General features: G+C 40.4%; 1 protein-coding gene across 1 annotated transcript; it reads right to left on the minus strand.

Annotated features, from left to right (window-relative positions):
• Positions 1-46,069: 46,069 nt before the first annotated feature.
• Positions 46,070-98,612, minus strand: LOC142143600 (kyphoscoliosis peptidase-like). Its single transcript, XM_075201570.1, has 9 exons — positions 98,490-98,612; positions 95,573-95,638; positions 69,565-69,600; positions 68,257-68,339; positions 65,792-65,900; positions 63,107-63,224; positions 56,733-56,921; positions 48,752-48,942; positions 46,070-47,830 (listed from the first exon to the last, which is right to left on the minus strand). The coding sequence occupies exons 1-8, from the start codon at positions 98,539-98,541 to the stop codon at positions 48,777-48,779; spliced, it is 819 nt and encodes a 272-aa protein (XP_075057671.1). The 5' UTR covers positions 98,542-98,612; the 3' UTR covers positions 46,070-47,830; positions 48,752-48,776.
• Between the last annotated feature and the right edge of the window lie 15,607 nt (positions 98,613-114,219).

The raw sequence follows: 114,219 nt of genomic DNA on the forward strand, positions 1-114,219 counted from the left end.
ATGTCATCTGGCTTCCTTCCAGAAATAATGGAACAGTTCACTTTAAGACACTAATATGTGTGAGGATGATTACGCCCACTTATCCCTTAAATAGGAACCAAAGGTGCAGAAGTAACAGCTTTGAAAAAGTCCTAGGATATAGGACGAAACGCGTCAGCAGGGTTCCTCTCCATATTCTTGTCAAACACAGCGCTGTGTGAAGAAGTGAGAGGTAAAGGAGAGTGTTTTAATACCTACTACAGCTTCCGCTGCAACTAATTGGTTTATTTCCAACGAAACTTTGGTTCCTGGGCAACCAAGGGGTGTATCCCCAGATACGAGGTGACGGAAAAACGTGCTTGCGTCATACGCACTCTTCGGATCACAGATCCAACCTGGGCAAACTCCGTCTCGCTCCATTTATGGAAATCATCCAGGAGGGGACGGTATATTGTATTTGATTTTCGGTTATACTTTAAGTAACGGATCAAGTCGGGTAAGCCCTATTATTTTATATTTTCCGGAGTGCATAAGTCACTACAAGACAGCCACACGTGGTTATGTTTTACTGCTATACACATGGACTCTAAGTTCAACAAGCGGATACATGATACAAAGGAGTTATAGATGACAACAGTTACCTATGCATAGGTGGAACTATACTCTACATATATGTGTTTGGATGTATCGTTAACCATACGGTGGACAACAATACCAGCAAGTTTTTCTATGCACTTTTTCCATTCTATTTGTTCAGGTGTATTACTATTATCCAACATCTATTTTTAATCCCTCCCCTTCCCTTAATTTTTGAATCATGCATGTATTCGGTTTCTGGATATTGGAAATGTATACTTTTTAATTTTTAATTATTATTTGGGTATCTGTATCATATTGGATCCATATGCAAGAATATCTTCATCTATATAAAGATTGGCCTCACCTGTTATAAATATATAGAAGGTGTAGGTAATTGTTCCTCTCTGCAACGATCTCATGAGATAAGGAATATATTCTGTTTCATATATTGAGTGGAACTTACCAACTTATGTGATGCTTTGTATTCCAAATTGAGGATATTTCAGATTTTTCATATATTTGTTATATTAGATGGTGTATGAATAAAATTTCAAATTTAATATTTTAATTTGGCTTCATCGAAAATTGTATCCTATGATAGGAATAGAGCAATATCTGTATTGTGGGTGCCCCAGCGCTTGACTTACAATGTGCATTGATCCCACCCAGAGCCTGATCAACCAATAGGCTGATCAGGCTGCAGCCTGGGGCGCTAGGACCTGGGGGGCGCCCCACAACAATGATCAATTCATATATTGTCATTCCACAATTAGGGGCCAGGTTGTAAATTCATTTCAGTTCATATCTGTTCATATGATCCAGATTGTTAAAAGATATGAACAGTTATGAACTGAAATGAATTTACAACCTGATCCCTAACTGTGGAATGACAATATTTGAATTGATCATTGTTGTGAGGTAACATAGTAACATAGTAACATAGTTGATGAGGTTGAAAAAAGACACCAGTCCATCAAGTTCAACCTATTTTGGATCTCCTGCGATCCTGCACTTATATTTGAAATTAATCCAGAGTAGGCAACCGCCCATCTGTTTCAATTTTGAAAATCCCCCCAGACTCAATATTGCAATCCAATTTTTACCCTATATCCACTACTATCCTTTATTTTAAATTAACGGTCGTATCCCTGGATACACCTTTCCGCTAAAAATTTGTCTAACCCTTTCTTAAACATATCTATTGAATCTGCCATCACAACCTTACCTGGCAATGAATTCCATATCTTGACTGCCCTTACTGTAAAGAACCCCTTCCTTTGCTGGTTGTGAAATTTCCTCTCCTCTAACCTTAGGGGATGACCACGAGTCCTGTGTATGGTCCTTGGGGTAAAAAGTTCCCATGAAAGCTCTCTGTATTGACCCCTAATGTATTTGTACATAGTAATCATATCTCCCCTTAGGCGCCTCTTTTCTAAAGTAAACATGCCTAAACTGGCTAACCTTTCCTCATAACTTAATGACTCCATACCCTTTATCAATTTTGTCGCCCTTCTCTGAACCCTTTCTAGTTCCAAATTATCTTTTTTATAGAGTGGTGCCCAGAACTGTACTGCATATTCAAGATGAGGTCTTACCAATGATTTATACAGTGGCAAAATTACACTGTCTTCCCTTGCATCTATGCCCCTTTTTATGCATGCCAATACTTTGTTTGCCCTTGCAGCTGCTGCTTGACATTGAGCACTATTGCTAAGTCTACTGTCTACGAGCACTCCCAAATCCTTTTCCATTATAGATTCTCCCAAATTAATTCCATTTAATTTATAGATTGCGTTCTTGTTTTTGATCCCTGAATGCATAACCTTACATTTATCTGTGTTAAACCTCATATTCCAATTAGCCGCCCAATCCTCCAGTTTATTTAAGTCCCTCTGTAGAGAAGCTACATCTTGCTCTGATTTTATTACCTTACAGAGTTTAGTGTCATCTGCAAAAATAGAAACTTTACTCTCTAAACCATCACCAAGGTCATTAATAAATATATTAAAAAGGAGTGGTCCCAGCACGGAACCTTGAGGAACTCCACTTAAGACCTTTGACCAATTAGAAAATGTTCCATTTATCACAACTCTTTGTTCCCTATTCTCTAACCAGTTTTCAATCCAAGTACAAATTTTGATTTCTAGACCCAGTTCCCTTATTTTGTAAACCAACCTCTTGTGTGGCACTGTATCAAAGGCCTTTGCAAAATCTAAGTAGACCACATCTACTGTCCTGCCCATGTCTAAGTTCCCACTAACTTCCTCGTAGAAACTAATTAGATTAGTTTGACATGACCTATCCCTCACAAATCCATGTTGATTCCCACTAATAATTTTATTGCGTACCAAGTAATGCTGAATACTGTCCCTTAAAATACCTTCCAGTAGTTTCCCCACTATTGATGTCAGGCTTACAGGTCTATAAATCTCTGGTTGTGATCTCGTCCCCTTTTTAAACAACGGCACCACATCTGCTATTCGCCAATCCCTTGGTACTGAGCCTGATGAGATTGAATCTCTGAAAATTAAGAATAGCGGTCTAGCTATTTCCGAGTTTAATTCCATAAGGACCCTTGGGTGTATGCCATCTGGACCTGGAGCTTTATTTATCTTAATATTCTTCAGTCGCCTTTGGACTTCTTCCTCTGACAACCAAGTATTAATTAATGGCATGGTTTCATTTCCATTTTTATGTATTACTCCTGCCATTTGTTCCTCTCTGGTAAATACTGAAGAAAAGAACGTGTTTAATATCTCTGCTTTTTCCTTAGTATCATTTATCAATTCACCCATCTCACTTCTTAGTGGTCCTATATTATCTTTTTTAATCCTTTTGCCATTTATATACTTAAAAAACTTTTTGGGGTTTGTCTTACTTTCTTTTGCAACGTGCCTTTCATTTTCTAATTTAGCCAATCTAATTTCCTTTTTGCATGTTTTATTACATTCCTTGTACCTATGGAAGGACTCCTCTGACCCTTCAGACTTAAACAATTTAAATGCACGCTTCTTCCTTTGCATTTCTTCCCTTACCTTTTTATTTAGCCACATTGGTTTAGACTTAATTCTTTTACATTTATTTCCCATAGGAATGAACTTATACGTGTATGTTTCCAACAACATTTTAAAGACAGCCCACATTTCTTCCGTATTTTTTCCTTCAAAGGCTTTGTCCCAGTCTATGCTCTTTATAGACTCCTTTAGCATATTAAAATTTGCCTTTTTAAAGTTTAAAGTCCTAGTTGATCCCTTATACTGTTGTTTCTGGAAACTAATTTCAAATGAGACCATATTATGATCACTGTTTCCCAAGTGCTCCTTTACTTGAATATTTGATATTACGTCTACATTGTTTGTTATTACTAGGTCCAGTATAGTCCGGTTCCTAGTTGGTTCCTCAACTAATTGGGACATGTAATGGTCTTTCAGCGTGCTCAGAAACCTATTTCCCCTAGCTGTACCGCAGGTCTCAGTACTCCAATCAATGTCCGGATAATTAAAATCCCCCATAATTAAAATTTGACCTAGTTGTGTAGCCTTTTCAATTTGCTGTAGAAGTTGGGCTTCCTCAATCGTACTAATATCTGGCGGTTTATAGCATATCCCTATCAGAAACTTCTCTGAACTTTTTCCTCCGCTGGATATTTCCACCCACAATGCCTCTATATTATCACCAATATTCTCGTATATAACTTCCTGAATACTTGGTTTTAATTCTGGCTTAATATAAAGACATACTCCTCCTCCCCTTTTATTTACCCTATCCCTCCTGAAGAGAGAATAGCCTTCCAAGTTGACTGCCCAGTCATGTGTATCATCCCACCAGGTCTCAGTAATACCTATAATATCATACTGCTCATTCATTGCTACTAGTTCTAACTCCCCCATTTTACCTGTCAGGCTTCTTGCATTTGCAAGCATACACTTAAGTCTATTGCCTCCCTTAGGTATTTCTTTTTGCTTTAAAAAGGGCCGCTCCTTATTGGCTATGCTTCCCTTTCCCCCCTCTCCACCCCCTTTACTCTTGTTAAATTCCTCCTTACTACTCTCAATGTCTATCCCATAAATACTTGCTTGCCCCTCCCCCCCGGAGCCTAGTTTAAAATCTCCTCCAACCTTCTAACCATCCTCTCCCCTAGCACTGCAGCCCCCTCCTCATTCAGGTGCAATCCATCACGACAATAAAGATGGCAACTGACCGAGAAATCAGCCCAGTGCTCTAAGAATCCAAAACCCTCCTTCCTACAGGTACATGTGCATCATTTATTTTAACCATATAAATGTTAATATGTTAAACTATATTGCTATCCTTATCAAGATTTTTCCACTACATGACCACTAGTGTGATATATCTAACTACACAATCCTTTACATTTGATCACATAATTATTACACATTCAGACACCAAGTAACGTTATAAACACCAAAGTACTGGTTACACTAGAAAATCGCTACCCTAGCGCTGGATTAATTTTATATATTTTGGACTTGTATCAGCAAGATTTGGGATCATCTTGTGATTTTCAAAGCTACGTTTAGCAAGACATTTCTGTCTATCTCAATTAACTTGTGCGCACTTCATCGTTTGTTAATATCCGTATAAGTAAAAATTTGCGTTTATGCAGGGGCATATTGTAATAAGGGAGACAGAGTGTGCTGCAAGGGGGACAGTGTGATAAAGGGAAGAGTGTATTGAGGGGGCAGTGTGATAAGGGGCACAGTGATCTAATGGCTGGGGGGAAGAGGGTCATGAATTGGCCACTGGGGTGTGATGAAATGGCTGGTGTGGGGGTGCATCATCTCTGCATTGTGTGGCGTTCATAAGGATGGGCTCTAAAAATCCTATTCATTGAGGGTTTGTAATGTTTGCACATTTTCAAAACAGAATAGCTAAACGACAAGAAAGCTACAAGAACAAGCAAGACAGAACAGCAAGAACAGGTAAGAGAATCTGTCTAAAAAAAATTTGCTGGCTAATACTCCTGAATTTTCCTTTAGTGTTTTTTTTTTTTGGTGCGTGTGTGTGTGTGGGGGGGGGGGGGGGGGTGCGCCGTGGGTGTATTAGCCTAGGGCGGCCAGAAGCCTTAATCAGGCCCTGATCCCACCAAAGAGACTTTGCAGAGGGTAAGTGTCTTGGATGTTTAAACCTTGTGTCCAGAGGGTCTTAATGAAACTATGGAATTCAATGACTGGTATCTTTAAGAGCTTTATGTGTTAATGTTTAGCTAAATGTTAATATATATAGATTTATTCTATAAATACATTTAATGGGAAAGTTAGTTTCATAAGTATATATTTTTATTAAGCTTACCTTTTTGGGTCATTGATTAGTAATTTTGTCTCCACATTTGTGGATTTGTATAAGTATCTATATGCAAATACATCCGTTTTTATATGTGTGTTGCTATTTTTACATGAAATGTATAATTTCAGCTTAAGTTAAGAAAACTTGGGTTCTATTAAACATGTGAGGAGTGTTTTTAGAACAATTGAATGAGAGAGTGGTACAGAACTTTGCATAATATGTGAACAAATATAACCTTAGATTAATTCTGGGTCTATTTAGTTACAGAATGGTTTTCCAACAAGGGATGTCATTCTAATTAAATCTCAAGCTTTATTTGGTCACTTTTTGATGTATTTTATTGTATTTTGTGTATTTTGTTTAAATAAATTATGAGATTTGTGAATATGCATTTATCAATTGTTGTCTTTTTATTAAATATTTTTATTTTATTTACTGTTTTTTACAACAAGACACCATACATTTACAGCTTATAATCCTGGTTGAGGTCTAGAGGATGTGTGGATATACTCTATTCACTCAAACTCTGTCCTCCCACTGCTGTCCGGATCTGGATTGCATAATATGAACATTTTCACTCTCCATTGATTTTGACTTTTCTCTATTCTCTATTTCTCTATAAGTAAAGCCAAAACTAACTCCAAAGCTCCTAAAGTAACCTACTACTGCTAATTATTCACTCCATAGATTTTCAAGAACATGACCAACAGGGCTATATACCCAGTGATAGTACATCTGCTCATATGGCCATTGTGAGGCTAAAATTGCATTAATGTTTATCTCATTAGTGTGTAAAATGGGAATTTAACTGATACATAAAACGAACCTCTGCATTGGTGATTGTGTACTACTGCTAGTAAATGACCTTGTAAGTAGCTAAGTGACAGGAAACTGAAAGTTATTATTTCAAAGACATATTGATTATAATACATTAAGGAGAGGCCGAAAAGAAACACTATCTCCTGATTATTTGTCAACAACTCGTTTAGGCTTCCTCTTGTTTTTCTCGTCAGTCTGAAAGACTTCAAAAACCAGATATATAGGAAAATGTGAAACGAAAGATACTCAAATACGGATTAACAATGGGCCTGATGGGGTTGCAGCCCGAAGCTTCTCCACAGAAATAGGCCCAGGCCAGCCAGGACGAAAAGAGGACGAAGAGAGGGCACCTGGTGCAGGGAGGAGGAGCAGGGTTTGGGGCAATGCGCGGTGTGGGATGGTGATGTGGAATGCCTGATCCTGGGTTTCATAGTTGTCAGGGTGCGGTCCCATCGTTGCAGAGCAACAGGCAGCCAATCGCGAGGCTTCCTGTTGCTTAATAGGGTGGTCGGTGAGCTTACAGAGGCTGCGTCTGACTCATGCTGTGTGACTTGTGCTGTACCAACTTCCACCCAGTCCCAGACTGAGGTCACTGGAGGTCAGGACAACAGGTAGGAACAATATATTTTTAACAGAGGATATGTGACAACAGGCCAAACAGGGAATATGCAACTACAGGGGGTATGTAACATATTTAGTTGCTTCTATTATAGCCATGGTGCACGACCATTCCTGCATGTGTCTCCATTGCATATAATTAATATTATATTTTTCAGTTGGCTCCTTGTGTCATACTGTTATATCCATCAAAAATTACATATGTTAATAAATGAAGTTGTAGTTCACATCTATAACGTAGTGCAATGCTATGAACAGTTTTAACCGAATATTTTCTACTTATAAGTTTTATCTATATTTATTTCTTTCCAAGCAACATTCCAGTTAATATTCATATTATTAAATAATCTTGCTTTAGTAGCAATCAGTGTTTATATTATTAGGTATGTTAATATAGTAACAATCATGTTTTATTCAATCTGACATAAAATAGAATTATAATTCATGATTCGCCTTATTTAAACCTTAAGGTGACTATTATAAATGTATTTCTATATGCTTTGTTAACTTAAACTGTATTTTACTGGTATGAAACTGAAGTAATTAAATCATGATGGCCCTTGTAAAAGTGATTGATTGTGTCAAATTTTAAAGTGTTACTTATATACGTAAAGTGAAAGATTATAAAAGTGAGATAATGTTTGTAAATTACTTATATTTTTTAGATATTTTATAATTTTATTTTATTTTTGTATTTATTATGTGCCAAGAGTGATGTTGAGTGCAAAAATAATATAACAAGTGAAAATTATGTTCTTAAAGACTGGTGGTTGTGAGAATAGTGGTTACAATCAAATCAAGTAAAAAGGGAAATTCGAATGTGATAGTTGTTTTGTAAGTTCTAAATGTGTGAATATATTTTCAGTTTCTTTTTTTAAAAGTTCCTTTTTGATATCACCACCTCTTATATTGAGGGATATTTTCTCTAAAGCAAATGCTGTCAGGTCCTTGGGGTTACACTGATGTTTTTTGAGGAAATGCTTAAGATCAGAAAAAAAAATCGCAGTTTAATACATCTGGCGACTTGGGGACGAAGTCGCGGGTTATCATCTGTGAATTGCAGCCATTTTGAATCGCTGAAAAAAATCGGACCTTGATACATTTACCCAGGGCCGGATTTACCGCTAGGCAACCTAGGCACCTGCCTAGGGCCTAGCGGCTCTCGGGGGGCACAGCTGGGGGGGACAGGAGTAATTTTTAAAAAAATGAAAAAAAAATAAAAAAATTCGGCCCCTCCCCCGACTCGCGGCACCCCCCCGCGACTCGTGCGGGGGGGGTGGTGCCGCGAGTCGGGGGAGGGGGAGGGGGGGTCGGGTGCCGCGAATCGGGTCCCGGCAGCCTCTTCTCCTCTCAGTGTCTCAGTGATAGAGAGAGGAGGAGAGGCTGCCGGGACCCGACGAGCGATCACGTGACTCTCTTTTTTTTTTTTTTTTTTTACATCTGGACTGACGGAGGAGAGGAGCAGCGCGCAATAGAAAGGTAAGTAAGTAAGTAAAACAAGGGACATAAGTGGTGATGGTGAAGGGGCACAGAAGTGGTGATGGTGAAGGGGCACAGAAGTGGTGATGGTGAAGGGGCACAGAGGTGGTGAAGGGCACAGAGATGGTGATTGGCACAGAAGTGGTGATGGTGATTGGCACAGAAGTGGTGATGGTGAAGGGCAGAGAAGTGGTGATGGTGAAGGGCACAGAGATGGTGATTGGCACAGAAGTGGTGATGGTGATTGGCACAGAAGTGGTGATGGTGAAGGGCACAGAGGTGGTGATGGTGAAGGGGCACAGAATTGGTGATGGTGATTGGCACAGAGGTGGTGATGGTGATTGGCACAGAGGTGGTGATGGTGAAGGGCACAGAGGTGGTGATGGTGATTTGCACAGAGGTGGTGATGGTGAAGGGCACAGAGGTGGTGATGGTGAAGGGCACAGAGGTGGTGATGGTGAAGGGCACAGAGGTGGTGATGGTGAAGGGGCACAGAGGTGGTGATGGTGAAGGGCACAGAGGTGATGATGGTGAAGAGGCACAGAGGTGGTGATGGTGAAGGGCACAGAGGTGATGATGGTGAAGAGGCACAGAGGTGGTGATGGGCACAGAGGTGGTGATGGTGAAGGGCACAGAGGTGGTGATGGTGAAGAGGCACAGAGGTGGTGATGGTGATTGGCACAGAAGTGGTGATGGTGAAGGGCACAGAGGTGGTGATGGTGAAGAGGCACAGAGGTGGTGATGGGCACAGAGGTGGTGATGGTGAAGGGCACAGAGGTGGTGATGGTGAAGAGGCACAGAGGTGGTGATGGTGATTGGCACAGAAGTGGTGATGGTGAAGGGCACAGAGGTGGTGATGGTGAAGAGGCACAGAGGTGGTGATGGTGATTGGCACAGAAGTGGTGATGGTGAAGGGCACAGAGGTGGTAATGGGCACAGAGGTGGTGATGGTGATTGGCACATTGGTGGTGATGGTGATTGGCACAGAGGTGGGGATGGTGATGGGCACAGAGGTGATGGGGAAAGGGCACATGTGATATTGTGAAGGGGCAAAAGTGACAATGAAGGAGCACAGTGTGATGATAGAGGGACAAAAGTGACAAGAGCACATACTTGGATTTATGCGTATTATTTTTGCAAACAACTTAAGTAAGTATTTCTGCCCTGACTTCAATATTTATTATGTTGTTTTGACCCAACTACTTAAAAAAACGGGACTGCTTGGTAATTATTTAGGGGTGCCTTTTTCTGCAGCAGGGTGGCCTTGCTCTTTTCACATGTTAGGTACGCCCCCAAAGATGCAAGCCACGCCCTCACCTCCTTTGGCTGCGCGGCGGCACATGCTTTCAAATCTACTTAACTATAGGGGTATATGGTAGGCATGCGGCGGCACATGCTTTCACTTCTACGTAACTATAGGGGTATATGGTAGGCTGCAAAAATATAGTGCTATGGATTGTTTCAGGGAGGGGGCCCAAAAACAGTATCCTGCCTAGGGCCCTATGAGGTCTAAATCCGGCTCTGCATTTACCCCAGGAGCGCGTTAGACTCTGCGCCTCCAGGTACAATAGCGACAATCCCAGCAAGTAGTCACCATCTATTCCTCAGTTTCAGGGCAGTCTTTATTTAAATTTGTATTAATTTTCTGTTACTGTTTTCCCTTTGGCTAATGATTTTTTATTTAAATGGCTGCTAGTCCCCAATGAAAAATTACTTTACAGTATTGGGGAAATTGAAATGGTAGTCTCTGAAGAAGTCTATCAAGAACTTTCCATCAATTACACTAAAAACAGTTCCAACTCTTCTTAAATATAGAAAATGATCAGTATTTTCAGATGCAGTAAACAACAAATAGAACTGAAAATGGACGATCAATAATTTCGATCATTTATAAGTTTGCTCATGCCATAAAACCTGTCTACAGTTTAAGCAGCTATAGCAATCTTTCCCGCTAAACCATTTATCTGGTTTGAATATTTTAAAATAAGTATTTCAAAATAACAAATGGGAAAAAACTCGGACTGTTTTGAAAAAATAAGTTTACACAGTTGACCTAAGATCATTGTTAAATAGTACCATACCTTTTTTGTGTTATTATTTCTTCCCAAAAATGATCACATTAGTCTCTAAAAAACTTTCAAGATATCAACTAATAATGAAAAACGGTTAAATTAACTCCAGGGTTGTGTGGAAATAGAATAATAAACAATAAAGCGCATTAGATAAAGTCAATGAAAAAAAGGTAATTCACTAAACAGTATCACATAAAAGTGCTGGACAATAAGTCCAGCAAACAAACACAAACTGGAGGCAAAAAGGAGAACACCTAAAACAATTAATCAATAAATGAGAAATGATCATTTAAGTGTCACTAGCAGCGGTAACACATGATAACTGCGATGCTATGGCTAAATTGAGATCAGATTTTCCTTACTTGACCATATGTAAATACTGATCATGTTTCTAATATTAACACTTATTTTACTGTGGTTTCAAACCATGTTAACAACTGGACTGTGGTTTTCTATCACCATGAGTATTTTTTAACTTTCCACTTTACCCCTCATGTGAAAGAGGAGGCTCTCCTCATTGAAATAAAGAGTTCACAGCCCTGAGAAGAATAATGGGATAAGAGAAGCCTCTTTTGAAGCATTCACCTTTGATTGTTTATTTAACTTATAAAAGTAGCATTAGATCACAATTGTTGAGGTACCAATGGGCAACTCAAAGGGATACTGTACATGGATATAAAACTAAAATAGTACATACACTTCCCTTCCGTTTCTGTCTATAGGTAATCACAATCAGAACACCTTATTCATAAAGGAATTGCATCTGCTGCATGAAACCCGATGTCACCATCATATGAAATGTATACACATGTGGAAAAACACAAAAATAAACCACATAGCGTAATATGTATGAACATAAAAAAAATGCTTCAAATCTGCCACAACTATAATAGTGTGAAGATAACTCTTAATATATAGTATCCTTCAGAACATCACACCCGTGATTCTTCTTTCTCAGATCCCCTTTCGGGTGTATTCATTGCTTACATATCAGAACTCCCACATGCGTCTTTCAAAATGAATCCTGCTCTCCCTCCTCATTTATGATCACCAGGAAATACCTCCAAATTCAGATGAGGCACAAATATGTAAAGAGAAGTAAACGGAACCTACTTCGTGCATTACCTCAATACATACATTTAATAACAATAAAAAAATGGATACAAACAAAAAATAAAAAACATATGCTTTACTGTACATAGTCACTGTGAAAGAAGAATGCTCAGGTATCACCACATGTATGATTTTCTCATTGCAGAACTACTGCACCTCACACTTCTTATCTCTTATCTAAACACTGTCTTCCTCAGTAACAATAACACACTGTGTCGGGAGAAGGGAGGAAGGCAGTCTCCATTAAGATGTCACATTCACATTGTTTCTGGTTATCATGCTGGGCTTGATAACTGAAGAAAAATATCATGTGACCAGACATTTATACACATGAAGTAACAAGACAGTTGTTCTTTCCCCAGTAATAGGTAACATTGTCATCTTTCCATAGCCAATGACAACAGAATATAGTTCCTATTTGTATATACTTTCTTCACACTTACCCTCCAGAGCAGGTTTGTATTCACTCCTGGGATGTATTAGGGGTAGCTATTTATTACAATAAAGTTGTAAGAAATCAAATTGTGCAAATAGATTTTAAGGCAGACTTCAGCACTTCCACTTAACAGTCCAGAGTTCCTATAGAGCAACTGCCAATTTATAATACATGAATTAAGTGTAATAAACAATATGGAATAGAGGAATTTAATACTCACACAGGTAGATGGCAGGCACGAATGGTAAAAATAAAATCTTTTGCCATAGCTTCAGAAATTTATAGTGTTCCATGACTATATATAAGCAGAATGAAATAACTTCCTGGTTTTATATTGTTTTAGCTGCAAGAACTTTAAACTGTGATGCAAACATTTATTGGCTTAGAAAAAAAATCTAGATATGATGATCTAATATACCATATAGATAGAATACTAAAAAAAAGCCCCTTGGGTGGGAATGTATGACCTTTGGCTAAGCTAATTACTTTCGACTAGACTTTATTATATTTTACAACGGAATGACTAGTAATCTCTACTAGAGATGTTTACTAACCCCCGTATTCTAGTTTTGGTCTTGGTTTTGGATCTGGATTAACTTCCTGTTATGGTTTTGGCAAAACCGCCCTGGCATGTTTTGGTTTGGTTGCCTATTTGTTTCTAAAAATCCCTATTTTTTTCTGCTACATCATTATTAACCTCAATAACACTAATTTAAAGTCATTTGCAGTCAATTTGACCACCTCACAGGTCACAATATTATTTTCATACACTTTCAAACAAAGACTGCAGCAGTTCTTGCCAGTGATAAGAAGGCCATTGTCATGCCTGGGCACAAGACCAAAAAAATCCACCTCTTATGTGTGGAATTATGTTTACACAAATCCTGACAACAGTTGTGTAGCCATTTGTAGCATTGTAAAGCCACAGTCAGTAGAGGTAGGGACCTTAAGCATCTAGGAACCTCATCCATGTTGCACCATTTGAAGCGAGTTTAGGGAAAGCTATTGTGAAAATCAGAAACTTATGCTAAAAAATAACAACAAGCAGTCCAGCATCAGCTACCTCCCTTCTCTCAGATAGATCCCAGCACCTGCAATCTAAACCCACAACACCTTCATCATCAATATCCTCACAAGTGATGGGAGTTAGTCCTGCATCCAAGTTTCTAAGGCAAGATGACTCCTCCTTTCTCCAGGACTGCTTAAAAGAATCCTTGAGCGTTAGGCCCACTGCTGCTGCTCCTGCTGCTGGGGGTGGATCTTCAACCCAGAAGCAGACCGAGAAGAAGACTTCTAGTAGTTTATAACAAATGACTGTTAAATAATCCTTTACAAGAGGAAGCCGTCGCAAAGCGGATCACAGACACCATGGAGACTATGCTAGTATTAGACCTGCGTCCAATATCCACTATTAATGCAGCTGGTTTTAGACAGTTACTTGAGGTCCTCTGTCCCTGTTACCAAATTCCATTACAACATTATTTCACTAGAAAAGCTATTCCTCACCTCTAGCAGAAGGTTCGTAAAAATGTAATCATTGGGCTACAAAATGCCATTCTACCCACTGTACACTTAACTACAGATATGGGGACAAGTGGTACTGGGCAAACTAAAGATTATATGATTGTGACAGCCCGCTGGGTTGGTGATTCGCCTTCACCAGCAGGGCCAGCACCAGCATGTACCCTAGAACGTCGCATTTTTCAGAGGCAGGCTACTCTATGTATCATCTGCTTCACTAAGAGGCATATTATTCTCCTTCTTCTTATTATTATTATTATCGTAGATTTGTAAGGCACCACAGTGCTCCACAGCACAGTACAGTAGGGAAGACAAGGACATACATAAAACAAGACATATGTAAAACAAGAACAGACAAGTCAGACAAAAGGAATGGAGACATGAAAACAAAGGGTATGGACACCCAGTGGTGATGCAGATGAGTCTGCACAACATTTTGATATTTGGTCTGGTCTAAAAGAATTGTCCAAAAATTGTGACAGCTCTTCCATAAAATTAATTACAAATTACATGAGGAAGGCAATTAGATCAAAGTACACAGACTTCTTTGATGGTGGATTCCAGCGGGGATGAATTAGTATTGTTTGAGGATGATGTGCACACTGATGAGAGTAAATATGATGACAGTGTAGATTGCAGGTGCTGAAATCTAGCTGAGAGAATGGGGCTAGCTAATGCTGGTATGCTTGGTAATATTTTGGGTCGAATGGCATGTTGGCAATTTTATGTTTTTCTACAGTAAACTTTCACCTCTATTAGAGAGGTGTTTTTTTCTTAACAAAGGTACAAGCTTTTTATTTACATTTTTGTTTCCCTGATTTAAAGCCACTATGCACTTGAACACTTAGCACACGAGGTAGAGGGATTAGTATCATGATGACTGAGACTGGAGAGTGACAAGAACAATGCCACCACTCCTGTTTCTATATGAGCTATGGCTCAGTGGCATGTCACTGGAGACTTTTAAGAACATTGCAGGCCTATTATTATAATTGCTGTTTCAGCACTGAACCCTGCCACCTCTCCTGTTTCTGAATGAGCTATGGTGCAGTTAAATGTAACTGCAGATTTAGACCAATACTGCCAGCCCTATTATTTCTATTTCAGCAATGATAAATAGCAATGCAGCTCTCCTCTTTGTGTGTTACCTATATAACATAGTACAATGTGACTGCAGATTTAGAAGACCAAGCCTGCCAGAATAATTATTTCTATTTCAGCCATGACAATTAGCAAGGGAGCAATGGAACTCTCTTTTTTGTGTTTTACCTATATAACACAGTACAATGTGACTGCAAATTTAGAAGACCAAACCTGCCAGACCTATTATTTGTATTTCAGCAATGACAATTAGCAATGGAGCTCTCCTCTTTGTTTGTTACCTATATAACACAGTACAATGTGACTGCAGATTTAGAAGACCAAGCCTGCCAGACTTATTATTTCTATTTCAGCAATGACAATTAGCAATGGAGCAATGTAGCTCTCCTCTTTGTATGTTACCTATATAACTCAATACAAAGTGACTGCAGATTTAGAAGATCAAGCCTGCCTGACCTATTATTTGTATTTCAGCAATGACAATTAGCAATGGAGCAATGGAGCTCTCCTGAATGTCAATGGAGACTTTGAAGAACACTACTACCCCTCCACTTTCTTTTCTACCTATGGTGCTCTAAATGGCGCTCTATCGTCGTGGAGGGCGGAACTTATGGAATCCAAAACACGCAAGATCCAAAATCCGACGACGCAACAATGACATTTTGCCTCAATTTTAATTCCGAGGGCGTGTGAAAGTATTGAGCAGGCTCGGCACAGTACTCGAATCTACTAAGTTTGGGGTGTGTTCGGTTCTCGGAGAACTAAGTGTGAGCATCTCAAATCTTAACACATGATATAGCTTTCATTCACTGTCACCCTGCTTACTTTTTAGCAATTGAATCAAAAGAATGTAACCATTTTTATTTGATTCGATATGTGTATGAATAACAAATATTGTTTCATTCACTGTAATTTATGACATTATGTTTTGTAACCTTCATATTTCTTTACTATGCATTTGGGATCATCTTTGTTTGCATTTACATTTAAAAACGTATAGCTCACTCAGCAACAGCTTACATTTATATTTAAAGAGCATAGTAAACCCCTCCATAAATTTATATACTCAAATATTTAGCAATTTGCAAAAGCTGGAACATCTCCCCAAATTCGTTGAATTATAGCATAAGCTTTTCTCACAAAGTTCACTCTACCACTTGTCAAGATTACTTGCAACAATTATTTCACAATATAAACCCCTACAATTTACTCATGTAGCCCTGCTCCTCCGGGCACTACCCTAAATCTAGAGGGGAGGGGGGTGTTAAACATCACAGTTAGACTCACCTCAATTTTTCCTGGTTTTCTACTCGACACAATGAATGCATCCAAATCAAATTCACTCTTCAGGTTCTAGGTCCTTGCAGTATCCACCAGGGGTTGACTCTGGAAACTCCTTCCCGACTGCCTAATAAACATTTACAGGAACACACACACTTACAGGTAAAGGACATAAGCCAATTGGCATGTTTATTAATATATAATACAACAATAGTAGACCATGGTGTGTACCAATCAAAAGAGTTACAGAAAGTTTTCTCACCACAAAACTTGCAGAAAAATGCTTGTGTTGTAATGTCAATGAAAAGTTTTTTTCACAGGAGTTGATGTATGTCTAATGCTGGAGACAAAAAGTATTTTCATTATTTTTCTTTATACAAACCATTAGTTTTCAAACGATCACATTAAAAAACAAATATAACAAAGAACCATATTATAGTGTAGCCATTTGGCTAATATCAATCCATCATCCACCTCGTGACAGTCTCAGGTGTCAATGGCCATGCAACAGTGGCTTGCTCTTGTGAACAACAATTTACAATCTTATTTCCACTTACAGACAATGGTATTGAAAATGCCTTCTGGGATATAGTGGCCAGTTCTATTGCTAATAAGATTCACTGGAGTCGCTTAACGATAACTTCTATATCTTGTTTCTATATCTGTCCCACGAAATTCACAGTAGAAATAAGAATAGAAAAGTTCCACATAGTGTATTACCCTTAAAACCCAATTTATTAAAACATAAAATCAAACTTACAATGTATAAAGCTCATGATGTGCCTTTTATTAAACAAATAGCTGGATATAAGTACAAACCTTTGACAGGCCCATTAAATGGCCACTGAGCTCCATTTTGTTTTATTCATACTTTTTTGTGTGTATTGTAAAATGCTTATCTTAAAAAAGGCTGGGCCGGGACATCTCCACATATTATGCCAAGGTGGTGTCTCAGATGCTTCTGTACATGTGCAGTAATGTACCAATAGAGAGTCTGAAAATATGTTCATACCCTTATATGTAAGTTGTTTACAAGACCCTTTGTTTTTTGAGTATAAAACTGGAATGCAGCCAGAGAGACCCTTGTCTCATGACTGGACCTTGATGCAGAAAGGTGCCTATTGTTTTTCCAGCTTTCGTGTGAAAGAGGGGTCCTGGAAATTGACTGTTACTTGAACATATCGGAAGCCAAGTATTTGATTTAATTTCACTTTTATATTATGTTTGTTGCAAAAGTAAAGGTAAACTTTGCACTAAATCTTGCATTCATGAGTCATTAACTCTTTGAAACTGAAAGAACCTCATTCAACCTGGAACAAAATCCCAGAAACAGAGTGAAACAAACATAAATGTTTTGCCTGGGTTTCCCCTGATGATCTGATTGTTCATCCAGTATGACCTTCTATTTGCAAATAACAACTGACACGTTTCAACAAATAGGGCCTGATTCATTAAGGATCTTAAATGAAGAGGATTCTTATTTCAGTCTCCTGGACAAAACCATGTTACGTTGCAAGGGATGCAAATGAGTGTTCTGTTTTGTACATAAGTTAAATACTGACTGTTTTTTCATGTAGTACACAAATACTTGATAGCTTATTTGTACACTGAAATTTAAAGTTGATATTTGTGTGCTACATGAAAAAATAGGCAGTATTTAACTTATGTGCAAAACAGAACACTCACTTGCACCCCTTTCAATGTAACATGTTTTTGTCCAGGAGACTGAAATAAGAATCCTCTTCATTTAAGATCCTTAATGAATCAGGCCCATAGTCTTTTTCAAGGCTGTGTGGTGTATACATTGTATACTTGCTGGACAAGGTTTTACACTATATATTTTCCACTTATAGAACTACAATCTATGCTTCACAGCTAAGGGATATTTATGTATAAAAACAGGCAATAGGTTTGATTTGGGTCATGTGCAGAGTAAAATGTGAGTGCTTGTAAAATTGTATCTCTTTTTTGATGTTTAAAAATGCACAGCAAAATTTCTTCCATTGATTCTTTATGTTTAACTACAGACACCAAATGTATTACACATTTTTCTTATAAGAGAAACAAAGAAATAATTGCTGTATCTGAAAATAGAGAATGTGGGTATATATACCTATACACACAAAAATAACAACAAGCATTTAGAATAACAAACTTTATTACACAGAAGTCAAACAAACTCAAATGGGCTGTACATGAGCCAGGACTAAGACTTCACCAATCACAAACTAGATTATTTGATGTGTCATCATTCTGTCCACCAATCAGCTCTGCAACCAGCTTTGGCTTCAACTTTAAAAGACAGAATAGTGCAGTACCTGAGAAAGTTTTTTTTCTCTGAGGAAGCCTCAACAGATATTAGGGTGTAGCGCGTTGAGGGTACTATTTAACACTTCATCAAATACAACAGCAATACCAAGCAAAACCTATGACAATTGGACCATCTAATATTGCAGCTACTAACATTCTTTATTCAGCCCTCACGCTAAAGGAAACTCAAGCGGCCTCCCCACTCTCAGAAGGAAGAGCAGGGAGGAGGGCAGATGAACTGCGCATGCACGGACATCGGCAATTGAAATACACATTCTGCTGGACTTCGTTCAAGTGCACACTTCACCATCGAACACTATAGGGGAGGTAATAAGAGGATCAGCAGAAGGACTATATGTCACGAACACTGCAGCCTATCCCAGATACATCAATCTGAACAGATGGCCATAACTGGGGTCACCTTAGTCATTAAGCAATGAATACACCTTTACTGCCACCACAAAGGATTTATTATGTTGTCTCTACGTTCACCAGAACCACTTATTAATGTTTCACACTTAAATCCCATACATATGTAGCATGAATCTCCCTGGGCTTCCTAAATTCACAAAGAATCATGGAGAACACACTAGATTAAACTTATTTAATCTGAAAAATGTTTCCAAGGCTTATTTACAAAAATTAATAACAAGACATACAATATGTTGCACAAAAGAGTTTCAGAAAATAAAATAGGAAATAAAACCAGAATCCCTACTAACAAGTTAAAGAATTGGCGTGTGAGGAGTACACATTGAGAAGAATATCACATTTCAGTTGTGGTAGAACTCCTCAAAGAAAATGAACACTATCCTACTGATACAAGGGATTTTTAAACCATTTCTTGTTGGCTCTTCACCCCCCAACTTAGGAATGTCACTTTCAATTAAGTTAGATTGATTCCCAACATGACACAGAGTTTTCCCAAAGTAAATTATCTATCACTAAGATATATGTTTGGGCACCTCAGAGAATCTCTCACCTCTGACTTTTCAGTCTGGCTAAGTCTAACTCCTCTGCATACACAAACTACTCAGAGCATTTATCTATCTCTGGGCCTGGCTACTTTCAAAAGACCATTGACACTTGCCTAGGTCAGACTCAGGTCAGTTAACCAAATACACTTTAAAAGATTACATTGTGATACATAAATTCAACAGAAAATAACAATGAGTCATAAAATATACTACATTTCGTCGCACTATACATAGGAGAATATTGTGCTACAAATTGGTGGCTTACCTTATTCTTTCCGGAATATGAGTGCATATTGACAATTTACATTTACCTCTGAGGAACTTTTCGTTTGGGACAATTATCGCTATATTTACAGGACATAAGTAACTATCTATGGGTCCCTAAGAATAAGAGGACCTCTTCCAGTGATAAACACAGTTTCGAGTATTAGTGAAGCATACCAGTGACTCATAGCACTGTGTGATATACCTACCAGTGACTCACAACTCTGTTTGATATATGCTAAGTGACATATGAATGCATGTTTGTCCTTTATGTATATACAGATATTTCTGGCCAGAATTGTGTAATATATATGATGATTTCAAACCTGAACATCTAAGAGATGATACACCAATAAATGTTTATATTTTAAGACTACATAATTGAAACATATTGCATATTCTCACAACACATCTCTCTAATATTTGCGCCTAGGGAAAATCTTTTATACTTGCTACTACTAAGGAAGGAATAATCCCCAACTTTCCCTGACCAGAAGCAACCTTAACTCTCACATAGGGAGCGCAGTTGACCTATCACTATTTGTCAGTACTTATTTTTTTATCTCTACTAGTAAAACAGGTCATGCGGTAACAAATTGTAAGAAAGTGTGCTCAAAATCCAAGAAGTGTTTGTCAACATCAGCTCATCTTGATGTAAGTTTCTGATGAATGTGGTGATTTATCCAAAACAATGAAAATACCTAACAGTGATGCTCAGTGAGGCTGAAGAACAACTTGGGCACTCACAGAATCCTGAGGAGAGTCTAAGGGTATCCATGAGTGCTATATGTGAGTCTGGTGTTTCAGATTCTGACATAGAGCAGCCTCCTTCCCAAATTTCTCAATCATTTGTAAATGTGAGGACTAGTAGTAATCATGATTTAGTCATAGAATTTGGGGATGCTACTTTGGATCTTGCAAATGTGCATGAGGATGAGAGGGATAATTGTGGATTTGAAAATGAATGTGTTGTACTTGAACAAGGATATGAGGAGGATGATGTTAATTCTGTTGAAGTAAGGTAGCCACCAGGGTATAAGACAAAAAAAGACACCTCTCATGTTTGGAAATATTTTTATCCCAACCCAGACAACATTTGTCAAGGTATTTGTAGCATTTGTGATGCTAAAATAAGTAGAGATAGGGACGTTGATAATGTAGGCATCTCCTCCCTTTTATGTCATTTGCCGTGAGTTCAATGAACTCTTTTTTCAAAAGGTGGAAAAGCACCAAGCAGTCCAGCTTCAGCTACCAGCTGAATGGATAGACACCTCATTCATTCCTCACCATCAACACCTTCATCATCAACCTCCTCATTATTAGTACATAGTTCAGCATTCAATTTTCCAATTCAAACTGACTCCCCAAATGCAATCCATGATTCAGAAGAGACATCCTTGTACACTACAGCTGCTGCTGCTGGGGGTGATACATCTATATAGAAGGGAACCAAGAAGATTAAGCATAGATTTACACAACTGTCTGTGAAGCAAGCGTTTGAAAGTGGAGTAAAGTATGACAGCCAGCAACCGTTTGTACAGCGGATTACTAAAGCCTTAACACCTATGTTAGCATTGGTGTGCGCCCAATTTCCACCATTAATGCAGCAGGCTTTAGATGATTAGCTGAGGTCATGTGTCCATGCTACCATACTCCATCTCAATTTCATTTCTCCTGAACAGCAATTCTTCAGCTGTATCGGAGCTTAAAGAAAAAGAAATTCAGTCCCTAAAAAATACTGACTATCCACTTAACTATGGATATGTAGTCAAGCAGTACACGTCAAACAAAAGAATACATGACCATGACAGCCCACTGGGTGGGTGCCATAAGCAGCACCGGTAGCTTCACCATCATCCTCCTTATCCTTTCAGCAAAGTATTGCTAGCACACAAAACCAGGTCATTCATAGGCAAGCTACTCTCTGTATCGCTCAGTTTCGAACTTGTTGAAAAAACTCAGGAATGTCAAAGCAAAATGGCTCACACCGGAAAGACTCTCCTCAGGATTCCTCATTGCCAATATTGGAGTGAACACAATTAAATTGGTTGTGCAGAATGTCTTAAAAAATTGAGAGATCAGTGCAGGTGGTGCTGTCCGTGGTCTGTAAAAATGATGCCCATTTTCGACATTCAGAGACCGCATGTAGAACATTGCAGCAGCTGCAAAACAATCATCTGTCATGCCACCTACTGAAGCAAGAGATAGAAACAAAGTGGAATTCCACATTTTATGCACACTGCTGCACCACTATGTTACATAGGGATTGTATCTTTTATTAAACTGCATGTATTTTTACGCTGCTCTGTTACTAATTTTAGCCAGCCAGCTCGCTGCAGCCTTTAACCCAAACGGGGGAAAGTTTTGACAGTTGTGAAGAGATCATTAGGAAATAGACTGTAAATGACTCTAAATAAAAATTATTGCTATAAATTGCATCGCAGGGAAATTAAACAGCTCAAAATCACATGATTTTTTCTATTTTTCATTTTTTTTTATTAAATTAAAAGCTAAAACCAAATCCAAAACACATAAGGATTTTTGGCCAAAACTAAAACACGAAGATGGTTTTAAAAAACAAAACAAAACATGGGCCTGGTAGTAAACAAACTCATGACCCCAGCTCTGTGAGGCAGCAAGGTTAAGGACTGTGCCACAATGTTGTGAACTCTGAAAGCATAAATAATATATTAAACTGTACAGTTTCTACCCAGACAAACTGTATTGAATTGTAACAATATTTTAGCAACAGTGGGCTTCATTTAGAAAAGAGAAAAACAACAAATATGAAAAGCGCAAAACTCTGATACCAAGTGTTTATACCACCAGAGATCCAAATAATATTGAATAAATGAATTTATTAAAAACTTAGTTAATCTAGAAAATGATGCCTCTAAATTAAAAAAACAAACAAATATATATATATATATATATATATATATATATATATATATGTGTGTGTGTTAGTGTGTGTTTGTGAGTGTATATACATGCATATACATAGAAATATATGTGTGTGTATATATATATATATATATATATATATATGTGTATATACAAGTTAACCCGTGCATGGTACTCATGCATTCTAGTCAAATCAAGCTACTTAAGGTGTTAAAAAGGTTCTTGTCATCTTCATCGCCACACACACACGCCGCTAGGCTTTTATATGTTAGATAATGCTAAGAATTTAGTAGGTCAGTGTAGTATATAACTCCGCCCAGCAGGTGGCGCTGCAGCTTGAGCACTCTGTCACCCAGTAGTTTTTTCCACACACACACACACACACACACACACACACTAACACAGCATGTGTGTTCATGAGGTTGTGCCCTCAACTCGTAAATTTAGCCTTTACTACCCCTCCCACGGGGGGAAGGGGGGATGATGGAAGTTAACTGACTTCCCTATTATAATTTTTTTGTCAAATAATGTCAATATACCAAATTTCAGGTCAATTGGATGAGCCCTTTCTGAGAAAATAGTTTTTTCCACACACACACACACACACACACACACACTAACACACGCCGCTAGGCTTTTATATATTAGATACCAATGAGGTGGCTGCCCAGTGTTGTTTTGGCTTTTATATTAAATGTCATTCAAATCCATCCAGTGGAAATCCCAGAGAAGGCTTCCTGTGTCAAAGTTCTGGCCAGCGAACAGGAGGTTCGACCGGCACTCAAATCCTTTTAAAACCTTGCCAGGATGCAATTTTGCTTCCTAATCAGTGCAGGGATGTCCGAATGCATACTCGGACAGACAAACCAAATCCATCCAGCGGAAGGCCCAGAACAGGCTCTCCGCGTCAAAGTTCTGACGCAGAGAGCCTGTGTAAAAACTTGTCCAGAAAGTATACAACGTATACACCACACAGCCTTTGTTGAAACGTGTCAGTTTTTATTTGCGAACAGAAGTTCATACTGGATGAACTATCACATCAGCAACAGGGGAATCCCAGGCAAAACTTTTATGTTTGTTTCACTCTGCTCATGAGGTTTTGTTCCTGGTTGAATGAGGTTCTTTCGGTTACAAAGAGATAATGACTCATGATTACAAAATTTATTGAGAAGTTTACCTCTATTTTTACAACAAACATAATATGAAAGTGAAAGTAAATGAAATACTTGGCCTCCAATATGTTCAAGCAACAGTCAATTTCCAGGAACCCTCTTTCACACGAAAGCTGGAAAAACAATAGGTACCTTTTTGCATCAAGGTCCTGTCATGAGGCAAGGGTCTCTGGCTGCATTCCAGTTTTATGCTCAGAGAGCAAAGGGTCTTGGAATCAACTTACATATAAGGGTATGAACATATTTTCAGACTCTCTATTGTTACACTACTGATAAGAAATATACATTCTTTACACATGTACAGAAGCATCTGAGACACCGCCCTGGCATAATATGTGGAGATGTCTTGGCCTAGACTTTTATCAGATAAGCATTTTACAATACACACAGAAAAGTATGTATACAACAAAATGGATCTCAGTGGCCATTTTGATAGGCCTGTAGGCAATACATAAGAACAAACATGATAAGATTAAGATTGAAAAGTCCAACAGAGTTGCTATCTCATTAGATTCAATGTACCGAATAGGGTTAAATGAGACTGTAGAACTCAATTAGTTCAAATTAGAAATAAATAAAAAAATTAAATAAATATAAATAAATATAAAAAAATTGGTAAGACATAATGTTATAACTCATGATAGCCAATATATGATGAAGGGTTGAATATATCTATTTGAGAAATGTATTAGTTACTAGAAAATGCATCTGTGTTCTAGAGGATTAGTGAACTACTTTGGATATCAAAGTTTGAGAGATTGAATCTGGAGTAGGAAAGAAAAGAAGTATAAAAAAGAAATTACTGCTAACATATTATGACAGCTTGATTTTATATATTTGAAAAATGTATTAGTTATAAACAAATGAACCTGTGACTGAGGTGGCTATCGAACTACCTAGAGAACTGAAGGTTGTGAATTGGAATCCTGAACGATAGGAACTCACAAGAAAGAAACAGGATTATTAATTATCTTATAAAAGAAAAGCAGCTTGAGAAACTGAAGGAGGAGATTAAACAAAGCAATTATGCTAAGTCTGTTGAACTTGTAGATCAAGTACTTTATTCGCTTCGCAAGGATCCAAGAGTTATCAAAATATTGAAATCGAATCACTGCATTTTGGCGACTGTGCTTGATCCTCAGATTAAGAGCTATGTCTTCTCTTTGTTTCCAACTGACCCAGATCTAAAGAGATGCAAGGAGCTGCTGGTGAGCAAGATGACAGCTCCAGTGTTACGTGACAGGACGGCGCCTCCTACTTCAGTTTCTCACTCGACTGCTGCTAGGAAAAACTTAGCTTTCCCAAGAGACCCAGGGATGAGAAAGATGACTCAGCACAACATTTTGACATCTGGTCTGGTCTAAATGAATTGACCAAAATATGTGACACCTCTGCCGTAACTCCACCTGATCCTACTATCAACATGCAAAGGATGGTGGAGGATTATTTTCACGACAGCATAAAAATAGACACATTCAGACAGTCCCTTTACATACTGATAGGAAACAAAGGGAATTTGGAGACCCATGTTCCAACTCGCTTTGCACTGCCTAAGCTGCCCACCCTCCAGTGTTTTCAGCACAGCTGGGAACCTTGTAATCGATCAGCATAGGAGGCTACTTCCTCAAAATGTAGAAAAGATGATGTTTATAAAAATGAACTTCAATTTCCACAAGGAAGGCCTTTCCCACAAATTACATCAAAATACTGAGACTTCTGTAATGGTGGATTCCAGTGGTGATGAATTAACATTCTCAAATGGCCTGTACATTAGCCAGGACTAAGACTTCACCAATCACAAACTAGACTATCTGATGTGTCATCATTCTGTCCACCAATCAGCTCTGCCACCAGCCTTGGCTCAAACTTTAAAAGACAGAATAGTGCAGTACCTGAGAAAGATTTTTTTTCTCTGAGGAAGCCCTGATAGATATTGGGGAAAAACGGTTAAGGGTAGTATTTAACACTTCATCAAATACAATGGCAATACCAAGCAAAATCTTTGACAATTGGACCACCTATTATTGCAGATACTAACATCTTTTATTCAGCTAAAGAAACCATGAGCGGCTTCCCCACAGTCAGAAGGATCAGCAGGGATGAGGGCAGGTGAACTGCACATGTACGGACATCGGCAACTAAAATACTTATTCTGCTAGACTTCTTTCTAGTGCACACATCGCCCCCTAACACTACAGCGGAGGAAACAAGAGGATCAGCAGAAGGACTATACAGAGGAGAATTCTTTCCGGAAGATGAGTGCATATTGCCAATTTACATTTACTCCTGAGGAACTTTTCTTTTGGGGCAATTATCGCTATATTTACAGGACATCAGCAACTATGGGTCCCTAAGAATAAGAGGACCTCTTCCAGTGGTAAACACAGTTTGACGTATTAGTGAAGCATACCAGTGACTCATAGCACTGTGTGATATACCTACCAGTAACTCACAACTCTGTTTGATATATGCTATTTGACATATGAATGCATGTTTCTCCTTTATGAATAAACAGATATTTCTGGCCAGAATTGTGTAATATATATATATGATTATTTCAAACCTGAACATCTAAGAGATGATACACCAATAAATGTTTATATTTTAAGACTACATAATTGAAACATATTGCATATTCTCACCACATATCTCTCTAATATTTGCATCTAGGAAAATCTTTTATACTTGTTGCTACTTGGAAATAAAGAATCCTCCTCTCCTCCATTTTCTCTGACTAGCAGCAACCTTAACTGTCACATAGGGAGCATAGTTGACCTATCACTATTTGTCAGTACTTTTATTATGTCTACTAATAAAACATGTAATGTGGGAACAAATTGTAAGAAAGCATGCTCAAAATCCAAGCAGTGTTTGTCAACATCAGCTCATCTTGATGTAAGATTCTGATGAATGTGGTGATTTATCCAAAGCAATGAAAATATCTAACAGAGAGGCTCAGTGAGACTGAAGAACAACTTGGGCACTCACAGAATCCTAATTAGAGTCTAAGGGTATCCATGAGTGCTATATGTGAGTCTGGTGTTTCAGATTCTGACACTGTAATTATAGAGCAGCTTCATTTCCAAATTGCTCAACCATTTGGAAATATGAGGATTAGTAGTAAAGATGATGATTTAGACATAGATTTTAGGGTTGCTACTTTGGAACTTGCAAATGTGCGAGAGAATGAGGATGAGAATTGTGGATTTGAAAATGAATGTGTTGTACTTGAACAAGGATATAAGGAGGATAATGTTAATTCTGATGAAGTTAGATAGCCAACATTGGTACCACCCCATGCCCATGATAATTGCACTGTCAGGCCAAGACCAAACAAAACACCTTTTATGTTTGGAAATATTTTAATCCCAACCCAGACAATATTTGTCAATGCATCTGTAGCTTTTGTGAGACAAAAATAAGAGGTAGTGACGTAGACCATCTCAGAATCTCCTCCCTTTTACATCATTTGCAATGAGTTCTGTGAACTTCTGCTTCAAAAGGTGAAAAAGTACCAAGCAGCCCAGCTTCAGCTAGCAGCTGAATGGATAGACACCTCATGCATTCCTCACCATAAACACCTTCATCATCAACCTCCTCATTATTAGTACGTAGTCCAGCATCCAATTTTCCAATTTAAACTGACTCCCCTAATACAATTCATGATTCAGAAGAGACTTCATTGCATACTACAGCTGCTGCTGCTGTGGGTGATACATCTATACAGAAGGGAATAAAAAAGAGTAAGCATAGTTTTACACAACTGTCTGTGAAGCAAGCGTTTGAAAGTTGAGCAAAGTATGACAGACAGCATCCTTTTGCACAGCAGATAACTAAAGGCATAACACCTATGTCAGCATTGGTGTGCGTCCAATTTCCACCATCAATGCAGCAGGTTTTAACCGATTAGCTGAGGTCATGTGGCCATGTTACCAAACTCCATCTCAGTTTCATTTCTCCTGTACAAAAATTCTTCAGCTGTATCGGAGGTTAAAGAAAAATTAATTTAGTCACTAGAAAATACTGACTATCCACTTAAATATAGATATGTGGACAAGCGGTATATGTCAAACAAAAGAAAACATGACCATGACAGCCCACTGGATGAGTGTCGGTAGCTTCACCATCATCCTCCTCATCGCTTCAGCAAAGTATAGCTAGCACACAAAACCAGGTCATTCACAGGCAACCTACTCTCTGTATCGCTGTGTTAACAAATAAATATACCAGTGTCAATAAGTTGAAAAAAACTCAGGAATGTCAAAACAAAATGGCTCACACTGCAAAGACTCTTCTCAGGATTCCTCATTGCCAATATCGGAGTGAACATTGTGTGTTCATTACGACTGGGTGAATATCAACACGTACCATGCCTTGCACACACAATAAAATTGGTTGTGCAGAATGTCTTAAAAAATGAGAGGTCAGTGCAGGTGGTGTTGTCCGTGGCTTAACAAAATGATGCCCATTTTTGACATTCAGAGACCGCATGTAGAACATTGCAGCAGCTGCAAAGCAATCATCTGTCATATCACCTACTGAAGCAAGAGATAGAAACAAAGTGAAATTCTTCACTTTATGCACACTGCTGCATCACTATGTTTCATAGGGACTGTATCTTTTCTTAATCTTCATGTATTTGTACGCTGCTCTGTTACTAATTTTAGCCAGTCAGCTCGCTGCAGCCTGTGTTCCAAACTGGTGAAAATTTTGACAGTTGTGAAGAGATCATTGGACAAAAGACTGTAAATGACTGTAAATGAAAGATATTGCTAAAAATTGTAATGTAGGTTAAAAAACAGCTCAAAATCACATGATTTTACCTATTTTTCACATTTTTTAATTCAATTCAGAACTGAAACCAAAACCAAAACACACAAGGATTTTTGGCCAAAAACATAACACGATGGTGTTATTATTATTATTATTATCGTTTATTTGTAGGGCGCCACAAGGTTTCCGCAGTGTCGCACACAGTACAAACAGTAGACTATACAGTAGACTATACAGGGTAGAACAGTACAGAACAATAAACACACAGTACCAGTACTTCAGAAACTCCGGGAGGGCAGATACAGTAGAGACGGAGCAGAAGAACAGGTATGGAAACTGGAGGGAAGAGGGCCCTCCTCATTCGAGCTTACATCCTAAGGGAGGGTAAACAAAGTCAGGCACAAAAGGGAGCCAGTGAATCGAAGGGGAGAGAGAAGAGGGGTCAAGGGAGGATGAGCAGAAAAGATGAGAGGTTAAGTGGATGGTTGGTAGGCCTTAAGGAACAGGTGAGTTTTAAGTGCCCGTTTGAAGGTGCACAGATTGTGAGAGAGACGGATGGAGCGAGGGAGGTCATTCCAGTGAAGGGGGGCAGCACGGGAGAAGTCTTGGATTCGAGAGTGGGAAGAGGTGATCAGTGTGGAGGAGAGGCGGCGATCACTGGCCAAGCGCAGGGAGCGGGCAGGAGTGTGAATAGAGAGGAGGTTAGAGATATAAGGGGCAGTAGACTGGGAGAGAGCCTTGTAAGTGGTGGTAAGGAGTTTAAAAAGGATTCTGTAGGGGAAGGGGAGCCAGTGTAAGGTGAAACAAAGTGGAGAGGCGGAGGAGGAGTGGAGTGAGAGGAAGATGAGTCTTGCAGCCGCATTGAGTATAGAGCGGAGGGGGGCAAAGTGGGAGTGGAGGAGGCCAGTAAGGAGAAGGTTGCAGTAATCGAGGCGGGAGATGATGAGAGCGTGGATGATAGTTTTGGTGGCATCCTGAGAGAGAAAGGGACGGATGCGGGCAATGTTACGGAGTTGGAAGCGACAGGCTTGGGCGACGGATTGAATGTGGGGGGCAAAAGAGAGAGAGGAGTCAAGAGTGACACCCAGGCAGCGGAGTTGGGTGACAGAGGAGATAGTGGAGTTGTTAACAATTATAGAGAGGTCATGGTGGGATGGGAGTCTGGGCAGGAGAAAAACAATGAGCTCAATTTTTGAGATGTTAATTTTAAGAAAGCGTGAGGACATCCAGGACGAGATAGCTGAGAGGCAGTCAGTAACACGAGAGCGGAGGTAGGAGGAAAGATCGGGAGACGAGATGTAGAGCTGAATATCATCAGCATAAAGGTGATACTGAAGACCAAACGAGGAGATGAGAGCACCAAGGGAGGAAGTATAGAGCGAGAAGAGTAGAGGGCCGAGAACAGAGCCCTGGGGGACTCCTACAGGGAGAGGGGAGGGGGTGGAGGAAGAACCAGACGTGGATACAGAGAAGGAGCGGTTAGCAAGGTATGAGGTGAACCAGGTATGGACAGAACCAGAGAGGCCAAGAGAGAAAAGAGTTTGCAGCAGGAGGGGGTGGTCCACGGTGTCAAAGGCCGCAGAGAGGTCGAGGAGGATGAGTATGGAGAACTGACCTTTGGATTTGGCTGAAAGGAGGTCATTAGTGACTTTAGCCAGGGCAGTTTCGGTGGAGTGGAGGGGGCGGTAGCCGGATTGGAGTGGGTCAAGGAGGGAGTTGTCAGAGAGGTGACTGGTTGTCACTCACCGGACTGTGAGTGCTTCTTCCCATATATTTAGGAACTGTGGTCGTCCTCCATCCTGAGGGTCTGCGCATGCGCAGCCCTTTCAAACCCTTCAGTACCTGTTCCTTTAACTTAATTGGCAGATCAGGCAACACTCCCTATATTAAGCACCTGTGGTCAATACCACGTGGCCTGATCTTGGAGTCTCATTCCCCATGAGCCTCTGAAGGTGTTCCTGTGTTTCCTCGTGTATTCAGCGCTGCTGATTCCTGTGGTTTCCAAACCACTTCTACCCCTGTGGTTTCCATACCACTTCTACTCCTGTGGTTTCCTAACCACTTCAACCCTCCTGTGTATCATCGTGACTGTTAGCTGATTCCTATCCGCTGCCTCCGTGCACTACAGTCTTCAAGCCACTTCAACTCTGCTGTGTATCATCGTGACTGTTAGCTGATTCCTATCCGCTGCCTCCGTGCACTACAGTCTTCAAGCCACTTCAACTCTGCTATGTATCATCGTGACTGTTAGCTGATTCCTATCCGCTGCCTCCGTGCACTACAGTCTTCAATCTACTTCAACTCACCTGTGTGCCATCATGACTGTTAGCTGATTCCTATCCGCTGCCTCCGTGCGCTTCAGTCTTCAGCTCATCTCATCTCTCCCGTGTTTCCTCGAGACTGCTACAGCTGATTCCTATCCGCTACTCTCCGTGCTCAACAGCTCCAGCTCAGCTCTGCTCTCCCGTGTTTCATCGTTGCTGCACCTGCTGGTTGCTATCCGCTACCTCCGTGTATCTGCAGAGTCCTGCTGCTGCTACTTCTCAGTTCTACTCGTCCTACAACAGCTGACCCGCTCTCCGTGCTTCTTCGTGTTCCCGCTGGTCTCTACTCACCAGTCTGCATCGGATCTGCGCCTCACTGTTTTCATCTCATCTAGATCATCGCTACTCTTCAGGGTCCTCCAGGAGTCCAATCCTACATACTACTGCTTCCTGAGTATTTGTTCCCCTGCTGGTCTACCTACCTGTGCGCTGCACCTACTTGATTACCGCTTCACCCCTCCAGGGACTTCGCATCCTGCCGGCCTCCAGCCGTTCAGGTATCTCTGCACTCCTGTCTGACAGCCTGCTTCTGAACCACGGTATGCATACTTCTCATTGACTGTGCTGGTGTATTGCATATCTTGCTGGACTGAGTTTGTTCTCCTCTGGAGTTTACTATCCGCTGATACTATTGCCATCATTGACTGTGTTATCTTGTGCCGGATTACCTCAAGTGACTTTCTATTATTGCAGTGCTGTTCAGTCATTAATATATTGTGCATGTTATTGTGGATCAAGTTTAAGGTGCCCGTGTATCCCCTGTATTGCAGTCTCTCCCCGTGCTCCTCCTTACATATATATTCAGTGGTACAACTTGCTAGAGGCAGACCACTGATCCCTGTTTCCTGTGTCACCTGTTCCAGTATCCTCTCACATAGCAGTGGTACAACTTGCTAACGCAGACCACTGACTCCCCGGATACCTCCACTTGGATTTCATTCCTTCACTCAGACAGCGATACAACTTGCTATCCGCAGACCGCTGACTCTCATCACCTCCTCGTTTCTGTTGGACATTCCTCCTCACTATAGCAGTGGTACAACTTGCTACCGCAGACCACTGACTACCCTCACGTGTCCTTTGTCCATACAGTTCCTCGTGTATTACTACATCCATATTACCAGTGCTGCTAGTCATAGACTTTCCTGAGCATCTCTATCATCTACTATTTCCTGTTCCGTGATCACCCTGCTACCAGAGTACCATATTACCATCTATGCTGCTCTGGTAAGCCTATCACCTGGTGATCCCTGGGTAAAAAATCCTAGTGCCCGTGACACTGGTGAGGCGGCGGCAGACAAACCGCTCAAGAAGTTTAGAGGCATAGGTGAGAAGAGAGATAGGGCGGTAGTTCGCAAGAGTGGTGGGGTCAAGATTGGGTTTCTTGAGGATAGGGGAGATAAGAGCGTGCTTGAATGAGGATGGGACTACGCCACAGGAGAGTGATAGGTAAAGAGGTGGGCGAGGTAAAAGCAGGCAGTAGGAGAGAGAGAGCGAAGGAGGTGAGAGAGGATGGGATCAAGAGGACAGGTAGAGGGTGGAGAGGACAGAATAAGGGAGTGAACTTCTTCACTTGATGCAGGGGTGAAGGAGCACCACAGCTGGTTAATGGAGGGAGGTGAAGTGATGAGGGTGGTGGGGGAGGGATAGGAGGAGGAGATGTTCTGTCTAATGGCTTCAATTTTGGAAGAGAAAAAGGTAGCGAAGTCAGAGGCAGAGAGGGAAGGCGGGACAGTGGGAGGGGGGGAGAGGAGGGAGTTGAATGTGGCGAACAGGCGGCGGGGATTGGAGGACTGAGAAGAGATAAGGGACTTAAAGAAGGATTGTTTAGCGAGGGACAGGGCTGAGCAGAAAGAGGAGAGGATAAATTTAAAGTGAAGGAAGTCCGCCAGGGAACGAGATTTCCTCCAGAGGCGTTCGGCTGTGCGAGAGCACTTTTGGAGGGAGCGGGTAAGTTTGGAGTGCCAGGGTTGGGGAATAAGGCGACGCCGGCGAATAGAAGAGGCCGGGGCAACAGTGTCCAGGGCAGTAGTGAGGGAGAGGTTGTAGAGAGAGGTTGCCTGATCAGGGCAGGCCAGAGAGGGAAGGGGTGATAGGAGAGTTTCAAGAGAGCAGGAGAAGAAGATGGGGTCAATGGCATCAAGGTTGCGCCTGGTGAGGGTGGCTTTAGGCGAGGAGGGAGCGGGGGAGGAAGACAGAGTGAAGGAGAGGAGATGGTGGTCAGAGAGAGGGAAGGGAGAGTTGTAGAAGTCAGAGAGATTGCAGAGATGAGAGAAGACAAGCTCGAGGGAGTGACCAAGACAGTGGGTGGGGGAGGAGGTCCACTGATTGAGGCCCAGGGAGGAGGTAAGGGAGAGAAGTTTGATGGTGGCCGGGTCAGAAGAGTTGTCAATAGGGATATTAAAGTCGCCAAGTATAATGGAAGGCAGGTCGGAGGAAAGATAGTGGGGGAGCCAGGCGGCTCCCCCACTACCAAAACCAAAACCAAAACATGGGCCTGGTCGGAAACAAACTCATGACCCCAGCACTATGAGGCAGCAAGGTTAAGTACTGTTCCACAATGCGGTGACCTGGGATAGCATAAATAAATAATATATTAAACTGTACAGTTTCTACCCAGACAAACTGTATTGAGTTGTAACAATATTTTAGCAACAGTGGGCTTCAGTTAGAAAAGAGAAAACCAACCAAGTATGAAAAGCACAAAACTCTCATACCAAGTGTTCATACTACCACCACCACAGATCCAAATAATATCATATAAATGACTTTTTTAAAAACATAGTTAATCTAGCAAATTATGCCACTAAGTTCAAAAAAGAAAAATAAATATATATGTATATAAACACTAGCTGAAGTATCCGGCATTGCCCGGGTTTAAATCTTCATTAAGTCATTAAGTTATCATTAAGTTGGATGTAACTGTCAACATCATTAAAATAATTAGCAGCTTAGCAGCTCTTCCAACACACCCATGAGGTGGCTGCCCAGTGTCGTTTTTGTTTTTATATTAAATATCATCCAAATCCATCCAGCGTAAGGCCAAGAAATGGCTTCCTAGGTCAAAGTTCTGGCCAGCGTACACCAACAGGAGTTTCAACTGGGACCCGAATCCTCCTAAAACCTTGCCAGGATCCAACTGGACTTCCTTGCATTGGCTTCATCCTAATCAGTGCAGGGGTGTCCGAATGCATAATCGGACAAACATACTAAACCCATCCAGTGTAAGGCCCAGAAAAGGCTCCCCATGTCAAAATTCTGGCCAGCGTACACCAACGGGAGGTTCGACCGGGATCTCAACAGTCTAGCATGTCTTCTTGGATCCAGTGTTACCAGTCTGTAAAGTCGGCAGTTAGGTTCCCCGCTGGCTGCAGCACGCCTCCGATCTCTCACCACACTTTAATACCGGTGTGAGGATACCTTGTTTAACGTAACCTTCTGTGCCGCACAGTTGGCCTACCAGGTACCTAACCAAGGTGCAAAATCTCCCAGGCAAATATCCAAAATAATACAAATAGGTTTATTTAACCAAATGGTAGCACAAAACAGTAATAAACATAGTTAAATAATAACTTGCATCAAATAACACTACAGTCTGGCACAGACAACATACAGGGTATCAGGTTATAATGAAAACACCTCACCAGTATCCTTTTCAGTTTCAGGGACTGGTGTCTATCAATACAAGCTTTTCCCCTCTCTTCTTTAAGGCTACCAGCAAAGGTAGTGGCCTTGAGTCACTGTCACTCCGCTTTCGGCGGACACACAGCTCCACAGGGCAACGGGAGTACTCCAGGGGCCAATTTTCCCTTTCCTGTCAGGGCAGAGATGTATATCCCAGCGCCAGCCTGACTTCAGCTATCACTTTTTAGCGAATGTCAATTTGCTATCATCTAGAGCTCTCTTTTAAGCCCAAAAATGACCTCATCAGCAATTTCAGGACCTGTCAGATTGGTCCTTTTTGGTATTTACCTTTTCCCTGTTAAACATACAGCCAAAGGGATAGCAGATGAGTGAAGACTGATTTAATTAGGGACAAGTATTGTTCTGTGGCTATACAGCAGAGTGTGCTTAAACAGGAGAGATCACAATCCAGACACATTTACATTTAAATACACAATGCCGTCCTCTATAATTAAACATCCAGCTCACATCTAAACAAAGATGAGAGACCCCCTTGTGTGCTGTACATTCGTATAGGACTTGTGGGCAATAACCCTTTTACCTAGACTGAAACAATGGACTAATCTGCACGATAACGATACATGCTGTCAGACCGTTTACTACTTTCAAAATAGAATATACAAAAGTCTAAATATGACTGAGAAATATGGTGAACCAGAGGGCTAGAAAAAGAATATGTTTTTATAGTCTGCAGTTGACAGGTTGGGGTTATATTAATACCTCATTACCCCACATTCGGTTACCTTGCAGTTTCTTGTAATCACACACAGTAGTCTTTGTTCCCAATTTCAGAATCTGATTAGTCAACTCCACAGTTTAGATATTTGCAGACTTCTTCCAGTTATTATTGTGCCAGAGTGTTATGATGGTCTTTATATTTGCAATAAAATAGTAAATTCTTATGCATTTGTCCACATGCAGTGTGGTTTCCTCAGATGTATTTTCAAAAAGATTTGGACCCCTTTTTAAATGGACTCTGATCAACCATCAAATGGTACCATAATTAACTATTTACAGAATCATACAATTAAACAGAATCATTAACTTTTCATTCATATTAAACACTTTTATTTCAATTTGTGGTGGTATTTGTGGCAAAACCATCTCATTATTTTAGTTACAATTTCTAACTTAAAAAATTCAATCTTTAATTCATAAAAATTTATACATAAAAATCAACAAAAAAATATAATTAATAATCTTGATTTTTATTGTGAGTTCCTATCGGTCAGGATTCCAATTCACAACCTTCATTTATCTACGTAGTTCACTAGCCATCTCAGCCACATGTTAATTTGTTTATAACTAATACATTTTTCAAATATATAAAATCAAGCTGTCATAATAAGTTAACAGTAATTTCTTTTGTATACTTCTTTTCTTTCCTACTCCAGATTCAATATCTCAACCTTTGATACCATAAGTAGTTCACTAATCCTTTAGACCACAGATGCATCTGCTAGTAACTAATACATTTCTCAAATATATATGTTCAACCCTTCATCATATACTGGTTAGAGTTATAACATTAATCATTTTTTTACATTTTTTTTTTATTTTTTTTAAATTAATTATTGATTTCTACAGAATCATTTAACCCTTTTGGGTACATTGAATCTAATGAGATTGCAATTCTGTTGTACTTTTCAATCTTAATCTTATCATTTTTGTTTTTATGTATTGCCTACAGCCGTACAATCTTAAGCAAATGGGACAGGTCTATCAAAATGGCCACTGAGCTCCATTTTGTTCTATTCATACTTTTCTGTGTGTATTGTAAAATGCTTATCTGATCAAAGGCTAGGTCGAGACATCTGCACATATTATGCCAGGACGGTGTCTCAGATGCTTCTGTACATGTGCAAAGAATGTAACTTTTTTACCTGTAGAGTACCAATAGAGAATCTGAAAATATCTTCATACCCTTATATGTAGGTTGATTCCAAGACCTTTTGCTCTCTGAGCATAAAACTGGAATGCAGCCAGAGAGACCCTTGCCTCATGACTGGACCTTGATGCAGTAAGGTGCCTATTGTTTTTCTAGCTTTCGTATGAAAGAGGGGTCCTGGAAATTGACTGTTACTTGAAAATATTGGAAGCCAAGTATTTGATTAACTTTCACTTTTATATTATGTTTGTTGCAAAAATAAAGGTAAACTTCACAATAAATCTAGCTATCATGAGTCATTTAAACCGAAAGAACCTCATTCTACCTGAAACAACGAACCCAAGTGCAACTGATCTTGGAAACTACGCAAGGTGGGGCCTAGTTAGTACTTCGGAAACCACCTTGGAATGCTAGGTGCTGTAGACCAGTGTACATATGTTTTTTTTTTTACTTTTTTGAATTTAGTGGCATACCTTTTAATATTATGTTTTTAGTAAAGTGATTTATATGATATTATTTGGTTATTTGGTGGTGTGGATACTTGGTATGAGAGTTGGACACATTTTATAGTTGTTGGTTCTCTTTTTTAAGTTTTTAAGGATTGATACACAACAATCTCCTAGAAGAGCAGCAATTATCATTACTTTGAGGAAATGGAGTGCTACTGGACTGAGAACTTTTTATTCTTCACCCGTTTCTCACAGTTTAATGTACTTTTTAATCCTTGGCCCATTCTAAGCATATACACCAGAGCATCGGTGTATTATGTGTATTATTATTATTACATACATTACATATTATGGCAATTAGGTTAGAACTTATAGATGATATGCAATGTGCCTCCACAGTAATATGCTGGATGAAATACATTGGAAATGTATTAGCATATATTAATATAAATGTTACTGTATCAAAATGTGTCACAGACTCAGATTGTGTAATGTTGCAGATACAATGTGTCAAATGTCCTGTTGTTTTATGCAAGCATAAAGTGTCATTCCTTGATGTTATATTGTAATCCATTGTTTAGTGTATCCAGACAAATAGCTGAGTCACGCCATTCCATTGTATAATCAAGGTAACAGAAATAGTATATCTAACAGTTAAAGTATCCACTTATAGACCCCTGATGAAAGGTGGACGATTGAGACATTTGCCTCTACTCCCTGTGCATACAGACAAGAATATAAGGAGAGCAGAATGCCAAGAGAGATATTCTAGCTTGGAGAATCCTGGTGTAGAAGAAATCAGTGAAAAGGACTCTGGGCAGATATTTTAGTGCCGCTGGAGGAAACCCTACCAGGACAGGGTCTGTGTTAGCCATTATCCCAAGCTGGGTGACATAGTAACTGTCTAGCTAAATGGTAGTGCTAATATTGCGGGAGGATAAGACTCTGAAAGAGACTGAGATTATTGTTTTGGGGTACTGCCTGCAAGAGGGTGCTGGAGGATACATACTACCATTTACCTTGTATCTTGTGAACGTCTTGTAGTGCTGTACTGTCGTAATAAAGCATTATTTTGGATATACTCTGTTCTACATGAGTGAGTTGAATCCCACAGAGGATAACTGTGGTATCCTCACAATTACCAAGTTTATTGATTTGAGGCTATTTTAGAACAGTATTATATATATTTTGATTTGTTGAAACTATTATAATAAATTATAAATTAATTCCCCTATTGGGATTCCACAGAAGCACCCAAGATTATCCATCCTTTTGAAAAGCATAAAAAATATTTTTCTTTGCAGGTTTAAAAAATTGTACATTTTGGGCAGAAGACCATGAATTGGCACTATAAAGCAAGGGGATGAAATACTCTCCAGCTAGCAAACACTATCTTTTTTTAATTATTTACTGATCTAAACAAATTTACAAGAGATTTAGTCAGGAAAAGATATTTAGTGAATAAAAGATTAAAACATCATCATCGTCATTTATTTATATAGCGCCACTAATTCCGCTGCACTGTACAGAGAACTCACTCACGCCTGCATGATGCGTGTGTGACACAGGGTTAACCAAAAAAACAACCACCTGGGGGTAAATGTATCAAGGTCTGGTTTTTGCAAATCCAGCGATTTTATCATGAGAGTTGAAACTCGCAGATGTTTGAAGCTGAGATTTCATGCAAAATCGCCAGAGTTGTGCTTCTGTCTAAAGAGCTATTTGCAAAATCACCAGAGATCAAACTCCCAACTGTTTGCCAACTGTTTGCCACTGCAGCTATACAAGTCTCAAATGTATGAAGCTGCCAGTAAGCAAAACTCAGGAGAGTTTGCTTTTAAAGACGCCAGATGCTTGCTAGCAGCGTGTTGTATAAACACATCACTGATACACTGCCTGTCAGTGTAAAAATGGTAAAGAATAGATGAAAGTTTTAAAAAAAAAAACAGCGTGGGTTCCCGCCTCTATTCCTGCTTAACCCTTATGCTGCCTGACTACTGCTGGTTCCGTGAAAATCGTGGAAAAATTTTGCGTGGGGTCCCCCCGATTTTCACGTAGCCAGCACTAGGCAAACCAGCCGGGGTTGGCGGCACTATAGCAGTGGGACACGCAGCAGGGGTCCCCCTACCATAATTACTAACTAACCCCAGGCTGTTCAGCGCTGGACTGGATTCCCTAGGGAGTGGGGTCTGCCGAAAAAAAATGAGCTGGCCCCGCACTAGAGACACCCAGCCCAGTGCTGATAGCACTAGGGCTCTTCCTACTACCCCTGGGCTGTGGGTAGTAGGGTAATACCGGCAAAAAATAGTTAAAAAAATAAACAGACGCCATTTTGTTTTGTGGAACTATAAGTCCCAGCCAGCCAGGTTGCCCAAAATAGTGTGGCCATGCTGCTGCTTGTATAACTACAAGCACCAGCATACCCACGGCAGCCAGGGCATGTTGGCACTTGGAGAACCACAAGTGCCAACATGCCTGGACATCCATGTAGTAGTTCCACAAAAGAAAATGTTTTAAAAACCACAACACCCTCGTACAAACCACTAACATTTAATAAAAATAAAAAACCCACAATAAACACAGTTTATAGATGCTTTTATACAAGCACTTTAAATGACCTTAGAGATCTGTGTAACAGATCTGAGAGAGATAACCTGAGAGAAAATCTGAATGTACCAGAGAGAAGAGCCCTAAAAAAGACAATGAAAGATTCTGTTGTAATCAGGGCTGTCCTAGGCTAATACACCCGTAGTGCTCCCCTTTCTTTAAATCATTAAAGAAAGATTCTGGAATATTCTCTAGCAAACAAATTTAGATAGATTCTTTTACCTGTTCTTGCTGTTCTTTCTTGCAGCTTTGTTGTCATTTAGCTTTCTTCTGGAAAGTTGTAGTTCTGTTTTGAAAATGTGCACACATTACAAACCCTATATTGTTAGACTCTTTAGAGAGCATGCTCATGAACACCCCACAATACAGAGATCATATCCCCAGCAGAGATTTCCTCAACCACCAGCGACCTTCATGACTCTCCTGTCAATTTTATCACCCATTCACTAAGTTATTTCATCACCTACCCCATCCACAGACAATTTATCATTAGCCTTAGCTCTCCTCACATACCTTACACTTCCTCTTCCCCCAGCCATTCTAACAATGTACCTATTATTATACTGCCTCCCTCAATACACTATACCCTTTATCACACTCTGCTCCACTTCAGCATACCCTGTGCCCCCTTCAGCACACTATGCCCCCCCCCCTTCAGCACACTCTGCCCACCTTCAGCACACATTGTCTACTTTATTACACACTGTCCCCAATCAGCACACACTGCCCCCCCTACAGCACATACTGCACCCCCTTCAGCACACAATGTCCCCCCTTCAGCACACACTGCCCTCCCTTCAGCACACAATGTCGCCCCTTCTGCACACATTGTCCCCCTTATTGCACACTGTCCCCTTTAGCACAAAATGTCCCCCTTTAGTACACAATGTCACACTTCAGCACACACTGTTCCCCTTCAGCACACACTACCACATGCAGCACACACTACCCCCCATTCAGCACACAATGTCCCCCTCTCAGCACACAATGCCCCCCCTCAACACACAATATCCCACTATAGAACACACTTCTCCACATTACACTCTCCCCCTCTAGATCACTATGTTCCTGCATAAACTCAAATCTTTACTTACTTATCTTCTGTCTTCTTCTCTTCTGTCGGCAGTCAGTTCCTCTCACCGCAGCTCCTCACTGATACCGTTAGAACGTGATGATGACATCATGCCCGACAGTTATGTAATTATTAAACCTGCCAATAAGGGAGGAGGGCTTGCGTGTGTATGTATATATATATATATATATATATATATATATGAATATATGTATATATAAATATATATACACACACAGTGGCTGAGGGAGGGTGCCTCTCCTTCCTGGCAGCCCTATAGCACCAGCAATTTGTTAAGGGGTTCCAGGCCTCTACATGACAAGAGAGACTATTTATGCGCTATACCACCACCACTGACTATTCTGAGAGCAGTAGGCCCCGTCAAACGCTTATTGCTGATGGCCCACCCCACCAGTGCCTCCCGTACTAGCAGGGGGGTTGTAGGAAGGGATAGGCTCCTTTTCATTGATGTGACCAGGGGCAAAAGCAGTCCCTGCCATCAATCGATCTATATATATATATATATTTATACTTTAATCTCATCCACTCAAATCATTTTCTACGTAATTGAAGTCCCTTCTTGTTAGAGGTATCACTGATGGGGCAACATATCTAGGGACCAAATGGGTTTCTGTCAGACGCCGTCCCTGCGCCTCCTCGTTAGGCAGGGACGGACGTCTGTCTCTTCCTGAGCGCCCCATTGCTAAGCAACGGGGACGCGTCTTCCGGCGGCGAGGGTGCGCAGGCGCGCCCGTCGCCATAGCAACGGGACGCGCTTCTGGACTTCCTGCCACCAATGAGGATTGACCACTTCCTATTTATACCCTGCTCTGACACCATTAGGGTGCCAGAGCAACTAGTTTATCTAGCCTCCAGCGTTCCTGTTACTCATCCAGTATCCTGCTTGTTTGACTTCTGTTACTGACTCGGCTTCCTGACCTCGCCTTTGGATTCTCTTTTTGTCTTGTCCTGCTACTCTGGTTTGACCTCGGCCTGCTGACTATTCTCTGCCTCCTGATTTGGTACCTTCTCTGCCCGTTTGGATTTGACTCTGCCTGTACGACTATGGATTTCCCTGTTACCTCACAAGTAGCTACCTGGGAGGGCCGCGACCTGCACGTCGCTCGCCGCGAAGTCAAAACTCCCTTGCGGGGGTCCCTGGTGAATACCGGCGGCGTGTTAGACTCCGCGCCTCCTTGTGTAGTAGTGCCAATACTTGCAGGTACTGAAGTCACCACTGTGACAGTTTCCTGCTCATTAATCAACCTATGGTGCCTACGTTTTATTATTTACCTAAAATACATAAATCACTTATAGCACCTCCTGGGAGATCTATTCTTTCTGGTGTAGGGTCTCTAATTTTTCTTTGTGTTACAGACCCATGTCCTGACACTCAGCTCTTACATCAAAGACACCACACATTTTTTGAAATCTATATTTGGCAGCAGTCGCGGCAGTTCCCGCGGCCACCGCGACTCTTCCTGCATTGCTTGTGACGTCCAAGCTGTCTCCATGATGACCGGGTTCCAGCGTCCCGGTTGCCTGGGCAACAACCGGGATGCTTCAGGTTCCCTGCCGCCATGCCCGGCCAGCTGTCAAACAGCTAGGCGCGCGTAAAGTGCTATTTAGCCATCTTTGACTGATTTTAATTAGGCTGCAGCCTTACTCATTAGTGCAACCTGGGCGCACTAGGTCTCATTGGCCCCTACTGCCATCATTACTTAGTCAGCTTCTAGGGCTACTATCAAGACTTTGTCCTGATTGGCTGTTGGTATTATTTAAGGCAGTGAGGACTGAGCCTCACTGCCGGTTATAGCGTTCTGTTCAGTTCTGCTGCCTGCTCCTGTTCCTATCTCTGGTGTTTAGCCTGTGATTGACTAACCGTGTATGACCTCTGCCTGTTCCTGGATTCTGAACCTGTGCTTCTGACCCTGATTTATTGCCTGTACCTGGATTCTGAACCTCTGCTAGTGACCCTGACTTACCGCCTGCCCCTGGATCCTGAACCTGTGCCTGTGACCTTGACCTGCCTGCCTGTACCCGACATACCCTCTGGTGTCCTGTCCACTCTGCTTATCTCTGGCCTGCCGCTACTCCGTGTGCAACCTACTATACCTGTGCGCTGCCGTGTTAACATAAACCCAAACTACTCTGAGTATAAGACCTGGGGGCATCTGAGTACCTGTGAGCACATCCAGTCTCTACGGGAAAGGCGGCTGCAAAAGGTGAAGACCTCTTCAACCTGTTCTATGAGTTTATGTTGCACTGGTGGCCATAACAATATTTTCATCTTTACTGTTGAAACTATTTTAATAAATTATAAATTAATTCCCCTATTGTCATTCCACAGAAGTGCCCAAAATTATTCATCCTTTTACATAGGATAAAAAAATATTTTTCTTTGTTGGCTTCATTTAAAGTTGGCCATCAATCTGGCATGAATATATGCATTGCCATTTCCATTTTACGCATTCACACAAAAATGCATCCTTATCTAGATTTGTGTGTATCATTATTATTAGTCTTTATTTATAGGGCATCACAAGATTTCCATAGCACCATACAGAATACAGACAGTGGACCATACATGGTAGAACAGTTAAATACTGACTGTTTTTTCATGTAGCACACAAATATCAATTTTAAATTTCAGTGTACAAATAAGCTATAAAGTATTTGTGTGCTACATGAAAAAACTGTCTGTATTTAACTTATGTGCAAAACAGAATGCTAATTTGCACCCCTTGCATTGTAACATGGTTTTGTCCAGGAGACTGAGATAAGAAGTTTATTAAGTTAAGATCCTTAATGAATCAGGCCCCAGGTCTTCAAAGCTCCCAATACAGCTTACACATTGAAGATGGAGCAGAAGAATAGGTATAGAGACAAGAGGGAAGAGGACGCTGCTCGTGAGAGCTTACATCCTAAAGGGGGGGCAAACAGACAGGAGGCATAATGGGGAAACTTGCATCCCCTTACATTTGGAGAAGAGGAATAATTGACAGCAATTGTAAATTGACAATTATAAGGTTGTGTTAATGTAAGTGTAACACAACTCCTGGAGATGTTAGACATGGACACATCCACAAAGACAGTTCCTAAAATATTTTCTTTTGTGTGTACTGGAGGGCTGATGCCTAAGAACCCTATGATATACACCTAACAATTTGTGCACAAGAGCAAATGAGTTCAACTCTGAATGAGGACCAATTTTTTTACAGACATGTGAGACAAATTCAGTATGATAACAATTATTTTGTAACATATCTAAATAATAGGCTAATATAATATTCTGTTGGAAGGCAATGATCAGAGAACTGGAGAAAATAACTGCAGTACCTTTTATGCCTGGTGGCAATTTTCAAATCATTTTTTAATGGCAAAAATGCCTTGTTTCAATTTAATAATAGAAACTGTTTTTTATGCAGGGGCAAGTAAGAAATCTGACACTCCCTTGTCTTCAAGTTTAACTAAATTACCTTAAAATATTAATATCCCTGTTCCCCTCTTCAGTATTGCATCATGGGAGGTTTCCCTTCTCGCACACCCCTATTTATGGCTCTGCCGAGAGCGGGTAAACTGTGAAGTCAGTATAACACAGTATATTAAAGCCCTCTGCCTGTACTATTGTTGAGCTGTTTACAAAAACAAATATGTATAAGCGATCCAGCCTGTTCACAATCCACCTAAACAGCCATGGGAAGCTGAAAGGAATTTCTTATTCAAGAGATAACTCCACCAACAACAACAACAGAAACAAAACAGGAAACCAGGAAGCTGGCACAAATGTAAAAGTCAGACCAGGAGTTCAGGACCAGGAACAAAAACAGTTACAATTATACAAGGATCAGGTTACAAGAATAAACCGCCACTGGATCTCCATATAGAACTAAGGGATGGAATAACCCCGAGGGAGATTAAAAGCTGAGATTTGTGTACATAACTATATGGCCTCACTAAGGGTTAACTAAGCAAGCAGGTGGTGATGCCTATGTACAGGTCATAGAGTGGGCATGATCAAGGGGACAGACTATATAAGGACAAGGAGGAGTCAATTAGTTCTCTTGGGATCCAGACAAGCAGCTCTCACCTATTCACGACTGCTGGATCCGGTGTTCTCGTTGTCTGGTTTATGGTACTGGCCTGAGGACATGTGATTGGAGGTGCACGAGTTCTGGTAACTGGTACAGGTGTACCTGTCTAGCCCCGGAGGTATGATGGGCCACTTGGTGCACGGGCCCGAGGTATTGTATGGGTGTACTGGTCTAGCCCCGGAGGTAGTATGGGCCACATAGTGCGCAGGCCAGGTATGGTACAGGAATATTGGTCTAGCCCCGGAGATAATGGGCCACTTGGTGCACAGGTCGTGGTATGGTTTGGGTGTGCTGGTCTATCCCCAGAAGTAGGATGGGCCACATAGGGCTCAGGCCAGGTATGGTATGGGTGTGCTGTTCTAGTCCCAGAGGTATCTTGAGCCACTTGGTATGCCGGCTCTTGGTATGGTACACGTGTGCTGATATTGCCCCAGAGGAATGTAGAACCGCCTGGTGCTTGGGATCAAACTTTTGGAGTGGCAGGAGAACACTGTACAAGCGATAAGGAAGGTTTGCAAATAATTTTTTGGACACTTTTTCAATATTGCCTTATACATCTAGCCCAGTGGTTCTCAAACTTTCTCAGTTTGAGGCACCCTAAATTAATTACCAAGTAGTTCTGATTTTGAAGTAGTTGGGGCAAAATAACATAACAAGCATTTAGGCACATTCATCATGTCACACTGCGCCCCTTCACACTGCGCCCATTCACACTGGGCCCCTTCACCATCACAATGGGCCCCTTCACCATCACACTACGCCCCTTCACACTGGGCCCCTTCACAATCACACTGGACCCCTTCACCATCACACTGGGCCCCTTCACCATCACACTGGGTCCCTTCACCATCACACTGGGCCTCTTCACAATATATGTCATTTTTAGTGCTCTTGATTTCGTTGTTTGTTTGAGATACACTTACTCATTATGTTTTTGTTGAATACAAAACAAAATGAGTAAGTGTATCACTTTTCACATTTTTATTTATCCAAATCATTATTTACTCTGATTGTTTACTTTACTCTGATTAAATTTGGTTTGTTCACTGATATTTGTACATGATTTGTTTAATGTATTTTAGTCCACTAAGCTCACATTTCCTTGTTTACTTTCTTTAACTTTCTTTCTTTTCTATTTATCCTAGACATTGGTTAAACAAATAATAACACTGGTTAAAATTTTGTGTTTAAAGATATTTATTGTAACATTACCATGAAAAGATAAATATTAACAAAAAAGGTTGAAGTTTGAAGGTGAGTTATTATTTGGCAAAAAAGGAAAAAAGATAGGAGACAGTTTGTAGGAAACATGAATAACAAATGATTATTAAGACTATCCAAATAGTATAAAACTTGTAATAGTAAGATTTGAAGCAATTCTATAGAATATATTCTTTATTTAGCTTTAGTTTTATTTTATATATTGTATCTTTATATTACTATTGTGCCATTGAGAATTAGTTGGTTTTGTTTTTCTCTGTGATTTTTTGTTTTCAGTTTCTTTTGTAATTTTGGTTTGGTTTTCAGTCAGTAGTGGGCTTTATCTATCAGTCTATATACAACTTCCGGTTTGTGTTCCAGCATGGAACACCTGCCAGCAATGAAAGTGATTGTGATTAACCCCAAATAAAGGTCATATGTGTGTGTGTGTATATTTATATTTACATATATACATATATTTAGATCCAAATAATATTGCAACTTAACATCTAATGCTCCTCTACTTTATAATTTAAAATATAGTGCCAAGTGTTTGGTTCATTTATGTATTTGATCATGAGAGAGAGATTTTTCCTAAGACCCAGCACGTGGGAGGCGAATGTTAAACTCTACCTTGTGCTTTTGCACACTCTGTATTACATGATTGGGAATAATCTGTGAGTCTACAAATTTCAAGTTGACAAAAATTTCTAGCATCTTATCTGCTCTAAAGCTAATAGTGCAGCAGCCATCCTCTGTATGAATCACTGGATCTGGGTGTGAAGGTTGCAGAAGCCCAGCTTTTTCTGTCTTCAAGGTTGGGCCATGGGGTTGCAAACCATAGACGTGAAAAGCGGCCATTTTACTTTAGGGTTTGAGCATATTATTAAATAGTTACAGATATATACATTGAGATAATCAAATATAAAATAAACATAAGATCCAGCACAAGGGAGACGTACATTAAACAGTACCTTGTGCTTTTGCACACTTTGTAGTACATGGTTAGGCATGACTTCTATATCATCAGGTTCCAAGTTAACAATAATATTTACCACCCTGTCTGTATTGAAGCTAATAGTGCAGCATCCATCATCTGTATGAATAACTGGATCTGGGTGTGAGGGATTTAGTAATCCAGATTTCTGTGATAACTTACTTGGACCAACAGGATTATTAAGACATTTGGGTATCTTCATGCTAATGTCATCAAAACTGCCATTAACTCTATAATCCATAATAAAGGCAAATTTTCTCCAGAATCCTTTCTATGGACATATATCTGCAGGACAGTGGCCTAGTGGTTAGCACTTCTGCCTCACAGCACTGGGGTCATGAGTTCGATTCCCGACCATGGCCTTATCTGTGTGGAGTTTGTATGTTCTCACTGTGTTTGCTTGGGTTTCCTCTGGGTGCTCCGGTTTCCTCCCACACTCCAAAAACATACTAGAAGGTTAATTGGCTGCTATCAAAATTGACCCTAGTCTCTCCCTGTCTGCCTCCGTCTGTGTGTGTGTGTGTTTGTGTGTGTGTGTGTGTCTATATTGGGGAATTTAGACTGTAAGCTCCAATGGGGCAGGGACTGATGTGAATGAGTTTTCTGTACAGTGCTGCGGAATTAGTGGCGCTATATAAATAAATGATGATGATGATGAGGACATGCTGCCCAGTCTGTTGAGGGTAAACATCAAGTATCATTCCATTGTCCAATAGCCTTAGCAAACCGAATGTGTCTATTTCATCAAGACGAAAGGTGAATAGCAAGTTTTGGCAGCTTTCAATATGACAATAGAGGCTTTTTCTTTCACTACAATTGTCAGAAAAGCATTATATTATTAAAAATAATTAAACACATTAGGTTTATGAAATATTAAAAAAATATAAACAAGAAATTAATTTCTACAGTAAGAGATCATTATTTACAGGATAAAGCTCTTATTAGGCAATCATATCAAGAAAAAAATAAGGTTTTCCCCCTGGGCAGAATTCAAGCAGATGTCCCTACTCTGGTATCCAATCAGGTTCAATGTACACTCATGTTGCCAACAGATTGATCCCAGGGGAGTATTACACTGCTTTCATTGGACAGGGATAGGATCCATCAGGCACAGGTAGCAACTAAAATAACCGACCTGGGCCTGAAAAGTTGTCCTGTCTGAACATAAGGAAGAAGATAAAAATAGCAAAATAGCCGAACACACTACTGGAGCTCTGGATCTGGTGAAGGTAAAATATTTAGAGTCACAAGTGGAGGTCAGGATTGGAGAGAGCAGAATGGCTGAGGTCACAAGGCAAGATCAACGTTTGGGCTGACTCACCCCCGCGAGAATCACGATGCCAGGACTTGACTGTGGTAAAGGTGGGGAGGCAGCTCATGCGCACACTTTTGATCAGGGACAGGTAAGTTATATTGTTACAGTGAGGGGTCCCTACTTCTACTTTGACTTCTAATGAATGGGCAGTCTATTGTAGAGGAAAACCCATATTTTAGATGATTAAGTAATTAGACAAGTTCAGCTTACAAGTGATAATTATTTCCCTTAATGTATCCCAAGGTGACAGATCAGTGAGCCAAACTATACCAAGGTGGGAGATCAATGCACCAAATTAGCAGCTGGTTTCAATATTTTATAAAATTAAGATGTCAGTCGTTTAACCTACAATCACTCACACCAGAGCAACAGGAAAGGGGTACAGAGACTTCAAAAACGTTTTCATTTCCTGTTACCTGTTTCAATAACAGCTTTATCTGGCTAGTTGGAAACTTTGTCTAGGCTGTAAAACTTGCTTCTGGTATACACACTCTTTTCAAATTGCTCCTCAGATATACATGTTTCCAATAATTGACATTCTGACTCTTTAGGAAGGTGATCCATTATGAAGATAGCTGGGTGAGTGAGGAAGTAAAACTCATCGTACCTAGAAGAGACAAGTAGAAAACACAACTCAGCACTAAATGAGAACAAATTCAAATTAGAGAAAAATATGCACTAGTAGTCTAAACCACTATGTCTAACTGCACCTCCACCTTCATTGTACAGAAATAGACACACATCTTAATAGCACTACACAGAGGCTGGAAATAATTCCAGTCCTTTCATATCTTCCTCATTGCTATATTCTGGGGTGGCCATGACTGAATCAGAGAGTGTTGTAGAGGCTGGACAAATTACTTACTTTCAAGCAAGGCAACCATTATGCCTGTGTCCTGGAGAGCAAACAAGCAAAAGCATCTAATAAAAGTAATCTATAGTTTATATGTAAAACAGAAAACATGGCTGCATAAGATCTTGAAACGCACATTATGCAGAACACCAGCACTTTCTGGGCATTTGTACATCAGCCACAGAAGCTCACAGTAATTTAAGTATACATTCTTCCAGCATGTGCAGACAGTGTAAATGCTAAGTTCTTGTAGCAATAAAGTGGACACACTCTATAAACAAATGTATAACATTCTATTGCCCAAACCCATAACCACACTCCTACGTGACCTATTTGCCACTCGAACCTTGGCTGTCCAGTTCCTTTAGCAATCTATTTTGTCACTATGTATTTAAATTTAATAATGAATATGGTGATTGCTCAGTTTGTGCTATCAAGAATATGCTAATAACTCATTGTAAACTGACAAAAACCTTAATTAAAAGAATGTTTGAAAAAAACTAAAAGCATATTTCAGTGGACCATATACACTATATGGACAAAATTATTTGGCCACACCTGTTAATGATTGAATTGAGGTGTTTCAATAAGACCCATTGCCAGAGATGTATAAAATCAAGCACCTAGCCATGCAGTCTTCATTTGCAAACATTTGTGATACAAAAGGGGTCTTTCTGAAGAGCTCAGAGACTTCAAGCCTGGTAGTGAGATAGGATGCCACCTTTGCAATAAGACGGTTTCTTGAAATTTCATCCTTTTCACGGAAAACTGTTACTAATATTATTAGAAAGTGAAAGCATTTAGGAACAACAGCAACTCAGCCACGAAGTCCATGTAAAATCACAGAGCGCAGTCAACGACTGCCAAGGCGCACGGTGCATAAAAGTTGCCAAAGCTCTCCTGATTCCATAGCTGAAAAGTTCTGAACTTCCACTGGCATTAATGTAAGCACAAAAGCTGTGCAATGGGAGCTTAGTGGAATGGGATTCCATGGCCTAGCAGCTGCATGCAAGCCTCGCATCAACAAGACCAATGCCAAGCATCGGATGGAGTGATGTAAAGCATACCGACAGTGGACTGTGGAGCAGTGGAATTGTGTCCTGTGGAGTGACGAATCACGGTTCTCTGTTTGGCAGTCAGATGGGCGAGTCTGGTTTTGGCAGATGCCAGGAGAACGTTACCTGCCTGACTGCATTATGACAGCAAAAAGCGTACTGTTTCGTCTTCGCAATTAAAAAATGACCTACTGTGATTTACCATTATTTTATGACTGTGACAGCTGAGAGATACTCGGCTGCTACGACTAAAAAAATCAAAAGCAATAAGAGTTACTTATGGCTCTATAGGCCCCCTTTCAGCTCAGAGCATGAGGAGTATGTGTGGAACTAGAAGCTCCACTTTTACAGTCCCATTATTTTTTAGAAAAAATATAAAAATACAGCATTTAGATATAAAAAATAAGATCAATATAATATAAATCAATATTTTATAAATAAAATATATTATCTACAAAATGACTTGTTGCATCACTTAGTAGGCGGAATAGAACAGCAAGATGCTTAACAGATTCAGCTTCTCCAGCGTCTACAAGCATTGGTTACCCGCCTAGATACCCTTCAAGCAGCACTCCCCAGTATGCCAGCAGCGTCAGCACCGGAACATCCTGCTGCAGCTGCAACTACCTCTACTCTGTGACTGCCCTCTCCTGAGAAGTTTGATGGCGACCCTAAAACTTGTCGAGGGTTTCTTGGTCAATGCTCGATTCAATTTAACAGGCACAAAATTTTCTCACAGATCGGTCCAAGGTCGTCTAAATCATCTCCTTACTCTCCAGACAGCAGTTGGCTTGGGCATTTCCACTCTGGGAGCAGGATGACCCCATTCTCCTTCATTTCTTCTTTCCAAAATATCTTTGATGAGCCGGGCCGCGTTTCCTCGTTGGCCTCTAGTATACTCAGACTTCGCCAAGACTCCCGTTCTGTTTCCCAGTTTGTGACCCAGTTCTGCACTCTCTCCTCTGAACTTCAGTGGAACAACGAGGCATTTGCTCTCAGATCGAATAAAGGATGTCCTGGCTGCACAGGAGTTTGCTACCACCCTCAATGCCTTAATCCATCTCTGCCATAGCATCAACACCCACTTTCAGTCGAGGTCTTCCGAAGGAGAACTTTGCCAACACTCCTCTTTCAAGTTGGCACCTCACTTCCAGACTCCTAATTCTCCTGAAGAACCCATGCAACTTGGGTGGTGTAGACTCACTGCAGAAGAGTGTCAGAGAAGGATAACAAAAAACGTATGCATTTACAGTGCGGAACCTAGTCACCTCTTAGCATCCTGCCCCAAGCACCAGGAAAACACCAAACCCTAACCTGCTCTGGAGAGGTCAGACTGGAGACATCAAAACCCTCTCCAGATTCGAACAAATCTTCTATTTGCTTCATCCCATTTACCATTTATGGACCCTCCGGTCCTTGGACCTTCTCTGCTTTTCTAGATTCCGCCACAGCTGGAGATATCATTTCCTCCTCCTTGGTGGAACAACTGTTTTTGCCTAAGGTCCCTCTGCCTCATCTGATTGTCATCACAGCCATAGACTGTAACCGTATTGCTAATGGTATGGTCCAGAGCCGAACTGAGCCTCTATTTCTCCAAATAGGATATTTGCCTTTTGAAAAGATTTCTACTTTTATTCTCACACCACCAGTCCTGTTATTTTGGGCATTCCCTGGCTCCAACTACATTCGCCTCAGGTTAACTGGACCCGTTCATTCTCAACTATTAGATTGGGATAGATCTTGCCCTTCCCATTGTCTGGCACAAGTAAAACCAATACGGACCTCATCGCCCTTGGCCAAAGAATCTGGGTCGTCAGTTCCTTCTCAGTGTGCGTCCTTCGCTGAAGTATTTGACAAACTCCATTCTGAGCTTTACCACTGCACCGCTCCTGGGACTATCTTATCAACCTTCTTCCTGGTAAAACATCTCCTAGGGGGTGCGAATATCCCCTCTCCCTGCCACAGACACAGGCAATGGCGGAATATGTTTGAGAGAACCTCCAACATGGTTTCATACGACCTTCCACTTCTCCCACAGAACCTCTCAACAGAACATCTCTCCTGGGAAGAAATTCCATCCTTGTGCTTACTTTTCTCATACTTTTTTCCTGCTGAAAAGTACTTTACTATTGGGGACAAATAACTTTTAGCTATTAAGCTAGAGCTCTCTGATCGGTGATAACTCTTGAGGGGTCATGCTTACCCGTTACCATCTTCATTTCAACTTGCATATTACTTTTTGACCGGGTTCTAAGAAAAGAAGACAGACGCCCTCTCCCTGGCATTCATTCACGAACCAGAGTTACTGGTACCAACTAACCATCATATTCTAGATCCCAAATTCCTATTTACCACCTCCTTAACGGACTCAATCTCCACCTCCTGGAAAGAGTTTTGTTCCAGCGAATCCTCGGAAAAAACTCCTTCAGTGGTACCACTCCTCCCATTTCTCAGGTCATGCAGGAACCCTCAAAACCACTGAGAACATTTCACAGAATTATTGGTGGCCTAAACTCCGTGCAGACGTCAAACAATTTGTTGCTGCCTGTAATACCTGTGCCCAACATAAAACACCTTGTCTAATTCCAGCTGGTCCTCTCCAACCACTTCCTCTACCAACCAGACCCTGGTCACACATCTCCATGGACTTCATTACAGATCTTCCTCCCAGTAAGAAGTTTAACACTATGTGACTAATTGTGGACAGGTTCTCAAAAATGGCACACTTCATCCCTCTCATTGGTCTTCCATCCACTTCACTTTTGGCCTGTTTGTTTGTTAAGGAAATCGTTCACCTCCACTGGTGCCCTATTGAAATTGTCTCTGACCATGCCCATGGTGTACAGTTTACCTCCAGGTTTTGGCAATCTTTATATAAACTCTTCAACATCAAACTCAATTTCTCCTCCGCCTATCACCTGCAAACCAATGGGCAAACGGAGTGGGCAAATCAGGACCTAGAAACTTTTATTCAGATGCATTCCTCTACCGCACAGGACAACTAGTCCAATCTATAACCATGGGCGGAGTTCACCCACAATAATCTCTACCATGAATCAACCGCTTCTACTCTGTTCTCCATTGTCTACGGTCTTCATCCCAACTTGCCTAGACTTTCTTCACTCCCTCCCACACAGGTTCCAGCAGTTGATGAACTTGATCAAAACTTCTCCTCCATTTGTAACCATCTTGACAAGTCTCAGGCGTTGGGCTGTTTTTTCTTTGAGACCCTGGAGACAAAGTGTGGCTTTCTACTAAGAATAGTCACCTCAAGGTGCCATGCATGAAGTTTGTGCCCCGATTTATTGGGTCTTTCAAAACTCTCAGGATCATCAACCCTGTAGCTTTCAAAATCAAACTTCCTGCTTCCTTGCATATTTCCAACACCTTCCACGTTTCTCTGCTTAAACCATTAGTCATTAACCACTTTCCCACCAACAAGATCACTCCGTCTTCTCTTCCTGTTCAACTGGGGGATGACTTCGAAATTAGCCAAATCTTGGACTACAAAATTCCACATGGCAAATCAAATACTAAGTTGATTGGAAGGGTTTGGTCAAGAGGAGAGTTTGTGAGGTGATTCTTCTGATGTCAATGCTCCATCCTTACTGAAGATGTTCCATTCCAAATTCCCCAACAAACCTAGGATCAGTTGTTCGGGGGGGTACAGTCAGGCAACAGACCCGCTGCCACCTGGTCGGGGTCCGTCACTCCCACCTATCGTCATCTTTCAGGTATGAACTGAGCATGCGTACACCTGGTCTTTTCAAAACTCCCTGCATTCACTTGATTGGCTAATTGCCTGTCAGCGTTACTACCAGTATCTGCTCTCTGCTCACTGGTGCTACAGTCAACTATCCTGCTGCAGAGGGTTATTACCTGTGTCATACCAGCCAGCAGATTCTCCTTGTTATCCTGACTTCAGGGGCTTCCCACTCCACAAGACCTCCGTACTTTATCTACCTGCAGATTATCGCTCCACCAGAAACTCTCACATATCTCTGCAATTTCTAATATCAGCATCCGTCCTGCTCTAGTAACCTGGTTCTCCTCTTGGTCTCACTTGTAGCCCTCCTTGAGAACCGCGGCCTGCAGTTAGGGCGCCTTGAAGTGGGGGTCCCTGGTGAATAGCTCCCTCTCCATTAGACTCCACACCTCTAGGAGGGTGGCGTCAACTCGAGCAGACCGAAGGTGGCTCCCAGACCCTCGATTGTGAAAAGCAGCTTCAATATGGAGATGTCCTTAACCTCAAAATAGGAAAATGGGTAAAGAGACAAAAACTGTAGAGCTATACCTTATGTCTGTTGCAGTTGTATTCTCTAATTGTGTTCAGTAGTGTCTTCCATCAGATAAACAATGTCTATATATAGGTGAAAATAAATTCAGTATGTAGATGAAAATAAAGTACTTACTCAAGGGCAGTATATATCTCGTCTCCCATTGGTAGCGACTGTGTCTTCCTGACCACGGTATTGTCTGCTTCTAGAATTGTAAAAATGATTTCCCTCCAAAGAATTGCTCTTTAATATTAAAACAAAGTTCCAAGAGCAAGTAGTTTCTTGGTTTTGATGCAAGCATGCTTCCTGTTTTCCTGATGTTGAAGCAATATTGGAGTTGTGGTCTCCTGTGTACTTGTTACACTGTGGAATGCACAGGGGTTTCCGGATGTAAGTCTCTCTGATAAAACAGTTTTCTTAATGTGTCCTGATTGCAGGTTTAAAAAACTGTTTTCCTGTCCAGTAGAAAATCTTAATATGTGCTGGCAAGTGTCCAGCCAACGCATTTTAGCTTTCTTCAGGGATAACATGTATTGACTTTAACATTCCTATAGGGTCCAGGGGTCAATTCACTATTTCCGTTGGGCATCTGTCCCACCAATGATTCTTAGGGGTTCATATCCTGTGATTAGTCTTATATTATCTACACCGGTTTGTACAATAACAATATATTTTATTAATAATGTGGTATGCCCTTAGGAGGTGTTAATGGTAAAATGCTCCTAATTTCTCCTTTTATATCCTCTTATCTATATACATCTCTTGATCTAAAAACTCCACGCTTTGATCACTACACTTGGATATGAATTTAAGGTTTCTGTCATTGGTATTTAAATAGTCAAGATATCCAAGGAGGGATTTTTTCAGATCGCTCTACATTAATGTATCTCTTTCATAGAACTAGATTTGCCCTATAGTCATTGATAGACCAGATGGAATCCTTCTCTCACTTACTCATAAATAAATTTGCATAACTGAGTGCTAACCTAGTCCCAAAGGCTGTGCCTGTCTTCTAAAGGTAGATATTATAAGGTTTTCTCCTTGAAACATTTTTTGATTATATGCATTTAACCCTTAACACCTCAGAAGGATACACCACAATATCCATTAAATATATTTTTATTCTATCCAGTTTAGATCAGATGAGACTATTCACGTGGTATGAACCCCTAAGAATCATTGGTGGAGCCCACTGGAAAGAGAGATTTGACACCTGGACCCTATAAAAAGGTTAATGATTGCTACAGTCAACACATGTTATCCCAGAATAAATCTGCTAAGCCATGCATTTTTTGGACACTTACCAGCACATATTAGGACTTTCTACTGGACAGTAAAGCAGTTTTTTCAACCTGCAATCAGAACGCATTAAGAAAATCACCTAATCGGAGAGACTTATATCTGGAAATCGCTGTGTGTACCCCATGGAGTATGTACACTGGAGAACACACTCCAGAAAAGCAGCAAGCATGCTTGCATTAAAACTGAGGAACTACTTGCTCTTGGAACTTTATTTTCATCTACATATTAAATTTATTTTCACTTACATATTGACATTTTTTGTTTGATAGGTGACACTACTGAACACAATTAAAAACAAACAGACATGGTGTGTAGTACTACATTTTTTCGCTCTTCTTCTATTACATTGAATCTTTTCTGCTTCCCCATTTATCTAACTCTTCCTATATCTCTTCTTTCAGTATCCAGGACTCACCTGAGAATGCATGTCGTGTGTGTGACAAAAGGTTAATCAAAGACAACCACCTGGTCTGTTTAAAAATGATTAAAACACTATCATTCTATCCCACACACTGCCCTTTGCCTTACCAATTCTGACACTACCAATTCTGACACTCTTACTCAAGAAGCCTTCAGTTCTCCTTTTATCTAACCTAATCTCTCACAACTTACTTTAATCACAGTTATTATAAATCAAATGATCTCCTCTTTTTCTACAATGTAGCGTTCTATTGTACAATATCTACATACGTCATTTTTAATTGTTTTTCATCTTCAGCATTGTTGATTCATTTTCAATATTAAATCATACTTAATAAGTTTGTGTCTCTGTGTTGTTACAATTAAAGAAAAGCATTATATATAATTACCTATCATGATCATTTGAAGATTACTGATTCAGATATATTCGTCTTGACATAAGATACTGTATATATAATTACCTATATTATGTAAAACATGCATTACTCACTGGAAGGTGAACTTGGTTAAATTGTCATCACTATGGCCAGCTCCCCATGTGACGTCCAACAAGTGCCAGCTTCCCTCCAGATACACCATATTCCAGGCATGGTTTACGCCCCCTGTTATCTTCTGTCTTATTTTCTTTTTTGCACCTTTGGAGTTGCCACTGACCTTCTTACATTGAACTCCGGCAATACTATTAAAGAAAAAATATATCTTAGACAAATGTACAGTATATAGGTGGCAATCTGAAATTCTTATGATATAATCTACCTACAATTACATTTTACATTAAATACTCAATCTATTCTTATGTTCACAGATAATATCCTATCTATAAACAGTTTTTAAAATTGTTCTTACAGCATTTGGCTATTTTAGATTTGTATTACATGTATAAGCTTATAATGGGTTTAGCACTGCATATGATTTATATTTTTATTATTTATATGTTGATTTATAACAACTTATTTGACATCAGTAGCATATATATAATGGATGCAGGGTGTGCAGTACACACAGACCCATTGGCGAGGGCGGTTCTGCGCCTGTCTGTGACTCATGGATCCGCACTGCACCCATAAGGTGAGCTATCATTACCTTTTATGTTCATCCAACAATGCAGCAGTTCCCAGTCACTGATCTGATCATCACTGCATGAAGCAGTCCCAGCCTGTCAGTGACTGGGAGAAATAGGCGTTTTCTGGCAATATTTCTAATATGGAGGCGAGTCAGATGACAGAACTGGGAAAGATACTGTATATGAGGGATAAAGCAGAGGATGGAGTCAGGGGTGACACCAAGGCATCTGGCTTGTTCGAGTAAGGAAACTATGGTGTTGTTTTTGGTGAGGGAGATTTAAGGGGAGGCGGTGATTTTGGGAGGAGGAAAGAGGATAAGCTCTGCTTTGGACATGTTGAGCTTTAGTTTAGCATCAATTTGAAGACAGAAGAAAGACAATTGGTTACACAAGGTAGTACAGAAGGTGACAGGTTAGGGGAGGAAAGGTAGATTTGGGTATCATCAGCATTGAGAAAAGAGAGTGATCAGTAGTGTTGAAAGCAGCAGAGAGGTCCAGAAGACATGACCTTTAGAGAGTGGAGTGTGGAGAAGAGACCCCTAGACTTTGCCGTAATGTGATCATTGATCACTTTTGTAAGTACAGTCTCACTGAAATGCTGGGAACTGAAAACTGATTGCAGAGAGACAAGAATTGGGTGAGAGGAAAGAAAGTGAGATAGATGGTTGTGCACTAGTTGCTCAAGTAGTTTGGAGGCAAAGGGATGGAGAGAAATATGGTGGTAGTTAGAGAGAAAAGCTGGGTCAAGAGATTTTTGTAGAGGTGAACTAAATGTGAGTGTACAGTGTCCGAGGGGTGGATTGGAGAAGCTGGAAGGGAATAGGGCCAAAGGAGAAGGTTGTAGGTGAGATGATGTCATGACTGCAGAGACTTAATTTTCGTTTGCTGGAGAAAATTAACTGAGGGTGTATTGAGGAGAGTAGGAGAATGTGAGTGGGGTGTGAAATATTTGGTATGAGAAAATATCTATACAGTGTCGATTTTGTCTTTGAAATTGGTGGCAAAATCATAATCCTGGAGGGATGAGGGTGGAGCAGACACAGATGGGCAGTTGAAGGTTATGATTATGATTTCTATGATTATGAACCGACATTGCCTGGAAATATGCCACAAAAAAAATGGGAACATTTAATACATTTATACGTTTGCTGAAGCCTTTGGGGGACTATATATATATATATATATATATATATATATATATATATATATATAAAAGCACACTGATTGACAACTTTGTTATGTACTTATGCTTAATACATGTATCTAATCGGCAAATTATGTGCATTTGACCACACACCAGAATGGGGGAGGGGCGATGGGAGCTAAGTGACTTTGACTGGTTCAAGCTGACAGGAAGGTGACAGTAGCTCAGATAACCATGTGTTCCAGTGGTATGCAGAAGAGCATCTCAGAATGTACAGCAAGTCAAACCTTAAAGTGGATCTGCTACAGCAGTTAAAGACGACATTGGGTTCCACTCCCATCAGTTAAGAACAGGCAACTGTGAGGACCCACCGGCTGTATAATGTTATTTAGCAAGGCTTCTACATTCTACAGCCGGCGGGTCCTCGAATTGCTCCCTTAATAGCCTCTGCCCTTGCAATGCAAATGTGACTGTCGTGATGTCTGTTTTTGTGTGATTTCTGGTATGTCACTATTTAAAAACGTCTAATTTTACTCATGTCACCAATTACATCTGTCACTTTTAAAATATTGTTTAAACTGTTGACGGCATTTACGGCCTTGGAATGTAGTACCCAACCCGAAACTGAAGCTCACCAAAAACTGTACAGTTAAAGTTCGGAAAAATGTTGCCTTGTCTGACAAGTCTCCATTTCTGCTGTGCCATGCAGATGGTAGGGATCAAAATTTGGCATAAATAAGGCAGGTTCCATCCTGCGTTGTGTCAACGGTGCAGGCTGGTGGTGGTCGTGTAATGGTGTGGGGAATGTTTTCTTGGAATACATTAAGCCCATTAATAACAGTTGAGCGTTGTTTTAAAGCCACAGCCTACCTGAGTGTTGTTGCTTACCGTGCACATCCTTTTATGGCCACAGTCAACCCATTTTCTAATGGCTGCTTCCAGCACAATAATGCACCATATCAATAAGCACGCATCATCTCAAGCTGGTTCCACAAACATGACAATGAGTTCAGTGCACTCCAATGGCCTCCACAGTCACCAGATGTCAATCCAGCAGAGCACCTTTGGGATGCGGTGGAGCTGGAGATTTACAGCACGCATGCTGACGATATTACCACCACACTCAATTGGATTGCTCAATAAAACTTATACAAACCTAATAATTATACTGACACAGAGAAAAATTAATCTGCCATTGAAGTAGAACACTACCTATTATTTCCTGTTCTGAAAGCGCCATCTAGGGTTCATACTTGAAAACAGCTCTTATGCTCATCTCTCTTACTACTTGTAACCCTCTGGTGGACACTAGAAATAACTATTATTCTGTTACACAGAGCTCACCCTGTACTCAGTATTTCAAACTCACTGCACTTCTGTTTAACATAAAACCATCCTCTTCAAACAACCTGGAATCTGCATTATTATACAAATATTTAGTGGAACCTCATTGCTCATCAAGAAAAAAGAAGTCCCTCCAAAAGCAAAAAAGGGGTTCTCATAGGAGATATCTAATACCTCACACGCCAAGAAACCCAAAATGCACATCTCTCCCCTCCACCTTTTCCTGAAGCAGCTGTAGAATGTTCTACAGAACCCAGCGACTCACTAACCTCAAAAAGCAACCTACAAGCTAAGATGATTGAACTAAAAACTCATTCACCGCCAAACTTCAAACGTTGTCTGGAGCCCTCAGAAGTAATATTACTGAATTAGCAAAAAGAATAGCAGCTGAGGAAAACAAAATATATTCCAACTCAAAACTTAAATGAAGCCACACAAGAAAATGAGTATCTGCAAAAGGAAGTTACATTTTTAAGAGGCAAAATTCAAAACAGAGACAGAAGAAACAACCTCAGGATTCGGAACTTGTGAAAAGGGATCCAAGTTGACTCAAGGAGCCTTGAGTTATCCCTTTTAATCTATTTCAATTCATTGCTCCCAGGTTAACAGACCAAAATCTTCAGATTAAATGGGCACATAGGACAGTTCACCCAAATCCTACAGACTCAGAGCCTCCAAGAGATATTTCTGAAGTTTTCTTTTTATTTAAAGTTAAGGACAGAATTGCAACAACATGTAGGAATCTCCCTTACATCTTCTTTACAGAGTATAAAATCCAGATATCTAAAGATATTGCTGCCTTGACAATCAGTAAACCCCAGGAGCTTGAAGAAGTTACAAGAGCATTAAGAGGGAATGTTTATAGTCATAGGTGGACCCCTTGCAGGTTTATTCAAACCCCCCCCTCCCCACAGACACACACTCAGACACATGAAGTGGAATTTTTGAAAATAGAGACTAGATAATATTAATTTCCACTGATATACCTCTGCACTCCCAAACACTGAGTCTAGCTGGTCTGTTACTTTTGTAATCTGACCAATACACTCTACCCTCTCCTCCTGTTTCCACCACTTCTAACTCTGCTCTCCAGCTACCTAGTCCTCCTCCTCGAGGACCCTCTCCCTCCGACCCCTCTCGCTCCCTCCTCACCCCTCTAGGGGTCTCCCTATCATCCATGCCCTCCCTCTTGGGCTCCGTCATATGCGGATCTTCCCTCTCCACTCCCCCCCCTCTGTAGCTGTGCTTTGAGCTTACTGAGTTACTGTGCTTATTGTTTACTGTACCGTGCTGTCTCACCTTGTATTGTAATCGTTTGTCCCTGTACGGTGCTACGGACACCTAGTGGCGTCCTATAAATAAAAATTAATAATTATAATAATGATACCCCCTCTATAGGGTCAACAGCAGTAATCAATCCAGCAGTGATCACTTTATTTGAGGTTCATTGATCCCACTTTTTTCCAAATATTTACCTTATCTCTCTTTCAACCCTCCTGAGTACTCTTTTCTAGAGACACACAGCTCTAGGTCTAACAATTGACACATATCCCCTCAACTAATTGTTCTAGTATTCCCTCCTTGAAGCAACCGTCTTTAAAATTAAACTCAATCCCTACTAAGAGTGTTAACACCCCAAAAATTGTCCCTCCAACACAACATAATTAAGAAACAATCTACAAAAAAAAATGGAGTGGCCATCATGAACCATAGAATAGTGCCCTTCCAGGTGACTGAGGGCTGTTTCATTATACTTGTGAGAAAGGTATGACTACAGACTATTGCATTACCTAATGTCTAGTGCCTAACTCTGGCCAAGAAAGTTTCTTTAAAATATTTTTTTTGCAGAATACCATAAGTTATAAAAGGTCATTCTCCTAGTGGGAGGTGATTTTAACACTTTACTTTCAGCAGACCTAGGCAGATTGGACCCTAGGCATATGGCTGGGGTTGTTTTATTTGACTCATGTAGGGCAGCTAACCCAACAGCCATCAAAAGATTACACATACTTATACATATCTCTTCAGATTCTTTTCACAATTCTGACATGACATGCTTTGAGGGAATCATTTGGCCTTTTGCATAACACAAGAAGTCACACATCTTGGAGACTAAATGAAACTACTTAAAATCCCAAAATTTAAATAACACATATCTTTCAAAACACAAGAATACTTTGACCTAAATGTAACACTTGTCCGCTGTATGTAAAGGCCACAAAGCAGTTTTCAGATATGCAACTATCAAAAGTTAAAACTAGACTCTCTTTGTTACAACACCTTGAGCAGACACCTAAAAGTTATCACTGAACTTATTTAATTTTGATACTACGTGGAGAGATTCAGTCAATCTTGGCAGAAAAATACTAAAAAAACCCTGATGGCTCAATCAGACTTTCTACAAAAAAGTAACAAGGCAAATACAGTGCTGGGAAAAAATAGCTGCACTGGCCATCATGGCCATGAGGAGCAAAAAAGGAAATCCTAACTATGACCAAGGAGTAATAAATAAAACATTTTGCCAATGTCATGACTCTGTTTATAAAATCAATATAATTCCTCCTTACCTGCAAACTCTTCTGCTATTCAGTAATATTTAGATGGATGCAAACTCCATAAAAATCAATACATTCGTTAACTTAACACAGAGATAACAGAAGAGGAGGTTACTAAAATTATAGTAGATTTGTGAGGAGCCACAGTAGGGGAAACAAGAAAATAGAGAAAAATGAGACATACAAGGTAGACAAAGTAAATGCAGACATGAAAAAAAGGGTAGGAAGAATACTGCTCGTGAGAGAGCTTACATTCTAATTACTATCAAATAATTCTAATACAATCAAATACCAGAAATCCTCCAGGCCCTGGCCATGATGGCTTCACAATGTCTTACTAGAAAACCTTTGCATATATTTGATTTCACACTTAGCCACGAATATCAACTATATTTGAGAGGAGGGAAACTCCACCCTGGCTCCACCAGATCCAACTTTATTGTAATACTCAAACTTAACAAAGACCCAACCAAATGTGCCAGCCAAATTTCCCTGCTAAGCACAGACATCAAGCTTTTTGCAGAGGTTTTAACAAATACGCTCAATATGTACCTAACTTATTTGATTGACCCAGATTACATTTGATTTGTTTTCACTAGATAGGCCGTTCATAATACGTAGAAAATAGTAAACATTGTTTCCTATATTAACAAATTAAAACCACATGACTCATTTTGAAATAACTCTATGATGATTTACATAAGTGAAGGTAACACACATCTAATTATGATGGTGATGTCTCAAGCTATTTATGTTACCTGCACATACGCTGAAACAATGAGGCATATCCAGCACAGACTCCCTTTCTTGTACGAAGAATGACATCTGGGTCAGAAGATCTCAGAGCTGGATTTATATATCCTTGAAGATCGAACTCTGCATACAAATAAATATCCTAGAATTAAATTATGACTTTGGATGCTATGAAGCGCACAGAAACAAATGCTGGTGGCTATACATACACAGTGACTATTTAAATACAGAACTATCTATGAAAAGGTTCTAGTTTTCTGTTACAACAATTGAAGATATCTGATATTATTTGGGTTCCATGTAGGATGTTTTGTTATCATAGACACCACAATCCCTCCTCATGTAGATTACTGCGGTGTTGACTGCATGAGACAAATGGGATAAATTGCAACAGCAGTTTGGTATGTGTGCACTCAACCTTATATTTATCTTGCATTTTCAAAGCATATTGTCCTTTAAATAAAAGAAAAAGAAATGTTACACATCCTCCTCACCAATTCTGTTTGGGTGTCATATAGTTATCCTATAAATCTCTTATATTTACAATATGCATTGCTCCTGGTCTGTTATTGTTTTCCTATTATTTTCTAAAGGAAGGGCATTCATTTATATCCCCGTCATGTATTTTACATTTGGTATAATTGTCATTTATATATATTTGTGCCTTCTATGATTTTAACTCTTAATTAGGAGCAATTGTTTGTAATACTATATGACTTACTTATGATTTAGTATGGGTTTTTATATATCCCACCCTACCAAATACCTAGGAGACTATTACATCATCCACCTAATATATTAAAAATTGTAAACCACATCTCTTTCCTCTACTTCAAAAATGTGTCATTATCATGTAAGTATGGTTTTACTCATAGGGGGATAGAATTTGTCAGCCAACATTATCCATTTAGCACATATTTTCCTATTTTTCTAATAACTGTTTATAATATATTCCTATTGTTAATCTCCATAACGGATATTGTAGGTATATTTCTCTCCCTAAACCCGATAAGTATTCTATTATTCCTTGGGCTGATATTTACCAATAATTAAATGCTGTGTCACCCTAAATTTGCTGAAGGAGACATTACCGTTCTCTCCCTTTTACAAGATGTGTTGCCGATGAGCACCGTAATACTTCTTGATCAATGTGCGCATCTCTACTTACACACACATATAGAAGGTTAACCTCAGTGTGCGGAGAGGCAGAGATCTCTCCATAGGCTCACTGTGGAAAAGTCACACCAAGTCCTACCTCCTACCTCATTCAATAAAATAAATATTTCCATTTGACCAAAATGCTGCTTGGTTTAGCCTCACTTTTTACTTAAATTAATCATGAGAGTCACTAGACATCGGAACAGTTCCCAATCTGGTGGCATGTATATAAAGCAGACCCTATTTTGGTGGTAAATATACAAAGTAGACACCATTCTACAAGTGTACAAAGCAAACCATGTCCTGGGGACAAATATACAAAGCATACTCCATTCACAATGACCCTTTCTGCTGACTAGTATATACATTCTGGTGGCATTTATACACAGTAAAGCCATATTCTAATAGCAAGTGTATAAAGAAGACCCAGTAGTCTGATGGTGAATTCACACAGAGACAGCTGAGGCTACTGCTCCCTCCACCTAGACACGGCTGTGCATTGAAGCTAAAGGCATGCATGATGTTCAGTGACAAGACTGGTTGGTGTGCACTAGGGGATCTAATAATTACACACCATTCAGGGAATAGTGTACACTATACTATACAACATGACAATACTACTGTCCATGATAATAACAGAATTCAAATACACTGTATTCAGATAGGGGACACAATTCTTGACCAACATGACCTGATCAATGGACATCATCATAACCCAATTCTATGGCACACTATACAGACATGGAACAAGACCCAACGTGACCACTGGACAACATAATATAACTCAATTACACTGTATACAGAAAAAGGATATAACATCTATTCAACATGATTTGACATCTGGACATGATAATATAGGTGTATCGATCAGTTCCATAGCACATGGGCCAGTATTGGTGTGACAGCTAAGTATCGCTCAGCTGCTCAGACAATAATTTATGTTTAAATGTGGATATAAGTAATTTTTATGGCATAATAAGCAGTGATAAAAACATTAAATAATATTTAACACTGGTGGCCAGTAGGTGGGAGTAAGAATAATTTTGTATCGCTGCATACTGCATCCCGGACAGACTAACTAGGCCTGACACTGCCAGCGAATGGAGGCTCTGACACTGTGTGGCTATTGCATATGAGTGGCTAAGGTAAGCTAACACCATCTTGAGATGGCCTTAGTGTTTGAGCTTTGCTTTTCACTACTTGTTAAATTGGGTCACATCACAGTCCCCATAGAATTCTATGGGTACTGCAGTTACCAGCATTAAACAGGTTAAGGCAAGAGTAATCTCTGATTTCTCCTGCTTTAACTGCCAGTAACTGTAGTGAATAGACCCCTAACTGTTCTTCAATAAATGTTCTGTATCAAACTTTGCTAAAAATCCAATGTTTCAGCCTATAAAGATTCCATCAGTGTTCAGCTAAAATGTTGCACTTAAAAAAAAATCAAATATAGCTCACTATTTTTATTATGTTGTAAATTAAATAAAACTATTTTACTACCTTGTCATTCCACATTATTATATTAGACCTACCTATATGATAACATATCCATATCCAGATAACTCTTGTTTTCTTCAAGTCTGTGTTAGCATCATGTATAAGTTCCTTCACTAACTGTTCCAGTGTTCCTTTGGTGTCATGCTGTTATGGAGCATACAAAGAAGTACAATCAGAAATAATCACAACACAAGGTGTAAACCCTTCTAATTGCAAAATATAAAAAATGCTGAATCAAGAATTTTCTACTTAATCCTGTGTTCAAAAAAATGGAAAATACTTAAATTGCATTTGCACCTTTTATGGATTCAACTATTTGTGTTTATAGGACCCAGTCCAGATTAAGGGCCATATAAGCCTGAGGCTAAAAATTATTAAGGGCCTATTATGAGAAGTGCTGTCCCGCCGGAGGAGTGGCCAGTGATGTGTGGGTGTGGCCAGTTGTGTGTGGGCATGGTCAGCACCATGGAGGGCATAGCCTGCACTTCACCCCATCCACCTACTTGTCCCTCCCATCTTCCCTTACATAAAGAGTGCACCACTAACTGGTTCACATAGCATGTATGTAAAGTGAAAAGTGGAAATATGTATTGGCTATACTTTTGATGTTGTGAAAGGTGTAAGCGGTGTTTGGTGGATGTGAAGCCACAAACGCTTTTAACTTAAACAGGTTGCTGTTTATTGAGCTTGGTAACAAACAGAGTTGATGCAGGTACTCACAGGTGGTAGACAGTTGTGTAGTACAGCAGACAGATTCATACAGTTTATACAGTATACACTCTTATGCAGTTTACTGCATTCAGGTACATATATACAGATGGAACCACTTTAGTATGCTGCACGTGCGTGCAGCAGTGTATGTTGTGGGTACAGGCTCCTATTATATCTGGGGAGCTCCAGTCACTGGACGCTTTGAGGAGCTTATGTTATGTAGAGCACAGTTTTGGGTGTCCGGTATAAGCAGAAGCGCATTTTGGACGTTCTGCATCTGCCCCACTTCCAATCCCACTAGACCAACGGGGAAACAAAGGGCATAATAGGAGATGGAGCATAGCGCTCCCATTCTAAAAATACATCCCAGCTGTCCCTCATGCTGGGACAAGCTCCTGGCTTATCAGGATATTCCCCTCTAATCAGGACTATCCTGATGGAATTGAGATAGTTGAAAGGTAAATGTTATTTTATTAACCATTGAAGACAAAAATACAAACAATGGTTGATTAATAAAGAAAAGAAATTAAACCTGAATCTATGTAAATAAACATAAAACACTGTCTATAGTATCTCTCTCTCTCTTGACTACCCCAGAATTCCCTGTTGTCACATATATCACATATCCCCTGTTATCACGTATCCCTGTTGTCACATATCCCCTGTTGTCACATATCCCTTGTTGTCACATATCCCCTGTTATCACATATATCACATATCCCCTGTTATTACATATCCCTGTTGTCACATATCCCCTGTTGTCACATATCCCTTGTTGTCACATATTCCCTGTTGTCACATATATCACATATCCCCTGTTATCACATATCCCTGTTGTCACATATCCCCTGTTGTCACATATCCCTTGTTGTCACATATCCCCTGTTGAGTCTGTTGTCACATATCTCCTGTCGGGCCTCTGTTGTCACATATCCTATTATCACGTCCCCTGTTAAAAATAAATTGTTCCTACCTGTTGTGTTGAGCACTGCTGACCTCCGTCAAACTGCAGCACTCTCATGAGAGCCTCAGTAAGTGCAACCCCCACACCACTCAGAAACAGGCAGCCTTGTGATTAGCTGCCTCTTGCTCTCCAACAAAGGGGCCACCCCGTGGCAACCAGGGAATCCACCCCCAACCCCCAATTGTGCAATATCTTTTGTGTGCCCGAATACCCATAGAGGATCCATAGCTACTGATATTGCAGTTGTCCCCTCTCTCACCTCCCCTCATAGTTTATCCCTCTTCATGGCTCTCACATCAATCCCTATGGTTCTCTCTCTTTCCTTTCTCCTAAGTTTTCCATGTTTTTTTTTTCCTTCCCTTCCTCTCTGGCTCTCTTTTCTCCCCCAACCTCTCCTTTTCTCTCTCACCCTGGTTCTGTCTTCTCTCCCCCTCACAGTTTCTCTCTCTTTGGTTTTCTCTCCTCACCATCCTCTTCTGGCTCACCCGCCTCTCAAAATCTCTCTGATGCTCTCTGGATCTCTCTTCTCTCCAGCCCTGTTTGGTTCTCTCTCTAACCCCCTACTCTCTAGTTCTCTCTCCTCTGTCCCTCTTCCTTAAACAGATGCTTAAAGAGAAAGACATGGCTCTGTATTTGTTTTTATTATAGTGGGTCTGTGGTATTACCAAGTACCAGAGGTTCTCTAGGGCTGATGGGACCTCCAAAGCCATTAAGCACAGGCCCTGTGCTTGGGCATCCCCCTAAAGCTGGCCCTGTACCTAGTAGTAATTAGCTAAGAGTGATTTCTCGTCACACAATCCTAGACTAAGAAAATTCACTTTGTACCTTTGAAGCAAAATCATCCAATTTCTCAAACGTCTTTAGGTTGATCGTTAGAGACTTCATATTAGATCCGTCCCAGGGATATTCTATGTAGTAAAAGGATATAGTAATTTCATTACTGAAAACATCATGATGAAATTAAGCAGTCATATTTATCATATATAATTAGGAAACTTCATCTTACAAGTTTGTGTAAATAATTATTTAGAAACTGGATATAGATTTGCATTGCCAGAATAAGGGCTTAGTTTAGTTGAAAATTATAATGAGCCTATTCTTACTGCTGGACCTGGTTTCAGTACATTTCCTAGTTTAGTTACGTCGGATTTAATAAAATACATGCATCAATTTTACCCTAACAAATGTCAGCATCAATCTTTCAATCAAGGTGGAGAACTAGTATTGCAATACGAAAGGATTGGAAGAGAAAAGGAAAGTCACAATTTACCGCCTATTTTGTAGTGTTAAACATAATATTTAACAACCAAAAGAGAATTTAGAAAAGTGAAATATACAGAGTAAGAAGTATCCAGAATGTGGATTCTGTACTATAGGGAGGTTTTCTGTGCAAAGGGTCCAGGTGCCTCTGCAAAGGAATGGTCACTGTACAAAAGGGGGATTTTCATTGGACAGTATATTTTACAGGTTTAGGATGAGGCTGCATTATACACTGGGAAGCAGAGGTGTGGATGTGAGTCAAGATTAGTAAACTAATCTTTTTTTAAAAAAATATATTTATATTTAATATAAACGGTCTGGTGAGTGTTTTCCTTCAGTTATTTTTACTTTATTTTAGCTTCTTCATTACATTCTAGTCCAGACTTTTAGATATTAACTTGTTCTGAATATTATAGTATCTGATGTTGTAATTGTTAGTGTCTTACTCTACAAGTTTCATACTTTATAAACGTTTGTTTAACACACTAATTTGAAAGTTATTTTATATAAATACTTAACTAATATAGTGTAATTTTCCAAATTAATTATTTTTATTTACTTATTTTTGTACTAAAAAGAAAAAAAATATGTGCAGATATTGTGCAGTATAATGGTTTAAAATCAGCTAATGAATATATTATAGAGAATTGGGTACTCTAGATTTTGTGTTATATAGTGTGAACCTTAAGGAACGTCGTCCAATGTATTTCATCAGAAGAAAAATGGTCTGTATGCAACTTTCCAATATTATAAACATCACTTTAAAATTACCATGCTACATCAGTTAAATAGGAATCAAGACCAGTGGCATTAGCATTGCTATTGAGAGTTAGACGATTACAATAATGCACATAAAAATAAGTGTGTTCCTACCAAATTTTGCATCAGCTTTATAACTCTCTTTGCGATCTGAAACCAAGAAAACATTGTCATGTTAAATATATCTCATATATTCATATACCCATCTAGACAGTCACTTTACATTATTCTGTAAGTGATTTCTCCCTTTTATCATATCTTACAGTATATGATCTTGAGGTCCAGGTTTATTTTTTTGCTTTTAAGTTTTTGTTGTACACTTTTTCTCTGTCAGCCAATCTCCACTCTGCGTCTCTATATTTATCCATGTCACACATTCATTCCATATAAATCAGATACACTAATTCAACCTTTTAACATTCTCCCTAGGTATAATATGCAAGTAGGCCATTACTGTAATGACACAACATTTTTTCATAATAAATACTTTGCAAAGAACACAAAAGAAATGTGTCCTCATTTGATGCAAATAGGTCATTTTTATTCAGTGAAGTAAACTTATGGGTAATGCCAGTACTTTGAGGTACTGCTTTAGAGACTGGGTCTTTAGAACATGACTCATACGTGTGCTGAAACAAGAGTTTTAAACTTTCTGAGCAAGAGTGAGACACTGCATCGCAGGACCCCATAGCAAAATATTGGGGAGGGCCCAGCTATACCCATTCACTGTCCCAATGACCCTGCTCTGATCTTTTAGGCATGTGCAGGGGCCAGCGCATGCACAGTATGGTTCTGTTTGCGTGGAGGGCTTCAATGAAGAGCCACCCTCACCTCTGAGCCCAATAAAGGCAGAACCCCCTGCAGTGGTGGTGGTAATAGTATATGAATGCTTTCTCTAATGATTAGGGCCAACCATCAATGGGGTACGCGGGTAACACTATGAGGTCTGGAATGACAAGAGGGCCCACCATGACCTCCCTGCCAGGCCCACTTGAATCTATATGGGCCCACACCCAGCATGGATGACCCACCACACAGAGAGCCTCAACAAGGCTTAGAGGGTGATTAAGGGGATATACAGGGGGTACATATCCCCATATCCCCTTCTCTCAGGTGCAGGGCCATACCAAAGGCTGCACCTGTCCCCAGTGCCCTGCTCTTTGCCCTGATGCACCACCCATCATCATCATCAATCAGATTCAGATTCCGTAGCACTTTACAAGGCCTTGATGAACAGATGGGTTTTTACAAACAGTGATAAAACAATACTGGGTAATACATACATAAAGAGAGGTAAGAGGGCCCTGCTCACAAGCTTACAATATATGGGACAATGGTTTGATACACATGGGTAAGTGCTACATGATATTGAACATTTGTTCAGCTAGAATGCAAAGGTTACAAAGTATTTAGTGGACTGTTTGCTCAGCCACACAACTATGTTGGTCAGAGGGTTGTTGTCTTGTGTTAGCTGTGTAGAGTGTGGTAATAGAGTAACCTAGGGAGATTAAGATGGTGGTAGAGGAATATTATAAGCTTGTCTGAAGAGGTGGGTTTTCAGAGAACGCTTGAAGGTTTGAAGACTAGAGGAACGTCTTGTGGTGCGAGGGAGGGAATTCCACAAAGTGGGTGCAGCCTGAAAAAAGTCCTGTAACCGAGAGGAAGAGAGACGCAGATCTTGTGCAGAACGGAGGTGTCTAGTTGGGAGATATTTTGAGAGAAGTGAGGAGGTGTTTTTTGGGGCAATGTTGTTGATGGCCTTGTATGTTAGTAGAAGAATTTTATATTGAATTCTTTGAGAAACAAGCAACCAATGTAGAGACTGACAGAGTGACTCAGCAGATGATAAAACGATTTGCAAGGAAAATCAATCTAGCCGCTGCGTGCAAAATAGATTGTAGGGGCTTGAGTCTGATTTTGGGAGACCAGTAAGGAGGGAATTACAATAGTTGATGCGGGAGATGATGAGTGCATGAATTAAAGTTTTTGCAGTTTCTTGTGTGAGAATTGTACGTATTCTGGAAATGTTTTTTAGATGTATGCAGCACGATGTAAATATAGAGTTGATGTGGGGAACAAAGGATATTTGCGAGTCAAGGATTACACCTAGGCAGCGGTCTTGCGGCATGGGATTTATGGTCATGTTGCCAACATAAATAGAAATGTCAGGCGGGAAGCTTCTATTGTTGGGTGGGAATATTATTAATTCTGTTTTTGAAAGGTTGAGTTTGAGTTGGCGAGAGAACATCCAAGATGAAATGGCAGAAAGACACTCAGTAACGCGAGACAGCACAGATGGTGAAAGATCAGGAGAGGATAGATAAATATCCGCATAAAGATGATACTGAAATCCAAAGGAGCTTACTAGTTTTCCAAAAGAAGTGGTATAGACAGAGAGGATCTAGGACTGAGCCTTGTGGTACTCCAACTGATAAAAGAAGCGGAGTGGAGGTTGTTTCAGATAAATTAACACTGAAAGAGTAATTAGATAGGTAGGATGAGAACCAGGATAGGACAGTGTCTTGAAGACCTAGGGTTTGTAGTGTCTGTATGAGGAGAGAGTGGTCAACAGTGTTGAATGCAGCTGAGAGATCCAGGAGAATTAGAAGAGAGTAATCACCTTTACTTTTAGCTGTGATCACATCATTGACAAACTTGGTCAGCGCAGTCTCTGTGGAGTGTTGAGAGTGAAAGAATGATTGAAAAGGATCCAATAGGTTGTTTGCGAAAGAAAATGTGAGGCAAGTGTAGGCAATTCTCTCAAGAAGTTTGGAGTTGCATGGGAGCTGAGAGATGTGACGGTAATATGAGAGAGAGTTAGGGTCAGAATTTTGTTTTTTTTAGAATAGGAGTAATCACTGCTTGCTTGAATAGTGATGGAAATATACCAGTAGAGAGAGAGATAGATTACAAATTTTAGTTAGAGGTGGAATGAGCACACGAGACAAGGACCTACCAATTTGTGAGGGTATGGGATCAAGAGGACAAGATGTAGAGTAGGAAGATAAGAAGAGAGTAGAAACTTCCTCTTCATTTGTGGGATCAAATGAAGAGAGGGTGTCAGAGGATGCTGGGAAGGAATTGAGCTAGTAGAGGGAGATGATACCAATTCAACTCTGATATTATCAATCTTGTCCTTGAAATAAGAGGCAAGATCCTGGACACTGATGTTAGTTGGAGAGTTTGGGGTGGGAGATTTGAGAAGAGATTTAAATGTGTTAAAAAAGGCATTTTTGGATTTAGAAGCTTGAGCATAGATGGGAGATTGGAAGTATACTTGTTTAGCAGTGTCCTGAGCATTTCGATAGGAGTTGTAAATAGCAGTATTTTCGCTGAAATCATTAGAGGTACAAGATTTGTGCCAGTAACGTTCTGATTTACGAGAAAGCTTTTGTATATTTTGTGTTACTTTAGTGTGCCCTGGTTGACAACGAAGTCTATGCAGAGTATGAAGAGTCGCTGGAGCCACTTGATCAAGGGCAGTAGCTAGGGTATGGTGAAAATGAGAAACTGACATATCAGGGGAGGAGAGTGTAGAAATTGGGGAGAGAAGGTGTTGGAGACAGGTGTCACCCATGTGAAATTAGGACTCTGCTTTGGAGAGGAACCGGCAGGAGCTGCCAGTACCAGCAGAGGCAAGAGAAGAGGAAAAACCAATAGTAGAGGGAAAAACAAGGAAAGGAGCCTGTAAGTAATGTACTGGAGGAGTGCCTTAGGAAACCTGGTGCCAAATATATTAACAACATACAAAGGGAGAGGTAAATTGTCTATTCTGGTTCCAAATTGATGATTAATATAAGAGAATGGGTAATAGGGGTTTTGATTTGACTACTCTAGCATCCAATGTATAGAAAATATAGGGGTGGGGTTTATAGGACTATTCTGGCTCCTAGTCTATAAAAAATATGGGAGTGGGTGATTGATATGAATATTCTGATGCCCAATGTAGAAAGAATTATTTTGACATGACTATTCTGGTGTGACAACTTGTGTAGGCTCTGCTATGTTATAGGTAAAGAAGGCAGATGTCCACTGTGTTGTGACAGAAGCATAATCAGTCTGGGAGCATTGCCGTTCAACATGGGGACATAATTATTATTCTTTATTTATATGGCGCCACAAGGTTTCCGCAGCGCCGTACAAAATACATAATACATACAGTACAAACAGTATACTAAACAGTGTACAACAGTACATAGTAAAACAAATATTACCAAGACTTCAATAGCTCCAAGCATAGCAAGTACAGTGATGTAGGAATGTAGGAGAAGAAGAAATGGTATTGAGACAGAAGGGAAGAGGGCCCTGCTCATAAGAGCTTACATACTAAGGGAAGGGGAAACAGACAGCAGGCACAAGAGGAGTCAGTGGAGGGGATCAAGCACAAGAGGATACAGGGAAGTGGGAGGTGAGGAGAACAAGGAAGGAGATGGTAAGGTGGATGGCTGGTAGGCCTTTATGAATAGATGGGTTTTGAGAACCCGTTTGAAGGTGCTGAGATTAGGGGACAGACAGATAGAGGGAGGTCGTTTCAGCGGAGAATGGCAGCACGGGAGAGGTCTTGAATTCTGACTTGGAAAGAGGTGATCAGGGGGGAGTAGAGGCAATGGTCATTATCTGAACTCAGGGAGTGGGCAGGAGTGTGGATGGAGAGGAGGCTAACAATATAAGGAGCAGTGGAATAGGAGACGGCCTTGTAGGTGACAGTGAGGAGTTTAAAGAGGATTCTGTAGGGAAAAGGAAGCCAGTGAAAGCAAGGTAGAGAGGGTGGGCAGAGGAAGAGCGGTGTGAGAGAAATATAAGTCTTTAAGCCGCATTGCGTATAGAGGGAAGGGGGGACGAGATAGGTGAGGAGAAGGTTGCAGAAATTGAGAGGGGAAATAATGAGAGCGTGGATAATGGTTTGGGTGGCATCCTGAGAGAGGAAGGGCTGGATGCGGGCAATATTTCCTAGTTGGATGTGACAGGATTGGGCAAGAGATTGAATGTGGGTGGCAAAAGAGAAGGAGTAATCGAGGGTGACACCCAGGCGGCGGAGTTGGGGAACAGGAGAGATGGTGGTGTTATTAATGGTGATAGATAGATCCCGGTGGGGAGAAGATTTAGAATGAGGGAAAACTATGAATTCAGTTTTAGCCATGTTGATTAGGAGAAAACATGAAGACATCCAGGAGGAGATGGAAAAAGGCAGTCAGAAAAATGAGAGAGGAGAGGGTGGGTAGGCTCACGAGAAGAGATGTAGAGTTGAATGTCATCGGCATAGAGGTGGTACTGGAGATCAAAGGAAAAGATGAGGGAAGTGGTGTACAGTGAGAAAAGAAGGGGGCCGAGAACAGAGCCCTGAGGGACTCCAACAGGAAGGGCATTTGCTTTACATTGTTTATGGGGGAGTTCTTTTGAAGAGCATTTAACAAAAGCTGTGAAAATTATGTATACTGTTCATTCCTGAGATTAATGATTAAGTGAAAAATTGGGGGTGTGAGAAGTTAAATGTGACAAGTAAAAGACGCAGCATCAGAGTCTGTGAGGAGACATCTGAAAGATAAAAGGGAAGTGACAGAGGAGTTGAGTGAGGGAGACACTGAGTGTGTGAAAGGAGACAAGACAGAGCTGAAGCAGAGAGAGATAACAGTAAAGCAGTGGGAAAGAGAAACTGTGAACAGAGAAAGAGCATTTGGGACAGAGTGGAAAAAAACAGCCATTGAAAGAAAGTTCAAACAATGAGCTTTGGAGTGGAGGAATTCTAGATAAGTATAGCTTATTTGCTGGTCGTTTGAGATACTACCCTTAAAGTGAAGAGTAAAGGGATAGTGTGGAGAGTCACAGAGATGTGGATTTGTATTATTCCCTTTTGCTAGTGCTGGACTGAGATATTTTTTGCAAGGACTATAGAGCTTGAGGAGAGGGTGGTTAGGTTTGATACACTGAATTTGACCTTGTTCAAGGGATATAGATGTTTGCTGAGCTAACAATTTGCTACTGCTGTCAGAAGTTGTAGGTCTACAAGGAAAATAAAGCTACTGAACAGAAAGAAGTGAGTTTGTTAACCTCCATTTTGTGTGAATACAATTCAGCCTATGAGGAGCATTTTGAGATTACAGAGACATTTGTGCTATTTGCTTTGAAAATCTGTAGTTGAATTTATTCAAGAGTCAAGTGTTTTATCCTGTCACCTGCTTTGTGTGATTGCACATCATTTTTTCAAGTGCCTGTGTTCAAATTCAAGTTGTTCATCTGCATAGACTGTGAGCGTCAAACTGTGTTATTGTTTCTAGGGAAGAGTGATAACTGGATCACCAGGGATGTAAGAGGTCGCTATTCAATGGCACCTATATAAATTACTGTGTTCAACTCAAGAACTATCTGCCTCGTTTAGGCATATGCATAAAGGAAGCAAAGGAGGATCAAAGGTCACCAGGATGCACCAACAAGAGAGCTAAGAGTGTTATTGTGTATTTACATGTTTAAAGAGTTTGAGTGTGGTATAGTGAGTTGGGAACTGTGTAAAATACTGTGAAATTATTACATAACCTGTGTGTAGAGTTAAACTGCTAAGAGAAGACCTGCTGTAGGGAGAGAATACTATATTCAAGCCATGAACCTAGTCAAATGCAATATAAACCTGGGGAGAGTCTAGTATTTAGATTCCAGTTGAAGTTGTGCAAGGGAAATCATCTGAGTTGATATGCAAACTGTTAGCTTTATACTGTTCAAGTAATCATTGTCTTTATTATTGTATGTTGTATTATTTGATGCCCTGTCATTATTTCATGTTAAAAGTATATATTTGCTATACAACATAGAAAAATGTTGCTGCCCAGCCTCATGTCATCAATAAATGTGCCTGGATGGCTTCTACACCATTCTTGTGTAAGAAGTGTTTTTCGTGTTTGTGGTCATAATTATAGTGTAGGTGTCTCCCATGTCTCTCCCCTTGGTGTTTGTGGTCCTGAGCACTCCCCAGAAGTAACTTGACAAGATTTGGATGGAGGCACTGTTCTTAATATGAGAGGTGAGCAGAAATCTTACACCCACGCCATCACATACACCAATTCCCACAGGAGCCTGTAAAAAGGGTGTTACATAAGGAAGAAGGGAGGGGGTGGACTGCTGGTTTCATCTGTACTGGGCCCCCCAATTACTGATGGCAACATTGCTAATGACCATACTGCCTCAGTAGTAATAGGAGATTCAAGTGAATGTATACATGGGAGTCAGAATGAGGGTGGTTTTGAAGTAGAAATATTTAGTGAATATTTAACACTAACCTTGATTACTGGTAAACCTAGATCATTATTTTACCTTATCTAAGGGCCAATGCAATATTTTATTAAACAGTCATTGGAGAAAAGGGAAGGGGAGTTGTTGTGTAAGATCGCACTGAATATATTAAAGAAATTCCATGAATATTCACAAATCAAAATGATTATTAAATATTTCATTTAGATCCCATCCCGACATGTATTGATAAACTTTATGGAATTGTAAAGTGAACTTTCCATACAAGCCATACAAGACCTAACAAGCCTTTCTACAAATTGATGAGCCAAACATGTTATAATCACTTTATTTATATAACACGTTTCTCCAAATAAGACTCAAAGCGCTATATATTTGCAGATTAAAGATTTCTAGATTGGGTCCTGTGTACTGTATGAGGCAGTTAGTTCCAGAGACTAGAAGCTGCAAAGCTCAGTGCTTGAGCCCAAGATGAAGTATGGGCTCTGGAGGGCGCCTGGAGGGCGCCACAGATTAAAAATTCCTTTAAAACTGTGCAGCGACCGCTGACCATACCTTTCACGGCCGCGAGTACAGCTTCAGATACATCCACAGGGAGGGGGGGAGGGACTATTGGTCACCACCGCCGCCTCTCTGCTCCGTCTCCTCCACTCCACTCACTGACACTGTCGGGCCGTGATATCATCATCACGGCCCGACAGTGTCAGTGAGTGGAGGGGAGCAGACGGAGCAGAGAGGAGGCAAGTTAAGGTAAGAAAAGACGCACACTTTCAAAATCGGCGCCCCCACCCTGCACACTTACACACTATTTTGTAAGTGTGCAGGGTGGGGGCGCCGATTTTGAAAATGTGCCTAGGGCGCCACGGACCCTAGCACCGGCCCTGAGTATGGGAGATTCTAGCAACTATTACTAGTCTGTTAGGAACTGATTTTAGGAACTGTTAGTAGTCTTTCATCTGTCAATAGAAACCCAAATTTTATAAAAATCCTTGTAAGGATCCTTGTCCTCTATAAGGATAGAGAGGCCCATCATCTCTGGGATCAATTCTTAATCACTGCAAATTAGTCTCAATTTTTGGATCATCGTCTCCACAGATATGTGGTCAGCCTGGACGGTTTCCTCTAAGACATATTGTATGGAATATTATTTTATTGCATATGATGTTTCATCAATATGTAAGTCCATTCCACATGATTTGGATGATTGAGCGGTTTCACATGTTTTGAACAATAATCCATATAAGCCTATCTCACAAGCCATTTTATATTGGAATGCATAAAGTATGGTATGTACTAGAGATGGGCGGGTCCGGTTCTCCGAGAACCGAACCCACCCGAACTTTGGGTATCCGAGTACCGAGCTGAGCAGCTCGGTACTCTCCCGCCCATTCCGAATCCAAATCGAGGCCAAACGTCATTGTGACGTCGTCGGATCTCGGGGCTCGGTTCTCGCGATACTTCAACTTTATAAATACACGCCTCCACAGCAATCCATCGCCATTTGACAGAGGGAGAGAGCAGGGTGTAGTCATAGGCTAATTAGAGCAGGGACAGAGAATACAATATTGTTCTTGCAATTGCTCTAACCAAAATCGCTAGTGCAGAGAGGAGGGTAGAGGTTTATTATTTTTTCTTCATATTTGGCACTCCCCAGCGCTTTTGGGGTGTCCCCCATAATTGTGCATAAATATTTCTGGCTGTCAAAAGTCATATCTGTCAGCAGTATCTACTAAATAATTTTTAGCACTCCTCAGTGCTTTTGGGGTGTCCTCCCTAATTGTGCATTAATATTTCTGGCTGTCAAAAGTCATATCTGTCAGCAGTATCTACTAAATAATTTTTAGCACTCCTCAGTGCTTTTGGGGTGTCCTCCCTAATTGTGCATTAATATTTCTGGCTGTCAAAAGTCATATCTGTCAGCAGTATCTACTAAATAATTTTTAGCACTCCTCAGTGCTTTTGGGGTGTCCTCCCTAATTGTGCATTAATATTTCTGGCTGTCAAAAGTCATATCTGTCAGCAGTATCTACTAAATAATTTTTAGCACTCCTCAGTGCTTTTGGGGTGTCCTCCCTAATTGTGCATTAATATTTCTGGCTGTCAAAAGTCATATCTGTCAGCAGTATCTACTAAATAATTTTTAGCACTCCTCAGTGCTTTTGGGGTGTCCTCCCTAATTGTGCATTAATATTTCTGGCTGTCAAAAGTCATATCTGTCAGCAGTATCTACTAAATAATTTTTAGCACTCCTCAGTGCTTTTGGGGTGTCCTCCCTAATTGTGCATTAATATTTCTGGCTGTCAAAAGTCATTTCTGTCAGCAGTATCTACTAAATAATTTTTAGCACACCTCAGTGCTTTTGGGGTGTCCTCCCTAATTGTGCATTAATATTTCTGGCTGTCAAAAGTCATATCTGTCAGCAGTATCTACTAAATAATTTTTAGCACTCCTCAGTGCTTTTGGGGTGTCCTCCCTAATTGTGCATTAATATTTCTGGCTGTCAAAAGTCATATCTGTCAGCAGTATCTACTAAATCATTTTTAGCACTCTTCAGTGCTTTTGGGGTGTCCTCCCTAATTGTGCATTAATATTTCTGGCTGTCAAAAGTCATAACTGTCAGCAGTATCTACTAAATAATTTTTAGCACTCCCCAGTGGTTTGCGCTCAGAATGGATTCAAAGCAGTCCACATATGATCTGAATGAGCAACCAGGTTCTGTCACCAGTCCTGATGTTAGTGTTCCCAGTACGTCATCTGGCCAAGGCGATGTCAAACAACAGAGTGTTTTCAAATTAGTGCAAAAAACAAAAACCAAAAAAAAATATACTGTATTGAAGCGAAAAAGAAGTGTAACTGAGCAAAAGTTAAGTGACGATAAAAAAAAAATTGCAAGCATGCCATTCTACACACGCAGTGGCAAAGAGAGAATGAGGCCTTCACCTTTGGCTATTAGTGGCAGATCCCAAAAAGTTACCCAGCCTACAATTGGTGCACAACTACTGTTACGCGTCAAAGCCGAGCTGCAAGATAACAGTGAGGCATTACAGGAGAATATTTGCTCTGATTCACAAATGACAACAATCCCTGTGGAGAGTCCATCCAACAGTGGGATGTCTAATCATGAGCATTCTGCTGATGTGTGCCTTAATAGCCCGAGTGTAGCCGGTGATACCCAAATTGAGGATGCCACTTTGGAATTAGAAGAGGATGAGGGGGAGATTTGTGTAGGCGACGAGGGCGCTAATGAGGATGTTGATGAGGATGAGGTTGTTTGTGTAAGTCCTGCACCAGTGGCAGCAGTTCTGGCACGTTACAAGAAAAAGGCCATTGTCATGCCTGGGCATAAAACAAAAAAATCCACTTCTTATGTGTGGAATTATTTCTACCCAAATCCAGACAACAATTGTATAGCCATTTGTAGTGTATGTCAAGCCACAGTCAGTCGAGGGAGGGACCTTAACCATCTTGGAACCTCGTCTATGTTACGCCATTTAACGAGAGTTCATGGCAAAGTGTTGGAAAAAGCTGAAAGTTCTTCCCAAAAGAATACAAGCACTCCCTCATCAGCTAAGACCCTCCGCTCACCGACATACCGACGGCTACAAAATACACCCACCACACCATCCTCATCAATATCCTCAGTAGCGCTCGGAGTTAGCCCGGCATCCCACTTAAGGCTGGATGACTCCGGCACTATTATTGATTCCTCTGAAGAAAGCGTTAGTCCTGCTGCTGCTGTTGCTGCTGCTGGGGGTGAATCGTCATCCCAGAGGCAGGTTAATAAAATGAGCAGTCCTACATTTCAGCAATTAACTGTGAAACAATCATTTGCGAGGGGAAGCAAATATGACAGCAGTCACCCAGTCGCCAAGCGAATCACAGACGCCATGGCTGCAATGTTAGTGTTAGATCTGCGTCCAATCTCCACAATAAACGCAGCTGGTTTTTCACAGTTAATTGAGGTTTTGTGTCCGCGTTACAGAATTCCATCGCGACACCATTTCTCCCGTAAAGCTATTCCACAACTATACCAAAAAGTGTGTACAAATGTAGAGATTGCGCTGAAAAATGCCATTCTGCCCACTGTTCACTTAACCACAGATATGTGGACAAGTGGATGTGGCCAAACCAAAGACTATATGACTGTGACAGCCCACTGGGTTGGTCATTCACCTTCACCAGCAGGAACAGCAGCAGCATGTACACCACTACGTAACATTTGTCACAGGCAGGCCACTCTTTGTATCACCGGCTTCACTAACAGGCATACGGCTGACAATTTGTTACGCAAACTGAGAGATGTGATTGATGCGTGGCTTATACCACTCGGACTCTCCCCAGGGTATGTCATTTCAGATAACGCCAACAATATAGTGCGAGCATTACAGCTGGGTGATTTCCAACATATTCCCTGTTTTGCTCACACCATCAACTTGGTGGTGCAGAGCTTCCTACGAAATAACCGTGAGGTTCAGGAGATGCTTTCGGTGGCCTGTAAAATTTCAGGCCATTTCAGGCATTCAGCCACAGCATGTAGGGGATTACAGCAGCTCCAAGAGCAGTTTAACTTGCCCTGCCACCAACTTAAGCAAGAGGTGGTAACTCGGTGGAATTCCACCCTGTACATGCTTCAGAGGATGGAGGAACAGCGCAAAGCCATCCAAGCATATTGCACAAGTCATGACATTGGGAAAGGAGGGGGGATGTATTTCACTCTTGCACAGTGGGGAATCCTTTCAGTGCTGTGCAAGGTGCTGAAACCATTTGAAGTTGTGACATGTGAGGTCAGTGCAGACTCTGCTAGTTTGAGCCAAGTCATTCCTTTAATTAGACTATTGGAAAAGCAGCTTGAGAAAATGAAGGAGGAGCTGAAAGCAAGCAATTCAGCAAAGTATGTTGGCCTTGTCGATCAAGTACTTAATTCGCTTCACAATGATCCTCGAGTTATTAAGATCTTGAACTCGGATCAGTACGTTTTGGCCACTGTGCTTGATCCAAGGTTTAAAACCTACATTGAGTCTTTACTTGTAAATGAGCGAGATGTGAACTTTTGCAAGGAGCTACTGCTCAGCAAGTTGGCCGCTGAACTGGGCCTCGGCTTGACGACGTGTCCTCCTTCACTTTCTCAAGCTGTTGCTCGTAAAAAATTAAATTTCCAAAAAAGAAGCAGGGAAGACACAGGGGGCAGACCAGAACAATTTAACATCTGGGCTGGTTTGAAGGATTTTTCAAAAAAATGTGTCACTTTGCCCATAACTCCATCCAATATGAGTATAAACATGCAAAGGATGGTGGAGGATTACTTTCAGGAGGTAGTTGATATGGAAATGTCAGACAGTCCCTTTCCTTACTGGGAAGAAAAGCAGGCCATTTGGAAACCCATGTACAAACTTGCTTTGCAATACCTAAGCTGCCCACCCTCCAGTGTGTACTCTGAACGAGTGTTCAGCACAGCAGGGAACTTAGTCAGTGATCGCCGTAGAAGGTTACTTCCCAAAAATGTGGAGAAAATGATGTTTATAAAAATGAACTACATCTTCCACGAGGAAGGCCTTCACCATCCAAGACATCCAAGCACTGACTGTTCTCTAATGGCGGATTCAAGCGGCGATGAATTGATAGTCTGTGATGATGACGTACACACTGATGAGGGTGAGGATTAAGCTGAAGATGATGCCGATAACATCTTTTTAAAACTTTCTATGTAAGTGTAGGGTGCAATCTACCCCCAAAGAGGAAAGGGACTTGTGGCATTTCCATATCACATACCATCTTGAAAGGCTGCTGTTAGGGCAATTTATCCTTAAGGGTAGGGTGTCATAGACAGAGTGACCCTAAACTGGCTTTGTCCATTTTTCATAATATTGTACAGTCTATAATGGCTGAATTTTTGGGTATTTTATACAAGTGGAGGGGGGCCTAGAGAGACAGAAACCAAACTGGCTTTTTCCATGTCAATTAATATTGTACAGTCTATAATGGCTGAATTTTTTTGTATTTTATACAAGTTGAGGGGGGCCTAGAGAGACAGAGTGACCCCAAACTGTCTTTCTCCATGTCAATTAATATTGTACAGTCTATAATGGCTGAATTTTTTAGTATTTTATACAAGTGGAGGGGGGCCTAGAGAGACAGAAACCAAACTGGCTTTCTCCATGTCAATTAATATTGTACAGTCTATAATGGCTGAATTTTTTGGTATTTTATACAAGTGGAGGGGGGCCTTGAGAGACAGAAACCAAACTGGCTTTTTCCATTTCTTTACATATTTAACTATAAGTGTAGGGTGTAATATACATTCAAAGACGATGGCTGCATTGCCAATATGCATAGATGGAGAGGAAGACAATCTGTTTTGTGTGTAGAATAGGCCTACCAACGAAGAATTAAACTGTTTTTTTGGATGATTTATTACCTCAACAATTAGATTACTTGTCTCTAAAACAGTTGGAGCACTAAATTGGGTTAATTTAGGCCCAAAAACATGGATTTTCCAAAAAAATAGCAAAACAAAACCAAACAAAACCAAAACCAAAACCAAAACACGCAATGGCGGTTTTGCAAAACCAAAACCAAAACACGACGGTAATCCAGATCCAAAACCGAATCCAAAACCAAAACACGGGGGTCAGTGACCATCTCTAGTATGTACTAATACATCCCATGTATGTCAATTTGTACATGAAATATTTTAACACATTTATATGGAGACTTGCTCTGTGTAGGTTTGATGTTTGAAGTATGTTGATAATATAACTCTTGGGAAGGTGAAGAGAATTATGTCCAATCATGTGTTTCCCATCTGAATAATAATTATATGAACCTGAATTTTACTGCTACAATAGGTAAAATATTACATTTATGGCACAGAAGGGATTATGTGAGTCATTATTGCCACTAATCATTTCAAGGCATTGAATGCAAGTGCTATTTTACTTATCTCTAGTAACCTCTATCATATCCTATTTTATCGTAATCAATTTAAATGAAAAGTTAAATTGTAGCACGATTCATTACTATGATTGTGAATTTCAGATATTGGTGGATAAATGCAAGTTCAAGGAAAAGGAATATATATATATATATATATATATATATATATATATATCAATTTTCTTTTTCATATATTCTTTATTCTTATGGTATATATGTGAATAAAACCATGGGACAGCACACACATGGTTAAACACATCTTTTATTAGTGATAAGTATTACATTTACCCTGAAAAAAACTAATTCATATTAAAGCATAGGTAGTATTAATTGATGTATAACTGTAGGTATTTCAACCAGCATTATAACTATCATTACAATTTAGTTTCACTTTGAATATTAAAATATTTTTTTATGATGTATGCAAAGTGAGAGTTTCAAATCGTCTAGAATGGCAGATCTGTGCTCATATCACTATTTGGTATTTCAGATAAACCAGTTTTTACAACTATCTAATAAATTGTTTCAGTTTTATGGATTTTGTTCTATTTCTCTATTGAGTCCCAATGGGTGAGCATAGGTCATAGTTATAATTATTGTAAATCATCCAATCAATTTTGGTATAAATGGTTTAAGATAGAGTATAGTATATATGTCTAGATGACATTGTTCACTTTACTTTCTATATTGAAATTATTGTTTTTATTTGATTTATTTATTCACTCCCACAATTGCTGTGTCTATGATTGCTATGATTTTCCAACTAGTATTCTCTTACTGATGCATTTTATATATTATATTATACTTTTACTTTTGTTAAAAATGGGTTTTGTGATCACACACTTATTGTAGCTCCCCTCCCTATCCAACTTGTGTCAGGTGATTCCCTAGGTGTTAAATAGCTGCTATTGTTTGGGGAGTACTTGCCTTTAAAAGCTGTGTGTGTTAGCAGTCGCGGCAGCCACGGGCACCGCAGCGACTCTCACCTCCTGTCTGCAGGCGTCTCGACCGTCGCTATGATGACCGGGACGTCACTTCCGGGATTTACCCGACCGTTGCCTAGGCAACGGCCGGACGCTAACTACAGCAGCGCCGCGTCCCGGCGGCTGGGGACAGCCGGGCGCAGGTGCAGGAATAGGTAAGCCTGTGGGCTAATTAAGTACTAATTTGTATCAGGACCTCTGTCCATGTGATCCCACTGCCAGGCTCTGATTGGCTGGTACTGATATTTAAGGCAATGAGGTCCACTACCTCATTGCCGGTTATAGCTTCTACACTCCAGTCTGCTGACCTGCTTGTTCCCGTTCCTGTCTTCTGAACCTCTACTGATTTCCCGTGTATGACCCTTGGCTCTGAATTGGACTTCGCTTGTGTATCCTGTGACCCTGATCTCTGGCCTGTTTACCGTTTCTGCTATCCGCTTGTGACCCCTGACCTCGGCTTGTTTACTGGTACTGTTGTCTGCTGCCGGCCCTTGACCTCTGCGTGGACCTCACTCCGCTTGCCTGGGTTCTCCCCAGCTGGTACACACTTCACGACCCTCTGTCAGTCTGCGGCCCAGTCTGTCCCCACCATCAGGGGATCCAGTGAACACCTGATTGGCAGAGTAGATTCCGGGTTGTGTTGTGCAGGCTGGAGGGGTTCCTAACAGTGTGCAGTTAAGACACTGCCCAGTACAAAAGCATAGGTATGATCATATTGAAATTCAGTTTGAATTCCTGTTTATATTTAATGTAGGCATGGCCAAAAGGAAAAGACTTTGGTGTGAGTTGGTCAGCTTAACATACTGTATATTATGTGGAACTAACATTCCCTGTTTTAATGCAGAGTACAGCTTGAAGTAGCAAGAATAGTAATAATAATGTATTTGGTGAGTACGGAAGATTAATGTCTTTTTGTTTTATGTAATGTTGTCTTTAAGCTCCGATACACATGGCTATTACATTGTGGTTTCCTCCCCTAGATTAGAGCATACAGCTCCCAAGAGAAATGGAGTTTATAGAGGAATCAGGGCAGGAGAGCGGAGAAATATAATTTAATAAATCATGTTCCAGTTACTTTAGATTGAGTATTTCCTTAATCAGGACATTTAGACCGGGTTCTTCATTTTGTTTGTTTAAGCTCTAGATCTGACTAACGGAATTGTATACTTTCCTGGAGCCTGTTGGCCGCAGCAAGGAAGGTAACCGTAAAGTTCAACAGAATGCTAGCGCTTCTACTACCACAAACTATAAGCCTCCCATACTGATATGTTGCTCTACAGTCTATTACCAGACCTGCTATTGCTGTATCGTGGGACCAAGGAAGTGTTTAATGTTTTGAGGTAACCTGGAGATCATGTTCCCTGCACCTAAACCACTCTCATTAGAAAACATTTTAAAAATATTACATAGTGGCTGAAATCCATTTTTCTTCTATATTCCCCCACTTGCCGTAGAATTTCATTCAACACCCTGAGAACTATAGCAGTCACCTACAACAATAACAACTTTCATTGCAACATCTGAAGCCCTCAGGTCAGGACAGAGAGTTTCAAAATGTAGGTTAAACCAATGGTTTGAATGTGTTTGCCTTTTATTTCACATGACAAACAGGGCAACATACCCAGTGATAGTACATCAGCCCATATGGCCATGTGAGGCTAAAATTGAATACAGTAAAATGTGTAAAGAAAAGAATAAGATACTCAGGGCTGGATTAACAATGGACCTGAAGGGACTGCAGCCCCAGGCCTCTTTTTTTTGAGGGGCGGGGTTTGGTGCAATGACCGGTGTGGGGTGGTGATTTGGAGTGTACGCTGACGGTTTTTCTAGTTGTCAGGGAGCAGTCCCGTTGTTGCAGAGCAACAGGCAGCCAATCGGGAGGCTGCCTGTTGCTGAATGGGGTGGGGGTGCACCTACAGAGGCTGTGTGTGACTCATTCTGTGTGACTCGTGTTGTACCAACTTCCATCCAGTCCCAGACTGAGGTCACCGGCGATCAGCACAACAGGTAGGAACACTTTATTTTTAACAGGGGATATGTGACAACAGGCCCAGCAGGGAATATGTGACAACAGGTGATTTGTAAAAATATAATATGCATGTGTGAATGGCCCGTGTGCATTAGTGTAGGGCAGTGATGGCTAACCTGTGACACTCCAGGTGTTGTGAAACTACAAGCCCCTGCATGCTTTGCCAGTAGATAACTAGCTGATAGCTGGCAAAGCATGATGGGACTTGTAGTTTCACAACACCTGGAGTGTCACAGGTTAGCTATCACTGGTGTAGGGGTAAGTTATTTTTGTTACAACAAATTTAACAACTTTTTCCATGGAGATTATACCCTGGTGTCATTGACAGTTAACTGTGGATGACTATTTGTATTTTGAAGTCTGCTCAGATGTATGCATACAGAAAAGTTATATATAACTAGGGGTGTGCACCGGCCACTTTTCGTATTTTGGGTTTTGAGTTCTGATTAGCTTGAGGTTTTGGGTTCTGATTGGTTTTGCCAAAACACCCCACGAAAGGTTTTGGTTCTGATTTTGGGTTTTGGGTTCTGGTTTTTTTTTAAAAAGCATAAAAAGTGCTAAAATCCATATTTTTGGGGTTTTTTCACTCCTACGCTATTATTAACCTCAATTACATTAATTTCCACTAATTTCCAGTCTATTCTGAACACCTCATACCTCATAATATTGTTTTTAGTCCAAAAGGTTGCACCGAGGTAGCTGGATGTCTAAGCTAAGCGACACAAGTGGAACAGTGAACGTAGTTATATATTGCAGTAGAAATTCCTTTTTACTGCAGGATGCATGCGCGACAGCTATCTCATTTTTTTTTATTTTTTTTTTGGGAGAAGGGGAAACCCCCCCCTTAAAAATCCTCTGTGCGCCCCTGATACCCTGTGCTGAAATGCACAGAGTATAGATCTCTATTACTAAAATCATGTACACTTACCACACAGCTAAGGAAGCTAAAATGTGACAAAAAGGATTGTTTTGCACACTTAAATGTTGTGATCAAACTTTGAGTCATTACCTAAATTTCAATATCTTCATGTTGTTACTTTAAATATTTTGTCTGACACACAAATGGTTGTTCTTTAATTAACATCAAGTTGCATTTTAGTCAGGATATGTTTAATTGAAGCTATAATGGTAAAATATTACAATGTATATTTCATTGTATAATACATGACTGAAAGGAGAAAGTGAATCACTTGAAAGTATTACCAAATACTACAGTATTCTGATTCCTTTCCAGATAGCACCAACACATGCAGGATTAAAAACAGGCATCAAGGGATTTTGGGTAGAGACTTGTCACTCTTGTCTTAGATGTTTGTCAACTAATTACAAGCATATCCACTTTAGCAAGTAATATAATATATATATATATATATATATATATATATATATATATTAGCAAGTGTACCAATGAAAGTGCAGAGCATTATCCCAAACAATCTACATACTGTAACTATGGCAGCGTAGAACATCCTATTACCTTTGACAGATAAATTCATGTACCCTACAAATATAGACTGTGGATTGCAAAGCTGATGCGCAGAGTCAAAGTTGACATCTGGACACAATGTTTAGGAATGCTGTGAAAATGTTACATTACATAACTGAAAAATAAACCTTAGCTCTACCTACTAACATATTGTTTATAAAATATGCTTACTGACTTACAGTATGACTCCAAGGTAAAAACCGATCCTCACGCTACCCTGATCAATGCCCGACTGAAGATGGCGGCGGCAAGCAGAGAATTTATAGAATCCGAGTATCGTGAGATCCGATGGCGGGATTTGGAGTCAGAGCCTCGTTTTCATTCTTTCTCTCGCCGGAAATACCCGAACAGTGCTCGGATCGCCCTCGGATCCGCACTGTTCGGGTGGGGTCAGATTGCGATAATTCGAGCCCGCTCATCCTTATATATAACAAATCTTATACAATCCCATTTGGCCAGTTGAGGTGCTAACAGCTGATAATCACGTTCCTACACATTACATGCACAGTTTATATCAATAAAAATCATAGTTTTATCTTTGTTTTGGGTGGTGGTCTCATGGCTGCTTTCTGTATTGTGTGGCAGTGACAAGCTTTCCCGCTGTATTGTGTGGCAGTGACAAGATTGCTCTCTGTATTGTGTAGCAGTCACAAGGTTGAACTCTGTATTTTGTGGTGGTGACAACAGTGCTATCTGTTGTTTGGTGGTCACAAGAGTACTATGTACTGTGTGGCAGTCCCAAGGAAGCTATTTATTGTGTGGCAGTCACCAGACTGCCCTCTGTATTGTGTATAAATTGGCACACTGTGCTAATAATTTAAATATATTATTACGATAAATTATTTATAGGTGATACAGCCTCACTCCTTCCCTTGTCCATGTGGGCCACCAGTGGGCCATGTCCTCACGATTTGGTCCCCGGTGCTGCTGTCTCTTGAGGTTATTGGAGGTGAACCGGAGGATCCAGTTCTTCCTGCTAAGACAGTCCATCCACATTGCTGTGAACTTTCCTTGCTTGTGAATTATGTGAAAGTCATACATTTGCATTGCAAGGCTCCATCTCAATAGTCTACCATACTCCCCTGAGGTGTGTTGCAGCCACTTTAAAGGATTATGACAGTCACCACATTAAAATGTCACCCATACAAATAAGATTGAAGTTTTTTCAATGCCCAAACATTGGCCAAACACTCCTTTTAAATTGTGGCATACCCCATCTCCTTTTTCAGCAGCTTTCTGCTCAAATAGGCAGATGCTCTTCCCATCTGACCCCACCTGGCTAAGTACTGCTTCCAGTCCAAACTGTAATGCATCAGTCTGCACAATAAAGTCCTTGTCTTAATTGGGCGCCATCAGTACGGGAGCACGAACCAGGGCTTCCTGTAATGACTGAAATGCCAGCTCATAAGCAGGTGTCCAGTCCACTACTTTGGGGAGTTTTTTCTTACTGAGATCTGTCAGGGACTTCGCTACAGTACTAAAGTCTGGGACAGAAATTCTGTAGTACCCTGCAGTCATTAGCTGGTTCTGAACTAACATTACCTCCCCTCACACGATGTCCCAGGTACTGTACCTCTGACATCCCTATCTGACAATTTTCTGCCCTAACAGTCAGACATGCCTACCCAATCTTTCCTAAAACCAGCTCTACTTGCTCCAGATTATCTTCCCAAATCTTACTGAAAATGAAAATGTCTTTTAGGTAACACTGAACTCTATCCAGCAAAATTGCCTAATTGGCTTATGCTCACCAGTGTCCACGGGGTGCATCATCATGGAAGTCTGCCTGGGCTTCCTACTAAACTAAGTAACAAAAGGCCACAGCACTGCTTCAAAATGCTCCATCTTTTGGGCACTCATCTGCTCATCCCACCCCACTTCCTCTACACCACTTTCACCTCGGGCATCCACGAGGAGGTCAGGTAGTGGATCACTTCCTGGTTCCTCAGTCGGTAAACAGTAAACTGCTGCTATCGACTCCAAATGCTCATGGTATGCCTTCAAGATATTCACGTGGTAGGCCTCGATGCAACCTGGAGCTTGTTCTGGCATGTGGGCACCAGAACAAGAACCTTCTGCCCTACCTTAAATACTTTGGCACGCATGCCCTGATCATACCAAGTCTTCTGTTTCACCTGCGCTTCTGCTAGGTTAGCCTTCACGAGCCCCATGAGATTCTCTAACCCATCTCTGAGCTACAATACATACTCCACCACAGAGACATCCTGAGTGGGTAGCTCCCCTTCACAAGTCTCCTGGAACAAGTCAAGAGGTCCACTGACTCTGCGGCCATACAGCAGTTTAAAGGGTAGAAACTGGTAGACTCCTGCAGCACATCCCGATAAGCAAACAGGAGGTGTTGCAGGTAGCGTTCACAGTCCCCCCCTACTCCAAAGTTACAAATGTCTATAGCATGTGCATCAGAGTGCCATTGAACATCTCGCACAGGTTTTTAGTCTGGGGATGGTAGGGGGCAATACGGAGTTGCCACACTCCGCACTTTGCCCAGAGACACTGGACCAGTTCACTAATGAACTGTGTTCCTTGATCAGTTAGAATCTCCCTAGGGAACCCTACTCTGCTAAATACTCATAGCAGCTCGTCCGCTATCTTTTCTGCCGTTATGGAGGACAGCCTCTGGATATCGGGTAGCATAGTCACCCACGGTGAGGATGTACTTCTTCCCCGGCTGGGCACAGGCAGGGAACCTACTATGTCTCAGCCACTTGCTGAAAAGGTTCTCCAACTATTGGCAAGGACCATAGGGGAGCACAAGCACTGGTGCGCACAAGACGCTGATGTCCTGCCATAGGGATTTCGTGGACAATGGACATCTGTTGTGCACGAAAGACCCGTGGTACCACCAGTTGAACATGTTCCAGGACTAATCTATCCCCATCTATCTTCCTAGCTACACGGTACAACAAACTTTTACACCAGGTCGCACTCCATACCTCTATCCCTGGAAGGCCGCTGCCAGCCTGGCGCCTCATGACTTCCGGCATGGGATCAGAGAGCTGAGCTGTCCTGAACTCTTCCCTGCGGCCCATACTATCGTCTAAGTCAGGATACGCTGCAGGGGCGTCTTTGTTGGGGTTACTAGGGTCAATCAAAGTGGGGTCAGTCAAAGGGGGGTCACTGTGATCAGCTATACTCACCGCCGGAGCTGGCATACTGCTAGGGACAGGCGTATCACCAGGCACCCCCACAAGATCAGGATGGCAGGAAACAACATCATCTGTGTTGCTAGTGGACATATTCTTTTCAGAGGCAAAGAGCTGGCTGTTTCCTGAAGAAATAGCAGAGTATTTTCCTCTGGGCTGGCTGAAGCTGTGGTTGCTGGTGATGGCATTTTTCAAGCAGCTGTGGTCTTTTCCTCTGGGCTTGGTTGTGCAGGTGTAGATCCTGAAGACTGCTGTCAGACAGCTTGGCTCCGGGTAATGGAGTTGAGAAATGTGGTCACAATTCCACCACCAACATCATTGCCCAAGATAACATTGGTTGGGAGACCATCCATAATGACAACATTTCGCAACTTCTGGCCATCTGCCTAGTCCAGATACATTCTTGCGACACACACTTCCTCCTTCAGTCCATCTGCCTCAGTAACTTTGGCAGTGCAACCCTGCAATACTGCAGCAGGATCAATAAGATAGGGCTCACTACAGTTATCGATTTCCCTAAGGTTCTCAGCCCTTCTCCCTGCAGGGCTCCCACTTGGACCGGCTGCAGGTTCCTCCACATGTTTTTTGGGGGGTCTTTTGGACACTCAGGTGACTCTTCCCTCCAAGTTACCTTCAGACACGCCACACTCTGTTGGGCTGTCATGGGCGAAAACAGTCTCTAATGGCTCACCTTCAACAGTTAAGCAAGTCAGCCGGGCCCCAAGACTCAGATTAGGGGCACGAGTCTGCGGTGCTGGGGCTGTGGGACAGTCCATCCTTAGGGGACAGGATTGTCCGCAGCTTTAGCACATTTTTTCCAGCCTGGGCTCCAGTGGTCTCTGATAACTCCCAGGAACAGGACAGGGCGGTGGCTGGCGAATGTTACCCGATTGGTTGGATACTTGCTTTTGGGGGTGAGTAAAAGAGGGGTGCCCCCCTGATTGTACAGTCCTTTAGTGTGGGCTGTTAACCTGGTGCTTCTGTCAGTGTTGCCTCACTGCCACAAACTGATCAGCCCACTGGGCGGCAGCCTCCAGGGTGCCTGGCATCTCATAGTCCACACAGTCTTCAGAGGGCACACCAAGGTAGTCCTCCACTGTGTGCCCTTGTAGTGTTGGCACAAGATGCTTAACCCATTTCTCTCTGAGTACAAGTCCTTTCAAATACCTGCAGGTGCTCATCAATATTCCCAACATAGTCCACAAATTTATGGCAAGGTAGAGATGACAGGCCTGATTTCCTAGGGTGTGCCTCCTCCCTAGACTGCATGGCTGGCGCCCTTCCCTCTTGGTGCCATGCCTCAATGACCTGTGCCAGCTCAGCTGCAGTCACATTGTCCTCTAAGGCCGCCAGCTGGATTTTTAGCCCTGCACTCATCATAGGACAGAGGTGCTTAATGTGTGGGTACAGTCTGTTGAGTAGTGGACTCTGCTGTCTGGGGGTCTGGTTCACCAAGCTCCTGGTCGTCAACTGGGCCACTGCCACCATCAGCTTCCTCCCCCTGACTACGATGCTGTCGGTGCCATTCCCTCAGCGCCTCTTCCTTTAGTTCACGGGTGCTGAGGATGAATCCTCCCTGGCCTATCACATTGGCCAGAGCTGCTTGGTAACAGGCAGAGCGGTGGTACTGGAAAGCTGGGTCCAAACCTCAGAACAGCCGGAAACAGATTAGATTTTGGATTAATCTGTAAATCACAGGAAATTACAGCAGGGAAGAAGTTGTCAAGCAGGTATTGAAGCAAGTGATGTTTATTTAGCTGTCCTGATAAGGACAGTTCACACTCGTTGAAGGTACCAGTGATCAGAAAGTCAGATGGAACAATAATGATACATTTCAGTACAAACCAGTGCTGTTTTATACAGTTTAAGACACAGCCTAGCTGGGGGTAGGGAAGACACACACACACACAATTCTATATACATTCACAATGCCAGGCATTTAACACCCCTACCTCCCAGCCTCTTGTACTTACCTGCTGACCTACGTTCTCTGCAGAGGCTAATAGCTCTGCGGCTGTGCGCCACAAAGACAAGCAGCCTGGCAGTAGACTGATTTGCTGCCTGGCCGCCTGTCTCCATTAGATTACTAAGTATGAAGGAAAAGAAAAGAACTGGATCTGATTATGGTGCAATATGTGGTCCCTTTAATTATACTTTATTACACATATACCAAACGCTTGAACAGTATAAAACATAACTTTTATTCATCTATGTAAAAAACTTCTTTAAAAAGCAACAAAATAAGTAAGTGAAAAAATGTGAAATAAAGGGATTTAAAACTTACTGTGCATGACTCTTATTCTATAAATTTACATGAATCTCTGTTTATTGATAAAACACCCTACCAATGATTGTCAGCTGAGGAGAAGGAGTTCCAATCTCCTATTTAACAATTGATACTCATTTAATATTCAATTTATATCAGTATTCTAATAACGCTATCTGGTATTAATTATAACTTGTAATGAAAGACGCATTCTCATGCGTTTATTCTTATCATTCCAGATGTTTAGTGTATAGAATTTGTATTGCTTCCATTAAAAATGGACAATGATCGCGATGGTTATTTTGGCTGTCTGCTTTAATCTCAGCCAATAGAAAAGACCATTGATCGTACATCCATATTGTCTATTATATTGTCATGGTAAAAGTAATTGCTATTATCTTCTCTAGCATATCACCTACGATGTCTTGTTGTAATTCCAACCTTTTAGGTTGTTAAAACTACAGCAGGATTTTTCTATTATAGTAGTAGGAGAAATTCACATTGCCGTTTGAGTTAGTGAATATCACTGAAGAGCTGTATAATGAGTATAGCAGGAGAGATAAACTGCAGTTAGTTTGTTGTTACTAATCATAGACTTGCAAATACAAAAAGAGAATTTTACCTCTGAAGAAGGATAAGTTAAGGCGGGACTTAATTGCTAACTGCCTGTCATAAATCTTACTTGGGGTTGGGCAGTATTGTTTCTGCAGCTATCATTGAAAGGTGCTATTCAAGCTTAATTTGCTCCATATAAAAGATTTGTCATGCACAGGAAAAAACACCGAAGCACCTTTCTCTGTTAAGCTTTATATATAGGCAAACTAGTTGTCATCTTGAGCAGGGTTTATAAAGCCCCAAGAACCAATCAGTAATTCGTATTTTCCCGTATTGGATTGGATAAAGAAGTTGTGAATATTAACCCTTTCTTAAGGGGAAGTGAGAGAGATAGATAAAATACATTTGGTATTCAAATCAGCATGTTTTAAACTTCCCGATTTCATTTATAACACTGCTGCAACACACAACTGCTTATACATGTTTTTAAGTTATATGCTGTCTATACTACTTCACTTAAAGGAATACTTTTCCATGTTAGACTGAAAGGATAAATAAAATATTTATCATTCCTCTAGGAAGAATATATAGACAAATACACCTAGCGATCGATAGAGCATATTAAAAGCTCATATATTTAGTTGTTTCTATTATAGCCATTGTGCGCGGCCATTCCTGCATGTGTATGATGATGGCACCATATGACAATGGCATCATTAACATAAAACATAACGATTTCCTCTCAAAAAGGGAAAGCATCTTCCTGGAAGACCAACAGTGTCTGGAATTGACAATTTAACAGAAAGAGCAAGCATCTACGTGGATACATATCTACGTGAATTTGTAGTTACAATACCCTCCTACATAAGAGACACAATGGGTTGCCTGGGCAAATTACAAAACCTAACCCTAGACGCCAAGTTTTGGTTATGTACAGTTGATGTGGAATCACTGTATACCAGTATACCACATCAGAAAAGTCTTAAAGCGTTCAGATACTTCTTGCAAATGAAAACAAGCTGTGATCATAACGAATTTATCCTAGATCTATTACAATTTGTATTAGCCAAAACTAATTTTATATTCAATGAAAACTTTTACCTATAGTCCTGAGGAACAGCAATGGGCACAGCATGTGACCCCACCTATGCAAACATTTACCTAGGGTGGTTTGAGTGGGTGGTTGATTTTACTCCAGACAAAGAAAATTATACCAAATTTGTAACTTTATGATTTATAGGTGACATACTGATAATCTGTGGAGGCAATAAAGATCAATTCCATGAATTTATCTCTGGATGAAATGTTAATGACATTAATTTTAAACTAGCATCAGAAATCAACTCTCAACAAGTCACCTTCCTTGATCTAAATATATTAATATCAGATACTAAAAAAATGGTAAGCCATACACAGAAAACTTACTGCAACAAACAGCAATCCTGCATGCTGAAAATTCACACTTACCTGCAACCATAGGAGCAGTAGCAAAGGGGGATTTCCTCCATACAAGGCGATATTGTTGCGATTCAGCTACATTCATACAACGATCAGCAGATTTGAAAGAGAGATTAACAAAAAGAGGCTACAGTCAGAAATTGTTGAAAAGAACCTACAACGATTCTAAAAAAAATCAATAGGGTAAAATTACTATTCCCAACACAAAAATCAAAAATCAGATAATAAACAGTTCAAATTTGTAGTTACGTTCAATCATCAATGGCGAGAAAACAGAGAAATCTTACAATTGGATCCAGATCTCTAATAAATCATTTTAGATCATATCCCGCTGAGTTGGAGACAATTCATCTAGCAGCATAGACGAAAAATAAAGAACAAGGGAGTATTGGGGGGCTGAGGGACTAGGGACGGAAGTGCCAATGCCTCAAACACGAATCACAGAAGGAAAGGGGCATGTGAGGGGGAGTGATGTAGTTAGATTTCAGGGTGCCAGTGAATGGAGAGCGGTAGAACTTGAACCAAGGATCCCACACTCTTGTGGAAATTGGAGACCTTATCACGCAACATGCAAATGTCTTTGTCAGGCGCCATCCCTGCTTCTTCTCTCCAGTGCAGTCTGTGTCTACTGGTCTCGCGTCTGGTTGCTCGGTAACCAGACGCATCACTACTGGCAGCACCGCGCATGCTTGCTGTTTCTAACCCAGCGGGAGCATGTGGCATCACTGCTGCCAGCAATTAGCTCCCCTTTCTCCCCTATATAAACTGGACACTTGCACCATTATGGTGCCAGAGTATTAGGTCATACCTTGCTCCTGCGCTCCTGATTGGTATCACTATTGGCTTTCTAACCCGGCTTCTCCCGGACTATTCTCTTGGACTCTGCATTGTTCCTTTGGACGCTCAGCATCTGATCTCTGACTACCTCGACTTCTCTCCTGGATTTCCCTTTGGCACTGCACTACCCGTTCAGCTTGATCCCAGACTGTATGACCTTCCACATGTACCTCCTACTTCGCTGAAAGCTGTCCTTGAGAACCACAACCTGGACTTCCCATGAAGTAAAACACAAAACTCTTTGTGAGGGTCCCTCGAGAAGACCAGGGGTGCATTAGACACCAGGTGCAGTAGCGACAATCTTAGCAAGTAGTCACCATCTATTCATCAGTTTCAAGGCAGTCCTTATTTAAATTTTTATTAATTTTCTGTTACTGTTTTACCTTTGGCTAATGATTTTCATTTTAAATGGCTGCTAGTCCCCTTTGAAAAATTACATTACAGTATTGCGGATATTGAAACGACAGTTTCTGAAGAACTCTATCAAGAACTTTCCATTAATTACACTGAAAACAGTTCTGACTCTTCTTGAATAGAGGAAATGATCAGTGATTTCAGGTGCAGTAAACAGCAAATAGAACTGAAAGTTGATAATCAATAATTGTGATCATTTATAAGAAGGTCCTTAAGTTTGCTCATGCTATAAAACCTGCCTAATGTTTAAACAGTTATAACAACCTTTTCTGCTAAACCATGTATCTGGTCTGAATCCTTAAAAATAAGTATTTCAAAATGACAAATGGGAAAAAACTTGGACTGTTCTGGAAATATAAGTTTACACAGTTGACTTAAGATCATTGTTAAATGGTACCATAAATTATTTGTGTTATTATTGCTTCCCAAAAATGACCACATTAGTCTCTAAAAAAACTTTCAAGATATCAATTAATAATGAAAAACGGTTATATTAACTCCAGAGTTGTGTGGAGATAGAATAAGAAACAATAAGAAACATTAGATAAAATCAATGAAAAAAAGGTAATTGACTAAACAGTATAACATAAAAGTACTGGACAAAAAGACGAACAAACAAACACAAACTGGAGGTAAAAAGCAAAACACCTAAAAACATAAATCAATAAATAACAAATGATCCTTTAAGTGTCACTAGCAGCGGTAACACATGATAACTGGGATGCTATGGCTATATTGGGATAGCTAGACTTTTCTTATTTTACCATATGTAAATATTGATCATCTTTCTAATATTAACACTTGTTTTACTGTGGATTTAACCTATGTTATCAACTGGATTCTGGCTTTCTATCTCCATGAGCATTTCCAAAAATGACTCAGTTGTACTTAAAATAAATTTGGCTAATCACTTTACCCCTCATGTCAAATAGGAGACTATTCCCATTGAAATAAAGAGTTCACAGCCTTGAGAGGTATAATGAACTTAGAAGAGCCTCTTTTGAAGCATTCACCCTTGACTGTTTATTTAACTGATTAAAGTAGCATTAGATCAGAATTGGTGAGGTAGCCAATGGGCCACTCAAAGGGATACTGAACATTGTCACTGTGTAGGAAATGCTCAGGTATCACCTTATGTATGATTTTCTCATTGCAGAACTACTGCATCTCACACATTTTATTTCCCTTATCTAAACATTGTCTTACTCAGTAACCATAGCACACAGTATCAGGAGGTGGGAGGAAGGCAATCTCCATTAAGATGTCCCATTCACATCATTTCTGGTTATTATACTGGTCTTGATAACGGAAGAAAAATGTGTCATGTGACAAGATATTTATACACATGAAGTAAGAAGACAGTTGATCTTGCCCCTGTAATTGGTACCATTGACATCTTTACATCAGCCAATGACAACAGAATATAGTTCCTATTTGTACATACTTTCTTCATATTTACCCTGCACTGCAGATTTGTATGCACTCCTGGGATGTATTAGGGGTAGCTATTTACTACAATAAAGTTGAAAGAAATCAAATTGTGCAACTAATCGATTTTGAGGCAGACTTCAACACTTCTACTTAACAGTGCAGGGTTCTTATAGAGCAACCGCCAATTTATAATACATGTATTAAGTGTAATAAGCAATATGAAGTAGAGGAATGTAGTACTTACACCGGCAGGCAGGTAAATTGGCAGGAGCGGAAAATGTAAGATCTTTTGCCATAGCTTCAGACTGTGATATTGTTCCAAGATATATATATATATATATAAGCAGAATGAGATAACTTCTGTGATATTGTTCCAAGATATATATAAGCAGAATGAAATAAGTTCCTGCTTTTATATTGTATTAGCTACAAGAACTTTAAACTGTGATGCAAACTTTTATTTGTAGAAAAAAATTCCAGATATGATGATCTAATATACCACATGGATAGAATACTAAAAAAGCCCCTTGAGTGGGAATGTATGACCTTTGGCTAAGCTAATTACTTTCGACTAGACTTTATTACATTTTACAATGGAATGACTAGTAATCTTAGCACATGATATAGCTTTCGTTTTCTGTCACATGGCTTACTTTTTAGCAATGGAATCAAAAGAGTTTAACCATTTTTATTTAATTCGATAAGTGTACGAACAGCAAATATTGTTTCATTCACTGTAATTTATGACATTATGTTTTGTAACTTTCATATTTCTTTTTTTTTTTTTAAAAGTTTTATTTTTGAGAAGGTCAATAATGAGCATCAGTCCAAGACAAAATCTGTTACAATCAGGTTATGCATGTTCAGGGACTAATACAATCATTGCATATCATAATAAAAAGAGTTTTGATATTGACCAAGTTTTAACTATAAGAATAAAAGAAAGAAGAGACAGAAAAGAGAGGCTAGTCAGAGAAAAGTGGGCAAGATAGATTAGGAGGCGGTGTGGAAGGCCACCAAAAGAAGAAAAGAAAAAGAAAGCAAAGTAAGAGATAGAAGAGAAGTGGGGGGGGGGGCAGGGGGGGGCGGGGGATGGTAGCAGGTTGAGGGGGGATATCAAGTGGAATGTTTTAGAGGAGTCATAGGGCAAAAGGAATTTGGATTTGAAAAAATGACATCCACGGCTCCCAGAATTTGTTGAATGATTTAGAGGTATTGCGCAGTATGCATGTCATAAACTCCATTTTGTATGAGTGCCAAAATCTATTAATAATTGTCTGCATAGTAGGTGCGGAGGGTTGTTTCCAATTAGTGGCAATTTGACACAGTGCTGCAGAAACTATGTGGCGGAACATTTTTGTTTGATGTTTAGTTGCGGATGGAATCCCAAGTGGGAGAAGGAAAAACCTGGGAGAAATTGGGATGTCAATCTGTAGAATCTGAGACGCAAAGTTCCGTAGTTCCAACCAGAATGGGGCAAGCTTGGGGCATTGCCACCAAATATGGAGGAAGGACCCTTCCGACGAACATCCTCTCCAACATGAGCTAGATGAGTCCGGAAAGATTTTTTGTAATCTGGTCGGGAGCAAGTACCATCGATAAAGAAGCTTATAGGCATTTTCTTTCAGCTTCACACAGATTGAACTAGAGGCCATGTTGGCTTTTATTTCATCCCAATCTTCCCCATCCAAAGCACCACCCAGATCCTCCTCCCAGACTCGCTCATGAGAATCTTGGGTGTCTGAGTCAGGGACTCTCAGCTCTCCGTATAGCCGAGATATAAGGCCATTGGTAGAAGATCGCCGGAGGAAAAGTGACTCGAATGAGGTCAACAGCCTGATTCTTAAAGATGATTTAGTGGTGGAATGAAAATTTCTTATTTGCAGGTATTGAAAAAAAAAAAGTGTTAGGAATATTGAATTTGGTTTTTATGTCTTCGAATGAGGGAAAAGAAGCGTCTGTAGTGATATTATTAAGATAGTAAACATCGTTCCTTTCCCAAAATTCAAAGGACGAAACTATACGACCCGGTGGAAAATCTGGGTTATCAAAAAGAGGAACAATTGGACTAGGAGCCAGGACGAGATTAAACTTTGAGTTTGCTCGGTCCCAGAGAGAGAGCGAATGCGATACAATTGGGTGATAAAGAGCGGACGTTTAGTGCGAGGGAGCCACAGGAGAGAGGAAGCGGAGGAAATACCCAAGCTTTTGGTTTCGATCGAGACCCAAACTCTGGAGGAGCCCGGGGAGTTCCATAAAATACACTGGGCAAGTTGCACTGCCAAGAGATAGTTTTTAAAATTAGGGACCCCCAAACCTCCCTCCCGTGTCGACCTTTGTAGGACAAGGAGCCGAACTCTTGGACGTTTTCTACCCCATATGAATTGTGAAGTATAATGTTGCAAAAATTTGAATACATAAGGGGGGATGCGTATGGGAAGGGCTTGAAAAAGATATAATGACCTGGGCAAAATGTTCATTTTGACTGAATTGATTCGCCCTATCCAAGATATGAGGTTTTTACTCCAGGTTTCTAAATCAGATTTAATTTGGGATAGTAGTTTAGGATAGTTAGCTTGGAAAAGCTGACTATATTGTTTAGTTATGTAGACGCCTAAATATTTTATCTTTTTTTGGTGCCATTTGAAGAGGAATTGTTGAGTGAGAGAAGATTTCATACTATCTGTGAGATAGAAATCAAGAGTTTCTGTTTTTTGATGATTGATTTTGTATCCAGAGATGTAACTGTAGGTTTTGATGTCTGTGAGAAGGGGAGGAAGAGAAACAGCGGGATCCGAGAGAGTCAAAAGAACTTCGTCAGCATATAAAGATATTTTATGTTCGGATTTCCCTGTTTTACCTCCGTGTATCGCCCCGTTAGATCGGAATTTTGCTGCTAATGGTTCAATTAACAGGGCAAAGATTAAAGGGGAAAGTGGGCATCCCTGCCGCGTCCCATTAGAAATTGAAAATGGGGAAGAGGCAACTCCGTTGGCCACTACCGTTGCTCTGGGAGACTGATATAAAGCCAACAGGCCGTCTAAAAACTTACCAGAGAAACCCATTGACCCCAAAACCCTAGACATAAAGGTCAAAGAGATGCGATCAAACGCTTTTTCGGCATCAAGTGCCATGATTAGTGATGGTGATTTACCAGAATGAATGGAATGTATGAGGTCAATAGCCCGTCTGGTGTTGTCTATAGCTTGGCGGCCTGGTATAAATCCGACCTGATCTGGGTGGATCAAGGAGGGGAGAAGGGTGTTCAAGCGGTTAGCTAAAATTTTGGCATAGATCTTGAGGTCCACGTTTAATAAGCATATAGGCTTATAACTGGGACAGGAGGTAGGATCTTTATCTGGGTTTGGTATAACAACGATAGTGGCTAAGGTCGTCGCCTCATTAAAAGGTGAACCCATTAAGATGTTGTTAAAGAAATCTGTCATATGTGGGGCAAGGTCTATGGCAAATTTCTTATAATATTGTGCCGTGAATCCATCGGGGCCTGGGGCCGATGATGATTTCATCATTTTTATCGCTGAAATTGTTTCTATCTGGGTGATATCCGCGTTCAAAAAAGCAATATCAGTGTCTGAGAGATGTGGTAGTGAGAGAGATGACAGAAAAGATGTAATTTCTGTATCAAGAGATTCGACAGAGGCTGAGGTCTTGGGGAGATTGTATAAAGCTTTGTAATAATCGTGGAATTCTTGAGCGATTTGCACCGGGTCATACATAGGCTGCGAGTTAGGAGATTTTTTGAGTTTTGTAATCTGTCCTCGAGATTTTTTCTGCCGCAGTTTGTTAGCGAGCATAGAGTCAGCTTTGTCAGCCTTTTCGTAATATTGCTGATTTAATTTTTTGAGAGTGTTCGCTGCTCTACGAGAAAGAATTGCATTTAACTGACCTCTTACTGCAGAAATTTGTGTGAGTAATGTCGTGGATGGGTGAAGTTTATGTTGATCAAGAAGGGAGGTTAGTTTGGTCTCAAGGGAGAGAATTTCTTGAGATGCTAATTTTCTAGCTGCCGAAATTTTACTTATCAATCTACCTCGAATGGTAGCCTTATGGGCTGCCCATATAATGCCTATTTCCTCTGAAGTATTTAATTCAAAATATTCTTTGATTGCGTCCTTAATTTCTTGATGAGTCGATTGGGCCAACAGGATGGAGTCGTCAAGACGCCAACTTTCATATTTCTTTACTATGCATTTTGGATCATCTTTGATCTAAGCATTTACATTTAAAAAAGTAATAGCTTACATTTATATTTAAAGAGCATAGCAAACCCCTCCATATAGTCAAATATTTAGCAATTTGCAAAACCTGGAACATCTCCCCAAATTCATTGAATTATAGCATAAGCTCTTCTCACAAAGTTCACTCTACCACTTGTCAAGCTTACTTGCAACAATTATTTCACAATATAAACCCCTACAATTTATTCATGTAGCTCTGCTCTTCCAGGTACTAGCCTAAATCTAGAGAGGAGGGGGTGTTAATCCTCACAGTTAGACTCACCTCAACTTTTCCTGGTTTTCTTCTCGACACAATGCCTCCATCCAACTCAATTTTACTCTTCAGGTTCTTGGTCCTTGCAGGGTCCTCCAGGGGTTGACTCTGGAAACTCCTACCTGACTGCCTAAAAACCACTTACAGGAACACACACACTCACAGGTAAAGGACATAAGCCAATTGGTATGTTAATTAATATATAATACAACAATAGTAGACCATGGTGCGTACCAATCAAAAGAGTTACAGAAAGTTTTCTCACCACAAAATTTGCAGAAAAATGCTTGTAGTTGGTAATGTCAATGACATGGTTTTTTCACAGGAGTTGATGTATGTCTAATGCTGGAGACAAAAAGTTTCTTCATTATTTTTCTTTTATACAAACCACTAATTTTCAAACAATCACATGAAAAAACAAATATAACAAAGAACCATATTATAGTGTAGCCATTTGGCTAATATTAATCCATCATCCACATAGTGACATTTTAAGGTGACAATGGCCATACAATGGTGACTTGTCCTTGTGAACAACAATTTCCAATCTCATTTCCACTTACAGACAGTGGTATTGAAAATGTCTTCTGGGATATAGTGGCCAGTTCGTCTACTGCCAACAAACTTCACTGGAGTCGCTTACCAATAACTTCTATATCTTGTTTCTATATTGGTACCAGAAATTTCACAGTAGAAATAAGAGAAGAAAAGTTCCACACAGTGTATTACCCTTAAAACTCAATTTATTAAAACATACAATCATACTTACAATATATAAAACTCAAGATGTGTCTTATATTAAACAAATATCTATATATAAGTACAAACCTTTGACAGGCCTATCAAAATGGCCACTGAGCTCCATTTTGTTGTAATCATGCTTTTCTGTGTGTATTGTAAAATGCTTATATGATCAATGCTGGGCCGAGACATCTCCACATATTATGCCAAGGTGGTGTCTCAGATGCTTCTGTACATGTGCAGTAATGTACCAGTAGAGAGTCTAAAAATATATTCATACCCTTATATGTAAGTTTATTACAAGACCCTTTGTTCTCTGAGCATAACACTGGAATGCAGCCAGAGAGACCCTGGCCTTATGACTGGACCTTGATGCAGAAAGGTACCAATTGTTTTTCTAGCTTTCGTGTGAAAGAGGGGTCCTGGAAATTGACTGTTACTTGAACATATTGGAAGCCAAGTATTTGATTTACTTTTACTTTTAGATTGTTTGTTGGAAAAATAAAGGTAAACTCCATCATAAATCTTGCAATCATGAGTCATTAACTCTTTGAAACCGAAATAACCTCATTCTACCTGGAACAAAATCCTATGAACAGAGTGAAACAAACATAAATATTTTTCCTGGGATTTTCCTGATGCTGATCTAATTGATCATCCAGTATGACCTTCTGTTTGCAATAAAAACTGACACGTTTCAGCAAATAGTCTTTTTCAAGGCTGTGTGGTGTACACTTTGTATACTTGCTGAACAAGGTTTTACACTATGTATTTTCCACTTATAGAACTACAATCTATGCTCCCTAGCCAAGGGATATTTATGTATAAAAACAGGCAATGGGTTTGATTTGGGGCATGTTCAGAGTAAAATGTGAGTGCATGTAGAATTGTATCTTTTTTTTGATGTTTAAAAACACCCAACATAATTTCTTTCATTTATTCTTTATGTTTAACTACAGACACCAAGGGTCTGAGTCATTAAGGAAAGTAAGACAAAAAAAGAGTAAATGTTCTCTGGGAAAAACCATGGTACAATGCAAGTGGTGAAAGTTAGTTTATTATTTTGCACATAAGTTAAATCATGGCTGTTTTTTCATCTAACACACAAATAATTGATAGCTTTATTTTTACACTGAAATTTAAAGTTGATCTAGAACATGCCCTACCTCAACTACAAATCTGTACCCACAATTTAAATTTACCTCACCCTCCAATGCAACATGGTTTAGCCCAGGTGCAAAGTTTACTCCTTTTTTATGCTTTACTCTTCTTAATGACTCAGGCCCCAAATGTATTATAATTTATTATTGATAAGAAACACTATGAAATACTTGCTGGACTTGAATATAGGGAATGTAGGTGTATATATACCTATACACACAAAAATAACAACAAACATTTAAAATAACAAATTTTATTATACAAAAGTCGAATAAACTCAAATGTACATCAGCCAGGACTAAGACTTTACCAATCATAAACTAGACTATCTGATGTGTCATCATTCTGTCCACCAATCCGCTCTGCCACCAGCCTCGGCTCCAACTTTAAAAGACAAAATAGTGCAGTACCTGAGAAAGAATTTTTTTTCTCTGAGGATGTCCTGACAGACATTATGATGAAACGCATTAAGGGTAGTATTTAGCACTTCATGAAATACAACAGCAATACTAAGCAAAACCTTTGACAATTGGACAACCTATTAGTGCAGCTACTAACATCTTTTATTTAGCCCGCATGCTAAAGGAAACTCGAGTGGCTTCCTCACTGTCAAAAGGAACAGCAGGGATGAGGCAGACAAACTGCGCATGCACAGACATCGGCAATTGAAATATACATTCTGCTGACTTCGTTCAAGTGCACACATCGCCCCCAAACACTATAGGGGAGATAACAAGAGGATCAGCAGAAGGACTATACATAGGTAAATATTCTGCTACAAATTGTAAGTGGCCTAACTTATTATTTCCGGAATATGACTGCATATTGCCAATTTACATTTACTTCTGAGGAACTTTTCTTTTGGGACAATTATTGCTACATTTACAGGACATCAGTGTTAGGAACCCCAACAGCCAGCAACACAAAACCCGGAGTCTACTCAGAAGTCTGGTTTTTGCCGGAGCCTCTAGTGGTGGGGACAGACTTGGCCGCAGACAGCTGAGGGTCGTGAGTTGTGCGCTGACTGGGGAGAACCCAGCGATAGCGTAAAGGAGTAATAGCAGAGTGAAATCCGGGCAAGGGTCGAGGGCCAGCAGCAGACAGAATATCCAGTACACGGAACTGAGGTCAGAGGTCACAGGCAAATCAGCAGCGTTGAAGTCCAGGCAAAAGAGTCAAGGGGCACAGGCAATCAAACAAAGTCAAGTAACAGGCAAAGGTCGGCAACAATAAATCGAATCCAATAGTAACAAGAGCAAAGAACTGTAGCAGGCAAGCAACAGCAAGCTGGAACTATAACCGGCAGGGAGGGCTTGTCCCTTTCTGCCTTTTAAGCAAATGATGGCCAATCAGAAGTGGCCTGCAGGGAGAATAATTTGCCCAGCTGGGCTGACATTTCCAATAATGCGCATGCGCCCGGCTATCATATGCCGGGAAGCGGCGCTAGCATCGGAGAGCGTCCCGACCGTTGCCTAGGCAATGGCCGGGACCTGGAGGAAATGACGTTCCGGTCGTCCTGACGACGTCTGGGACGCTGAGACAACCCCGGAAGTGAGTCGCGGCGGTGCCCAGAGCCACCGCGGCTCATAACAATCAGTAACTATCTATTGATCCTTAATAATAAGAGGACCTCTTCCAGTGGTAAACACAGTTTGACTTATTAGTGAAGCATACCAGTGACTCATAGCACTGTTTGATATAGCTACCAGATGATGTATCTCTTGGTAGGTATTATCCTTAGAGGCACCTTAAACCAACATCCAATAACTCTGGCCTCAGTATATTCCCCAAACGTGCAGCAGGGAAGCTTCTATGCAAGCTTTTTCCGACAGCTAACCTCATATGCAGGAGGTATCATCGAAGGGGATTTTAATACAATAATAGACCCAATTTTAGATAGGTCCAATCAAGCATGTATATCTGTGGGCCATACCGGTGAATCCAATAAATTGAAAACCCAACTGAAATTGTTTAACTTGTATGATGTTATATCCTTCTTCCATAGTTTACACTCATTACTCAGCACCACATGACCTATACTCAAGAATAGATTATTTTTTTGTTGAGCATTTGACAACCCAGAGGTTGGTAGATGTCCGGGTCCCCCCGGTGTCCTGGTCTGATCATGAAGTGGTCGAGTTGATTCTGCGCTTGCCTCACTTCCCTCAGTCACACCCCAGGTGGCGCCTGGACGAGTCTATACTCCTTAAAATAGAGCATATCTCCCAGATTTCCCAAGCTATTTCTGATTATCTCCAATAATGACACCCCAAACATATCGCAATCTATCCTTTGGGAGGCCCATTAAGCCACTATACGGGGTACCCTCATTAAATTGACAGCACAAAAGAGGCGGAAAGAAAGAGATCGTATTCTGGATCTTGAACAACAGATACAATTAACTGCATCTCACCACCAAACTAATCCTAAAAAACGTTTATACTCCAAGCTCCTTTCTCTCAAAGGACAATTGAATCAAATATTATAAAAAAAAAAGCAGCCAAACTCTCCTATGGTTTCAGCAAAAAATATTATGAGAAGGGAGATAAGGCCGATACGATATTGGCCCGCAAACTCCATGCCCGACATACTCGAAACAGAATAATGTCAGTGAAAGATTCAGCGGGGTCCCCACTTTTTGATCCTCAAAAGATAGCACAGCGCTTTATGGATTACTATGCCTCACTATATAATTTGCACTCTACATTAGATGACCCGGCCCAACTTAAAGCAAATATTAAGAGCTATCTCCATTCCTGCTAGTTGCCTAAACTTATTAGAGCTCAAATAGCATCCCTCAATGCAGAAATTACATCAGAAGAAGTCTCTGATGGTATCAAAACTTTAAAACGTCAGTCTGCCCCAGACCCAGATGGATTTTCCGCAATTTATTATAAGAAGTTCTCCCGCAAGCTGGTACCCATGCTCGCGGGTTTGTTTGGATCGATTATGGAAGGAGGCAAATTTGATGGAGCCACCACTGGAGCAGGGATTGTGGTGATACCTAAACCGGACAGAGACCCTACTGAGGTGAGCAGTTACAGACCCATATCTCTTCTTAATGTGGATTTAAAGCTTTTTGATAAAATACTAGCCAATAGATTGGATCCTGTTCTCCCCTCATTGGTACATCCCGATCAAGTGGGATTTGTTCCGGGAAGACAAGCCTCAGATAACACCAGAAGCGTAATAGATCTAATTCACTTGGCTAATCGCACGGCTCTCCCTGCTTTGATGGTCGCTTTAAATGCTGAGAAAGCTTTTGATAGAGTGGCCTGGCCCTTCATGCAGCAAACCTTAGTGAGCATGGGTATCCATGGAGCTTTTTGTAAGGGAATCTCCGCATTATACCATAACCCCACAGCCTCGGTTCTAGCTAATGGCCTCACCTCCTCTCCCTTTAGTATAAATAATGGGGCCCGCCAAGGTTTTCCGTTATCCCCCCTACTCCTCGCCCTTATTATGGAGCCTTTGGCAGCCAGGATTAGAAATAACCCGGACATCACAGGCATCCCTACAAGTACTAGAGACCAGAAGATAGCCTTATATACTGATGATGTAATACTTACGCTCTCCAGACCGCAAATTTCCCTGCCCAGCCTTTTTAATGAAATTTCGTCCTATAGCTCTCTCTCGAATTATAAAATAAATGCTGACAAATCGGAAATCTTAGACTTAAACACTCCACAACACATTACCCAATAGCTTAAGGCTAAGTTTTAATTTTAGATGGCAGCATAGCAAGGTTAAATATTTGGGAATCTATTTAACTAAAAACTACTCCTCTTTATATGTAGCTAATTTTCCCAGGCTCGTTAACAATTAGAAATGACCTAACCCAATGGAGTAAATTTCACATTTCTTGGATTGGTCGTATGGCCTCTGTCAAAATGAATGTTTTACCCAGGTTATTGTACTTATGGCAGACTCTCCCAATTCAGGTTCCCTTACATATCCTCAAGCATCTACAGCAGATGATTTCCAAATTTGTTTGGGCAGGACGTAAGCCTAGGGTACGAATGCATATACTCTTTAAGCACCAGACTGCTGGAGGTCTAGGCCTCCCAAACATATTAAAGTATTATCAAGATACACATATGTCCCAATGTATCCTCTGGCACTCCCCCATCATAATAGAGTGTGGACGCACATTGAATCTGATATACTACAGCTATACTCCCCATTCTCCTTGCTATGGAGCTCATATCAACATAGGACAAAACGCCTAGCCCAGCTACCCTCAGCCCGTTTTTCTGTTTCAATCTAGGACCAAGTGACTAAATCCTACAAAATGTTATCTGAGTATCCGCTTCTGGTTCCACTATGGACCAATAAAAAATTTGAACCAGGCCTAGATCACAAAATATTTAATCACTGGACATCTCATAATCTGCTCTTTGCCTGGGATCTGGCCCCAATGAGTGGTTTTCCTACATTTTCGGAATTGCAGGATAGGTTAGGTTTGCCGCAAATTTTCTTTTATCAATATCTGCAGCTTAGGCATTGTTATCGATCCCTAAGAACTCCTCCCCCTTCGGATCAATGCTAGAGTCCTTATGTCATTCATCTACCACTACTAGAGGCTTAATATCCACTGTTTACCAGCTAATTAACAACTTTAGTCAGCCAGATAAAGATTCGCACTAGTTGGCTTGGGAGCGGGATACTGGGGAGACTCTGACACCAAAAGAATGGTCTAAGATTAGAACTAATGTAGCTAAGACATCAATTCCGATGAGAATAAAGGAAAATTCCTATAAGATTTATTACAGGTGGTATTTAGTCCTTCACGTCTGCATACTATTTTTCTTGCCCTGTTGCACGTTTGGTGGAGTTGCCCTAGGTTGCAATTTTATTGGCAGCAAATTCATAAGCTGATTGAATCTGTGACACAGGTTAAGATGCCTGATTTGCCTCTTTACTCCCTTCTTCCAAGACCGTTCCCTGACGTCACCTGACCCATACAAAAAACTCATTGGTCATAAGGTAAATTCAGCCGCTGCATTTACCATATGATTAGTGGATTACCAAATCCAGTGCCGCTCACTGGAAAAATTCTGCCCCCCCTCGCACTCAGCTACCATTTGGTCAATTTACAGAATGGAAAGCATTACAACTGTACTCAAAGGTAAACCAGATAATTTCCAAAATACATGGTCTCCTTGGACGAGCCATTTTAATGCTGAACCCCCATTGACAACCGTTTGACACTCACCCGCTTTCTTAAACTATGATTATTAGAGGCTTGGAATGTCTTATACTTTTATATGTTAGTCATAGACAGGTTGATTACGCCTCCTCATAGCCAAGTATATCACTATATTTCTTCATTACCATCTGATATATGGTACAAAATAATATAAACTCTTCTTCCCCTCCCTCTCTCTTTCTTCCCCAAATCCCTCTTCCCTCATTGTTTGTCTTCCCCCCTCCCCCTAAACAAAAATAAGAAAAACAACATTCTCATTTCTTTTCAGTAACATGCCAATATTGCTTGTGCTGTCTTGAGTTTTCTTTACTGTGCATTTTTTTAAAGTGAAGTGTCTCACATATATGTTGTATGATGTCTCACTTTCACACCTATTTTGTTTTGAAAAACATTCAATACAAATTTACTTTAAAAAAAAAAAAGAAATATACAGGTGTCAATTTGTTGAAAAAAATCAGGAATGTCATAGCAAAATGGCTCACACCGCAAAGACTCTCCTCAGGATTTCTCTTTGCCAATATCGAAGTGAACATTGTGTGTGCATTACGACTGGGTGAATTTCAACACGCACCATGCCTTGCACACACAATAAAATTGGTGGTGCAGAATGTCTTAAAAAAATGAGAGGTCAGTGCAGGTGGTGCTGTCCATGGCCTGTAAAATTTCTACCCATTTTCGACATTTAGAGACTGCGGGCCTGAGTCATTAAGGAGAGTAAAGCATAAAAAAGGAGTAACATTTGCACCTGGGCAAAACCATGTTGCATTGGAGGGGGAGGTAAATTTAAAATGTTGGGACAAATTTATACTTGGGGTAGGACATGTCCTAGATCAACTTTAAATTTCAGTGTAATAATAAAGCTAGAAAGTATTTGTGTGCTAGATGAAAAAACAGCCAGTATTTAACTTGTGTGCAAAATAATAAACTAATTTGCACCCCTTAAATTGTAATATGGTTTGTCCCAGAGAACATTTACTCCTTTTTTGCCTTAATGACTCAGGCCCTGCATGTGGAACATTGCAGCAGCTGCAAAACAATCATCTGTCATATCACACCTACTGAAGCAAGAGATAGAGACAAGGTGGAATTCCACACTTTATGCATACTGCAGCACCACTATGTTTCATAGGGATTGTATCTATTATTAAACTGCATGTATTTGTACGCTGCTCTGTTACTAATTTTAGCCAGCCAGCTCGCTGTAGCCTTTGGCCCAAACTGGTGAAAGTGTTGACAGTTCTGAAGACATCATTAGAAAATAGACTGTAAATTACTGAAAATGAAAGTTATTGCTATAAATTGTAATGTATGGAAAAAAACAGCTCAAATCGCATGATTTTACCTATTTTTCTAATTTTTTAATTAAATTCAGAACTGAAACCAAAACCAAAACCAAAACACATGAGGATTTTTGGTCAAAACCAAAACAAAAAGATGGTTTTAAAACCAAAACCAAAATATGGCTCTGGTTGAAAACAAACTCATGACCCAAGCACTGTGAGGCACTGTTAAGGACTGTTCACCAAAAAATGTGTAAATTGTAGGTGCGTTTCACTTTGGTATGCTGCCAAGTGTGTATATGAGGACCACCATAACTCTAAAACATTTATGGAAATAAAGCAAATTATACGTACATAGGCGCTTCCTTCAAACACATGGGTAAAGAGCATATATTCTGTGTCTATTCATATATGAATAGACACATGATTCAGAAATAGTAATCTCTATTCGGTCCCATTTTTATTGATATATTTGATGTTATCCATTGATATAAATGCGTTCCAGGAATGTAGAGAACCACTTTCAGTTTTCGCATTCAGTAAGGGACGGATAGTTAGGTAATACCCTGGGCCATGTGACACCTATTCCAAGCCTCGGTTTTGAATCAAGGTATGCGGAATTGAGGGTTCCGAGTCCGACACACTATTTAAACCTGGAGCGGCGGTCATAAGGTATGTTTGCTTTGATAAAGACTGTCTTAGAGTTGAAACGCGTTGGATAATCAGGGAACCGCCATGTCACTTTGGAGCTGAGATCGATGGATTAGACTTTATCACGCTGTTCCATATATCAACTCTGGTAGGAGTCCACATTTGTATGTATAGAGGCATTGTTTTATTGTTTCAATGTTTTATTGGTACGGTCTCTGTGAGAGGCAGATGTTTTTATTGGTTGCTAATTCTGAGAATAAATAAGAGGTAATAAACAAGAATCACTATTTTTCTTTTCTGGGGATCCTGTGGAAGTTCGTTTATCCGGGTTGAAGCTGACAATCACATCCAATATTTCTGAAGGCTTGATGTGACTTACCATCTTGTAAGCATATACCCAAAAGGGTTTGGTGTGCTATGGTTATGGGATACACTTTGGAACTATTCTGCACGGTTTCCTACAGTGGAAAATAGAACGTTGTTTGGACTAGTATATCTGTACTGTATTGCACTAAGTTCTACTATATGTTATCATAGGTCCCACCTTGTGTACTATCTCGTCAGGAGACTGTGCTATCTGATTACTGTTAAGGAGTGTACCATAATGCTGTGACCTGGGGTAGCATAAATAAATAATATATTAAGCTGTACAGTTTCAAACCAGACAAACTTGGCTTCATTTAGAAAAAAGAGAAAACCAACAACTATGAAAAGCGCAAAACTCTTATACCAAGTGTTCATACCACCACAAATCCAAATAATACCATATAAATGACTTTATTAAAAACATAATTAATCTAGCAAATCATGCCACTAAATTCAAAAAAGGAAAAGAAATACATATATTTCGATTTGTGGTGGTATTTGTGCCAAAAAACATCTCATTATTCTAATTACAATTTCCAACTTTAAAAATTCAATCTTTAATATATCATAAACATATACATAAAAAATCCACAAAAAACATAATTAATAATCTTGTTTCTTTTTGTGAGTTCCTATCCTTCAGGATTCCAATTCACACCCTTCAGTTCTCAAGGTAGTTCACTAGCCACCTAGTTTCTAACTAATACATTTTTCAAATATTTAAAATCAAGCTGTCATGATAAGTTAGCAGTAATTTCCTTTTTATACTTCTTTTCTTTCCTACTTCAGATTCAATCTCTCAACCTTTGATACCATAAGTAGTTCACTAATCCCCCAGATGCATTTGCTAGTAACTAATACATTTCTCATATCGATATATTCAACCCTTCATCATATATTGATTAGCATGAGTTATAACATTATGTCTTAACAATTTTTTATAATTTATTTTAATACATTTTTTATTTATTTCTAACTTGAATTTATTGAGTTCTACAGAATCATTTAACCCTTTTGGGTACATTAAATCTAATGAGATTGCAACTCTGTTGGACTTTTCAATCTTAGTCTTATCATTGTTATTCTTATGTATCACCTCCAGCCCTACCAGCTTGAACAAATGTGACAGGCCTATCAAAATGGCCACTGAGAAGGAGATAATTTGATGAATAAAGATCTCATGGATTAAGAGATGTTTTTAATAGATAATAAAAACAAGAAAATGTTAAACAATAGTAATGATCAAGGGAAAACAAGGCCTTTTACAATGGACATTTGAGACAATTGGTAATTACCTTAGCTAACACAAGCAAAATGACTTCTGCTGTCCTGTTATTTTCACAAAATATGGCAATATTCTTTCTATTATATCATCATCATCATCATCATCATTTATATAGCGCCACTAATTTCGCAGCACTGTATTCATTCACATCAATCCCTGCCCCATTGGAGCTTACGGTCTAAATTCCCTAACATACACACACAGACAGAGAGAGCGAGACTGGGGTCAATTTTATAGCAGCCAATTAACCTAGTAGTATGTTTTTGGAGTGTGGGAGGAAACCCACGCAAACACGAGGAGAACATACAAACTCTACACAGATAAGGCCATGGTAATATAACAAATTAAGCCACAATTTCAAAAAGGTAAAAAAAAAAAAACTTATTTACACTGGTCTACAGCACCTGGTATTCCTAGGTGGTTTCCGATCCAAGTACTAACCAAGTCCAGCCCTGCGTAGTTTCCAAGATCAGATGTACTTGGGTTTATTGTTCCAGGTAGAATGAGGTTCTTTCGGTTTCAAAGAGTTAATGACTCATGAATACAAGATTTATTATGAAGTTTCCCTTTATTGTTACAATAAACACAATATAAAAGTGAAAGTAAATCACATACTTAGCTACCAATATGTTCAAGTAACGGTCAATGTCCAGTCATGAGGCAAGAGTCTCTCTGGCTGCATTCCAGTTTTATACTCAGGGAACAAAGGGTCTTGGAATCAACTTACATATAAGGGTATGAACATATTTTCAGACTCTCTATTGGTACA

The sequence above is a fragment of the Mixophyes fleayi genome, chromosome 3 (assembly GCF_038048845.1).
Source record: "Mixophyes fleayi isolate aMixFle1 chromosome 3, aMixFle1.hap1, whole genome shotgun sequence".
Taxonomy (NCBI): Eukaryota; Metazoa; Chordata; class Amphibia; order Anura; family Limnodynastidae; genus Mixophyes; species Mixophyes fleayi.

Excerpts from the sequence above, each read along its gene's own strand:
- LOC142143600 (XM_075201570.1), bottom strand. The coding sequence starts at position 98,541 with ATGGCAAAAGATCTTACATTTTCCGCTCCTGCCAATTTACCTGCCTGC. Across the intron at positions 69,601-95,572 it reads TACTGCTCCTATGGTTGCAG|ATCGCAAAGAGAGTTATAAA; the intron begins GTAAGTGTGAAT and ends TCTTGGTTTCAG. Across the intron at positions 65,901-68,256 it reads TGGATGATTTTGCTTCAAAG|CATGACACCAAAGGAACACT; the intron begins GTACAAAGTGAA and ends GCTCCATAACAG.